This window comes from Lygodium microphyllum, chromosome 12 (assembly GCF_053477565.2).
Source record: "Lygodium microphyllum isolate KBCC chromosome 12, Lygodium_microphyllum_v1.1.10, whole genome shotgun sequence".
NCBI lineage: Eukaryota > Viridiplantae > Streptophyta > Polypodiopsida > Schizaeales > Lygodiaceae > Lygodium > Lygodium microphyllum.
In genome coordinates, this window is record NC_141146.1 from 34,738,147 (window position 1) to 34,882,325 (window position 144,179).

The window sequence follows — 144,179 nt, forward strand, 5'->3', positions numbered from 1 at the left end:
CTTGCCAAAGCTGATTGATTTATTGAATGAGAAAATCAGGATGGGAATCCTTGAGCCTTCATCTGCACCATACTCAAACAGGTGGTTTACAGTTCCAAAGAAGAATGGTACTCTTTGATTTATTCAGGACATGTAGCCAGTGAACAGAGTTACTATCAGGAATGTTGGTATAGGTCCAGTTGTGGATGAGTTTGCAGAGGCATTTGCTGGACGTGGCATCTATTCTTTGGGTGATTTGTATTCAGGATATGATCAGTTTCAATTGGCTTTGGAAAGCAGGGACATAACCACCATGAGAACTCCTATTGGGCTTGTCAGGATGTGTACCTTGCCTCAAGGTGCCACTAATTCTGTTACACATATGATGAATGCCATGCATAAGGTCCTTCGTGATTACATACCTCAGCTTACTATGCCTTTCTTGGATGATGTGCCCATTAAGGGGTGTGCAGAAGAAGAGAAGAATGAGAGTCTAAATGAGCAGGGATCCAGATACTTTGTGGCTGATCATATTTCAGCATGTGAGAAGATTTTGGCCAGGTTAGAAGAAGTGAACTTGACACTTTCAGGGCAAAAATCTGTTTTTGGAGTGAATGAGGTTGTCATTGTTGGGCATATGTGTGGATATTATGGCAGGAAACCCTCACCTGATAAGGTGAATGCTATAGGCAAGATTGTAAAGTATTGTTCTACTACTTCAGAGGTACGGAGATTCATTGGTGCTTGTGTGTTTTATATGATTTGGATACCTCATTTTGCACACATAGCAGATTGTTTGTATCAGCTGCTTCGAAAGGGGCAGAAATTTTATTGGGATGAGAGTCACACTAGAGCCATGCAGAAATTGAAGAAGTTATTGTAGAATGCTCCTACTCTTAGGAAAGCGGTTTATAATTGTGATAGGCCTATTGTATTGACAGTTGACACTAGTCCAATTGGCATAGGTTGGGCTGTGGGTCAAGATGATGCAGATGGAAATAGGTATGCTATTCGGTTTGGGGCGAAAGTCCTAAACGAGAGACAGAGGAGATATCCGCAAATCAAGAGGGAGTTATTGGGGATTGTCACGGCTCTCAAATGTGACAAGGAGTACTTTATTGGAGCTTCAGTTGTGGTAGAGACAGATTGCTTGCCATTGATTGGTATGATCACGAGTTGCTCTACTCCGGATATAGCTATGCTGAGATGGATTGCATACATTAAGTCATTAAATCCGGAATTTAAACACATAGCAGGGAAGGATAATCCAGTGGCAGATATGTTTAGAGCCAGATATGATGATGAGGAGACTCTACTTGCAGAAGAGGATGATGCGGAAATTTCAGCCACTATGGTTGATCATGTTTGTCATGTCTATGATATTGTGGCTTTCACAGAAGAACTCTATGTTGGAGATTGGTTGCAGATTGGCAGGTACCTTAGTACATTAAGCAAAAGAGATGAATGGACAGATGAAGAGTTCAAGAAGATCAGAAGGAAAGCCTATGGTTATTTTCTCAAGGACGGATTTCTTTGGAAGCATCCGAAGAAAAGAGGCGGATTACCTTTGCGGGTTGTCTGCGATAGAGAGACACAGTTACAGGTGATGAGGGAGTTTCATGAGAGTCCTTGGGCTGGTCATAGAGGAGTGTGGGCTACTTATGAGAAAATCAAGGAGAAATATTGGTGGAAAGGCATGTACAGAGATGTTTCTCACTTTGTTGAGACTTGCAGAGACTGCCAGATGTATTCAGTAGTGTGTCATAGAGATGAGCTTCATCCGACCTATCCGCTATGCATTCATTATAAGTGGGTAGTTGATTTGGTTACCATGCCTATGGGTCTATGGCAGATGAGATACATTGTTTTGGCTAGAGAGGATCTTACCAATCATGTTGAGGGCAGATCTTTGAGAACGAAGACCACTAGTGCAGTGTGTAAGTTCTTATTGGAGAAAATTTTCTGCAGGTATGGTTGTGTGGGTAAGATCACTGCGGATCGTGGTGAACTGGATGCAGATGAAGCTAGGGAGTTTTTCTCTCAGCTAGGAATCAAGTTGGCTCTAACCACAGCATACAATCCAGAGGGAAATGGAAAGAGTAAAAGAGGGCATCCACCGATAGTGAAAGCATTAGCCAAAGCATGCACAGGACGGATTGGAGAATGGCCAAGACTTCTACCATTTGCTTTATGGGTTGATCGTACGACTCATAGTGTTACCACAAGATATATGCCTGTAGAGTTGATGTATGGTCAGAAACCTGTTATGCCGATTGAGACTTGTGCTTTGACTTGGTCAGTTTTACCTTGGCAGGAGGATTTGACGAGAGAAGAGCTCTTAGCTCTTCGGATTCGACAGTTGGAGAGGAGACCAGAGGATATTCAGCTAGCTATTGACAGGTTGAAAGTTGCTAGACTAAGGAATAAGGACAGGTTTGACAGCAGACATCGCTTGCGGCCTAGAGCAATAGAAGAGGGAGATTGGGTATTGGTCTTTGATAGCAGCCTTGAAAATCAGCATACTGCACTTCGAAAGATGGTGAAAAGATGGTTTGGGCCGTACATAGTCAGACATGTCTTTGATAATGCAACATATGAGCTGACTGAATTGGATGGGACAGTGCTTAGAGTGCCTATTGCTGGAAAAAGAATCAAGATTTTCAAGAAAAGAGATGATGAGGATTATGCATTGGAAGAAATTTCAAGAGAAGAGCAACGACAAGAAACTCCAATGGAAGAAACAGATGATATGACAGATAATCTTGTTGATCTACCGGAAATGCAAAACGAAGAGATTGATCTGTTTGTGGATCTTGATGATAATGATCATGGGTAGTTGGCCCATCCGGAGGATGCGCCGGATTAGAGGGGGTGGATGTCGTATTGCTGCGCATTCGAGGTGTGAAAACCACCCAAAAGTTGTGTGTGTGATTTGATACTTTGTACATACTTAGTTGTTGTGTTTACATTTATTTTCTGCGTATGAGTATAGTGGAGAGAAGTTTGGAGGCATAGTGATGGGTATGTATGGGAATTTTGGAAATATTATGGATGCGGAGATCATGTTTTGTGAACATGTTGAGCACAATGTTGTATTATGGACTTTATAAAAAAAAAATCTGAGTCTTTATGGCGAGAATGCTACAGTTGAACAAGTTCAGGAACTTTTTGGGATTATAGAAGGTCAGGCTGGTTTAGATATTCAGCTTATCGCATCAAATTCAGAACATATTGATATGATCTTATCATGCTTTGATATTAGAAAGTATTGGCATGTGGGAATGCCTAGATTTTACCCTACTTCAGTTTTTACAGGTGTTGATACCTCCATTTATGGGGACACTGTGAAATATGTCCTTAAGGCCAACATGGATAATATCAAGTTGGATTTCTATGTGAATGGGACTTATAAACATGACAATCACACGTTTACTTTGGATGATTTAATTCAAGACCTTGGACTGCTCTATGACTATGGTAAATTTAGCCTAATGGAAATGGAAAAGCCAGGGATGGTTATTTTTGACACGGCTATTTTTGAAAAGGGGAGCTTTTTGAATCGAAAAGAGGGAGGGAAAAGCAAGGAGGGGAGCCTGAAAAAGGGACGATGACAGAAATAGAGGAAGAAAAAGGGACGATACTCTACGGCAACAGGGGAGAATTAAGGGGATAAGGCGAAATTTTCGGAAAGGAAGAAAAAAAAAAGGAAGTCAATGCCGTCTCCACCCTCGGTTCCTCTTGGAACCTCTTTGAAGACACTCTCCTGCATAAACTCTGTTGAAAAAGAAAGGTTTCAGTGCAGAAGCTGAGGTTCTAATCCAGGCATGGGAATCTTACAATCTACAACAGTCTTTAACTGGAGGATTTCCCGTGAATTTTTCCAAAATCAGTGGTTCAGAAGATAAGCAAACATGGCATTGGAGAATATTTAACAAAGACAGAGAAGACGGCAGATTGCGCTCTGAGGCAGATTGTGCTCTGAGGCAGATTGCGTTCGTTGACACTTCCACGGCGGAATTTTTTCTGAATTGGGGAAAATTTGGGGAAAGGAAGCTTTCTCTGGAAAAAGAGGATTCTGTTTTTCTGTGATCAAACAGGAACTTGAATAGGGACGGATTGCTCCTCTCTTGCGCCTCCTGTGTTTTGAATACTCATGTTAGAAATTTTGGAAGGGTCAACGCTTGTGAACAATTGAGGATGACATTAGGGGCAAACGTATATGGCATATGCAAGCAATTCAGGATAGAGGAAACAGGAGGTGGTAAACATTGGTTTCGACGGGCCAGAGGTTCAGGAAGGCCAAGGTATTCAAATTCGAATTGCTCAATCAGGTGCGATATTTACGTTCTACTCAGAATTGTCCACTGTGAGACACTTTTCAGCTCTTTCCCTATACTCAAAGTTGTGGTGGTAGATGGCGTGAGCTTGTAAGCAGTTACAAATGGTATTTTCAATATTGAAGGAGGACATTGAACCATCCTCTTCAACTGCTTCCTGGGAATCAAAGAGAAGGACCTTAAAACACTTGATCATGTGCAAATGATGGATGGCGCAGCAGTACTAAAAAGTATGAAAGAAGTAGCAGACAAAATGATCAGATTATAGGTGACATGTTATTCTGCGTGTTGCTGATCATCATAAGGCAGCAACTCCCCAATATCATGGAATGAAGGTTGTGTCGGCAATTTCAAAAGGGATTTCAGGATAGGATTAAAGAGAAAATGTATTAATGGAAATTGAACTGCCAACAGGTCACATAATCATTGTGTCCTTATGCCTTTCAGTGCAGGACTGAATGATCTTCTTTCATCTGAGAAATACTTACAGAACCAGAGATATTGAAAGGTTACGAAAACTAATATTAGCCAAGGAGATAGTGTTGCTAAATTGAGAAACATCAAAAAGGGTGCAAACTTGTGGACAACGATGCTTCATGTATTGAATTCTTTACTCTATTACCAGGGAGAAATAGTCATCTTGCCTAATTTGGATTGAAATTTTGTGTGTGCTGTGAATCAACAGCAGCCAATTCGACTGCAAACACATTAGCCAACTATGCTTCCTATTTGACAATCAGATTACATTGTGATAAATACATCTGTGTTGTCCAGCATATTTGACAATTTGAACTGGAGACTTACCAGTCACATATATAGTGTTGATTCAACTCTTGAAAATACCCTGTCATAACTCTACAGCTAATTAACAAGTTGATCCAAAGGTCATGAATCGCATAATGCAGCAATATGCCTGTTTAACAATATGACCAAGACAAGTTATTCAGAAATCAGATTGCAACTGCTAATGGTATGTCTATGAAGATGATGCAATAGTACTTGCTACACATGATTACGGTTGTTGTTCATATGTTGAAATTATTAACAAGAAAGAGAAAAATGTGCTATACATTGCCACAAATCAGTTTGTCGGCTTATGGAGAATGTAAATGAATATATGGTTCTTGATCATTCCATGTCCAACCCTCTTGATCTTGGAAAGGAGCCACCTCTAAAGGGATAATGCTAATACTTCTGTCTGAAGCTGATAACCAGATTTTTATTAAATGTTCCAATATTGAAGGATGAATTCTATGCTCAGCTGAAAACTTGCTTTTGGTCTTATCATTGCTGTAAATACGAGGTCTCGTTGAAAGCTTGGTGGACACAAATCCTTACATCTTGCTTATTCATTTGTTTGATCTTTTATCCTGAAATTTATCAAGGTCTTCTGAAGACGCGACTTTGCTTTCATAAATCCTTTGACAACGTGCTTACACTATTTCTAAACCACATATATGGGATACAAATCTACATTTACTTCAGTTTGCATATAACAATACACCACACACAGCTACAAAGAAAGCACCATTTGAAGTTATTTATGGATATAGATTGTCTACACCTGTTGCATCATTATAAAATAAAATTCAGACTGCTGATGATATTGCTAACATGCACGCTACTATTTTTGATGAAGTTAAAGACATGATTGCCAAAACCCAGCAATCATATACAAAAAAAGCAAATAAGAAAAGACAGGCCATGAATTTTAAAGTTGATGATCATGTTTGGTTATGTATAGAAAAATGTAGATTACAGTGTAGATAAACACCCAGTTGTGAAATTAGCACCTAGATTCTATGGACCATTCAAGATTATACACAAAATCAATGACAATGCATTCAAACTAGAACTACCACAACATTGGAAAATTCACAACACCTTTCATATTAGTTTATTACGACCCTTTAAAGGCCAATTACATGTATACCTTGTCTATGAAAACCCACCTTTGTTAGATGAAGAGACTGAAATCCTTGAGCCTGAAACTATTATAGATACTGACTTTATGACCACTAGAACTGGCCGTAGATATTCTACATATTTGATCAAGTTTAAAAACCATCCCGTTGAAGAGGCCCAATGGATGCATGCTAGAGACTTAAATGCTTTCCCCACTATGTTAGCTCCACATTGAGCTAATAGTAATTGAGGAGAATTGCTATCCCACCCCGGGGGTATGATGCCAGGAGGCATATTCCACGGTGGATTCCGTGAGGTTTTACAGTGGATTCCGTAAGATTTTATTACAGGGGCTCATACACAAAGTGGATTATTTGTGCGAGAAGTCGATGGGGACGCCTATCCTTTTTGGGTGTTTTGTTAATTTAGTGTATACATGGGTGATTCCGTAAAATACATATTTAAATTAATAAACATTTATGATTCTAGAGTGCGCACTCATGATAAATTAAGGTTAGGATTGATTTCTAACCAATTTATTTATGTAGCTGAAGACTGCTAGGTATTCACTTTTGTTGGTTTAATTGTATTATTTTACTAATGATTGGGAATGCTTCAGTTGATGTGTAGAGATAGCAGCGGTGGCAGTGGAAAGCATTGGAGGATAGCGTGTATTCAAGTTATCATCAATATTTTGATGGGCACATACTTTAGGCATGGTGCCTATATTTTTTCGCACTTATTTATCAAGATGCTTGATATTTATTTATTATTTTTATATGTGCATGGGTGCACAATTTAGATATTTGTATTTGGATATTATATTTGGGTAGGCCTGACTTCTTGGGCACCCATTAGCTTTAATTCCCTATTTGGTACAAAAGCAAACTCAAAAGATAAAGCATGGTATTTTGTAATTTGGGCTATTATTTGAGCTTGAAGATGATTAATAGATAAAATACACGCTTTGTGGAGCGCTCACACAAGGCATGGGGGGAGATTGCACCCAATTGGTCTCTTGTTCATGTCGTGCAAGCTTTCTACATTGATTTGTGTGTAAAAAATAGAGTTCTTTTGTTCTTGGGGACCTTCTAACGCTCACTACGCGCGCTTACGACATCCGATCTGTGCACCACGTGAAGGACGCCATCAATTGTGAGAAGGGTTGTTCATATTTGGTCAACATCTTAAGGACCATAATTTTCTAGAGTGATTGTGAGATTTTGGATGAGTGGAGCGGAGATTGATCTTTTATCGAAGAGCGTTGAGAGGTGAGGATAAGGAATTTTTAATTAATTAAGAATTTTTTCTTTGCATTTTGCATGATGCACTAGCACATCTAGATAGGCTAGGCACAATTCTTCCAATGCATCCATATTTTTTGTGTGTAGCATTGATTGATTGGTTGCATATCATGGATCCAACATTGCATATTTTTCCAAATCATGAATGATTGGGCACAGAGTTTTCTTTCATAGCATATTCCTGCTAGGGCACATTGCATAAAAAACAGGTTCATATCCAGAGAATGCTTATTTTGAAGACTCGAGGATCAAAGGAAAAGATCATACGTCTTACATCGTCAACGAGTATTTCTTGAAGGAAAACAGGACATGTGTGGTGAAAGTGTGTGCAATTACAAGAACAATAGGCCAATGAAGGGAATAAGTCGTCCAAGATAAAAGATGGAGAAAAATGATGGGATTTACGAAAATCAATATTTTTGCCCATTTTTTATAGATTTTCATAATTCTGCCTCAATTGGCATGTCAACTAGATGCGTTCCGCTCATTTTGAGTATCCAAACAACTATAATCGGAGTTCAAATGATGAAGTTATGATCTAAACAAGTTGCAAACATGCATAGGGTAGAAAAAACGAAAATAGTGAAAAGCAGTAGAAAAGCAAAAGCCAAAAGTTGAAAGCAAAAAGCCTAATGTGTGTGAGTATGGATAGAAAACTATATAAGGAGATGAGAATGGAGAGTTAAGGGCCTTCCCCCTTGATTACAATTGTATTTTGTGAGAGAGGAAAGAGGAGGATCGCATGCTAGAGTGAGCTCTTGTCTTGCTAATTTGGAAGTTGGAGCTTTTGGATATCAAAGCGCCGAACATAGGCTCAAGGTTGTTAAGGTACAAAAATATATCTCATTTGGTTTGTTTTTGAATTGTTTTTAGTTTCGTTGTGTTGTGGTTGTGTGATGCTCTACCCACATTCGAGTTTTTAGTTGTTTTGAGCTTCAAGAGGCATTGTGTTTTGTCTTGTTTTTATATGTGGCTTGTGGTGTATTATCGAATATTTGAATTTTTAAATTTGTGTTGTGTATTCAACAAAGTCAATTACCCTAGCCGACACTCCTTAACGTCTCGTTATCGAGTTGTGAGTGAGGCTTGCTCTCGATCATTGCTCGCGTAACAACACGTGTGAATAAGCAGCAAGAGGAGAGAGAAGAGAGGAATACTAAAAATCAAAAATTTCATTTCCTTTATGAAAATTAGCATGCTTACACCCAAAATGGAGCGCTTAGAGAGTAGATCAAGAATGTGCACTTTATTCTTCCTCAACCCCACCATCGGAGCAGCACGATTCTAAAAAAAAATGGGGTGCAAAAAATTTTGCACTCCCTCCCTCCTCACGATTGGTATTTTTAGTTTTCTTTCATTAATCAAGGTTAAGGTTTTGATTTTAAAATATTTAGTTCATCTCTTTGTGTTCATAATGTAAACGGAAGTGATTTTTTCACTTTTAGAGGGACAAACGAGCTCGGATTCAAGATCTGTCTAGTCGAGTGGCTTCGTGATATCAAAATCCATAAAGGTGGGACCAGTGATGACAAACTTTTCAGCTCTCGAATCATGTAGCAACTTCATAACGTGAAACCTTTTGGGGATTAAATGGGGGATCAAACAGATTCTGATTGATGAACCGAGACTTGCGTTGGGTTCTTGGCATTGAACTCCATCTAGGAAAACTCCAGTTCATTAATCTACACCATTTTATTTTGCATGAAAATTTGGTCTTTATGGCCTCTCGGACTCTTTTTCGCTTTAAAAAATGTCTTTAAAATCTTCTCTCATTACTTATTACAAGAATGGATCATGATCGATAGTGATGCATTTTATCTTTTGACTTCTAAAACTATTTTAAAGAATAGATTGTTTTAATATACAATTATTCTCTTTTTGGTACAATTATGTCAGACTAGACGAGAAACTTTATTGGTTGCATCTGCTATTGTGGAAGGTGCATGAGTGTTTCTATTGTGATCTATCATGTATATAATTTCTCCAAGTAGCCAAATGTCGAATTTGTTGTTCCCAAGCTTAAGGTTTTAGTCACCAAGTAACTGCTAGGTCTTGGCTAGAGAATCGCTCACTACAAGATATAGGCTCATGTAAATGTGTACAATGCTCGTGTAAATAAATACAAAGTGTACTTTAATCATAATACTGATATATGAAATAAATACATGATTGCATAATGGAAGCGACTGGTACAATCATGGTAAGATATCACTACAACATAGAAAATGTCTACACAGATCACGTGACCAAAAAAGAAGGGTGTGTAAGCTCTAGGGATCCAAGGGTGAGCTATAGATCATCGCCATCTGAAACCTCGTCCCACCGCAAAGGAGCATCAAATGGACTCTGCAAAAAAAACAAACAACTACACATTAGTCAACTATACATTAATGCATTCTAATTAAACATGGTAACTACAGACAAGAAAGATGAGTGACTTATAGGGCCACCATGTCCATACAATCCGTCGATCAATACAGTGAGACCGTGCCTCTCTGCATATCGAGTCTCAAGGCTGGTCAGATTGCGATTTGTAATGGAGTGCTGCGAAGAAAACAAAATATAACTATTAGAAACACGATTGTCAATACAAAGGATATTGCAAAAAAAAAAGCAAGCAAAACAAAAGAAAAACTTACAAAGTCCTCCAGATATGTCTTGTGGCTGCCACTCCCAAGATGATGGACCACTCCGGCCTCTAATTGTGCCCTCGCCACCTCGTGCTACTATATCCAATGTCGTGGAGAATCTATACCCTCCTCCCTGAGTCGGTGCCAGTTGTCCGTGCATCTAGCCACTCGAGCTTTGCAACCCCACTCTTGAGTGCCTTGCGTGTGTCCAATCATCTGTGTGACATATATGCACGCATGCACTCCATCATCCAGCCCGTAGAAAAACTATATGTTGCGGTTGGTACTGTAAACGCCTCATGCAAGGATGGTACTATGTAGTCCTTGCTCCCCTCTAGTATATTTTTCCAATGATCCAAGACGTTGTGCCGAAAAACCTGTTGGTACAACTCTCTCATGCGAGCCATCACCCTCCTCCCCTCATAATTCATAATGCTGGCTCATGACCTATCATCTACAAGGTAGACATACCCCTCTGGGATATACCTAAGATGGGTCCTCTCCCACCTGCGACCACACTCGTGGGCATATCCAAGAGACCCCTATACATCTGGTGTACCGACCCGGTAATATCTATTCGAGTAGCACCCATAGGGGTGCTACTTGCAGATGACTGAGCAAAAGCCAAAGTGACTAGAGTGGACATCCCCATAGATGTGACAAATCCTGGAGGTGACGCAACTCCAGTAGAACGACGAGATAGAGATACCACGTACATGCCTCCACAGCAACCACCTGAGCCATGCTCGCTGGAACCGCCACAAGAGCAAGGAGTAGCACCTGTATCCCAAGCCGACTGCGGGCTCAGTGCATCCGTACCTCTATAGCATCCCCCTAAAACACTCCCTCCGTTTGGCCCAAGTCTGGAGCGTCGACCTCGTTTGCTCGAAATTGAAGCATCAGATCGCGTCGAAGTAGATCCAATAGAGCGGCTTGACAATGTCGGAGACAGCTCCTGGTCCGCCATGTCTCTGAATCTCTCCATTTGATTTAGAGACATGCGTGTGAAGATCTCGTGCAACTCCTCATCGCTCATCCCTCGACTCATCCTGATGATCTAAGTATCCACAAAGGTCACGTGCACAAACAAAAAATGATGTTAGCATAATCAATTTAAATCATACAAAGCACAATAATATAAATCTTAAAAAAATGATCTTACTTAAAATGCATATCTTATATACCCTTATAAGCAATTCATCAATGAATTGAGTAGGTGGATGCTCCAAGTATGAAGTATCCTATGGTCCCATGTCAATATCCTAACACAACTTGGTATACACTGGAAGGTCGATAGACATGTCATCACAAAAGAATGAGCCCACCTTGTTCTCAAAGAATTCTTGGACTCCTGTATTTCCATCATTATAACCCGATGTTGACTCCTCTATATGCTCCAATCTTTCGGTGGCCTCCACCCCTTGCAATATCAACCCCTCTATTTGCATGTTGTTCTCATCTATGCCTTGGAACATCACTTTGATCATATACTCTCGCACTTCGAGGAGCTGAAGGTATAACTTAGCACCATTGAGGTTGTCGAGGGTTTGGATAGAAGATTACATGTTTGCAATCATGTACAAGAGAGATTTAACTATTGTGATATGTACCATGTCGTAATACAATTAAAAAATAAATGAGTTCATGCACCTATTCACAATGGGCCGACAACACAAAGGTGTCACGTAAATTTGTCCATTTTTTTTTCGAAATCTATTTCAAGAAATACAAATGGACCTTGTCGAACTGTTGCTCCAGCTCCTTCAAGTAGCACTTTGAACCACTACACATTGAATAGTATCATGGAGAAGCTACGGTAATCCACCGTAACAATGCTTTGCAAGTTCCCAAAATACTCTATCTCATCTATAACCGTGTTTGGATCCTTTGTTCATCATCGGCTCTCTTGCTCAAACCTTGCCATAATACCACAGTCTGTTGTGGAGCGCATTTTGTCAATACACTCCACGTAGAAATGCCGTCCGCGCGACCATGCTGCATTATATATTTTTTACTGTACATTGACACACTCAATTATTTGTCACATATAAAATATAGATAGGACAAACCTTAAACACGTCATCACCTTTAGACAAAATCCCCTCGAGAATTTCCACTCCTCGGTTGAGATCTCCACCCCTTCGCGAGACGCTACGGTCAAAGCTCCATGCAACCATCTTGTTGACATAAACCGTGGCATCTCCTCCATGCCCTCGAGAGATCAAGTTGGTGGATGGCGTGTACTACATCGAAATTCAGATCGTTCTTCCTCTCGATCTTGCGTAGCTTGCTGGTACCTAGCGAGCCATGTCTACATAGAGGCATGGTGCAACATACACAAGCGATTCACTTTCTTGTCCATTGCAGCATCCATTCTTTTTTCTACCCAATTTCCAACCACCACATCTCCGATCAGTCTATCATCATCCTTTAGCGACCATAGCATATTGTTGTCTCGATCCACCTTTGGTAGCCATTGTGAAATATGCACTAGCACCTCAGACACCAACCAACCTTTAGCCATGCTACCTTCTGGCCAAGCTCATTGTCGCACAAAGCCTTTCAGGGTTTTCATGAAGTGCTCCAAGAAGAACATCCATCGCATATGGATAAGTCTCTAGCAATGTCCACTTCATCTACAAGATGCACAAGAAGGTGGATTTGTATTGTGAGCATGCTGGTAGGTAGGTATTTCTCAAAGAGATGAACCACCGTCTCCACTGCTGCTCGCCTCGCGGATTCAATAGATGATGTCTTAATCTCCTTCTATGAGATCCATTGCACTAAAGTCGACAACCTGTAAATTGTCACACATATTTATGGAGTAAGGCATCCTGCGATCGCTATCGGTAGTACAAATTTCCACAAATGAGAAAGCATTATGAACAATGAATACACTCCTAATAGCAAAATACGCAAGCCACTTACAATCCATTCGTAGTATAAACCTAACATATCTTATGCCAATTATGGGATTTTAGCCCTGATAATTGGTCGTCTTTAGAAAACGTAGACATGAGAGAACGCATGATACCCGTCGGAGTGTGGATAGACTTGACTATTTCCTTCAAAATGAACTCTTCTTTAGTGGACAAAACCCAAGGAGCATGAGGTAGCTGCAAGTGACCATCAGCACTCGACTGCAGCCAAAGCGCCCCCATATTGCCTACCTCCTTAAAATCCATTCATGCCCCTATAGTGTCTCTCTTTCTTGTGATGTGGTCCCATAGTAAGTTGCCCACGTTCTTGAAAATATGCATGGGATCCAACAAGTGGTTGCTCTGTAAGTGGGTTCAATATGGCAACTCGTAGAAAATTGAGAACCATCGCATTCCGTTTGGATGTGACTCTGTGTGGATCATTTTTGGCTCGTACCAGCTTTGGGAATTCATGTGTTGGAGGTCGTCTAAGAAAACCTTCCCTGAGTTCATAACCCTTTGGTAAAAAAGCGGTGTGTCCTTGATATACCATCTTCTTCATGGTTCATGACCTTCGGGAGTCTAACTGTGGCCTACACAATGGACATGCATAATAACGTGAGGTAACCAGACATGTCCCAACACCTCTATCCACAGTGAATACAAACTTGAATGAGCTATGATAGATATTACCAACAAGAACGAAAGCCTACTTACCTGAGCACTCTTCGAATCCCGGAAAGTCATGCATCGTCCACATGAAAATGACTCGAATATTGGAAGACTGTCGACCATTGTGCTTGCTCATATCTTGCACGGTAACCCCCTCCTCCCACAAAATCTTAAGCTCATCGACTAATGGACGAAGATACACGTTCATATTTTTGACTTTGTAGCGGCGGGAATGAGTAAGCTAAGGATGAGATATCCTTTCTTCGTAGAAAGCCATGGAGGGATATTGTACTTGACAAGGACTATAGGCCACACACTGTAAGAAGTTGAGCGAAGACCAAATGGGTTCACGCCATCCATTGCAAGACCGAGCCGAAGATTCCTTGGCTCTTGGGAAATGCCTGTGAAGGTAGAGTCAATGTGGCTCCATGCTGTTGAATTCGTTGATATTCATTGAACTCCATCTGTGGACCTATTCTGCGCATGCCACATTGTCAAGCTCGCCATGTCGGACGTACGAAACATGTGGTTTATGCGGGGGATAAGGGGAAGTATCTAAGAAATTTTTGAGGGATGGTTTGCCCTTGCAAGTCCTATCAATACCTGTGAGAACTACACTTTGGACATGTCTACGTAGTCTCTTCTTCTCCTAGAAACAGTATGCAATCGTTGATACATGCATGGATGCTATTGTAGTCCATGCCAAGCTTTCGCAAAACATATCGTACATCATCATGAGACTCAGGCATTGTATTTGTAAGTGATAATATATGATACTTGAGTAACCTGAAAAAAATTATAAAATACCTTGAAAAAGCACAAATGTTTTTAATGATAGTGCCAATAAGAAATCAATGAAGCGTACGTACAAGGTACCTAATCAACTCGGTCACACTCACATCGCTCCACTCGTATTTTTCTTGCACACTTAGGAGTGCAAGTAGTGTCTTCAGGTGAGATACTTGGCACCCATCATATAATGGTATGGATGCTTCCTCTCTAAGCAAACCAGAAGTCTCGACATCCATGGGAATCAATACATCGATCATTGCCTCCATCTCAGGCTCCAAGATTGTAGGTAAGTCTCGAAGGCTGTCTGTCTCCTCTGGTATTGACATTATAGATTGGGTAGTACCTTCCAAGTGGTGGATTGGCTTAGGCACTCCATCCATCGCATGCCCACGAAATCTTCTAATTGGCCGCAAAGGGTGCACTTCTCCTTGGGACGAGACGTCACCTCCTTGGATTTTGCCAGTCACACCCAATATTTTTGTAAATGGTATTCAATTAGCTTGCGAGTACAATGCATGATTGATATTAACTTTTCTTACCGTTTGCTCAAAATCCAAGATCACCTGATCAATGAACTCACATTATTGAAACTCGCCGAAGCATCGTACATGTTCTATAGACATTCGACGTTTTCATCTAATTGACAGCTTACATTGAGAGCAAGGACATGGGACACACTGATTAAGATATGCCTCACGATCTTGAACATCACGACCTTCATCGTTTTCCATTTTTTCTACGTTACGACAAACAATTTGTTTTTGTTATCATTCTTTTTTTCTTTCTTAAATTGTTTGAGAATGGATTTCTATCTTGTAACTCAGCAAAAATTAACGTATGTAAAGTCTCCACCCACCCACTCAGAAATTAACGTATGTCAGAGTGTTTCCCATCTCGTGATATTGCACCAGACCTCACCGAACCTCGCCACCACTCTCTCTTTTTTTTTTATCATTCATTATCTACTCTCATTCCATCTCTCTCTTTTTTTCTTTCTTTATTATGTTGTATGTTTATTCCCTCTCTCTTGTTCATTCTTCCTTTTTCTCTTCCTCCCCCTCTCTCATTTTCTTTAACAAAACATATATCTCTCTCTACTACAACAACAACAACAACAACAACAACAACAACAACAACTACAACTACAACTACTACTACTACTACTACTACTACTACTACTACTACTACTACTACTACTACTACTACTACTACTACTACTACTACTACTACTACTACTACTACTACTACTACTACTACTACTACTACTACTACTACTACTACTACTACTACTACTACTACTACTACTACTACTACTACTACTACTACTACTACTACTACTACTACTACTACTACTACTACTACTACTACTACTACTACTACTACTACTACTACAACAACAACAACAACAACAACAAACAAGAAAAGAAGAAAAAACTACTACTACTACCACTACTACAACAACAACAACAAATAAGAAAACTAGACAATAATAAATAAGAAAACAAAAAAAACTATTACTATAATAACAACAACAACAAACAAGAAAACCACTACTACTACTACAACCACGACTACCACAACTACAACCAGGACTACCACTACCACTACTACTATAATAAATAAGAAATCAAGAAAAAACAACAACAACAACAATAACAACAAAAACTATTACTACAATAACAATAAACAAGAAAATAAGAAAAAACTATTACTACTACCACTACAAAAACAAGAAAACTAAACAACAATAAACAAGAAAAGAAAAAAACTACTTCTACTACAACAACAACAAACAAGAAAACTACTATTACTACTATTAGTACTAATACTACAATCACGACTATGATGACTATGACCACGACTACAACCACCACAACAACTCTCTCTCTCTCTACTACTACCACTACCACTACCACTACAATAAACAAGAATAGAAGAAAAATCAACAAGAACAACAATTACTACTACTACAACAACAACAACAACAACAACAAACAAAAAAAGAAAAGAAAACTACTACTACCACTACTACAACAACAACAAACAAGAAAACTAAACAACAATAAACAAGAAAAGAAACAAAACTACAACAATAACAACAACAAACAAGAAAACCACCACCACCACCACCACCACCACCACCACCACTACTACTACTACTACTACTACAACCACGACTACGACTACGACTACGACTATGACTACAACAAACCACTACCACTATAATAAATAAGAAAAGAAGAAAAAATAATAACAACAACAACTACTACTACTACAATAACAACAAACAAGAAAAGAAGAAAAAACTACAACGACAACAACAACAATAACAACAAAAAATAAAACTAAATAACAATAAACAAGAAAATGAAAAAATTGCTACTACTACAATAACAACAAACAAGAAAACTACTATTACTACTACTAGTAGTACTACTACAGTCATGACTATGATGACTACGACCACGACTACGACTACCACAACAACAACAAACTAGAAGAGAAGAAATTAAACAACAACTACTACTATCACTACCACTACCACTACCACTACTACTACTACTACTACTACTACCATAATAACAACAAACAAGAAAATAAGAAATTAAACAACAACTACCACTACCGCTATCGCTACCACTACCACTACCACTACCACTACCACTACAACAACCACAAAAATAACAAACAAGAAAATAAAAAATTAATCTCCAACTATCACTACTGCTACCGCTACCGCTACCACTACCACTACCACTACTATGACTACCACAATAACAACAAACAATAAAAAAAGAAAAGAAGAAACAAAACAACAACAACAATAACAACAACCTCTCCCTCCTTCTCTCTCTCCCTCTCCCTCTCCCTCTCCCTCTCCCTCTCCCTTTGTTTCTCTCTTTTCCTATTATGTTTAATGTTTTTCCCTCTCTCTCTCGTTCCTTCTTTCCTTTTCTCTCTTTCTCTTTCTCTTCCTCTCTCATTTCCTCTCCGTCCCTCACCCTTACCCTCTCTTTCTCTCTTTCCCTATTATGTTTAATTTTTTTTCTTCTCTCTCTCGTTCCTTCTTTCCTTTTCTCTCTTCCTCTCCCTTCTTTCCTTTTCTCTCTTCCTCTCCCTATCTCATTTCCTTTCCCTCTCATTTGCTTTTCTCTCTTCCTCTTCCTCCCTCTCCCTCTTCCTTCCTTTCTCTCTTTCCCTATTATGTTTAATGTTTTTTCCCTCTCTCTCTTGTTCCTTCTTTCCTTTTCTCTCTTCCTCTCCCTCTCTCATTTCCTCTCCCTCTCTCAATACATATTAATTTTAATAAAAACAAGTAAAAGAAAAAAAGAAAATAAAAAAACAAAGCAAAAAGGAACAATGCACTAATTGTATGGATTCGACAGCTCCTCTTTGCAACGGCGGCTCCTCTTCACCCTCCGTACACTTCCTCCTCTTCTTCGCAAATGGCGGCGTTGGCTGGTGAGAAGCTTTCCTTGTCCATCTTTCTCTCCCTCTCCCTCTCAAATGCAAGATGGAGTTCACTCTCCCTTTCACTCTCTCTTTCATGTATTGGCGCAAAATAATGCGCTCGGGTTTCGCCCCGTGTTTTTTTCATCTGAGCACCGTTGCTATTAGCGTCGCTATTAGTGACGCAAATAGTGATGCCACTATTTTGTGTCGAAAAGTGTCGTCGCTATACTTCCATATCCTTGTAGTGGCTTCTTGAACTCCAAATGTTTGGTGTAGTCAAAAAGTGGCAGAATCATGCATTTTGAAATTTACATATTATTGATTAGAGTCTAATATTATGTGAAATAGAGGAGATGCTTTTACTTTTTGATATTTTAATTTAAAAAAAGCTTATTGGCAATTTTTAGGTTTCTAGAAATAGAGTTATCATCTTCCAATTTCAGCAATGATATCATTGGATTCTATAAAGTCTCCTATGCTTGCTCATTCCCTCCACATTCACAACATGACCACAATATTCAAGACTTGAAAATAGCAAAATCACATGAACAATGTGTCAAGGCTATTGTGTTTGTGACTATGTTGCTCACACTACTAACAAGGGACAAGCTATGTGTATAAGGCTAGTTGTGAGATCCTTGCCCTCTAGGAAAACTTCTTACTTTTTGAGGATAGAAAAAATATCTAGTAACTTCTACTAAGTATGTATGTATTATCTAAACTAGGATAATATCCTTCATCATGATCTCTAGTTCATCATCCTCATTGGCATAAACTTATGTGTCATTTTCCTCATTATGGGTTCCCCTCCCTATTAGATGACTCGTGCTAAGAAAAGGCAATATGAACATGATGTCATCACAAATCTTGATGCATCTCACAACACACATTAGCAAGAGATGTAGGATGATGGACATAAGGTAGGTGATGCAAAAGATAATAGAAATAGAGGTGTTGTAGAAGTCAACAAGGCCATGCTTTATTTGACTAGCAAGTGGATTATTTTGAGAGTTAGCATGTATACATGAGATGTAGAACTCTCACTTATTTTTCCATAGACATTTGTACATCGTAGAGCAATGATTTGAAGGTCATTCTATAGATTCTACTTGCCTGCTTTTCTTAGAGTTCCAAAGTATTGTCATGTTAATACTCTTGGTATGTGAACCCTGGGTTGAGAAATGGATTTTCTTGGACAAAGTCCATGATCATAAAGCTAGCCTTATATCAAATGTGGAGCATTTCTTTGAGTTTAGTTTGCATGAAGAGAGGGCTTTGGCTAAAGTTTATCCACAAAAGTAAGCTTTCAAGTGAGTTTGCTATGGATACACCCTCATACACCATGTTCTACTGATTGTGGTTATAAGGGCAGTGCTATTGTACACTTTTTTGGGTTATAAGAGTGATTGTATTACATATTGTGGGCTATAAGTGGTAATTCTTTTACATATTTTGGGCTATAGGATATATTTTATTGCTTGGAGAAGAGGCACATGATATAGAAGAAGTATGGTATTTCATAGTCTTCAAAAAGTCAAAGATAGGGCTACCTATGTTTATTTTTATGTTCATTTTACCTTTCTTAGATTCTATATTGTTTCCTACTGCAATAGTTGAGTGGGTGAGGATATATGAGCTATTACATTTCATCAATAGAAAATTTTGCAACTAGACTAAGGATGGTTGGAGTGAATGCTTATGACCTTATTATATTTTTCACAAAACTAGAAAACCCCTAAGTCCAAAAAAGGGTAGTTAGGTTTTGGGACCTTATTTGCATATATAGTTGTTACTTTCATGTTTTGATAATCTAACTCAACCTGGATCTTTAATAGGCTATGATTTTGTAGTTATTTTTTTCTTTGATTTTATTAAAATATATAAATTTTTTGGCACATATTCGAGGTATTATAGGTTGACAATGAATATAAAAGGCTATGCAAAATGGAGAGAGGTAGGTCTTGAGCCCTAGATTTAGTACATCAAAGGAGTAAGAATTAGGGACACATCACGGCACATCATTTTTGTAGGTTGTTCTATACCCCTACCTCTTAACCTCCTTCCATGCTATGGAAAATTAAGCACTTTACACCATCTTTCTACATTGCAAAGGATGAGGCTCACTGTGGCTATGCACCTCAAATGTCATTACATGTACATGAGTTCTTGCATCCCCATTGAGCACACACTTTCTGACACAACACATTGAAAGATCTTCCACCCAATAGAAATCCAAGGGAGAGACTCTAAAGGGTTGGTAGATCCAAGGTCCTTGAAGGTTTCGAAAAGTGGATTGAGTGGATTTTTCATCTCAACATATCTAATGACACTAAAATAAGCTTAACAACAAGGCACAAAAGTATCCATGCATACATCACATATCCATTTTTTGCAAAGAAAATAATAATCACACTATTTCAAAATCACTAAAATATGCCCTTCCACATGAGGAGATCACATCCACATGCATGATTAATAAATGGTATACACAAAACTCTATATGCATGCATTTGCAAAAGGTTAGAAAGAGTTAAAATGTGAATCCTTAAAAATAAAAATGTATTAAAAATTCAAAGAAATAAAAAAAACATGAAGGGTTATGTGTCTTTTGGAGAGAAAGTGGGGTGGAGTGCACAACAGATTATGATCCTCTTTCTCCCCTTTCTTCGAGGAGATACACATTCCTTTTGTATGGTGTTGAAATTCCTCTCTCCTCTATGAATAATTTTTCCTCTCTTTTCTCTTTCTTTTGTGGAATGGAAACTATGGAAGATGATGAAGATAAAGATCTTGTTCATTCATGAGAGAGTTTTTTAAGTTCTTTGTGGTTTTGAGATTAATGGCTTAGCCATGTGCATAGATTTTGCATGCTTCTACCGTGATATTGTGTTTGTTTTTGTTTGAGGGAGAGCTCCTTTCATTTTGGCGCACAACCGAGGAAAACTACCGTCAACAAGCATCAACAGAGGGGCTGAAAATGGAAAAAATGGCACTATTGAAGAGGAAGAAAAGAAATGGAAGATTGTGGAATTCGTGCTGCTATTGAGAAATTGGAGATCTTTATTGCCAAAACCACTTTCTACAAGAAGTGCATCCCTCAATGGTAGAAGCATGCCACTATCTTGATGCAGGCTCTATGTAATTGACTGATCCCATTGTCTTTTGAAGATACAGAAATTTGTATTTGTCCACAAAACTAAAGTGAAAAGGAGAAATAGAGAGAATGACCATCCATGGGAGACTTGGCCTTTATTGATGAATTTTGAGACATCATCAACAAGTGGGAGATTGTGAACAAGCCTTAAGAGTCATGTCAATTGAAGTTCATAAAAATAAGAAGGAAAAGAGTTAGAATTTGTTTGTGGATGCTCAACAATAGGATATGTGGGATACTTGGTGCACTGATAATCTTTTATTTGTCCAATTGGCAATCCATTGGAAGCTAGTAGATAGAGTGTTCTTCATAACTATGCTATTAAAACCATCTGAATTTGGTATTATCAAGAAAATGGCACTATGGCGATCCTCATAAGAATGAATTCTGATACCTTTAGAATTGAATATATTCCCCTCTACAGTGGAATGAATGCAAAATTTAGAGACATTGAAAAGAAGAAAGTAGAAGAAATGTTGGCAAGAGAATCCTCTTCTAGAGATTGAAGCCCTTCTGCTTTTATTCTGTTCAGTACAAATAAACTGAGTGGAGCTAACTCCCTAATGAATGATGCAATCAAGAGGCAAGCAATAGAACAAATCCAGAGATAGATGAGAAGAGAGAAGGAAAAAATCAAATCGGAGAGCAAGCTAGCAGTAGAAGCCTCTTTTGATGCCCTTGCGGCACTCTTTAAAGAACTCCCAATGGTGCAAGGTCCCCTTCTTAGTTAGATCTATCTTGGAAATATGAATAAGGAGAGGCCAACAAATGTGTCCCATTTCCAATATTTAAGAGAGAGTACAATGAAGACCCTAATCTTCATATAGCAGAGTTCATGGAAGCATGTGTAGCCAATAATGCCACAACCCCCAAGCATTGGTTGGCGATATTTCTAAGGAGTTCACTATATGTATATCGTCTATGTCACATGCATTCAAGGCCTATTTATAAGTATTCTTACTTATGAATGCTTTCTTAATAAAAGATAACCCTTTTCTATTCAATCTATAAGTAATCCCTTTATATGTGACCCTTCTCTATGTAAAAAGTGTGCAAAAATGGTATTTTAAAAATCCCTTATATTAAGCCCAAGTGATACATACATATATTCATGACTAATTTCTTTGGGACAATATTTTCCGCCTCTTTCAAAGGTGTGGCGTTTCAGTGATATGAGAGATGAGCAACAAGAACTTTTGGCACATGGGATGACCTGAAGGTGGCATTACTCATCACTAAATTTAGATCTGAAGGTTCTAAAAATTGGATGCAAGAGGAGTTCATGAACATAAGTTAGTCCTCTAATGATAGGGTGGAAGCATATGTCTCTAGAATGGAATCCATAGAGAGAAGAAATGGACCAACCATCACTTAGATGAAAGCATCATAGAAGGGAGTTTTTCTTTGAGACCTACAACCAAAAGTTTGTAAGTTTGTGAGGTTGAGAAGGCAAGTTAACCTCCAAGCTATAGTGGAAGGTGCGAGATTGTATGATGAAGTTGAAACAAGGCTGTGAATGACCTCAAGAAGATATTTCCTACCATCTTTCATGCCAAGAATGGTAGACCCACCAAATGTAGTCCCAAGGGCTTTTTCCTACCCCTACCCTTAGATGCAAACAATGATGTAGAGTACAATGCACCAAATCCACAGTGATTGTAGGCAGCAATACCTCAACAATGGCCTCAAAAAACTCCCCTAATGGAGACTCAACAACAAAAATGGAACACTACCAATAGAAACCAACAACCACCAATCTCAATAGGAGCTCTCAATCAGAATAAAAAAAGAGGACCCTCTAGGTCAACCCAACCAGTCTATGCAGTGATTAGAGAGACTTCACAAAACCTTATTGCGAGTACTCGAGGAGGAGAAAATTTGAAGGACTATTTCTCCAATTCAATGATCACAAGCATCAAGAAAGAGCTTATGGATATGATTACAAAACAAGGGTAGACACTAAATGTGAATACCGTCAACATATCCAATTCTACATGAGGTGGAAGAGATGTGATCCAATCTAATACATGGTGTGGAAAGTGCCATAAAGCGAGACATTTAGCCATTAAATATACCCAAAAACCAACTATCCCTAGATCCTTTTATTCATATTGTTTAATAAAGAATCATATATATGATATTTTCTCTCTGAAAGAGATGCATGAAAGAAGGAAGAAAGACAAAGAAGCAAGATTCAACTTGTTGGAATCCAACATAACTACCTAAGATATTGGACCAAAAATCCTAGAGAGTTCGATCATAATTTTAGTCCAATGAGGTTTTCCTATCAAAGTTATAGAGAACGACAATGTGGTAGTGGCCAAAGATCAGAAGTGGAGTGCTATAGATGCAGAGAAAATAGAGATATCCCACCAAATCGTCTAAATCATCGGAGGTCCATGGATCACAAGCCCTTATGCAATCAATGCAAAGGAGAAGGCCATAGTGCAAAAGACTATCCTAGTCTAGCTCTTGTAAAAGTCAACACCACTAATAATCAACAGTAGACCCAAGAACCTTCCTCCAACTTGGTGGAATTGGAAGTTTCCACAATAGCATGTACTAAGAAGAGAAAATCTATAGTTCCAAAAGAGAATGTTATCTCTACCAAAATTGTGAAGTTCAATCTTCTTTATAGAAAATACCATGGTTAAACCCTCCCTCTTTGTTATGGAGTAGTTAATATTTGTATCTGTCGTGAGTTGTCTACTAGCAAAGCTCACTAGATAATCAAGATTATGTTCACTAGACTAGCAAAAAATTGCTCCGACAGTAAACTTTGATGCATTAATATACACATGGAATGTTATGTTCCAGTCTAGGACTCATAAAATTGGTGCAATAGTGAGAGCCTTTTTCAATTCATCTCATAAGTGCATTAGCACTCCTTGTCCACTCGAATACAATCAGCAACATGTAGAGTGGTCTAGCAATCAATGCATAGTTTAGAACCAAGCACCAATAGTACCATGTGTATCCTAGGAAACACTAAACTCCCTTATAATTGGTTCATGGTGGCAAGTCTACAATAACCATAATCTTAAAGGAGTCAATGGCAATGCCGTTCTTGGACACCATACACGTGCCCTAAGATACATCCATGTTTCACCTAGAATTAGCATTTTAGGGGGTTGAATGAGAGACTATAGAGCCTAGATCATTTAAAGAGTACGCAAAGCTTATCCATGTGTTCTTTCTAGCTAGAGTGTACACATAGATTATTAAGAAATACTTCTAGCACTTGCCTAAGCATGTATTTAAAGATAGTGCATATTAAACACTAAAAGATAGCAGATGCATTCATTAGCGCAAATGGCATGGCTACGTATGCAAACACACCCCACTCCATGGCAAATGTTGTCTTATGCCTATCATCAAGGTGTACTTGAACTTGGTTGTAGCTTGAGAAGCTGTCTAGGAAACTATAGACCTCTTTTTCTTCTACTCTCTCAAGCATGTGCTCCATGTAAGGCAACATATAATTATCTCTCTTAGTCGTAGCATTGACTTTCTTATAGTTCTCACACACTTGGATTTTTCCATTCTTCTTCAAGATGATTACAATGGGTGACACCCAATCCGTGTACTCCATCTCGTAGTAGATGAATCTTGTCTTCAATAGCTTATCAATCTCTTCCTTCATGTCATGAGCATGCTTTGGATTCATCGACTAAGATCAATGTTTTACTATTGTTGCATCAGGAGTCATTGAGATGTTATCTGTTACAACCCTCGAATCAGCTCTTTAGAGTTAGTCTAAGGACCATGTGAACACATCTACATACGTTCACAAGAGATCAATAAGATCAACCTCTTCTTGCTTGGTCAAGTTGTCAGCTATAGACACAGGTCAAGGCCTCTTTCCTTCCATTGCTAAGTTGACTTCCTTGAATTTGCAAAGTTCTTCTATTAGTTCACTTGTCTTTCCTGGTCTCTTTGCATCCAACAAGATCACTACCCTATCCTCTTTCTTGAATTTAGTGAAGTACTGGAGCCCCAAGAAGAACACCAAAAGGAAAAGGGGTTTCTACTGCAAGAAAATCTAACTTGTAACATTAATAACCATCTTTTTCATCTTTTATATAGTCACAACAAAGAAAAAAACACTAGGAACAAGAAATCTTCATGTAACTTCATAAAAACAATTCTCCCACGGCTTGACTTGAACAAGATTTATCATTTTCTTCATATTCTTCATAGAATTCATCAATCAATCAAAGAGGACACAAACGAAACACAACAAATACCACTTTGAATGGAAAAATATCTTACAGTATTCATCTTTATTGTCTTCATAGTTTTCTCTCACAGTCTCTCATAGATAGATCTTAGGGAAGTTACTATATATATATCCTCTACATTGTGTGCATTCAAGGCCTATTTATGAATATCTAAATGTATAAAAATTATATTTCAATTATAATATCTTATTTTAAACCCATGTGATGCAAACATATATTTATGAGTAACTTACCCGAGAGATAGATACATTGTTTTGCTATCTCTAACTCTCTTTTTCTCTCTCAATCAATAGTACATCATATCCTCACTAAAATACTCAATAATAACTCATCATAATTCTTATTTGGTTGTTGATACCCCTTCCAAATGGTGTGTCTAATATGAAAGGTCACCAGAGCCACTATAGAGACTTCTCACAACTCATCACTGTCACTTCACTCCAATCTTCTCTTGAGTCTTCAACAATTGCTTCTTTCACTTCCTTGAGCTCTTTTGAACTTACATTTACCTCTTTCTAAGGCTATAAAGATTTTTCAAAGTCACATATACATTCCACAGAACACTTACAGAAGCATACTGAAGAGAATAGAACAGAACAGAAACAGAGGCTCTATAGAAGCTCAATAGAAGGTTTACAGAAGTTCAATAGGAAGCATCAGAACCATATAACTCATACTAAAACCATTCCAAACTATAAAAAAACATTCAATGATATTTTAAACATTCTAAACTTCCATCAATCATTAATCCATGCTTCATACAGAAGAAAAACAAAACAAAACAAAAGTTAAACACAACCAACCAAAACCTCAACACAACCTATCGGAACATCACAAGGCCTCATATCTCTACTGAAAATCATCATGAGATTACAAAACATAATCAACCTCATCCAAAATACTCTCAAACTCTTCAAAACAATTGTTTATCACTCAAAATCCTTCAAAAGTCAACCATTCAGGCCTAAAAAACAACAAAAATCAGCCAAAAAATCTAGTCAGTTGAGCACTCAACAAGTGCTTTGGTAGGCCTTGGGGTTTCTTTTGTTATTCGACTTCCTATCCTTTTGATTGTCCCCTTTTTTCCTCCTTCAATCATTTGCACCTTAGGTGGACCGATAAGTCCTCTTTAGTGCATCTTGTTTTAGGTGGTCAAGGTATCTCTAGATCACTCTCAAAGCTTACTTTCCATTCTGAGTTGAACTCACAACCCTCGCTATAGGATGGAGTTTCCCTTGCTGGTCACATCTCTAAGGTTGACTCTGTCCTAAAGAGAGACAAAACACTTGGCTAGACTGGCCCTGCTTGCTCATAGTCTATTACAGCTAAGTGATCGAGCCAAGTGCAATCGCATTTAGTTCTAAAGACTTCTCTTTCAATTCTAAATGCATTGGCTCTCTGCAGTTTGGAGTCTACTTTTATTTTTTCAATCACACGGTCATCATAGTGTCATAATCTATCATCTCAACCTCTTCTTCACTACTCTTTCATTGAAGAAATAACAATCCTTGTACTCATTAACCCTGAATTGCTACATACTGACTGCTTTGTCATCATCTGGATCTCTATTCTAAACTCCCTTTTCATCCGTGATCGATTCCCAATTGTACATAATGTTTAAGTCGTGAAATTTAGCCCATCTCCATTTTGGCTCATCCATGAGATCTTGAAATGGCTTAAGATTACCAATTGGGTGACCATCTAGCTCCCTTGTTAAATACTCAATAATCCCTTCGAGCTCAAATCAATTAGATGGAATATAGAAAGGGGTGGATATTTGTTGTCTACTAGGGTTTTCGGCCATCATATAGAGTGGCATTGATAGTAGGGTCTTACCACTTGGAATTTGAGGTGTGGTGGCTTTATGGGACTCACCGATTGTTCTTGCAACCTGCTCATAATATTCTTCCTCATCTAAAAATGTCAATTTGATAGTGGCTAGCATGTGCATCCCATTGCAATCGTCTTTGGGTTAGGGAATGTATTTCCTCAATGGTCCACACAAATTCCTAGCTTGGGTGTCTCCTTTCAAGATAGAAGAGATGGTATCGAATTCGCCTAGTGTGGTCTTCTAGGTATCCATCTCAACCCTTACTGCCTCTAATCACTTACATAGGAATATGAAATTGTTACCACAATCTTTGACTACTCGTGTGTTCCCCATCCATGGTTGGCCTAGCAAGATATCATAGTCTACTTCCTTCATAAGGATGAAGTTCATTGAGAACTAGACATCTACTATCTTCAAGGCCGACTTCTTTAACAATACAAATGGCTAACGTTCATGCCATTAGCTAGTGTGACGTTAAACCTTGCGGTCTCCACTGGTGAGTTACCCAAGCCTATAAAAGTGCATATCTAAGAACATTAACTCCCGCTTCTTTGTCTATAATCCCCTTTCTCATGACATCTCCTAGTATAGCCATTGGTAGGACCACAGCCATCTCTATGCCTTCCCAAAAAGCATTCATATGCAAGACCTTAGGCATTGAGTTGGATGTGAGGCCGGGTATCTGCCTGGAAATGCTATGGTCTTGCAAGTCAGGTACTACTGGCTCATTAGATCCCTCTATCCATTGCTTCAATTCTCACTATAATGAAGGGCTTTGCCTAAGCAAACCCCCCATCAACAACATCATAGGGGCCTATAACAACGTCATAAGAAGGGCTTAAGCCACTTGCCTTTCATCTTGCCCTACACTCTTTTGCCATTGGTCTTGGCGGTAGGTAGCTCCAATGATGTCTAAGCCTTGTCTTTGTAGTTCTACATGAGGTGTAGATGCATCTCTTGAGTTGTGTGCCAATGAGATGGGCATGCTTATAGTGGAGAAATGGTTGATCTCATCTTCTAGGATGGGTTCAACATCCTTTAGATGCTCGTGGGCTTCTCTCACCCACTTCTTAAGCTTGTCAACTATTTCCAATTAGTGCTTTAGATCAAGATATTCCCCAACCTTGGCACTTGCATTCTCCACTATTTTTGGTGCTGAAGTCTTAGCCTCTACATCTGTCACTTGCTCCCCTCTCATTAGTGTGGCCGCACTGTCCGCTTATAGTGTAACTTTGGTGTCAACTCTTGTTTTTTTCCTTTGATAAGTCTTCTTTCCTATTGAGGCTGCATCTAGATTGCTAGGTCTTGGCAACAAAATACCGGCGTGCTTTGTTTGTGCTCTAGTCTCGTGATGTTTAATGAGATGGGAGTGGTCTCACCATCAAGTGTTTTGACTCCAAACAGTCCCAATGGTATAGAAGGTACGATGGCTGAGGTAGTAGATGGTTTTTTGCTTGAGACATTTAACATATACGTGAGTGATTCCACATTCAAGGTATCTCAAGTTGGCCTTTTCTTAGTTATCTTATTCTCATTTGGGGCAATGAGATGAGATATGCCCTGGGTGGTTGCAAGTCCCAGTATGAGATTGGGTCTTGGGTTTGTCCTCCTAGCCTCTACCCCTTCCTCCGTGACCTAATGCCATCACTGGCATTGGTCTAAAGTAAATTAATATGGGATTTCCATCATTGTCGTACGAGATGTAAGGGTTTATGTACATCTCATTCTCATTCACATCCTCTACATAATATATTTGAGTTTCACTCGATGGGTGGGTCACGAAAGGTTCAGGTGGTCTAATATGCCTATGGGGTTGATGTCTATTCTGAGGACAACTAGCTTGGCATCATTAGGCACTCAGAAAGCTAATGGAGCTCCCCTTTCAAATTGCAATAGTCTATTCCCCAAGTAGTATGGTTGGTTTTGTATAGTTGTAGATATGGTAATCCCCTCCAAGCAAGTGTAGATTCTGCTTAGTAAGGCCTTGGTAGAGAAGGCACTAGGATTGAAACCAAAAGTGGAAAAGAGGAAAAAGAGAGATTCTTATGCCATACTGAAGATGAAAAAGGAGAATGCCTTAACAAATAATGGCATAAGCATTCAAGACATCCCTGACTAAGAAGTCAGATTGTAGGGTAAGGTGATCCACTCCCTCTTCTCCAGCCAAAGGTACAACTCACTTGTGTGAATTTCTTACTATTTGTGTTAATCATCCTAGAAATCGGGATACGCTTTGAGAGTCTCCTTTGCCTCCAAATGCAAGGGAATTCAAAGACCTGGATTTTCATTAAGCAATGCTATAATGTGAGGCTATAGTGGTGCTGTTCAAAGGATGTACTCACCTCTTGATGGAATGAAGCACATATTTACTATTGATTATTCTCAATTTATAGCTAACAGTTCATGTTTTTTATAAGCCTATGGAAGCTATGTGCAAGTTTGAATGCATATCTATGAAACGGGCTACTAAGGAACTGAGAGCATTGAGGCTGCTAGCTGAAAATGAAGGCATTTCAAGCATCTTTTATGGGATGAATATTATTGACACTATGACTGAAATTTTAGCAACCATGCATGTAGAAAATAAGATTGGAAATAGAGTGTTGTCAGTATGTTCTTTGGACATGTATGACGTTATAGCATTATTTGATCAGTAGAAAGGATTACAATGGGCCGAAGCACTTGTGGAGACAAATTATAAGATAGTTGACAAAAAGATGAAACTAATGTCTTTTCCACTTTCATGAGAAAGTGAGGGTCTGCATGAAAAAGTGTCGAGGCAGCCAAGCTTCGGGATCCTAAAGATATAGGTCATCAGTTTACATCTGAAACATTACATGAATTGAAAGTTGGTGCATAAGGGTTTCTTTTGCATGCTGGGCTGAAAGAGATTGTTTTATGAAAATGTTGGCTAGGAATGGAAATGCATTTTGTATTTCAGCCAACTGAAGTGGGTTGTGTGGATCCAAATGTTGTTTCTCCTACGTTAATGTTTACTGTGCCACATGTACCATGGAACTTGAGGCCTATTCGAGTGCCTAAAGCTTACTTGCCAAATCTAATGGATTTGCTAAATGAAAAGATTTGCATGAAGATCTTGGAGCTCTCATCAGCCCCGTACTCAAATCGTTGGTTTATTATGCCCAAAAAGAATGGGGCTTTGAGATTTATTCAAGACATGCAACTAGTGAATAAAGTGACCATAAGAAATGTGGGTGCAGGTCTTGTGGTTGATGAATTCGTAGAGGCTTTTGTAGGTAGAGTGATCTATTATATGGGTGATCTTTACTCAAGCTATGATCAGTTTGAGTGTGCAATTGAGAGCAAGGATATCACAACCATGAAGACTCCTTTGAGATTAGTACATATGTATACTCTCCCATGGGATGCAAAAAACTTAGTGGCACACATGGGAAATGCTATGAATAGGGTACTCATGGATTTTATACCACAATCGATAATGCCCTTCTTGGATAATGTTCCAATCAAAGGGTGTGCAACGGATGAAAAGAATGAAGAGATGGATGCTCATGGGTGCAGACAGTTGGTTGTAGACCATATTGTGGATTGTGAGAGAATTTTCACGTGTCTAAAAGAGGTGCATTTAACTCTTTCTGGACAAAAGTTTGTCTTTGGAATTAAAGAGGTTTTGATTGTTGGGCATATGTATGGGCCCTATGGGCAAAGACCATCATCAACAAAAATAGATGGGATTAATAGAATGCAAGATGTATGCACGAATGTATCAAAGGTGCATAGATTCTTGGGTGCATGTGTGTTCTATTTGATATGGATTCCTCACTTTACACACGTGGATGATGCCCTATATCAGCTTCTAAGGAAAGGTCAGTGATTTCATTGGGAAAGAAATTATAAAAAAGCAATGAAGAAATTGAAGCAGCTCTTAAAATCTGCTTCAACATTGAGAGAGGCTAATTATTCATATGGAAAGCCTATCATTATTACTGCCGATACAAGCCCGATCGGGACTGGATGGGCAATTGTACAAGATCATGAGGAAGGGTAAAGATATGCATTTCACTTTGGTGCTAAAGTATTGGCTGAATGACAGAGAAGGTATCCACATGTTAAAAGAGAATTATGGGAAATTGTGACAACACTTAAATGTGATAAGGAGTATTTTATGGGTGCTCGTGTAGTCATTGAGACCGATTGTTTGCCGATATTGGGTATGATTACCAGTTCTGCTACCCCGAAATTGCTATGCTCTGGTGGATTCCATAGATCAAATCTTTGAACCCTGAATTTCAGCATATTGTAGGAAGAGATAACCCAGTGGGGTAGACATGTTATCTCGGGAACACTATGAGAATGAAGCTGGGATGATGGATGAGGAGGAAGGAGACTTCCTTGCGACTAAAAATGATGTTGCAAGAGTGAATTTAGCAATGAAAAGAGTTGCTACATCATTAACAAAAGCTTGGACAACAAAGACAATACACTTTAGATGTTTTGTATCTTGTGTAGAAGTGTTTTTGGAAGACAAATATGCAAGAGAATGGCTGAGAATCAATCAATATCTCAGTACATTAACAGAGAGAGACAAATGGTCAAATGAGGAGTTTAAGAAGATAAAAAGGAAAGCCTATGGGTTTTTCTTAAAAATATGCATACTTACGGAAACATGCTAAAAAGAAACAGGGTATGCCATTGCGAGTTTTGGGTGACAAAGCTTCACAAGTAAATGTTATGCAAGAATTTCATGAAAGCTTGTGGGCTGGCCATATAGGTTTTTGGGGTACTTTTGCAAAGATCAAAGAAAGATATTGGTGGTAGGGTATGTATAAGGATGTTGCTCACTTTGTGGAAACATATACAACATGTTAAATGTATTTATCTATGAGACATTGGGATGGATTGCAGCCCACATATCCATTGTCTCTTCATTTTAAGTGGGTGGTGGATTTATTCATGATGCCTATAGGTCTTTGAAAAAATGAGATATCTTGTACTTGCTCATGAAGACTTGACTAATCAAGTAGAAGGAGAACTCTATGTACTAAGACAACAAATGCAGTGTGTACCTTTCTCTTAGAAGAGATATTTTATCAGTATGGCTCTGTGGGAAAAATTACAGTAGATAGGGGTGAGTTGGATGCAGATGAAGCTCATGATTTCTTTGCATGGTTGGGGATAAAGCTTGCTTTAACTTCAGCCTATAACCCTGAAGGAAATGGAAAAAGTGAAAGAGGTCATCAACCTATTGTGAAGGCATTGGCAAAAGCATGTGAAGAGAAGGTAAAAGAGTGGCCACAATTGCTCCCTTATGCTTTGTGGGCTGACAGAACAACTCATAGTGCTATTAGAGGATATATGCCTGCAGAATTGATGTATGGTCAAAAAGATATCATGCCGATAGAAGAGATGACAATCACATGGAGTGTATTACCTTGGGAGGAGGAGTTGAATCAAGAGGAGTTGTTGGCCTTACACATTAGACAGTTGGAATGAAAGTCAAAGAGACATAGAGATAGCAACTGCAAAGTTAAGGGCAACAAGGATACAAAACAAGAAACGGTTTGAAAAAAGACATAGACTGAGACCAAGAACCATACAAGATGGGGATTGGGTATTGGTTATGATAGTAGTTTAGATAATCAGCATAGTGCCATGCGTAAAGTTTCCAAAAGATGGTTTGGACCCTATGTGGTAAGACATGTGTTTGATAATGCTACTTATGCATCAAATGAGCTAGATGGGACATCCATCAAACTTTCGGTAGCAGGGAAAAGAATCAAATTATTCAAAAGAAGAGAATCTACTACCTATCAGTAGCCAAAATTGGAAGAAAATAGTGGTCTTGATACAGGGGCTAGCCAGGAAGATATGGAACATGAAGAAGTAAAGGATATGGTTGCAAAGGATGAGGAGGACTCAGAATCCGGTGACAATAAGGATTTTGGCACATACTGGAGGATGTGCATGTTCAAAGTGGGTTGATGTCCTGCCACTTCACGAGCAAAATACAATGTGAAAAGCTCTAGAGTACATCATCATCTAAGTTTCTTATTGATGTAGAGAGTTAATCTTATCTGAGTCATTAGTGCTAGTGTCCGTGGAATGGATGGTCTAAAAATACTAGATTTTTGGACAATTTTAGTATATTTTTGATATTATTTATTGTAAAAATCCTAAAAAGTTAGAAAAGCTTCTAGATTAGGATGGCATGCAAAAAGCAAGTTGCTTTTTTAGTCAGTTTTGGGATTTTTCATAATAAAGAAAGATGGGCAAAATCACATACATCGCAATCGTAGTTCACAGTCTGAAAATAACTCTTTGAATTGGAAGGAGAAAAAAGAGTGAAGTGGGAGATTCACGAATAGGAGTTAGTCTTGGGGTTCAACCCCCCTTTCGAAGCCAACGGAGCCATCACATTTGGGTTTCGAGCAGCATAGAGAAAGCTATTGTTTTGATCCACATTTTTTGTTCACGAGGAAGCTCCAGGAGATCTAATACTTGGAGATTGCTTCTGAGTAGTGCCAGACACGAGATTTTAGGTTCTATCAATACATGTTGGTTTGATTCATTGTGCTTTGTCTTTATCGTATTTACCTTTCATGAAAGCTTGTGGACTAACCATATAGGTGTTTGGGGTATTGTTGCAAAGATCAAAGAAAGATATTGGTGGTAGGGTATGCATAAGGATGTTGCTCACTTTGTGGAAACATGTACGACATGTTAAATGTATTCATCTATGAGACATTGGGATGGATTGCAACCCACAAATCCATTGTCTCTTCATTTTAAGTGGGTGGTGGATTTAGTCATGATGCCTATAGGTCTTTGGAAAATGAGATATCTTGTACTTGCTCATGAAGACTTGACTAATAAAGTAGAAGGAGAGCTATATGTACTAAGACAACAAATGCAGTGTGTACCATTCTCTTAGAAGAGATATTTTATCAGTATGATTGTGTGGGAAAAATTACAGCAGATAGGGGTGAGTTGGATGCAGATGAAGCTCATGATTTCTTTGCAGGGTTGGGAATAAATCTTGCTTTAACTTCAGCCTATAACCCCGAAGGAAATGGCAAAAGTCAAAGAGGTCATCAACCTATTGCGAAGGCATTGGAAAAAGAATGTGGAGAGAAGGTGAAAGAGTGGCCATGATTGGTCCCTTATGCTTTGTGGGCTGACAGAACAACTCATAGTGCTATTACAAGATATATGCCTGCAAAATTGATGTATGCTCAAAAACCTATCATGCCGATAGAAGAGATGACAGTCACATGGAGTGTGTTACCTTGGGAGGAGGAGCTGAATCAAGAGGAGTTGTTGGCCTTACCCATTAGACAATTGGAAAGAAAGTCAGAAGACATAGAGGCAACAACTGCAAAGTTAAGAGCAGCAAGGATACAGAACAAGAAACGGTTTGACAAAAGACATAGATTGAGACCAAGAACCATACAAGATGGGGATTGGGTATTGGTTTATGATAGCAGTTTAGATAACCAGCATAGTGCCATGCATAAAGTTTCCAAAAGATGGTTTGGACCCTATGTGGTAAGACAGGTGCTTGATAATGCTATTTATGCATTAAATGAGCTAGATGGGACATGCATAAAACTTTTGGTAGCAGGAAAAATAATCAAATTATTCAAGATGTGGGAATCTACTACCTATGGGTTGCCCGAATTGAAAGAAACTAATGGCCATGATACAGGGGCTAGCCAGGAAGATATGGAAGATGAAGAAGCAAAGGATATGGTTGTAGAGGATGAGGAGGACTGAGAGTCTGGTGACAACTAGTATTTAGGCACAAACTAGAGGATGTGTAAGTTCAAAGTGGGTGGATGTCGTGCCACTACAGGGGCACAATACAATGTGAAAAGCTCTAGAGTACATCATCATGTGACTTTCTTATTGATGTAGAGAGTCAATCTGATCTGAGTCATTAGTGCTAGTGTTCGTGGCATGGATGTTCTAAAAATACTAGATTTTTGGACAATTTTAGTATATTTTTTATATTATTTATTTTAAAAATCCTAAAAAGTTAGAAAAGCTTCTAGATTAGGATGGCATGCAAAAAGCAAGTTACTTTTTCAGCCAATTTTGGGATTTTTCATAATAAAGAAATATGGGAAAAAACGCATGCATCGCAATCCTAGTTCACACTTTGAAAACAACACTTTGAACTGGAAGGAGAATAAAGAGTGAACTGGGAGATTTAAGAATAGGAGTTAGTCTTGGGGTTTAAACCCCCTTTCGAAGCCAACGGAGCCATCACATTTGGGTTCCAAGTAGCATAGAAGAAGCCGTTGTTTTGATCCCTTGACTAAAGAAAATGTCATACTCTAGTCCACCCATCCAAAATCTCACTGTTATGAAGAAAATAATGTTCCTCAAGATAATGACAAAGAAAACAACCCATCTAACAACCACAGGTGTCCTTCATGACCCTCAAACTCACCCAACCACCTTTCCCACCCAGCTAGAGGTTTATAACTCGGTGATAAGTATAGTAACTTTTGTGCATGTAAAAAACAATTTATGCTCAATGAAAAGTGCTCTCTTAAGTGCATCTGCAACTAATTTTTTTTGCATATCGCTAGAAGGGGCCTCATGCAATGCTAATGCTCACAATGATGGTGTAAAATTATGCATAAACTCAACCGATGGCATGGAAGTATTTGATAAGAATAGGAGACGACCCCCAAGTGCAACTTGAAATGCTTGTGAACCCATAATCCATGTGATGTGCAAGAGTCTCGATAAGAAAACATACATGTTCCTTGATGTTTGGCAGCTTCTATGAAACGTTAGCTCTAACTTGTCAAAAAAGTACCAACCTTGACCAAGGCTATCAAGTTTTCACACTAAAAAATTCAAACAAAATGACACAAAAAATCCTGAGCTACACAAACATAGAAAATCTAACTATAGAACAATAAAACAAACTATCACACAAAAAATCTAACTATAAAAAATCCAACCTATCTACATTTTTTCTAGGTGTTTTTAATTTTTAGCAACAAAAATGCTTGACAAATTCAACCCTCCCCCTAGTCTACAAGCATTCATGTGCAATAGTTTCTTTCATAAAATGATGCAACATTTATGAGTCGATTAAAAATTGAATCCAACACTCCATCCTTGAATTTTTCAAACTCAAAACCCAAAAAAATCAATGGCACAAAACTTCAAAGAAACTTCTTAGTGAACTCACAAAAGTTATCCACAAATTTCTATTTAAAATCCAAAAAATAATCCAAAATTCTCAAAGTATCCCACACTGTCAATACAAAACATCTAATCATCCACAACAATCCACATAACCCTCCCATCCTCCCAAAAGGGAAACATGGCAATTCTAGGGTTTTGAAGTAAGGTTATAACCCTTTTTCTATGTTGCCAAATTTATTTCCATCCAGAAAGGCATCAAATATCCTAGAAAAAAGGAGAAAAACATCTTCCAACACCACAAAATATCTAAACACACCTATATTGACATCAAACTGAGACTCATCAAATCAAGAAACCTCTCCAAGACATCAATCCAAACCACTTCTTCAACAAAACAAGACTCCAACTCTTCAACATTACAAATAAAATAATCAACCCTTTTGACAACATTCTCACAAACAAACTCAAGAGACTTTTCACAAATAGAAACCTTAGGAAACACATTAAGGTCATAGTCCATTTCCAAACAAAGTATTGTCCAATCATCTTCAACTTCAACCTCACAATCTCTTTCAAACTCTTTCCCCTTAGTATTAAATCTCTCTTTCCTCAAAAATTCAATCCTTGTTGCCCAAATCAACAACATAATAATCCACACAACTACAAAGAAGCATGAGATCGGGTCTACTCAAAACAACATTAGCAACACCAAAAACAAAACCCTCTTTAGGGCTACTCAAACCATCATCAACCAACTTGCAAGATTCGGTGGAGTCTACAACACCAACACCATCAAAATCACAACATGAGTCAAAATCCATAACCTCAAAACTCTCTTTATCAACAATCTCACTACCAAACTCACTACAAATCTCGACAAACTCATCAAGTAGCAAGTTTGAACCCTCAACTTCAACTTGGAACCTTACAATTTCTAAGCCCTCCCCTTAAGGTCTTCTAAAAGACTCAAAAAATCCTCCTCAATACTCTCATCATGTCTCAAACACTTAGTCTATCTATCATCCAAAAATTCTTGACTTTCTTATCTCTCCCTACCTCTCTCAAGATTAAGTACCTCAATTGCAATAGATGACACCTCCCAATCCAAGTCACTTTCTAAACTCTCATCCTCACTATCATCTTCTGCAAAACTATCACTCTCTTCCACATCTTCTTCTTCACTCTCATCTTCATTCACTAGCTCTTTTCTCGAAGAGACATATGAAACTTCTTTGTTGTTCCCCTTCAATCATAGATTGTTATGATTCATTTTCCCCAGTCTTGTATTGAGTTTTCTTTCCTAATCCAAGGTCTACCCAATATGAGCGGAAAAGCTCCCAACCCTATTGCATAACATGAGAATCAATTTTCATAGACACTCCATAAACCTCCACTACCAAATTCTGAATGATACATAAGCACCTCACTTTAGCAAATTCAGGAAATGAATTGGCCATCAGAAAACAATCTCAAACAATAAATTCATCCATAAATCACAAACGAAGTCAACTTTTTCGACACTCCTTAGTGGGGGACACCCAAAAAGAGTTGTTAAGCGAGCACTGATCAACAACAAGCCTCACTCACTACCCACCAATAATGAGAGGTTAAGGTGTGTTGGATAGGATATTGACTTTGTTATCAAACAATTCAAAACAAAAATTTGGAAAGTTTCACAAACACGACTCGAATAACACACAAACCCAAACAAAACTACTATAGCTCTAAAAATTTTGAAGAGACACACTAGGTAAAGCATACAAAGATATTCAAACATGAAAATCTGAGTCCAAAAACAAATAATCTTCTTCATACCTCTTAAATATTTGATACAAGAAGCGTCATCTCAGTAGTGTCCAAAACTCTTGCAGTGACTCATAAACCTTTCATGAAGAATCATAATTTGTGTATGGGACCCTCCTCTTACAAGTCAACAAATTTCATTCAAAGCATGAAGGCCCCTTGCTCTTCACTTACTCCTCCTTAAGTACATCTCTATGCACACCTTGAGATTTTTGAAAGATTTTGCTTTCTAAAGGTTTCAAAAACTTAAACGTTTAGGAAATATGTTAAGCTTTATATCTTCCTAAATTTTCTTGACTTGTTTGTCATACAGGTACTTGACTTCTTCCCCAAGGTCTTTCTCTCAAAGCTCCTAATCTCATGTTTTGCAATTGACCTGACAATTGACCTTCAACCTCCCATCATGCTAATTGAGTATTTTGTCCTATTAAAATCTAAAAGTCTTGTCCATCCCCTTGCCAATTTTGGTCTTTGTTTTCAATGTTAGGTATTCCAAATGATTCTCTCTTTCTAATTTTCTCAAGTTGTCTCTCTTTTTCAATGGCAATTACTACAACTTCCTCAAAATTACCCAATTCCTTAATTTTTAGTTTTGTTCTCACATTTTCGTACAAAATTTTAAAAAAGTGTTTAATTTTCTACATTTCAAGTGCTCTCTCTCTTGGGCTTATAGATGCATTCCAAATTTTTTAAAAATGTTTCAATTTCCTTAAAAGAGTCAAGAAATATGTGCTTGGTTGCTTCATATTCCATAGGAATAAGAGGATTTCTCATTTTGAGTTTTTTTTCATAATCTTCAAACCAATTACAACGTTCATCCAACTTTGTGATATTCTTGCTTTCTTCAATGCAGTGTGCCCCAACCAAAAGTATGCTTAAAATTGTATGATGTCGTGATGTTATGAGGACACAGTGTGAAAAAGTATGGAATGCATCATCATCCGACTTCTTTTTTGATCTAGAGAGTCAATGTGATCTGAGCCATTAGTACTAGTGTGAGTTGCATGGATTATCCAAAAATACTAGATTTTTGGATAATTTTATCATATATTTGATATTATTTATTTTAAAAAATCTAAAAAAGTTAGAAAAGCTTCTAGATTAGGATGACATGCAAAAAACAAGTTGCTTTTTCAGCTAGTTAGGAGATTTTTCATAAAAAAAGAGATTGACGAAATCGCACGCGTCACGATCGCTGTAAACAGACTGAAAACTGCAGATTGAACTGAAAGAAGAAGGAGTGATCTCGGAGATCTGTAACTAGGTGTCTTGAAGTTTTATCCCCCTTTCGCACACGTCGCGATCGCTGTAAATAGACTGAAAACTGCTGATTGAACTGAAAGAAGAAGGAGTGATCTCAGAGATTTATGACTACGTGTCCTGAAGTTTTATCCCCCTTTCGGAGCCAATGGAGCCATTAGATTTGGGTTTCGGGCAGCAGAGAAAGAGCTGATTTTTTAAATCTACATTTTTGGTCTACGAAGGAGCTCCAAGAGAACTAATATCTAGAGATTGCTTCTGAGTAGTGCGAAGATTCCACGTTCTTTTAATACATATTGATTCAATTCATTGTGATTTGTCTTTGTAGTGTTTACCACTTGGGTATTCTCTATCTTCTCTTCCATCTCCTATCTCTACTTCCTTCTACTTTTCTGATCCCCAGTGGATTCGACCTTTCAACAAAAGCCCTTGCGACACTGGTGAACCCGACGTGAAAGGTTGTCACAGAAGAAGAAAAGACAAGATGGGAGAATCTTCAAATACATTCTTCAGTGATGTTTTGCAATAGTTGGTGCAAAATATGAATATGCTTATGCAGGTACAACAACAACAACAGGTGATGCAACCTTCAGCTCAAACAGAAAGTGTTGTGATGAATGCTTTGCAAGCAGTTGAGTGTGAGGTGAAGTTATTGAATGGCGGGAATGTATCTGCATATGTACATGCCTATGCTCAGAAGATGGAATTCTTTGGAGTGGCTCAATCTGCATGGAGTCGGTATTTTGTACGTGTCATTGTTCATGAACTGAAAGCACGGATTACTGAATTATACTTGCAGGATGCAGACTAGGTAGCCTTCAAGAAGACACTCAGGGAAGAATTTTATATTGAGGACACCAGTTTGATTACGCGCAAGACTTTTCAGGAGTGGGTTATACAACCCAATAAGGGTCTTGTGGCTATAGAATTATTAAGAGAATTTGAAAGTCGATTTGAGCAGTTGGATCTTGCTAAACAACAAGCTCTTGCAAGTCAAAAAATTGAATTGTTTCTACAGGCAGTTGATCTTGAGTTTCAAGAGAAGCTTGATGATTTTCTAGACGATCAGACTACAGAGACAGGTTTGAAAACAGAGTGGAGACATGCCAAGGAAGCTGTTACTGCACTTGTGAAGAAGCATAGAAGAAGAGAAAGATTGCATGTCTCTAGCTTGCCCACTGTTATGGGCAAAATAGTTGAAGTATCCAGTAAGCCATCCGCTTTAGTAGCTAACCCTATGGCAGTACCTGCTATTTTTCCCTTTGTTAGGGAAGATTTCTTGGATGAATTGGTCAAAGGGATGCGGGATCTTCAATTGAAGGTTGCAAAATTGGACGAAAAATGACAAGAGGAAAGGGGACGAGTAGTAGCCCCTAAGCTTGGAAAAAGATGTATATGGCATGAGAGTTTGCAGCATGAGAGAAATGATTGTGTTGCATATCACCAGGAGGCCTTGGCGCGACAGCTTATCTTTTGGAAAGATGGAAAGATCCATGCACAAGAAATGGGATTGCCTCTTGCTTTGAATTTTGGAAAGTGAGGTATGCAGAAGTTGTTGGAAGACTTGGCTATCCGAAATGCTTATGCGGCGGTACATGATTCTACTTTTGATCTAGAATTGGATAGAATGCATGGCCAAGTGATGGTTGGTACAAAGGCTAAAATATGGACACATGCTTTACATGCAACTGAAAAGAGAAAGGTCACTGACAGTGAAATGTCTCATGCAGGGCAAGACATTCGTGGCATAACTGGTTGGGAATCATTGGTAGATGCATATTCAGTGTATGTATATTTAGCAAAGGTACAAAACATGAATGTACTTGTGGAAGAAAAAAAAAGAGAGGAAGATATTGTAGGGACATCTAAAAGAATAACAAGAAGAAGTATGGAGCAGCCTAAAGCTGCAAATCAGCCACCTCCTGAGCATGTTATGGAAGAGGTTAATGAGGAGCAAAAACAGGATAACAAACAAGAGGGCAAAAAGAAGGGCAAGCAGCCAGGATATAAGTTGCAATTTGACATTGAGACAACCACAGATCTTAAGAAGGTTCTTGAAGAACGGATCTTAAATAGTTGGGTGGAATTTACCTTGGGAGAGGTGCTTGGCATTGCCAAGCGAGAATTTCTTGATGAGATCATTGACATAATTAAAAGGAAGCGTCAGTTTCTTGGTGATACCACTAGTGCATTGCTGCAATTTGAAGAGAAAACTAGTTTGTTGGGTATTTGGGCTGAATATGAGCATGAAGTAAGTATTGGATTATCTATGCAGGATGCTACTGATAAGTGGACAGCATGTGGAAAAGAGAAGAAAGTGGCTGAAAATGCATTGTCTTGTAGCAATATGCATGGTGGAGTAAGGCAAATGCAACAATATGGAGAATAGACTCTAGGATTTATTCCTCGAAGTCACTACACAAGAAATCATTGGGCTAGAGCTAACACTAAAATGGTAGTGAAGATAGGCAAACGTGAAACTCCTTGTGTTGCTTTACTTGACCATGGGTCTAAGATAAATGTAATTGAACCAGGATTGTATGAAAATGGTGCATGGCCTGTGGACACTGATCATGGTTGGCATATGAGGGCTGCAAATAATTCTTCAGGGGAGATCTATGCTGCATGTCCTAATGTAAAAGTGACGATTGGTGATGTATAGGAAGAGCAACACTTCTTTGTGCAAGATAATTCCTCATATGCAGTGATTTTGGGACAACCCTATATTACAGGTGTGTGTATGGAAACAAAGGTGCTTAATGATGGTTCTGCTTATACAAGAGTCAGAAGCAAGGATGGGAGAAAAGCAGTCCAATTTCTTACTATTTGTGTTAATCATCCTAGAAATCAGGATATGCTTCGAGAGTCTCCTTTGGTTCCAAATGCAAGGGAATTCAAAGACTTGGATTTTCATGTACTCCACTCTTGATGAAATGAAGCATGTATTTACCATTGGTAATTCTCAATTTACAGCAAATTGTTCATGTTGGTTTAAGTCTATGGAAGCTATGTGTAGGGCTAAACACATATCTATGAAATGGGCTACTAAGAAACTGAGAGTATTGAGGTTGTTAGCTAAAAATGATGGCATTTCAGGCATCTTTTATGGGTTAAATATTAATGACACTATCATTGAAATTTCAGCAACTATACATGCATAAAATGAGGTTGAAAACAAAGTGTTGCTAGTATGTTCTTTGGACATGTATGATATTATAGCATTGTTTGATTAGTAGAAAGGATTACAATGGGCCGAAGCACTTGTGGAGACAAATTATAAGACAGTTGACAAAAAGGTGAAACCAATGTCTTTTCCACTTTCACGAGAAAGTGAGGGTCTGTATGAAAAAGTGTCAAGGCAGCCAAGCTTGGGGATCCTAAAGATATAGGTCATCATCTGAAACATTACAGAAATTGAAAGTTGGTGTAGAAGGGTTTCTTTTGCCTGCTAAAAGAGATTGTTTTATGAAAATGTTGGCTAGGCATGGAAATGCATTTTGCATTTTAGCCAACTGAAGTAGGTTGTGTGGATCCAAATGTTGTCTCTCCTATGGTCATATTTACTGTGCCACATGTACCATGGAACTTGAGGCCTATTCTAGTGCCTAAAGCTTACTTGCCAAAGCTGATGGATTTTCTAAATGAAAAGATTGACATGAAGATCTTGGAGCCTTCTTTAGCCTTGTACTCAAATCGTTGGTTTACTGTGCCAAAAAAGAATGAGGCTTTGAGATTTATTCAAGACATGCAACCAGCCAACAAAGTGACCATAAGAAATGTGGGTGCAGGTCCTATGGTTGATGAATTTGCAGAGGCTTTTGTACGTAGAGAGATCTATTCTTTGGCTGATCTTTACTTGGGTTATGATCAATTTCAGCTTGCAATTGAAAGCACGGATATCACAACCATGAAGACTCCTTTGGGGTTAGTACCGATGCGTACTCTCCCACAGGTGCAACAAACTCAGTGGCACACATGACAAATGTTATGAATAGGGTACTCAGGGATTTTATGCCACAATTGACTATGCCCAAAAAAGTATGTCTTTGAAGTTGAAGAGGTTTTGATTGTTGGGCATATGTGTGGGCCTTATGGGCGAAGGCCATCATTAGCAAAAATAGATGGGATTAATAGAATGCAAGATGTATGCACGAATGTATCAAAGGTGCGTAGATTCTTGGGTGCATGTGTGTTCTACTTGATATGGATTCCTCACTTTGCACATGTACCCGATGCTCTTTATCAGCTTCTAAGGAAAGGTCAGAAATTTCATTGGGAAAGGAAGCATAAGAAAGCAATGAAGAAATTGAAGCAACTCTTAAAATGTGCTCCTACATTGAGAAAGACTGACTATTCACATGGAAAGCCTATCATTATTATTGTAGATACAAGCCCAATTGGGATTGGATGGGCAATTGGGAAAGATGATGAGGAAGGACAAAGATATGCAAATCGCTTTGGTACAAAAGTATTGACTGAACGACAGAGAAGATATCCATAGGTTAAAAGAGAATTATGGGAAATTGTGATAGCCCTTAAATGTGATAAGGAGTATTTTATGGGTGCTCATGTAGTCATTGAGACCGATTGTTTGTCGATATTGGGTATGATTACTAGTTGTGCTACTCCGAACATTGCTATGCTCCGGTGGATTGCATACATCAAATCTTTGAACCCTGAATTTTAGTGTATTGCAGGAAGAGATAACCCAGTGGCAGACATGTTATCTCGAGCACGCTATGAGAATGAAGATGGGATGATGGATGAGAAGGAAGAAGATGACTTTCTTATGGCTGAAAATGATATTGCAAGAGTGAATTTAGCAATGCAAGGTGTTGCTACAACATTAATAAAAGCTTGGACAATAAAGAGAGTGGCTTGTGTAGAAGGTGAATTTTGTATCTTGTGTAGAAGTGTTTCTGGAAGACAAATATGCAGGAGAGTGGCTGAGAATTGGTCAATATCTCAGTACATTAACAAAGAGAGATGAATGGTCAGATGAGGAGTTTAAGAAGATCAAGAGAAAAGCCTATGGATTTTTTTTAAAAGATAGATATTTATGGAAAGATGCTAAAAAGAAACAGGGTATGCAATTGCGAGTTTTGGATGACAGAGCTTCACAAGTAAAAGTAATGCAAGAATTTCACGAAAGCTTGTGGGCTGGTCATGGAGGTGTTTGGGGTACTTTTACAAAGATCAAAGAAAGATATTGGTGGCAGGGTATGTATAAGGATGTTGCTCACTTTGTGGAAACATGTACGACATGTCAAATGTATTCATCTGTGAGACATTGGGATGGATTGCAACCCACATATCCATTCTCTTTTCATTTTAAGTGGGTGGTGGAATTGGTCACAATGCCTACAGATCTTTGGCAAATGAGATATCTTGTGCTTGCTCGTGAAGACTTGACTAATCAAGTGGAAGGGAGAGCTCTACATACTAAGACGACAAATGCTGTATGTACTTTTCTCTTAGAAGAGATCTTTGTCGATATGGTTGTGTGGGAAAAATTACAGCAGATAGGGGTGAGTTGGATGGAGATGAAGCTCATGATTTCTTTACACGGTTGGGGATAAAGCTTGCTTTAACTTCAATCTATAACCCTGAAGGAAATCGCAAAAGTGAAAGAGGTCATCAACCTATTGTGAAGCCATTGGCAAAAGCATGTGGAAAGGAAGGTAAAAGAGTGGCCACGATTGCTCCCTTATGCTTTGTGGGCTGACAGAACAACTCATAGTACTATTATATGATATATGCCTGCATAATTGATATATGGTCAAAAACCTATCATGCCGATAGAAGATATGACAGTCACATGGAGGGTGTTACCTTGGGAGGAGGAGTTGAATCGAGAGGAGTTGTTGGCCTTACTCATTAGACAGTTGGAATGAAAGTTAGAAGACATAGAGGTAGCAATTGCAGAGTTAAGGGTAGCAAGAATACAAAACAAGAAATAATTTGACAAAAGACATAGACTGAGACCAAGAACCATACAAGATGGGGATTGGGTATTGGTTATGATAACAATTTAGATAACCAGCATAGTGCCATGCGTAAAGTTTCCAAAAGATGGTTTAGACCCTATGTGGTAAGACATATGTTTGATAAAGCTACTTCTGCATTAAATGAGCTGGATGGGACAGCCATCAAACTTCCGCTAGCAGGGAAAATAATCAAATTATTCAAAAGGCGAGAATCTACTACTTATAAGTTGCCAGAATTGGAAGAAAATAGTGGTCCTGATACAGGGGCTAGCCAGGAAGATATGGAAGATGAAGAAGTAAAGGATATGGTTGCAAAGGATGATGACTAAGAATCCAGTGACAACTAGGATTTTGGCACAAACCGGAGGATGTGCAGGTTCAGAGGGGGTGGATATTGTGATGTTATGAGGACACAGTGTGAAAAAGTATGGAATGCATCATCATCTGACTTCTTTATTGATCTAGAGAGTCAATGTGATCTGAGCCATTAGTACTAGTGTGAGTTGCATGGATTATCCAAAGATACTAGATTTTTTGATAATTTTAGCCTATATTTGATATTATTTATTGTAAAAATCTAAAAAAGTTAGAAAAGCATCGTGATCACTATAAACAGGCTAAAAACTGCAGATTGAACTAAAAGAAGAAGGAGTGATTCAGGAGATCGTGATCAGGTGTTGTAATGTTCTGATTTTTTTTCCCACGCGTGAACAACTTCTATAAGACATAGGGATAATTTTTTTAATTAAATAAAGGTAAATTTTTTTCCCTCTCCTCCAGTCGACTGTCGAGCTGGAGGAAGAGGGGAATAGAATGTGAAGCAAGCTCCTTGCTGGAGCTTGTTTACACTCTGAGGCATGCGGCTCGACGTGTGGGGGAGGGAGGATCTTATCCCCTCCCCCTATTTGAATTGTAGCCTTGGAAGAGAAGCGGGGGGGAGGCGCTGGCCTTAATGCCATAGGAGGAGGCTCTGTAGCATCGTGAAGGGAGAGAGAGATCGAGGTCGATGACTCACTGCCATTGCCGTGAGTGGAAAGGAAGCGTTGCGGAGGCCGCTGTAGTTCCGTTTGCCACCCAGCAGTCCAATTTCTGTTGCCATCCGTCGACGACCTCCAAAACCCCCCCCCCCCCCACGTGGCCGTCGTGAGGCCTCTGGAAGCCTTGGAAGATTCCAAGGGTGGCCTCTTAAGCCCCCTTCCCGTGGCCTTTGAAAGTACCCCCCTAAAATTCTCCCCTTAGGCTTCATAAGCCCCCCTTTCCCCCCAAAAGAAGTCTGACCTTAAAGGTCTTATTCTCTAACCCCCCCCTCCCCCCCCCCGGTGTCTTAAAAAAACCTTCCTTAGGCCCCTTTCCTGTGGCCTCTTGAAACGCCCCTTTTAAATTCCTCTCTAAGGCTCCCTTAGGGCCTTTTCCCCCCATAGAAGGTTACTCCAAAGGGCCTTTTCTTCCCTCGTATTTTAAATCCCCCTTAGGCCCTTTCCTATAGCCTTAAGACTACCCCCCCTGAATTCCCTCCTAAGACCTCCCTAAGCACTTTTTCTTCCACCCCCTCAAAATCCCTCCCTAAGGGTTGCCTTAGGCCTTTCATGTCTTTTTTTTCTTTTCCCTCCTAGCCATGGTTCGTGAGGGATTGTCAAAACAACCCCTACCCCCCGAATTTCAAAGCCTTCATGTGCCCTTGCATATAACACCCATCCATGAAATTTCCTCCCTAAGAACCCTTATAATCCCTTTTTCTTTACATCTTTTATTCCCCGTTTGTGTGAGTCTATATAAGGCAATTAAGCCTTTCCCATGGCTTTAATGGGTCTTATTCGTGAAAGATTTTGAAACACCCCCTTTCGAAATCCCTACTTCAAGGAGGAAGGCTTCTAAAACTACTTTCGACGGAAGTGCAAGTTATCGCAAAAGGGGGCCACAGTGGAATTTCAAAAAGGAGTTGTAAAGCTGCATCCACGATGGAAAGACTACAATTGCGATGCCTCCTGAGAAAGCCCAAGGTGCAACTGCAGGAGGATTGTCTCCTAGCATCCACGTGGACATCTCACCCCAAGTCTAGGTTTTCATTTCTCATTTTTATTTGGTATTGTTATAACTCAATCGTGCAAAGGATAATTGTTGGAAATAGGATACATTTTTGTCCTAAATGCTCACAACAGAGGAATTTAGTCATTAATATCTTCAATAAAACAAGCAAAATAAAGGGAGGATAAATGCATTTCTAGTAAATAGCTTTATGCAGTGCAATGAATTAAAATTAGATTAATGTCCATTGTTATAGAACAGAATTAAAATAGTATACCTCGTTTAAGCATGGAATTATAAACTGCATATCGCATTATTAACCCATATCCTCTTCTCAATGAATCATCATGGAAAGTGCTAGGAATCCTTAGGAAAGTGCAAGGCATGAAATGATTATTACGATGCATAGCTCTAGGAAATTATCATTTGTCAACTGCATAAATTATCAATTAAAATGTTGCTTGTTTAGCATGAATGTTATTCGCCTGACCTTAATCGATAAGTTAAGGTTGAAAAATCAATTTACGCATAGACAACGAGTCATGTGTTTATGAAATGTTAATGTAACTATCTTCAAGAGTTAAACAAATTGGCACAAACCTAAACACCTAAACCCCAGAGTGCTCGTTTAGAATGAGTTAAATTCCAAGAAATTCACTAGGAATTAATACGTAACCTAATCGTTACGTATTGCTAAAACTGAAACTCCTATACCCTAAATACTTGCCCACATTCACCAAAATGTAGGGATAGTGAAATATATTTGGAAAGTGAACTAGGGTTTGTCGCTAAGAATCTTACAAGATGGAACTTGGAACCCTAGGACTAATGACGTTAGCCTAATGTAATCAGGAACAGATTGTTTCGTGACTCCATTTAATGAGTAGAATAAGTCTCATATGCAACACTTGTGCAACAAGTGCGGAGTCATATGATCTTGTGATTGGATCACAAGGGAATGGCCAATTCTTGCAATGAGGTTGGCAGGTCCTTACGCAAGTTGTCTTGCAAGAGGATGAATAATCATCCTAAAAATAGTATCTTTCTTCAGTAAATAAAAATTGCTTGGAAGCAAAAGACCAGGATAAATTGGAATAATTTATGAACTTAAGGTTTGACCAAGTAGGGTTAATAGGGTACGCCCTAACCCAGGATATAGAGGATCTTGCCAAAGTCGCAAGTCATACCGGATTGAGTGTACTGAACGCATTCAAGAGGAAGGATTCACTCCTTAGCAGTTTGCCAACAAAAACGACCAATGGAAATGTTTGTGCTTGTTAAAGATTTAAGAGCATTGTTTGGCTTTGTATGATCAATGAATTAAAATATAAATGGATATCTAATACTTCAGGTTGAAGGCTTGAAGGGAGAGGCAGCTTCAATTACCCTCGACTACCTGCTTGACCCTAACCAAGGGGGTTGTTAACCGCACTGGGAAAGTGGACCGAACCCGCCACGAGAGGTCTCTCCGTTGAGAGCTACTTGGAGTAGGAGGACGCTTGGGTGCCAGAGGGGGCTCTGGCCGTAAATCCCTCACATTCCGGGCCCTACACAAGAGGCTAACGTGACTGGGGATTGGATCTCGAGGCCCGCATACTAGTCTACGGGTGGAAACTTGGATTGGTAATCCCTGTGGATTGCTGGATAGTCTTCGGGTGGATTGTGGATAAGCCTACGGGCTGGACTTTTTGTATTTCAAAGATAAATATGATAACCTATTAATAAGGAACTTGTTTGACGTTGTTTTCTATGTCAAGTGATATGATTACGTGAAAGAACCAGCCCTAACGGGCTAATTAAAGAAGCTGATTGATACATGTCCAACTAATGTGTTAGGTAATTAAATAACTAAAACAACTCGAGGAAAGTGTGGAGGATGGGCCATAGGTCCGTCCTACGGATGGGTGGTCCCGGTTGGCCGGGAACTTTTCTCAAATCATGATGGACAGCCTGAAGATCGTCAATGAACACAAACAACAAGAGCGTTGACCTAGAATTATGATTTATCTTGATTCATGCTAATTTTAGGGGAATGGAATGGGGCTATGCCTTTTGGCAGAGAGGTTGAGCTTTGCATCCCTCTCATTTCCCATTCTCCTTGAACCAAGTGCAGCGTGAATTCGCTTCGGACTTGGCATTTCTGCGTAAAGTAGTTTGCTTGGGTTCAACACTAGTTGCCATTCGGAAATGACCAATAAGAAAAACCATAATTCAGGTCGATCCTAAGTGGGAACGGCCGGAATGCTTCCATTATGTGGTAGACTCGGAAAGCCCTAGATCGCAAACCCCGTAACATTCTATGGGAGTGCCGAGCGGAGCTTTCTAGACATCCTTTTCGATGGACTACTTAGATGTGTCCTGAAGATAGAAGTGGACACGTTACAATTGGTATCAGAGCCAGCGAAGAACGAAATTGTTTTTATGAAATCTTAATAAGATAAAGTAAAGCAAATGTTGCTGTCCAAACATTTCCTTACTTTTAATGCTGTCTTGCAGAATTACGAAGCATGGAACAAGTTCTTGGTATTCCACGTCATGTTTATGACTGCAATGCATTCTTCGCATTATCGACAAAGGGTTGAGATGATGAACATCCTAGAGCAAATCTATAATCCATCGCCTCTGTACATGGAATGAAGATGGACGGGTGCCTCAGGAATCTACTATATAGCCACCCACCGGTTTGCTTATCTACAAACCAACCTAAAGAGGATCAAGTCGTTGGAAGACCTGAAAGTCGTGAAGCTGTTCATTTTTGTGGAAGCTTACATAAACTCAACTCTACATATTCGAGGTCGAAGGGTTGAGATGAACTCATATGTATATGAGGAAGTAACTCGTGTGATCCCCGCCGACAGGATTAAAGTGTTGGGGCGCCATGAGAAGAATGGGCTCCAAAGGAAAGGATACCCTAAACTTCCAATGACTTACTGATTCCTGAAGATCCATGACCCGAAACCATACTATTATACAATTCCTGTAGATAAATGTAATACAACGTTGTTCTCCCCAAAATAAATGTAATAGTTGGCTTATCATTGCAAGAAATGTTTTATTCTGAAAGGGCTATGCCCATATAAATACAAAAAAGACTTCTTTTTATCAATGTCTGATTGTGCATGAGAATTGATAAAAAGTTAAGTAGTTAGATTGCTTGCTTCATAGCGGAATTGAAGATGTAATATAAATCAATAACGATTATCGTATAATAATGTTAAGAAACCTTTATCCAGGCACAACCCCATGTACAGGTTCCTAGTTCACCTCCTACATCAAGCAACGCTGTAATCGAGGAGAAGAAGTTTCTTCTCAAGCAGATTAAGCTGCCCGAGTTTAACGGGAGAGGCAGGTTCGTCCAAGAAGATGCTGAAATTTGGATTGAATCCATGGAGGATTACTTTGAAGCAGTCGGTACTGCACCCACCAATCAGGCTATGATCGCCAAGCTGAAGCTCACCGGCAAAGCCAGGCTTTGGTGGAAGCAATGGTGGAAGGATCAAGGGATCGCGGAGGGATCCGTTACCTGGGAGAAGCTGAAGAAAGCCGTGTAGGGAAGATACTTACCACCTGCATATTGCACGTAGAAAATGAATGAGTTCTACGAGCTAAACAGCTGAGACTCACTCTTGACGCATACTATTCCAAAAATTTCTCACTTCTTAAGCATGCACCACAGATGGACATGACACAGCAGGTGTCCAAATTTTGTGCTGGTTTAAATCCCCCAATAAATACATGTCTCGAATCTATGTGTCCATTAGATCCTCAAGATGCACTCATTCAAGCTGCACCTATAATTCATGAGGTGCAGTCTAGACCAAGAGGTAACAAAACTTGGTCTTATAATGACTCGAACAGAGGAGCATTCAAACCTCAAATGAAGAGATTTCAAGGTCATAATCAGGGACAAAGAAAGAAAGCAAGGACTAATAACATCAACAACTTTGTTCCTACTCAAAGCAATGGCCGAAACCTCCGTTGTTTCCACTGCAACGAGCCCGGTCACTTCAAGAGGCAATGTCTCAAACTTGGTGGAGGACATCGCCAAGCACCTTTCCAAGGAACGGGCCGTGGTCAAGGAGCCGCTACTCGAGGCAGAGGAAGAACCGACTACGTTGCCAATAGAAAAATGTGCGAAGAAGAAGAAGAAGATCAGACCATGGAGGCAGAATTTGAAAGGGCGACAGTCCATGCCACTCTACACAAGAAAGGCCCGAATCGCTAGTTCTCGGTGATTCAGCGGACTATCAAGGTAAAAGTTCCAAGACCTTGATTGATTGTGGCAGTACACATTCCTTTACCTCACCAACTTGTGCAAAAAGATTAGGAATAGCCACAATAGAAGCACCTACCTTGCTTATGGAATGGGCAAATGGTCGTGAGGTTACTTGTACCAGGAAAACTGCTAAGGTGGAATTCTTTTTGGGAAGAAAGAAGACTTTGGTCAAATTCAGAGTCATGAATTTAGGTATCCATGAGTGTCTACTCAGAATGGATTGGCTTAAGCCTAATGATGCCCACATTCATTGTGGGAGGGGCCAAGTTTCCTTTCCAAACTCTGAAAGGGAATTAGTCACAACTCAAGGTGAGGCTAGAGTGCCAAAAATTCAATTGGCCAAAGCATCTCGGACCATAAAAGGAGTCAGAAAAGGATTACTTGTCTACTTAATTAAGCTGAACAAGTTAGATCAGAAGTAAGAGTCTAGTGAAGGACCTTCTTGGCTAAAGGAATACACGGACGTATTCCCTGAAGAGTTGACAAAACTTCCACCTCAAAGAGAAGTGGATCATGAGATTAAGCTAGTACCAAGAGCTGCGCCAATTGCAAAGAGACCTTATAGAATGTTCATACTAGAAGAAATTGAGCTGAAGGAACAACTCAAGCAACTGCTAGATCAGGGCTACATCTGGCCTAGCAATTTACCATGGGGAGCTCCAGTACTGTTCGAGAAAAAGAAAGATGGAACACTTCGACTATGTATTGATTACAAAGGACCGAATCAATCAATGGTCAAGAACAAGTATCCTATTCCTAGAATAGATGAGCTTCTTGATCGTCTTTAGGGGGCAAAGATCTTCTCCAAGATTGATCTTAGGTCGGGTTACTATCAGATAAGGATCAAGGAAGAAGATATCCCAAAGATGGCTTTCAATACAAGATATGGGCACTTTGAGTTCCTAATTATGTCATTCGGACTTACGAATGCCCCTGCCACCTTCAACAGGTTAATGCAGGATATCTTTAGGCCATATCTTGATGACTTCGTGCTCGTCTTCTTTGATGACACTTTAGTCTATTCTAAATAGGAAGAAGATCATGAACCCCAACTTTGGATTGTCCTTGAAACAATGAGGTCGCATAAGCTGTATGCTAAGATGAAGAAGTGTGCATTCTTCAAGTGTGATTGAATATCTGGGATTCATCGTATTAGTGGAAGGAATCTCAGTAGACCCAGCCAAGGTTAGAGATGTGCTAGAATGGCCAATACCAACATCTGTCAAAGAAATACGCAACTTTCTCGGATTGACAGGATGGTATAGGGTATTCATAAAAAACTATGCTTTGATTGCAGCACCTCTGATGGACTTACTGAAGAAGCAAACAACCATTGCATGGTCAACTCCCGAACAAAAGAGCTTTGACAGATTGAAGCAAAGCTTGGTATCAGCACCTATCCTAAAACTTCCAGACCTCAATAAGGAGTTCGAGGTAGTAACTGATGCTAGCACACTTGCCTTGGGATGTGTGCTTATGTAGGAAGGTCATCCGGTAGCTTACTCTTCAAGGAAACTGAAGAGTCATGAGAATAATTATGCTACCCATGATCTGGAATTGTTAGCTATCATCCATGCTCTAAAGCTTTGGAGACACTACCTATTGGGTAACAAGTTTACCCTAGTGACTGATCATAAGAGTCTCAAATGGATCTTTACCCAGAACGAGCTCAACATGAGGCAACGTCTGTGGATTGAGATGCTGGAAGAGTACGACTTTGAAATCAAGTACCGACCAAGAAAAGAAAATGTAGTTGCCGATGCACTTAGTCGCAAGGCATTCCATAATTCACTAATCTTGCAGAATCCATCAACAGCTAGATCTCTAGCTACAAAATTATCTATGCTAAACAATCCAATACTTGAGTTAGCTAGAGAGAATGTGATGGACCTAAAAACGGGCCGGCACTGGCTCATGCACTAGCCGGGCCTCATCACTACGCACAAAACAACCCCTCGGCCTCGCGGCCAGGAGCGTCTATCAAAATCTCTGCCTTCCTAAACATTGCGTTTGTAATACGTTGTAGTCCAACTGATCCTAACCCAATATTACTCCTCAGAGGGAGTCCCTTCCACATAGCCAAAAGGCTCGAATCACATACACATGGGGTTCCTCCTACGGCTGAATGCCGTCAACCCTCTGCGACTCTCCTACACCTTGGGGATTGGCCCCTCGATGCGTCGCTCAACATTTAGACATTTCGCACAAACGTCGCTCAAGGTACCAAATAAGCGTGTCCAGGAATGTACCATTGTCCTTACTTGATTTCCGCTTTAGGACCCCACGACTAGCCTACAGCATGGGTATCTCACTGCCTCTCAACATAGGTCGTGTTCCAAAACCAATTGCAATGCATGTCCAGGAGCTGATCACCGATACTCTTAAATTCTTTTCATGCTCCATGCATTTGGTGGATGTCTAGTGCTCAAACATTTAGCAAAACAGTATCGTGCACAAGTGCAAATCATTCTTTTAATGGTTTCCAACTACTGTTCGTGCTTCGTGGCATGGGCCTAGCACCGAGGTGATCCTCGTGCTACTAAGCTCTTGATCTTAATTATCATCCGTCCTAAATGCTATGCATAGAAATCAGCAACTTTCCCATCATCTCACACGGCATTTAGACATATTTCAACTTCTCTACCCTTCCCCGTTTACATATTGCATCGTTGGATAGGTTTATAGGGTATTTTGACATCATTTTATGTGAAAAAACTAGAAAAAGACACACTAGAACAAGAAGGCAGGGTTGAACTGAGGCAAATCCTCATGCTTCAGTCCCCACAAACATTGTTCTTATTTATCCTTATTTTTCGGAACCCAAAATGCATTTTTCCTCTATTTTTTAGGGTTTTTCCACCATTTTCTTGTATTTTTCCTTATTTTTATGCATTATTTAATTACTAAAAATTCAAAACAGGTTATGGGCTGTGGCCCTTAGTTCCTTCTTGCATAAAAATGAAAGTTTAGTTGATGTTCCTATTTACTTCCCCGTTTTTATGCCAAAAACCCTCATTTTCCCTTATTTTTCATGTTTTACGTGTTTTAGCATATTATTTTGACCCACAAAATGCATATTTTTCTGATTTTTTGATCATGACCAGCAAGAACTCATAGAAAATAGTATCATGAACAATTATTATCCCACATGAACACCATTTCATCCATCAAAAGCCATAAAAACTCAAATTTCCTTTGAAAATTTTAAATTACCGCTTATTTGCGTGTTTCGGGTTTTGTGTCCATGGCTGCAAATTTGAAAACCAGCAGCACTTCATGTCCAGCACAATCACCAATCACCATTTCCAGCCCGTGGAGCAATCCGATCCATGCCGGACAAGCCTCCACCATTCTTTCTTCTTCCTTCTTCTCCCCACATGAACTTGCCTTTAGAAGAGAGAGAGGGAGGAGAGAGAAAGACTGAAATCAGAATTCTTCATAGAGACCACCATTTCTCGGGCGAGAGGCGGCGATAGAGTCCACAGACAAAGAGGAATGAAGCCCCATAATCCATTGGGGGGGTTGTTTGCAGCAGCCATGATGCCCTCTCTCCATCCATGGCGAAAAAAATGGCGCCCTCTGTTGATCACGTTTTTTCATGCCTCTTCATTCTCTCTCCACGTTTTTTGCTTCATAAGGTGCATAAAATTTTTGGGGGTGTCCAAACTCAAAAGGCATGCTCAAATTTGGCCTCCCAAGTGTCCACCTTTTCATATCTTGACCGTTTCCTTGGCCATTTCCCCGTCCGGACTCCGAATTGAGCTCTGAAAAATCCTGGGCGTCCGGCTTAGCATCCCGCATTAGCCAGTAGCTCGTGTCAACCCGCACGACCGTCTGAAAAATTATGAAAAATCAACAAGTGTCGCTCGGGCGCCTTTAAAGCACTTTGACGCTTAAAATCGTCCTAGATCGAGCCGCCACCTTTGACAGTGAATATTTTTCCCTCGATATTCATAATTTTTAGCTATTTTTAAGCACTTCCCGTCACCTAAATTCCGCTCTCAGGATGCATGCCATGATCCGGCCTACTAACAAGACTGTGTATACCAACAAGCCAGTCAGTTAAGCAGAAGATTTTGTGGGAAGCTCATCATTCCCCTTTTGCAGGACATCCTGGCTATGCCAAGACTCTCAATGTAGTTAGGAAGAGCTACCATTGGGAGAAGCTCAAAGGTGACATTCTCAAGTATGTCACCGAGTGTTTGTCTTGTCAATGTATCAAAGCCGAACATGTCAAGATGCCAGGGAAGTTACAACCGCTTGACATTCCCCAAATGAAATGGGAATTCATCAGTATGGACTTTGTTGTTGGCCTACCCCAAGTTCAGGGAGGATACAACTCCATCATGGTTGTGGTTGACATGCTAACTAAGGTTACACACCTTATTCCAGTAAAGACAAACTATAAAGCCTCAGACATTGTAAGATTTTTTATCAAGGAAATATTCAAGCTACATGGGCTACCAATAAGAATCATTAGTGATTGTGATTCTCTTTTCATATCACACTTCTGGAGAGCCATCTTTGAAGCCGTTGGAACTCAACTCTGCTTTAGCATAGCTTACCATCCCCAAACGGATGGCCAAATAAAGCAAGTCAATCAAGTCATCGAGGATATGCTTAGGGCATACTGCTATCGTGAGCCAAAAAGGTGGATTCAATACTTGACTTTGGTTGAATTCACCTACAATGCTTCTTACAAACAAAGCATTCAGATGACCCCTTTCCAAGCATTGTATGGTCATGACTATCGAAGTCCCCTAAACTTCTCAGATCCAACCTTAAGGGTTGAAGCTTCAAGGCAGATGTTGGAAGAGATGGATGACCAAATAAAGTCAATAAGAGAGGACATCCAAGCTACCAAGGATAGACAAAAGGCCTACGCGGATTTGAAGCGTCAAGATAGAATCTTCGAAGAAGGAGACATGGTCTTCATTCACGTACGCCCAAAGAAGAGTTCCCTATCCTTAGGAAATTACAAGAAGCTAAGTCCAAGGTATTGTGGACCATAAAAGATCCTCAAGTGCCTAGGACCTAATGCTTATAAACTGCGACTCCCTGAGAACCTAAAGGTTCATAATGTATTCCATATCAGCCTATTGAAGAAGTATGTACCTAATCTTAACCATGTACTTGATGACAAACAAGTTGTAATGCCTAGTCAAGGAGTCCTTGAAGTAAGGCCTGACAAGATCTTAGATGTTAGGGAGAGACAACTGAGATCCAGAAACTTGAGAGAATGCCTCGTCCAACGGAAAGATTATCCCGAACAGGATGCCACTTGGATAGATGAAAGCACTCTCAACCATCAATATCCCAAGTTTATCTCGAGATGAGGACATCTCGATTCCTCCAAGGGGGAGAGAATGTAATGTTCTGATTTTTTTCCCCACGCGTGAACTACTTCTATAAGACATAGGGATAATTTTCTTTATTAAATAAAGGCAAATTTTTTTCCCTCTCCTCCAGCCGACTGTGGAGCTGGAGGAAGAGGGAAATAGAATGTGAAGCAAGATCCTTGCTGGAGCTTGCTTACACTCTGAGGCATGCGGCTCGACGCATGGGGGAGGGAGGATCTTATCCCCTCCCCCTTTTTAAATCGTAGCCTTGGAAGAGAAGCGGGGGGAGGCAATGGCCTTAATGCCATAGGAGAAGGCTCTCTAGCATCATGAAGGGAGAGAGAGATCAAGGTCGGTGACTCGCTACCGCTGCCGTGAGTGAAAAGGAAGCGTTGTAGAGGCCGCTGTAGTTCCGTCAGCTGCCCAGCAGTTTGATTTCCGCGCCGCCATCCGTCAACGGCCTCCAAACACCCCCCACGTGGAGATCTGAACCTTCCCCCCCCCCCCCCCCTCCCCACGTGGCCGTCATGAGGCCTCTGGAAGCCTTGGAAGATTCCAAGGGTAGCCTCTTAAGTCCCCCTTCTTGTGGTCTTTGAAAGTATCCCCCTAAAATTCCCCCCTTAGGCTTCATAAGCCCCCCTTTTCCCCCCAAAAGAAGTCTGACCTTAAAGGTCTTATTCTCCCCCCCCTGCCCTGTGTCTTAAAAAAACCTTCCTTAGGCCCCCTTCCTGTGGCCTCTTGAAACCCCCCTTTTAAATTCCTCTCTAAGGCTCCCTTAGGGCCTTTCCCCCCCATAGAAGGTTACCCCAAAGGGCCTTTTCCTCTCTTCTATTTTAAGTCCCCCTTAGGCCCTTTCCTATAGCCTTAAGACTACCCCCCCTGAATTTCCTCCTAAGACCTCCTTAAGCCCTTTTTCTTCCACCCCCTCAAAATCCCTCCTTAAGGGTTCCCTTATGCCTTTCATGTCCTTTTTTTCTTTTCCCTCCTAGCCGTGGTTCGTGAGCGATTGTCAAAACAACCCCTACCCCCGGAATTTCAACGCCTTCATGTTCCCTTGCATATAACACCCATCCATGAAATTTCCTCCCTAAGGACCCTTATACTTCCTTTTTCTTTACACCTTTTATTCCCCGTTCATGTGAGTCTTTACAAGGCCATTAAGCCTTTCCCATGGCTTTAATGGGTCTTATTCGCGAAAGATTTTGAAACACTCCCTTTCGAAATCCCTACTTCAAGGAGGAAGACTGCTAAAACTACTTTCGACGGATGTGCAAGTTATCGCAAAAGGGAGCCACGGTGGAATTTCAAAAAGGAGTTGTAAAGCTGCATCCACGACGGAAAGACTACAATTGCGATGCCTCGTGAGAAAGCCAAAGGCACAACCGCAGGAGGATCGTCTCCTAGCATCCACGTGGACATCTCACCCCAAGTCCAGGTTTTCATTCCTCATTTTTATTTGGTATTCTTATAACTCAATCGTGCAAAGGATAATTGTTGGAAATAGGATACATTTTTGTCATAAATGCTCACGACGGAGGAATTTAGTCATTAATATATTCAATAAAACAAGCAAAATAAAGGGAGCATAAATGCATTTCTAGTAAATAGCTTTATGCAGTGCAATGAATTAAAATTAGATTAATGTCCATTGTTATAGAACCGAATTAAAATAGTATACCTCGTTTAAGCATGGAAGTATAAACTGCATATCGCATTATTAACCCATATCCTCTTCGTAATGTCCATTGTTATAGAACGGAATTAAAATAGTATACCTCGTTTAAGCATGGAAGTATAAACTGCATATCGCATTATTAACCCATATCCTCTTCGCAATGTCCATTGTTATAGAACGGAATTAAAATAGTATACCTCGTTTAAGCATGGAAGTATAAACTGCATATCGCATTATCAACCCATATCCTCTTCGCAATGAATCATAATGGAAAGTGCGAGGAATCCTTAGGAAAGTGCAAGGCATGAAATGATTCTTACGATGCATAACTCTAGGAAATTATCGTTTGTCAATTGCATAAATTATCAAGTAAAAGGTTGCTTGTTTAGCATGAATTTCATTCGCAAGTTATAGGAAGATTAGTTGGAATTAAACTAACTTATGCCTCACCTTAATCGATAAGTTAAGGTTGAAAAATCAATTTACACGTAGACAACGAGTCATGTGTTTATGAAATGTTAACGTAACTATCTTCAAGAGTTAAACAAATTGGCACAAACCTAAACACCTAAACCCCAGAGTGCTCGTTTAGAATGAGTTAAATTCCAAGAAATTCACTAGGAATTAATACGTAACCTAATCGTTACGTATTGCTAAAGCTAAAACTCCTATACCCTAAATACTTGCCCACATTCACCAAAATGTAGGGATAGTGAAACATATTTGGAAAGTGAACTAGGGTTTGTCCCTAAGAATCTTACAAGATGGAACTTGGAACCCTAGGACTAACGACGTCAGCCTAATGTAATCAGGAACAGATTGTTTCGTGACTCCATTCAATGAGTAGAATAAGTCTCATACTTCAATGCGACACTTGTGCAACAAGTGCGGAGTCATATGATCTTGTGATTGGATCATAAGGGAATGGCCAATTCTCGCAATGAGGTTGGTAGGTCCTTACACAAGTTATCTTGCAAGAGGATGAATAATCATCCTAAAAATAATATCTTTCTTGAGTAAAGAAAAATTGATTGGAAGCAAAAGACCAGCCGATAAATTGGAATAATTTATGAACTTAAGGTTTGACCAAGTAGGGTTAATAGGGTACACCCTGACCCAGGATATAGAGGATCTTGCCAAAGTCGCAATTCATACCTGATTGAGTGCTGAACGCATTCAAGAGGAAGGTATCATTCCTTAGCAGTTTGTCAACAAAAACGACCAATGAAAATGTTTGTGCTTGTTACAGATTTAAGAGCATTGTTTGGCTTTGTATGATCAATGAATTAAAATATAAATGGGTATCTAATACTTCATGTTGAAGGCCTGAAGGGAGAGGCAGTTTCAGTTACCCCCGCTTGCCTGCCTGACCCTAACCAAGGGGGTTGTTAACCGCACCGGGAAAGTGGACTGAACCCGCCGCGAGAGGTCTCTCCGTTGAGCGCTACTTGGAGTAGGAGGAGGCTTGGGTGCCAGAGCGGGTTCTGGCCGTAAATCCCTCGCCTTCCGGGCCTTGCACAAGAGGCTAACGTGACTGGGGATTGGATCTCAAGGCCCGCATACTAGTCTATGGGCAAAAACTTGGATTGATAATCCTTGTGGATTGCTGGATAGCCTTCAGGCAGATTGTGGATAAGCCTACGGGCTGGACTTTTTGTATTTCAAAGATAAATATGATAACCTGTTAATAAGAAACTTGTTTGACGTTGTTTTCTATGTCAAGTGATATGATTACGTGAAAGAACCAGCCTGAACGGGCTAATTAAAGAAGCTGATTTTGATACATGTCCAACTAATATGTTAGGTAATTAAATAACTAAAACAACTCAAGGAAAGTGCGGAGGATGGGCTATAGGTCCGTCCTATGGATGGGTGGTTTTGGTTGGACGGGAATTTTTCTCAAATCACGATGGATAGCCAGAAGATCGTCAACAAACACAAACAATAAGAGCGTTGACCTAGAAATATGATTTATCCCAATTCAAATTGTTTTAGGGGAACAGAATGGGACTATGCCTTATGGCAGAGAGGTTGAGCTTTGCATCCCTCTCGTTTTCCATTCTCCTTGAACCAAGTGCAGCATGAATCCGCTTCAGACCTGGTATTTCTGCGTAAAGTAGTTCGCTTGGGTCTGACCCTAGTTGCCGTTAGGAAATGACGAATAAGGAAAACCCTAATTTAGGTTGATCCTAAGTGGGAACGACCGGAATACTTCTGCTATGTGGCAGACGCGAAAAGCCCTAGATCGCAAACCCCATAACATTCCATGGGAGTGGCGGGCGGAGCTTTCTAGACATTCTTTCCGATGGATTGCTAAGATGTGTCCTGAAGATATAAGTGGACATGTTACAGGTGTCCTGTGTTTTACTCTCCTTTTGGAGCCAACGGAGCCATCACATTTGGGTTCGGGGCAGCAGAGAAAGAGCTGGTTTTTCTTATCTAAGTTTTTGATATACGAATGAGCTCTAGAAGAACTAATGCCTGGAGATTGCTTCTAAGTAGTGCAAAGATTCCAGGTTCTTTTAATACATATTGATTCAATTCATTGTGATTTATATTTGTAGTGTTTACCACTTGGGTATTCTCTATCTTCTCTTCCATCTTCTATCTCTACTTCCTTCTACTTTTGATCCCCGGTTGATGGGACCTAAAACGGGCCGGCATTGGCTTGTGCACTAGCGGGACCTCTATCTCATGCGCTCAACAACCCCACAGCCTCGCGGCCAGGAGCGTTGATGACACATACATTACCTTCCTAAATATCTTGCGTTTGTATTACGTCGTTTGTAGTCCACTTTTCTCTCACCCACTACTCCTCAGAGGGAGTCCCTTACACATTGCCTAATGGCACGAAGCACAGACATAGGGGGTCCTCCAACGGCTGAGTGCCGGCACCCCTCTGCGACTCTCCTACACCTTGGGGATTGGCCCCTCGGTGCGTCGCTCAACATATAAACGTTTCGCAAAAAATCCACTCAAGGTACCGATTGATTGTATACAGGAATGTACAATTGTCATTACTTCTCTTTCCCCTAGACCCCATGACTAGCCTATGGCTTAGGGTGTCCTGTCTCTCACTCAACGTGGGTCAAGGTCCTAATGAAAGCAATTGTTGTGCATCCAGGATTTCTGATACCTTTAAATATTTCCATGATTTATGCATATTGTGGATGCTAAGTGCTCAAACAATTATAAAATCAGTATTGTGCACATGTGAAAAACATCATTTTAATGGTTTTCAGCTATCGTTCTTATGCAGCGTTGCATGAACCTAGCACCGAGGAAACCCTCGTGCTACTAGGCCCTTATTTTATAATTATTTACTGACCTATATGGTATGAAAAAAAAAACAACAAGCTTTTCATCATTTCACTTAGCATTTAGACATATTTTAACCACTCTACCCTCCCATCGATCAAATGTTGTATTGTTGCATAGATTTTTAGGGCATTTTGCCATCATTTTATGTGTAAAAAGCGAAAAAAGACACAAGAATAAGAAGGTGGGGCTAAACTGAGGCAAATCCTCATGCTTCAGTTTCCACAAATATTCACGAACATTGTTCTTATTTTTTCATTAATTTTCGGTACCCAAAATGCATTTTTACCCTATTTTTAGTGGTTTTTCTCTATTTTTCTTATTTGTTTGCATTATTTAATTACTAAAAATTCAAAATAGGTTATGGGCTGTGGCCCTTAGTTTCTTTTTGCAACAAAAATGAAAATTTAGTTGGTGTCCCTATTTATTTCTCCATTTTTATGCTCAAAAACATCATTTTTCCTTGGTTTTCCATATTTTACGTGTTTTAGTTTATTATTTTGGGCCACAAGATGCGTGTTTTTCTGATTTTCTGATTATGATCAACAAATACTCATGGAAAACAACAATATAAACAATTTTTAGCCCACATGAACAACATTTTATTAATCAAAAGCCATGAAATCTCAAATTTTCTTTGAAAAAAATTGAATTACCGCTTATTTGCGTGTTTCGGGTTTCATGTCCATGGCTCCAAATCTGAAAATAAACAGCACTTCATGCTCATGGCGATCACATGTCACCATTTCCAGCCCGTGGAGCGATCTGATCGATACTAGACAAGCCTCCACCATTCTTTCTTCTTCCTTTCTCTTCCCGCATGAATCCCCCCTTAGAGGAGAGAGAAAGACTGATTTTCTCTCTCTCTCTACAGGCTGCCATTGCCTGCGCGAAGAAGAGCGATCTGAAGCGAAGAATCAATGTAGTTGCTTGCTATCATTGGATATATGGCTTACTTGACAGCCATATCTCGCATTTGTGGGGGGGGGCACCATTTTTCCACGCGACGCTGCTGCATGCCGCCCTCCTCTTCTTCGTTTGATTTTTTGGGGGTGCCCCCTTTGAAGGGCACCCCTTCATACCTCAAGTGGCCACCCTTTCAAGTTTTGACCGGCCTTTTGGCCCTTTTCCCGACCTTTCTTGCATACGGTGTCCGAATCCAGTTCTGAAAATTTCTATGAGCTCGTCTCGGCATCCTGGATTGGTCGGCAGCTTCCCTGACTCGCACAAGCACATGGAAAAATTACTAAAAATCTGCAAGTGTTGCACGGGTGTCCTTAAAGCACCTTGACGCTTAAAATCATCCTAGATCGAGCCGCCGCCTTTGATGTTGAATATTTTTCCCTTAATATTCATAATTTTTAGCTATTTTTAAGCACTTATCGACATCAAAATTCCACTCTCATCGGTGACCACGGGATAGGGCGACTCAGCCCGTCGAATCCCACAATAGATCTGCAGAAAACAACCAAAGAAAGCATCAAGCTGATACAAAGTAGATATATACTAAACACAACACAATGCTCTCCCTACCCCCTGACAAAACCAAGGCATGACATCCACAAGGAGTAGGCCTAGCATCATCTAATAGAAGATCCGAAGCGAGTGACTAACCAACTGCTCCAACATAGCCAAACTAAAAAAACCTATCAAAGAGGTCGCCCTAAGTGGTGGTCTGAACTACCTACCAACTAAAGACAACACAACTAGGAGCTCCTACGAGGCGAGGACTCCTATAGCCTGATCAAGAAGTATTTTTTTTCAGTACATTTCTTCTTTTAGGGTTTTTATTTTATTAACATACTTGGGCATGTAAAAAGGAGGGAGCTGAGCGTAGTGACCCAAGGAGAATAGGGCATCGGCCTCAGGACCTTTCTCGCCAAATTCCACGAACCACGAAACCTGTCCAGCACAACACTTAAAACAAAAACTCGATTAAACGCACCCGCACTAGACAGGGAAATGGTCCTCTTGGCCTAATGAAATCAAACATGACTTTGCCAATAGATTGGCCCTCTTGGCCTAATGAGATCAAACAATACTATACATAACATCCTCCTGGAAACAACTATGATAGACATCAAAGCATAACATTCCCAGGGGAACAGGGCCTCATAGCCCTAAACTAGGTGCATTAAATTATGACCCATCCCTCCTGCGTATATCGCAAGAGGTGTTCGCATCACATGTTGTCTAATTAGTCTGTGGGTCCAAGATAATAAAGGCAGATGAGTCTCGCCTATCCTCTACATCACCCAGATCAACCATCGTCTGCCAAAGAGGGCATGTTCAGAAAGCATACCCCACAAATGACCAGGTCCTGTCTCTATTGAGATATCGAGCTCCACTCATGATACGCCAGGGTGACCGTTGTGTATTTATGTCATCGACTTGTCAGTTGCCGACGCGGTTGGTACACCGCCCATGAACAATAGCTACATGATAGCTATCCTTATCTACTCTAGTTCGTGGCTCAGTTAGTATGCCACCTTAGTTAGTTGAGTTTGGTTTGAGACCCATATATAGGGTTCTTCTATTTCTTTGTACTAGAGTTCTTTTGGCTTACACAACTAAGAAGAGGAAAACTGTTTTCAGCCTCCACCCTTGTGTGTATTCCCCCATTGTGCAAGCAAGAAAGCTTCAAGTGAGACTCCTTCCTTCCCTCCCACAATCTTGACATGGTATCAGAGCCTTGTTCGTGGTAAGGAGCCCAAGAAAGCAAGCCAAGCTCACGGTGTTCTGGTAAGAGGAGCAGTGTTGCTTTCATTTTCTGTTTTGGGAGCAGATCTCTACAAGTAGCATAGCCGAAAAGTGCAGGAGTGCATTGTCTCAGGTTGAGACGCCCTTTGCGGTGAAGCAAGAGGGCAGTATATGCTGCGGGAAAGGGCTTTGGCCCTTGGCGACCTTGTTTTTTTGATTTGAGGCCATTTTGGGGCTTGTTTTGGAGGCGGAAGTTTTCTGCACGCACTCAGGAAAAGGCCTGTTTTATGCTGTGCGACCACTGTTCTACAGGTCGGTGAAAAGTTACCACAGAAATTGCATCGTATGCTTGTATGCAGAGACATTGGGAGTTACAGAATCATCCTTGGTTCCTGTTTATGCAAAATCGTCACTAAGAAGTGACTGTGCGGTCAAATACCACTTTCGCCAGTTTTGCAGATTTGCCCTTGTGAGGGTGAAGTTGTGTTTTTGCAGTGACAGAATTTCTTGCAGTATTCTGTAATGGCGTCTGATTCTCTTTCACAGATTGTCACTGAAAAGCTTGACAAGAACAACTTCCAAGCATGGAATTTTAGAATGACGAATTTCCTTATGGGAAAAGGATATTGGGAATTTGTTGCAGAAAATGAAGAAGAACCAGTTCTTCCTGACATTCCCAATCAACAGCAAATGCAGGCATTTAAAGCATGGCATGAGAGAGCTAGGAAAGTTATGTACTGGCTGTCTATCAACATTTCACACTCTATGATTGTGCATATTCAAGATGCAAGTACGCCAAAGGAGGCATGGGATACTTTGTCAAAAATGTATAGCACAAATACGCAAGCCAAGAAAATGCAGCTCAAGCAAGAGTTGCACAATGTGCAAAGAGAAAATATGAGCATCAACGACTACCACATGAAGGTGAAGAAGATTGCAGATGCACTTGCTTCCATTGGGTCGCCAGTGGAAGATGACGATTTAGTTTCTGTGACCTTGAATGGTCTAGGAAAGGATTATGCACAGTTTCGGACATCCATTTCAGTTCGTGAAAGATTTCTTGACTTTGAGGAGTTGATTGCTCTTCTAATTTCTGAGGAGCAGAGAAATGGTGGTGCATCTTCTTCAGGAGGAACTTCAAAAGAAGCTGTCTTCTACTCAAATGCTAGAAGAGGTAGAGGCAGAGGTAGAGGAGGCCGATTTGGAGGCCGTGGCAGAAATCAAAATATGCAGCAAACTCAAGAAAACCAGTCCTATGGAGGAGGACGTGGTAACTCTAGAGGCAGGGGGAGCCAAAGAGGTCGTGGTGGATGGCAAAGGGGCCAAAATGCAAACAGTAATGTTGAATGCTACTACTGTGGTAAAATGGATCATATGGCTAAAGACTGCTATAAAAAGCAGAATGACATCATGAATGGAAAACTGCAACAAGGGAACTATACATCTTCTAGTAGATAGGGTGATGACAGAAATGAGCACTTGTTTATGGTGCAGCATATGAATAATTCTGTGACAAGTGCAGAAGAAAGCAATGATGTATGGTATGTTGACTCAGGTGCATCAAACCACATGACAGGTCATGCAGAATGGATGGAGGATGCAAGAAAAATGGAAAAACCAGGATTTGTGGAGACTGGTGATGATACTCCACATCCTATATGTGCAGATTGGAAAAATTCCTTTGTCTATGCAGGATGGGAAAAAGAAATACCTGTCCAATGTATTTCATGTCCCGAATATCACCAAGAATCTGGTTTCTGTTGGTCAAATGGTTGAGCAGGGCTTGCAGGTCAGATTTAATCCTCATGGATGCTTTGTTGAGGATATGAAAAATAAAGGTCGCTTGATAGCAAAAGGAAAGAAGAATGGCAGAATGTTTACATTGGATGCAGAGATGTCTGAATTGAGTGCAGCAATGTTTGCACATGGGACCGGTGTAGTTGCAGATATTGATATCTGGCATAAACGCATTGGTCATGTTAATCTACAGTGACTTAGATCAATGCAGGCCCAAAATATTGTTGCAGGATTGCCCAAATTCAAGGTTGCAGAAATGCATAAGGTATGTGAAGCCTGTCAGTTTGGAAAACAGGCAAGGAAACCATTTCCTAGACATGTTCAAGAGAGTGAGAAGCCATTGGAATTAATCCACTCCGATGTGTGGACTACTAAAGCTGCATCTCTTGGAGGCTGTCATTATTTTGTCACTTTTATTGATGACTATAGCATAAAAGTTTGGGTGTATTTTATGAAAAAGAAAAGTGAAGTTTTTGGGCATTTCAAAACTCTTAAAGCTATGGTTGAAAAAGAAACAGGCCTGCAGATAAAATGCCTAAGGTCAGATGGAGGGGGAGAGTACCTCTCAAATGAGTTTGCAAAGTTCTTGCAGGAGCATGGCATAAAGCAGCAATATTCATGCAGTCATACCCCACAACAAAATGGAATTGCAGAAAGGAAAAACAGGCATATTGGAGAGGTATCTCGTGCCATGCTCAATGAAAAAGACTTGCCAGATTTTTATTGGGCTGAAGCAGTTGCTACAACAGTCTACATAATGAACATGACGCCCACTGTAGCAATACATGGAATGACTCCAGAGGAGAGGTATACTGGTAGGAAACCAGATATTTCTCATTTGAAAATTTTTTGTTGCATTGCCTATGTACATGTGCCAGATGAGTTGAGATCCAAGTTGGATCCAAAAGCTGAGAAGTGCATCTTTATTGGTTACTCTCTGCAGCAAAAAGGGTATAGATGCTATAACCCTTCTACTCGTAAGTTTACAGTGAGCAGAGATGTTGTTTTTGATGAGATGAGTAGCTGGTATAAACCAGTAAATGTGATTGATGATGTAGATGCACAAAATGGTAATGCTGCACAGAATTCACAGCAGCAGTCACAAAAAATTAGTGGACTTGGAGCGTCCTCTAGTAGTGGTTCACATTCTTCGCCATGGACATGCAGATTGAGATCAGGAGAATCTTCTCAAAGTAATGCAGATAGTGGTATGCAGGTATCATGAAAAGGAAAAGAGAAGGTTGATCAGCCCATGTTTGATGTGAATGCAGGTCACTCTTATGTGGATGGTGAATCCAGTGGCTCAGAACAGAGCATTGATGATGAGTTGGGTATTCCTTCTATTGTTACACCTGGAGTAAGGAAGACTAGGGATGATTTGAGAGCACTTGGGAGTGAACCTACTTTGTGCACGTCTACGAGAGGTGTGTGTCCTGTGGATAGGCTGAAATATGATGGATTTACAGCCATTCACTATGCATATATGGTTAAAGTGATACACGAACCAGAACCCACTTCTTTTGAGGAAGCCATGGGAAAAGAAAAATGGGAGAAAGCCATGGATGAAGAAATGGATGCCTTAGAAGCAAATGCTACATGGGAATTGGTACCTTTGCCTAAAGGTAAAAATGCAATTGGTTGTAAGTGGGTTTATAAGGTGAAGCACAATGCAGATGGTTCTGTGAACAGATACAAGGCAAGATTAGTAGTCAAGGGGTATGCACAAACATATGGCATTGACTATGAAGAAACATTCAGTCCGATTGCAAGGATGGCAACCGTAAGAGCAGTCATTGCTATGGCTGCATCAAAGGGATGGTCTTTACATTAGATGGATGTAAAGAATGCCTTCTTGCATGGTGATTTGCAAGAAGAGGTCTATATGGAGCAGCCACCAGGTTATGTGCATGCTATTCATCTTGAGTTTGTTTGCAGGTTGAAGAAAGCCTTGTATGGCTTGAAGCAAGCACCTAGAGCATGGTTTGACAAGATAGGACAGTATCTTGTCACTATTGGCTTTCAGATTTCCAAGGCAGATTTCTCACTTTATGTGAGAAAAATAGAGAAAGGTATTATGCTACTTGTCATTTATGTTGATGATTTGATTATGACAGGTGACAGTGATGAAGATATACTTCATGTGAAAATGCTATTGAAGCAGAAGTTTGAGATGAAGGATTTGGGAGAGCTGCGTTATTTCTTGGGCATTGAGGTGATTAGATCACCAAGTGGGATACAGCTCTTGCAGAGGCAGTATGGATTGGACATGATGTTCAAATATGGGATGACAGGCTGTAAGCCTATTTCAGTTCCTTTGGAGCAGAATGTGAAGCTGAGCATAAATGCAGGTGGGCTTCTAGAAGACCCTACTATGTACAGACGCATAGTAGGAAGTTTGATTTATATGACTATTACCAGGCCAGATTTGAGCTATGCTATTGGATTGGTAAGTCAGTTTATGCAGGCTCCAAGGAAACCACATTTGGATGCGGCTAGACGCATACTTAGGTATGTGAAGTCCACATTGCAGTATGGACTATTTTATGAGACTAGGGTTCAGATACAGTTGCATGGATACACTGATGCTGATTGGGCTGGTAGTATTTCTGATAGACGATCTACCAGTGGATATGTGTTCTCTTTTGGGAGTGTTGCAGTCACTTGAAACAGCAAGAAACAGCCTACAGTTGCCTTGTCGAGCACAGAGGCTGAGTACAGGGGTGCAGCAATGGCTGCATGTAAGGTAGCTTGGTTGCATAAGCTACTTTATGATATGCATCAGTCTACAGATGGGCCAGTTGTCATTTATTATGATAACATGAGTAGTATACACTTGGCAAATAACCCAGTCTATCAAGCTAGAACAAAGCACATTGAGGTGCATTATCACTATGTGCGAGAGAGGGTTTTACTAGGTCTTATTGATCTAGTTTATGTCAGCACATAGGATCAGGTAGCTGACATATTCACGAAGGCATTGGGCACAGAGAAGCTGCACAAGTTCAGAGACCTGCTTGGTATGCAAGAATTGGGATTAAGCTCAAGGGGGAGTGTTGAGATATCAAGCTCCACTCGTGATACGCCAGGGTGACCGTTGTGTATTTATGTCACCGACTTGTCAGTTGCAGACGCGGTTGGTACACCGCCCATGAATAATAGCTACATGATAGCTATCCTTATCTACTCTAGTTCGTGGCTCAGTTAGTATGCCACCTTAGTTAGTTGAGTTTGGTTTGAGACCCATATATATGGTTCTTCTATTTCTTTGTACTAGAGTTCTTTTGGCTTACACAACTAAGAAGAGGAAAACTGTTTTCAGCCTCCACCCTTGTGTGTATTCCCCCATTGTGCAAGCAAGAAAGCTTCAAGTGAGACTCCTTCCTTCTCTCCCACAATCTTGACAGTCTCATCGTCAATAGATATATCGGGACAAGGACCACAATTAAAGAAGAGGTCTTCTTCATACGCAAAATTAGCCAATGAATCGGCAAACTGATTCCAATTTCGTGGAATCAGCTGAAAAGACACTCTATCAAATTCGTCTAGCAGGGCTATGGCAGTATGATGGTACATGCAAAGGATGGGGTTTCGTACCGTGTACGTCCCATTGAGTTGATTTAAAACCAACTGAGAGTCCCCTTTCACCAAAAACTGGCGGATACCACCCTTCTTTGCAATATTCAAACCCATAATTAGGGCTTTGTATTCTGCCATATTATTGGTAAAATTCACCCCGAGATAAGCAGCTAACTTCATGACAATGCGTTGTCGGGGGTCTTGGATGACAACTCCTACACTTCCTTTTTTGCATGGACCCCTGGACGCCCCATCAAAGTACAAGGTGTATGCCCATAAAGGGTTTACATATCCCGCTATCCTGAACTCTACTCGTAATTATGGTAATCAAAATTCAGCATATTCAACAGGTGGACTGTAGGCTCCATCCCTCCATCATCATTGAATTCAACAGGGATGCTCGTCAAAATTTGTAGGCAATGATGGCAGAAGACCTTGATCTCCCAAATAAATGTCCCGCCTTCTTGCTTAGTCACCTTGTATCCTTTGCTCCACCAAATGAGCTTTCCCTGATGATACCTCTGTTCTAAATATGGGTGTTCTAAATAAGGGATCAGACGACCCATCAACCTCTATCACGATTTCCTTGCAGATGTTTGATCGATCTCGCCTAGACCTGCAAGGCAGTCATAGTATTAGTGCAATAAAAAATAATAAGGTTTAATCTTATTAAGATTAACCTTATTTTTAAATTCTATCCCCTCAAGGTCAGCTAACAAGACTGTGGATTTATTCTTTCCTATTCTAACGATCTTATAAGGCCCGTCCAATTTGGGCTCTAGCTTGCCTGGAAATAATTCACATCGTGCGTCATAATACAGAACAAGCTGTCCTTTCTTGAAGGTGTATTTCTTGGCTTTGAGATCGTGTAGCTGTTTCATTCGGTGCTTCACCACTTCTTGGTGCAATAAGCTCTGCAGCTTAAGCTCATCTAAATGTGCCAGTGTCGTCAAGCGCTCAAAAAGTGTGTCTTCATCACTCAAAGAATGATTGATGGCAAACCGAATAGTCAGCAGCTTAATCTCTAAAGGCAAGACATCCCCATATACTAACTTGAACGGGGTATGGCCAGTGGCTCGTTTCAAGGTCGTATTGTAGGCCCACACTGCCACGTATAACTTTTTATCCCAATCCCGTTTCTTTTTCGACACAATTTTGGACAGGATAATGCCCACAAGCTGCTTGTTGGTGCTTTCAACTTGCCCATTGGCTTGGGGGTTATATGGGGTTGTCTTGTTATGCTTAATTTCCCAAGTCTCTGTCAAGCTTTTGATCACCTTATTCAGGAAATGGGTTCCGCGGTCCGACACTAATTCTTTCAGCGGACCAAAATGGCATATTATCTGCTCTAAAAGAAAACTAGCAGTTTCTTTAGCATCATCTTTCCTTGTTGCACGTGCTTCTGACCACTTTGTGAAGTAGTCAGTTGCTACAATGATATACCTCTTTTGCGCAGTCGACGATAGAGTAATAGGACCCACAAAGTCTATTCCCCACTTCTCAAATGGAAGTATCACCATAATAGGGGTAAGTGGTCTTTTCTTATTCTCTCGACTATCATGTCGTTGAAAAATATCGCATCTCTTAACATACGCAAACGCATCCTGGAAGATGGCAGGCCACCAATAACCTACTCTTAAAGCCTTTTGTGCTGTAAGTCGTCCAGCAAAATGGCCTCCGCAATCAGAATCATGGCACTCTTCCAAAATGAATGGCACCTCGTCAGGCATCACACATCGGTGATAGATGTCATCAACCCCTTGCCGATATAATGTACCTGCGATCAAGGCAAAGTTTAACGCTTGCTGCTTAATTTTCCTTCTCTCAGCTTTAGATAATTCGGATCCTGCCTCTCCCGTCGATAAATAATGCATTATTGCAGCGTACTAGGAGGGAATAGATGCCGTATCTATTTTAAATAACAACTCCATGTCACTACCTTCAGCCACAGATTCTTTCGGCTCCCCAAAGTCCAGAAGACATTCCACGATGCCTTGCAACCTTGGTGGCTTACTCCTGATTTCATAATCAAACTCCTGCAAAGTGATTAGTCACTTTGCTAGACGATCAGGCGGCTGTAGCTTATTCATCAATAGTCGAAGCCCCTCTGCCTTTGTATAAAACACGACTTTCTCATAGAGAATATAATGCCTGAATTCCTTGGTCCCAAAGACCATCGCCAGACAAAACTTCTCCCTGTAGGTATAATTGATCTCTCAAATGCCCAATTTCCGACTAGCAAAGGCTATCGGATGATACCACTTCTCTTCCCAAATTTGGGCTAAACAGCAGAGTTGATACTATACATGGTGGCTGCTGAGAATATATATAAGACCTCACCTCTTTTAGGTGCTTTTAAAACGGGAGCTCTTGCTAGCTCCTTTTCACATCCTCGAATGCTATCTTACAAACCCCATACAAATAAACAGCTAAAGGACAATAAATTTGTAAGCGGTAACGTTCTTTCTGCCAAGGTGTTTATGAATCTACGGTAATAACCAACCGAAGACAGAAAGCTATGAACTTCTTTCGGAGTGCGTGGTGGACCCATGGCAACTATAACTTTGACCTTCTCAGGACCTGTCGCAATTCCTACCGAACTGACCACATGACGCAGCAATAGCCCATAAGGTACTCCAAAAACACACTTTCGTGGGTTTAGGGCGATGCAAAATTGTCTACAGTGCTAAAAGCATTTTCTTAAAATGATCAACTGCCTTCCTCTCATGGTGGCGGCCCCTAAGTCATCAATAAACACCTTCAACTCTTCAGGGGATATGTCACCGAATGTCTTATCTGCTGTTCGTTGCCACGAACCAGGGCCATTGCATAAACCAAAGGCCATCACATGGTACGCAAAAGTACCAAATACAGTAATAAAAGTTATTTTCAACTTGTCCTCTTCTGCAATTGCCATCTGGTTATATCCTGCAAAGCAATCCATAAACGAATATATCTCCCTACTCGCTAATTGATCCAAAATCTGGTCAATAAATGGCAACGGGTAGTAGTCCTTAAGTGTCTGCTTATTCAGCTGCCTAAAGTCTACACATAATCGAATTTGATTATTTTTCTTCTTTTTGATCACAACTGGCGAACACCATTCCGTGTGTTGCATAGGAAAAATCAAACCCACTTTTTGAAGCTTCTATAACTCTTCAAACAGACCGTCCCTCAGTTCGAAAGGCATACGCCTTACTTTCTGTCGTACAGGACGACTGCCCTCTTTCAACGGAATTGTATGAACAGCAAGACTAGGAGGAATGCCTCTCAGCTCATCATAACTCCAGGCAAAGATATCATGGAATTCCTGAATCAAGGCCACATAGTCCTCCCTTTCTAATGTGCTGAGCATAGAACCTAATTTGATTGGCCGCGAATCATCAGGCGTACCAAGGTCTAGCTCGATAACATCTACATCTCTTATATGATCTTAGGCCTCTATCGGCTCGTTCAAAGTGATCTGATAGATGTCTTCCGTGGTGGATCCCTCTTTGGACTCATCACTCGATGATATCTCACTAGCAGATAAATCTTCTAATGTCTCCAATTCTGTAGAGGATAGAGGAGCTCTCTCACTCTACGGGGACTCAGGATAAGCATCAACCACCACACACTGGGCACCTCTGCCGAATATTAGTCGACTAGCAGGTATATCTACTTGGCAGTCCGCTTGCAAGATCCAAGGTCGTCCGAGTAATACTTGGTAACTTGGACGCCCTGCAAAACGAATCACCCTAAAGTCCAACAGGCATTCTACATTTGCAACAGTGACATGGACCTTAGTAATGTAGCCTTCCGGCTGCCTCAAACTATCATCTGCCATTCTGAGAATTGTGGAGGTATCTTTCTAGATCGCAAGACCCAACCTTTCCATCAGTTCAGAACTTATAATGTTAACAGATGATCCTGTGTCGACAATGGCATAAGCTACTAATATCCCATCGACATAGGCTGCAACCCTTGGGCAATGCTTCTCAGCATGCTCGAACCAATCATCACCAACTCGCACAATACCCAAAGGTTCTACGATATACCCGGTACAGAGGATCTTTCTAAATTCCTTGCGTACTCCTAGAGAAAGCTTAATAAGCTGCAAAAGATTCACATCCGGCTTGACTTCACAAAGAGAGCTCGCCAAATCGAATTCATGATAGTTCGATAGAGCTCACTTTTCATGCCAAATCATCCTCTCTTTAGGTCGCTGAACCAGCTTTATTGCCTTTTTTTAAACTTTCACCTTCTTCTTTGGTGATTCGTTATCCGCTTTACTTTCCACGGGCTTCAAAGGTCCCCCTTCCATGGCAGGATCCAAAACTTGCATTCTTTGTCGCCTTGTTTAGGGTTTCTGTCGACAGGCTTATCCTTGGCGGCCTCTCTACCCTTTTGATCTCTTGTAAGAATAGCTCACAGATTAGAGGTTCCAGCATCATTAACGCGTATAGCCTCAATCAAACTAACCCCACTACCACTAGGTAGCTCCTCCACTGTAGTCTTTGGTCGTTGAAGTATTTGTTTAGGCCCGTCTTCTCGTTGGGAATCATTTCCTTGCACACGATGATTAACAGGCCCTGGTTGCCGACTACCTCGCTGGAGGAAACTGATCTTAATCCAGCAAGTAGCTGCTAAATGGCCGGATTTTTCACAGATGTCGCACTTAACATTTGGGGAATTTCTTGGATAGTGTTGCCCACCACACCATTTGCAGCTAAACCTTGAAGGTGCACCCTCATCTGGGCATCTACTTCCTATCAAATTTTGTTGTTTTTTAAGGAAGTTGACATCAACGGCTATTTGTTGATACTACTCCGTAATCATGTCGGTATAATGCTTCATCATGTCCTTAACCTCGCCAAGAACATTGGAAGCGCTCGACTCATAGCCTTGGTCATTACCATGTCATTCCATCAGTCTAACAATTCGATTAGGCACTGGTTGTTGAGCCACATGCATGGTATTAGAATTGACTACCTGGCCTCCACCATTTGGAGCCATTTGACTGCCCGTAGGCATCGACATGCTAGGGGGAGCTGGTAATAAAGGCACATTCTGCATCATGTTCCCTCTCCCATTAGGATTAGCCATCGCTATCCCTTGGCCACTACTGCCATTGGCCATCGCCATATTGTTTCCCAATGCTAGACCCATATTTGAATTGCCTCGAGAAGCATAGGCTGCTTGTAGTCGGGATTCCACCTCTTGTGCTCGTGTAATGGCAGTATCTATATCCCCCAAGGGGAGACTACTCAACTACAATTGGATGTTAAAGTCCAAACCATGTAGGAAATATTGCAATTGGGCAGCTGCGGGGATAGGAATAGAGGTGTCCAACTTACGGAAAACCTCTTTTATTTTCTTCGCATAAGCACGAATATCCTCGTGTGGTTCTTGGCAGGTCACATTGAGTACACGCAACCAATATTGCCCACCCCTTTCAGGGGCAAACTCCCTTCGAAAAGCTCCATAAAATGCATCAATATTCAATATGGTTTCGGCTTCTAAACCATGATACCATATGGCAGCTCTTCCTTTGAGAGTCATGTTGAAGAACATCACTAAATGTCCTTCTTCTTGGATGCGACAGTTAAACATCATGTAATATTCCCACCCGTGAATATTGACTTCCCGCACACTGCGTAAACCTCGTGCAAAGGTTATCTTTCATATTGGACTTGCCGGCAGTGTAATCTGTGACTTGCACGCGAGAAATCGGGACCTCCGCATTGGCAAGGCAAACCCGAGAGTTCAAACCCGCAAATCACACGTAAACACCCTCTTGGGAGGGGCAAATTGAATATTATGAAGGCAAATTTTTTTATTTTTATCCCTTTTCCCTAGCCGATGCACGGCTGGAGGAGAGGGAGTGTGGGGGGATGGGACTTGATGGAGTCGTAGGCTGCATGGGGAGGGGGGGAACCCATGCAGGGGGGCCACGTGGTGGAGCTCTTCTCTCCCCCCCCATGCTTATATATACACCCTCTAAGGTGTTGAAGTATTGGAAAGGAGAGGGAGACGAATGCTGCCGCCATCGCCGTGTCGGAGGCCAGAGGCTGCGTGGAGAGAGGAGGGGGAGTTGCTGTCGACGCTGGGAGAGAAGAAGGACGCCACCGCCTTGCTGGAGACCACCAGGCCACCGCCCATCCTCGCCATCACCATCAAGTCCTTTCCCTTGTCCTCGACGCCTTTTCCTTCGCAATCATTGGGCCTCCCACGACGTCGTTGCTGATCTCCAGAAGCTTCTTAGAAGCTTCTTTAAGAAGCTTCTAAGGATAAGCCCATAAGCCGTGGTCCTACGCGGCCTTTTTGGTTTTAAAACCAGGCCTTCCATAAGCCCAAAACCTGCAAGCCCGGTACTCTCAAGGATCCGCACTTTGGAAGGGATCTCCGGCGTACGAGGGAAAAGGGGAAAGATCTTGAAGCTACTCGCAACGGTTGGAGAAGACTCACCGATTGCGTAAGGGTAAAGGCAAACCGGAAGTCCGTAAGCACGCTAATGATGGCTCCCAAGAAGTCACAAGGCGCACCTGCGGGAGGTTCTTCTCCTAGCATTCACGTGGACATCTCCCCGAGCCCACAGACCCAGGTTTTTTTTCTATTGTGATTTCATACTAAAGTAATGCATTAAGCATGACAACTCCACGGATTAGGAAGCACCCGTGCATGTTCAAATTCACCTAGCTTAGTTAAATGCAATTGGGAAAAATTGGTATTTTCAATATAAACGCTATTTGTCCATCCATCTTACGACCTTAATAGTAAATTGTCTTGTCGTGCACTTTCAAAGGAAAGCCACATATTGCCTAGGGTTAAAGAGGAAATTGTTAAGTGCATTGGTCATGAAGGAAAGGAGTATTTTTGCAATAACTCCCTTCGTTAGGATTCGCATGAGGAAATTGTTAATTTCTGTTGCACGGCATGAAAAAGAACCCCGATCTTATATAAGTTGCATGGGAAAAGATGCTTGCAAATAGATTAAATCGACACTTGCCTTAGTATTGCATGAACTTCATTCACAATGTTATTGTATTTAAGGTCGCACTTATACTTTCGCAAATTTCATTTCATCAAGTTGCATTTAGGAATGATTGCATGGCTTATAAAAGCATGAAATGCAAATACTTAGACAAAAGGTTGTAGGTGTTATTCCTTGATGTAAATCCTAGTAGGCCCTATGTAAGTTATTCTTCAAATTATCATGCCCTTTTGACTTTAGCAAAAAGGGATAGGGCTATTGCGGATCTTATGGTGCGTAGAAGTAATAAATTACATGTTTACATGTATTGTAACATTTTTCAACTATTTTTCTACTTTAGATCAAGTTTATCATCTCTAGGAAAGAATTGTCCTTGTCATAAGACAAGTAGGTCAATTTACCCAAGTCATTTGTGGTATCATGACTGTTAGGGTTTCGTATAGGCATAATTAGCCGGTTCAATAAAAACCTCAAGTACTAGCTAGGGCTTGGCACGTTAGAAATGCAGCCAAGTATCATACTTGGCCGCCAAGTCGAAGTCCTCAAACCCAAAGGTCCTACCCACCTTCCCGGAATGTTGAGTCAATGGGACGCGCACGCAAATAATGATCTAGGGTTTCTACCCTAAGGATCATTCGACCTAATGCTAGAACTGGATTGAGTTGGAATCCCTAGGACCGAACGTTGTCGGTCTAGTGCAATTAGGATTGGGTTGAGTAAGAAGACACCCTAAACCCTACTTTGAGTCTAATCATAATTCTTTGACCAGAAAACACCGTTCAATGGGTGAAATGATCCCTTGGTATGGAGGCGACACTTGTGCAACAAGTTGCAACATCGCATAGCCTTGTGGTTTGAGCACAAGAAAGTTTTGCCATTCCTTGGAATGAGGTTGGCAGGGTCTTGCACAAGTTTAACTTGCAAGGGGATGAGTAGTCATCCTGTTACATCACCCTCATTGGGATAATTTGCCAAGTTAAGGGAAGTTAGGTATTTGCTTGGATGCAAATGATCAATCAATAAATTAAAGCGACATGGCCGCCAGGATTTACTAGTAACAAAACCTAAGGTATTGGTTAAGTTGGGTTAACAGGGTATGGCCCTAACTCAAGGACAAAAAGGGTGAACGAACAAACCCTTGAGGTTCTTGCCAAGTCGAAATTGATCCCAGATCGAATGCTGGATGCATTCGGAGAGAAGGATTCACTCCTTAACAGTTGGCCAAATAAACGACCATTGGAAATTGATTGTGCTTGTAATAGTTTAGAAAGCACTGTTTGCATTGTTTGCTCAAGGAACTAAAGGATGAAAAGATATCTAAATGCTTCACGTTGAAGGCCTGAAGGGAGAGGCAGCTTCAGTTACCCTCGACTGCATGCCTGACCCTAACCAAGGGGGTTGTTGACCGCGCCGGGAAAGTGGACCGAACCTGCCGCGAGAGGTCTTTCCGTTGAGCTCTACTTGGAGCAGGAGGACGCTTGGGTGCCAGGGGGGGCTCTGACCGTAAATCCCTCGCCTTCCGGGTCCTGCACAAGAGGCTAACGTGACTCGGGATTGGATCTCGAGGCCCGCATACTAGTCTACGGGCAGAAGCTTGGAATAGTGATCCCTAGTGGATTACTGGATAAGCCTTCGGGCGGATTATGGACAAGCCTAGGGGCGGAACTCCTAGTATTTCAAAGATAAATGATGAAATGATAATAAAGAAGTTGTTTGATATTGTTTTTCTATGTCACGTGATAAGATTACGTGAAGGAACCAGTGCTTAACAGGGTTAATTAAAGAAGCTGTTTGTTATATGTCAAATTAATGTGTTAGATAATTACATAACTAAAACAAACCGAGGAAAGTGCGGAGGATGGACCATGGGTCCGTCCTACGGATGGGTGGTCCCGGTTAGCCGGGAACTTTTCTAAAAAATCTCGAAGAACAGCGGGATGATCATCATCATCAAAACGAATAACGAGAACGATGACCTAGAGTTACATCTTACCCAATTTACGTTGTTTTAGGGGAACGGAATGGGACTATGCCTTATGGCTGAGAGGTTGAGTTTTGCATCCCTCTCGTTTCCCATTCTCCTTGAACCAAGTGCAGGGTGAATCCGCTTCGGACCTGGCGTTTCTGCGTAAAGTAGTTCGCTTGGGTCTGACGCTAGTTACTGTTAGCTAATGACCAAACAGGAAAACCCAAATTCCGGTCGATCCTAAGTGGGAACGGCCAGGATACTTCGGCTACGTGGCAGACACGGGAAGACCTAGATTGCAAAACCCGTAACATTCCATGGGAGTGCCGGGCGGAGTTTTCTAGACATCCTTTCCGATGGACTGCTAAGACGTGTCCTGGATGATTCTAGTGGACACGTTACAGTTGGTATCAGAGCCGACCAACAACGGAATTGTTTTCGTGAGATCTCAATAAAATGAAGTAAAGAAATTGTTGCTGTCCAACCATTTCCTCATCTTCAATACTGTCTTGCAGAACTATGAAGCGTGGAACAAGTTTTTGGTGTTCCGGATCATGTTTATGACTGCAATGCATTCTCCGCATTATAGGCAGAGAGTTGAAATGATGAACATCCTGGAGCAGATTTATAATCCATCACCTTTATATATAGAACGAAGATGGACTGGGTCTTCAGGAATCTACTACATAGCTGCCCACCGGTTCGCTTATCTACAAACCAACCTAAAGAGGATCAAGTGGTTGGAAGACTTGAAAGTCGTGAAGCTGTTCATTTTTGTGGAAGCTCACGTAAATTCGACTTTGCATATTCAAGGTCGGAGGGTTGAATTGAACTCATATGTATATGAGGAAGTAACCCGTGTAATCCCAGCCGACAGGATTAAGGTGTTGGGCCGCCATGAGAAGTATGGATTCCAGCGGAAAGGATATCCTGAACTTCCAATGAATTATCGATTCCTAAAGATCCATGACCCAAAACCCTACTATTACACAGTTCCTGTAGACAAATGCAATACAATGTTGTTCTCCCCAAACTAAATGTAATGATTGGATTATCATCACACGAGATGTTGTATAAGGCTACGCCCATGTAAATATAAATAAGGACTTCTTTTATCAATATCCGACTGTGCATTAGGGTTGTTACAAAAAGTTAAGTAGCTTCATGATTTACGAGATAACTGAACTAAAGATAAGCTAATGTCAATTATCATACAATAACGTTAAGAAAACTTTTACCCAGGCACAACCCCAGGTACAGGTTCCAAATTCGCCCCCTACATCAAGTACTGCTGTGATCCAAGAGAAGAAGTTCCTCCTCAAACAGATAAAGCCACCCGAGTTTGACGGGAGAGGCAGATTCGTCCAGTCTGATGCTGAAATTTGGATTGAATCTATGGAGGATTACTTCGAAGAAGCTGGTACTGCACCTACCAATCAGGCCATGCTCGCCAAATTAAAACTCACCGGTGAAGCTAGACTATGGTGGAAACAATGGTGCAGGGATCAAGGGACTTCAGAGGGGTCCGTTACCTGGGAGAAGTTGAAGCAAGCCGTGCAGGGGAGATATTTGCCACCTGCATATCGTACACAGAAAATGAATGAGTTCTATGAGCTAAAACAGTTAGGACTCACCCTTGACGCATACTACTCTAAATTTGTCTCACTCTTAAAGTATGCGCCACAAATGGACACGACGCAGCAGGTGTCCAAATTTTGCGCGGGCTTAAATCCACCTGTAAATACTCGTCTCGAATCTATGCGACCATCAGATCTTCAGGATGCACTCATTCGAGCGGCACCTATAATTCAGGAAGTGCAAGCTAGACCAAGGGGTATTAAGAATTGGTCTTATAGCGACCCGAACAGAGGAGCATTCAGACCCCAAGTGAAGAGAGTTCAAGGTCTCAATCAGGGACAAAGGAAGAAAGCAAGGACAAATAACGTCAACAACTTTGTTCCTACTCACAGTAATGGCCGAAACCTCCGATGTTTCCACTACAACGAACTCGGTCACTTCAAAAGGCAATGTCCCAAGCTCAGCGAGGGACATCGTCAAGGTGCAGGCCGCGGTCAAGGAGCTGCCACCCGTGGAAGAGGAAGAACTGCCTGCATTACCAATAGGCAAAGATGTGAAGTAGAAGAAGAGAAAGATCCGACTATGGAAGCGGAATTCGAAAGAGCGACAATCCATGCCGCTTTACACAAGAAGGGGCCGAATCGCCAGTTCTCGGTGATTCAAACACCGTCGGACTATCAAGGTAAAGGCTTCAAAACCTTGATTGATTGTGGCAGTACACATTCCTTTATCTCACCAGCGTGTGCTAAAAGATTAGGAATAGCCACAGTAGAAGCAGCTACCCTACTTGTGGAATTGGCAAACGGTCGTGAGGTAACTTGTATCAGGCAAACTGCTAAGGAAGAGTTCTTTCTGGGAGGAAAGAAAACCTCAGTCAAATTCAGAGTCATGAATTTAGGTATCCATGAGTGTCTACTCGGGATGGATTGGCTTAAGCCTAATGACGCCCACATCCACTGTGGAAAGGGTCAAGTTTCCTTTCGAAACTCTGAAAGAAAGTTTGTTACAACTCAAGGTGAGGCAGGAGTGCCAGGAATCCAGTTAGCCAAAGTATCGCTGATTATAAAAGGGGTTAGAAAAGGATTACCTGTTTACCTGATCAAACTCAACAAATTAGATCAAAGGCAAGAGTCTCATGAGGGACCCTCTTGGCTAAAGGAATACGCTGACGTATTCCCTGAGGAATTAACTGAACTTCCACCTCCAAGAGAAGTTGATCATGAAATAAGGCTAATGCCTGGAGCTGCGCCAATTGCAAAGAGACCTTATAGAATGTCCATACGAGAAGCTATTGAGTTGAAGGAACAACTCAAGCAACTGTTAGATCAGGGTTACATCCGGCCTAGCAACTCACCATGGGGAGCTCCAGTACTATTCCAGAAAAAGAAAGATGGGACACTTCGACTATGTATTGATTACCGTGGGTTGAATCAATCAACAGTCAAGAACAAGTATCCTATTCCTAGAATAGATGAGCTTCTTGATCGCCTTCAAGGTGCAAATATCTTCTCCAAAATTGATCTCAGGTCAGGTTACTATCAAATAAGGATCAAGGATGAAGATATTCCAAAAACGGCCTTCAATACAAGATATGGGCACTTTGAGTTCTTGGTTATGTCATTCGGGCTTACAAATGCACCTGCCACCTTCAATAGATTAATGCAGGATATTTTTAGACCATATCTTGATGATTTCGTGCTTGTCTTCTTCGATGACACTTTAGTTTATTCTAAACAGGAAGAAGATCATAAACCTCAACTTCGGATTGTCCTTGAGACAATGAGGTCTCATAAGCTGTATGCAAAAATGAAGAAGTGTGCATTCTTCAAACGTCAGATTGAATATCTAGGATTCATAGTATCATCAGAAGGAATATCAGTAGACCCAGCCAAAGTCAGAGATGCGCTTGAATGGCCAATACCAGTATCCGTCAAAGAAATACGTAGTTTTCTTGGCTTGACAGGATGGTATAGGGTCTTTATCAAAAACTATGCTTTGATTGCAGCACCTCTTACCGACTTACTAAAGAAGCAGACTTCTATTACATGGTCAACTCCCGAACAAAATAGCTTCGACCAATTGAAGCAATGTTTGGTATCAGCACCTATTCTAAAACTTCCTGACCTCAATAAGGAGTTCGAGGTAGTAACTGATGCCAGCATTCTTGCCTTGGGGTGTGTACTTATGCAGGAAGGTCATCCAGTAGCATATTCTTCAAGGAAATTGAAGAGTCATGAAAAGAATTATGCCACGCATGATCTGGAGTTATTAGCTGCCATCCATGCTCTAAAGCTTTGGAGACACTACCTGTTGGGTAACAAGTTTACTCTAGTAACCGATCATAAGAGTCTCAAATGGATTTTTACCCAGAACGAGCTCAACATGAGGCAACGTCGATGGATTGAAGTATTGGAGGAGTATGATTTTGAAATCAAGTATCGACCAGGGAAAGAGAATGTAGTTGCCGATGCACTCAGTCGCAAGGCATTCCTAAATTCCCTAATCTTGCAGAATCCATCAACGGCCAGATCTCTGGCTACAAAGGTATCTATGCCAAGCAACCCTATACTCGAACTAGCTAGAGAGGAAGCATGCCATGATTTGGCCTACCAAACCATGATAAAAGAAATATCTACCAAGGAGCAGAATCTGAAGTCACAAGCTAAGTATCAGGAATTTTCCATTGATAATGGACTTGTCTACTACAGAACAAGGCTGTGTATACCAACAAGCCAGTCACTTAAGCAGAAGATATTATGGGAAGCTCATGTTTCCCCTTTCGCGGGACATCCTGGCTATGCAAAAACTCTTAATGCAGTTAGGAAGAGCTACCATTGGGAGAGGCTCAAAGGTGACCTTCTCAAATATGTCACTGAATGTTTGTCTTGCAAACGTATCAAGGCTGAACATGTCATGATGCCAGGAAAATTGCAACCACTTGACATTACCCAAATGAAATGGGAATTCATCAGTATGGATTTTGTGGTGGGCTTACCCCAAGTCCAAGGAGGATACAACTCCATTATGGTTGTAGTTGACATGCTTACTAAGGTTGCACACCTGATTCCAGTAAAGACAAACTATAAAGCCTCCGACATTGCAAGAGTGTTTATCAAGGAGATATTCAAGCTACATGGGTTACCTAGAAGGATCATTAGCGATCGAGATTCTCTCTTCACTTCACACTTCTGGAGAGCTATCTTTGAAGCTATTGGAACTCAACTCTGTTTTAGCACTGCCTACCATCCCCAAACGGATGGACAAACAGAGCGAGTAAATCAAATCATTGAGGATATGCTTAGGGCATACTGCGGTCAAGAGCCGAAGAGGTGGATTCAGTACTTGCCGTTAGTAGAATTTGCCTACAATGCTTCTTACCAGCAGAGCATTCAAATGACCCCTTTCCAGGTATTGTACGGTCATGATTGTCGAAGTCCCCTAAACTTTTCTGATCCAACCCTAAGAGTTGAAGCTTCAAGACAAATGTTGGAAGACATGGATGACCAAATAAGGTCAATAAGAAAAGACATACAAGCAGCCAAAGATAGACAAAAGGCATATGCGGATTTGAAACGCCAAGAGAGGGTCTTCGGAGAAGGAGACATGGTCTTCATTCGTGTAAGCCCTAAAAGGAGTTCTCTATCTCTAGGAGAATGCAAGAAGCTAAGTCCAAGGTATTGTGGGCCGTATAAAATCCTCAAATGCCTGGGACCCAATGCTTATAAATTGCAACTTCCGGATAACCTAAAAGTTCACAATGTATTCCATATTAGTCTCTTAAAAAAATATGTACCCAACCCTAATCATGTACTTGATGACCAACAAATTGTAATGCCTAGCCAAGGAGTCCTTGAACTAAGACCGGATAAGATTTTAGATGTTAGGGAGAGACAGTTAAGATCTAGAACCTTGAAAGAATGTCTCGTCCAGTGGAAAGATTATCCCAAAGAGGATGCTACCTGGATGGATGAAAGCTCTCTCAACCTTGAATATCCCCAGTTTATCTCGAGATGAGGACATCTCGATTCTTCTAAGGGGGAGAGAATGTAATATTCCCACCCCTGAATATTGACTTCCCGCACACTGCGTAAACCTCGTGCAAAGGTTATCTTTCATATTGGAATTGCCGACAGTGTAATCTGTGACCTGCACGCGAGAAATCGGGACCTCCGCATTGGCAAGGCAAACCCGAGAGTTCAAACCCGCAAATCACACGTAAACACCCTCTTGGGAGGGGCAAATTGAATATTATCAAGGTAAATTTTTTTATTTTTATCCCTTTTCCCCAGCCGATGCACGGCTGGAGGAGAGGGAGTGTGGGGGGATGGGACTTGATGGAGTCATGGGCTGCATGGGGAGGGGGGGAACCCATGCAGGGGGCCACATGGTGGAGCTCTTCTCTCCCCCCCCATGCCTATATATACACCCTCTAAGGTGTTGAAGTATTGGAAAGGAGAGGGAGACGAATGCTGCCGCCATCGCCGTGTCGGAGGCCAGAGGCTGCGTGGAGAGAGGAGGGGGAGTTGCTGTCGACGCTGGGCGAGAAGAAGGATGCCGCCGCCTTGCTGGAGACCACTAGGCCACCGGCCATCCTCGCCATCGCCATCAAGTCCTTTCCCTTGTCCTCGACGCCTTTTCCTTCCCAATCATTGGGCCTCCCACGACGTCGTTGCTGATCTCCAGAAGCTTCTTTAAGAAGCTTCTAAGGATAATCCCATAAGCCTTGGTCCTACGCGGCCTTTTTGGTTTTAAAACCGGGCCTTCCATAAGCCCAAAACCCGCAAGCCTGGTACTCTCAAGGATCCGCACTTTGGAAGGGATCTCCGGCGTACGAGGGAAAAGGGGAAAGATCTTGAAGCTGCTCGCAACGGTTGGAGAAGACTCACCGATCGCGTAAGGGTAAAGGCAAACCGGAAGTCCGTAAGCACGCTAACGATGGCTCCCAAGAAGTCACAAGGCGCGCCTGCGGGAGGTTCTTCTCCTAGCATTCACGTGGACATCTCCCCGAGCCCACAGACCCAGGTTTTTTTTCTATTGTGATTTCATACTAAAGTAATGCATTAAGCATGACAACTCCACGGATTAGGAAGCACCCGTGCATGTTCAAATTCACCTAGCTTAGTTAAATGCAATTGGGAAAAATTGGTATTTTCAATATAAACGCTATTTGTCCATCCATCTTACGACCTTAATAGTAGATTGTCTTGTCGTGCATTTTCAAAGGAAAGCCACATATTGCCTAGGGTTAAAGAGGAAATTGTTAAGTGCATTGGTCATGAAGGAAAGGAGTATTTTTGCAATAACTCCCTTCGTTAGGATTCGCATGAGGAAATTGTTAATTTCTGTTGCACGGCATGAAAAAGAACCCCGATCTTATATAAGTTGCATGGGAAAAGATGCTTGCAAATAGATTAAATCGACACTTGCCTTAGTATTGCATGAACTTCATTCACAATGTTATTGTATTTAAGGTCGCACTTATACTTTCGCAAATTTCATTTCATCAAGTTGCATTTAGGAATGATTGCATGGCTTATAAAAGCATGAAATGCAAATACTTAGACAAAAGGTTGTAGGTGTTATTCCTTGATGTAAATCCTAGTAGGCCCTATGTAAGTTATTCTTCAAATTATCATGCCCTTTTGACTTTAGCAAAAAGGGATAGGGCTATTGCGGATCTTATGGTGCGTAGAAGTAATAAATTACATGTTTACATGTATTGTAACATTTTTCAACTATTTTTCTACTTTAGATCAAGTTTATCATCTCTAGGAAAGAATTGTCCTTGTCATAAGACAAGTAGGTCAATTTACCCAAGTCATTTGTGGTATCATGACTGTTAGGGTTTCGTATAGGCATAATTAGCCGGTTCAATAAAAACCTCAAGTACTAGCTAGGGCTTGGCACGTTAGAAATGCAGCCAAGTATCATACTTGGCCGCCAAGTCGAAGTCCTCAAACCCAAAGGTCCTACCCACCTTCCCGGAATGTTGAGTCAATGGGACGCGCACGCAAATAATGATCTAGGGTTTCTACCCTAAGGATCATTCGACCTAATGCTAGAACTGGATTGAGTTGGAATCCCTAGGACCGAACGTTGTCGGTCTAGTGCAATTAGGATTGGGTTGAGTAAGAAGACACCCTAAACCCTACTTCGAGTCTAATCATAATTCTTTGACCAGAAAACACCGTTCAATGAGTGAATGATCACTTGGAATGGAGGCGACACTTGTGCAACAAGTTGCAACGTCGCATAGCCTTGTGGTTTGATCACAAGAAAGTTTTGCCATTCCTTGGAATGAGGTTGGCAGGGTCTTGCGCAAGTTTAACTTGCAAGGGGATGAGTAGTCATCCTGTTACATCACCCTCATTGGGATAATTTGCCAAGTTAAGGGAAGTTAGGTATTTGCTTGGACGCAAATGATCAATCAATAAATTAAAGCGACATGGCCGCCAGGATTTACTAGTAACAAAACCTAAGGTATTGGTTAAGTTGGGTTAACAGGGTATGGCCCTAACTCAAGGACAAAAAGGGTGAACGAACAAACCCTTGAGGTTCTTGCCAAGTCGAAATTGATCCCAGATTGAATGCTGGATGCATTCGGAGAGAAGGATTCACTCCTTAACAGTTGGCCAAATAAACGACCATTGGAAATTGATTGTGCTTGTAATAGTTTAGAAAGCACTGTTTGCATTGTTTGCTCAAGGAACTAAAGGATGAAAAGATATCTAAATGCTTCAGGTTGAAGGCCTGAAGGGAGAGGCAGCTTCAGTTACCCTCGACTGCCTGCCTGACCCTAACCAAGGGGGTTGTTGACCGCGCCGGGAAAGTGGACCGAACCCGCCGCGAGAGGTCTTTCCGTTGAGCTCTACTTGGAGCAGGAGGACGCTTGGGTGCCAGGGGGGGCTCTGATCGTAAATCCCTCGCCTTCCGGGTCCTGCACAAGAGGCTAACGTGACTCGGGATTGGATCTCGAGGCCCGCATACTAGTCTACGGGCAGAAGCTTGGAATAGTGATCCCTAGTGGATTACTGGATAAGCCTTCGGGTGGATTATGGACAAGCTTACGGGCGAAACTCCTAGTATTTCAAAGATAAATGATGAAATGATAATAAAGAAGTTGTTTGATATTGTTTTTCTATGTCACGTGATAAGATTACGTGAAGGAACCAGTGCTTAACAGGGTTAATTAAAGAAGCTGTTTGTTATATGTCAAATTAATGTGTTAGATAATTACATAACTAAAACAAACCGAGGAAAGTGCGGAGGATGGACCATGGGTCCGTCCTACGGATGGGTGGTCCCGGTTTGCCGGGAACTTTTCTCAAAAATCTCGAAGAACAGCGGGATGATCATCATCATCAAAACGAATAACTAGAACAATGACCTAGAGTTACATCTTACCCAATTTACGTTGTTTTAGGGGAACGGAATGGGACTATGCCTTATGGCTGAGAGGTTGAGTTTTGCATCCCTCTCGTTTCCCATTCTCCTTGAACCAAGTGCAGCGTGAATCCGCTTCGGACCTGGCGTTTCTGCGTAAAGTAGTTCGCTTGGGTCTGACGCTAGTTATTGTTAGCTAATAACGAAACAGGAAAACCCAAATTCCGGTCGATCCTAAGTGGGAACGGCCAGGATACTTCCGCTACGTGGCAGACACGGGAAGACCTAGATTGCAAAACCCGTAACATTCCATGGGAGTGCCGGGCGGAGTTTTCTAGACATCCTTTCCGATGGACTGCTAAGACGTGTCCTGGATGATTCTAGTGGACACGTTACACATCAGCTTTTGAAACTCCCTAATGTGGAGTTCCGCATCTTCCTCAACTAGCCCATTAAAAATGGGTAGCGGGTAACCTAGAGCCGGAAAATCCATCGTTCCTGCTGGAATTGCAATTGGTTGCGCCATGACGGAAATTGGATTTGCACTAGGAATAGGGGACGGTGGGGTTGCACCTCCCGCACTTTATGTACACTGGCTTATGTAAGGAAGGGGAGCACTAGAGCTTCCACCTTCTCCTAACTTACTACTTGTGGCACCAATACTACTAGATCCCTTACTCGCTCGTAAGGGTTCAGCACTGCTACGCTTAGGGGAATATCTCCTAAAAATTTCAGCACGTCGCCTAGCTCTTTCGTCTCTCTCTTGCTTTTGGATTTCTGCTAGACCATGCTTATCGATAAATAACGGATCAATCTCAGTATCCTTTGGCATAAACTACTAACTGGTCCCTAGATAACCAGGATTCGAGGGCCGCCACTTCCAAGCGTTTCCCGGAAGACGCACCACTGATGGGACCTAAAATGGGCCGGCACTGGCTTGTGCACTAGCTAGACATCTATCTCATGCGGTCAACAACCCCACGGCCTTGCGGCCAGGAGCGTTGATGACACATACATTGCCTTCCTAAACATCTTGTGTTTGTATTACGTCGTTTGTAGTCCACTTTTCTCTCACCCACTACTCCTTAGAGGGAGTCCCTTACACATTGCCTAATGGCACGAAGCACAGACATAAGGGGTCCTCCAACGGCTGAGTGCCGCCACCCCTCTGCGACTCTCCTACACCTTGGGGATTGGCCCCTCGATGCGTCGCTCAACATATAAACATTTCACACAAAATCCACTCAAGGTACCGATTGATCGTATACATGAATGTACCATTGTCCTTACTTCTCTTTCCCCTAGACCCCATGACTAGCCTATGGCTTAGGGTGTCCTGTCTCTCACTCAACGTGGGTCAAGTTCCTAATGAAAGCAATTGTTGTGCATCCAGGATTTCTGATACCTTTAAATATTTCCATGATTTATGCATATTGTGGATGCTAAGTGCTCAAATAATTATAAAATCAGTATTGTGCACATGTGGAAAACATCCTTTTAATGGTTTTCAGCTACCGTTCTTATACGGCGTTGCATGAATCTAGCACCGAGGAAACCCTCGTGCTACTAGGCCCTTATTTTATAATTATTTACTGACCTATATGGTATGTAAAAAAAAACCAGCAAGTTTTTCATCATTTCACTCAGCATTTAGACACATTTTAACCACTGTACCCTCCCATCGATCAAATGTTGTATTGTTGCATAGATTTATAAGGCATTTTTGCCATCATTTTATGTGTAAAAAGCGGAAAAAGACACACTAGAACAAGAAGGTGGGGATGAACTGAGGCAAATCCTCATGCTTTAGTGCCCACAAACATTCGCGAACATTGTTCTTATTCTTTCATTAATTTTTGGCACTCAAAATGCATTTTTACCCTATTTTTAGTGGTTTTTCTCTATTTTCCTTATTTTTTTGCATTATTTAATCACTAAAAACTCAAAATAGGTTATGGGATATGGCCCTTAGTTCCTTCTTGCAACAAAAATGAAAATTTAGTTGGTGTCCCTATTTATTTCTCAATTTTTATGCTAAAAAACATCATTTTCCCTTGGTTTTTCATATTTTACATGTTTTAGTTTATTATTTTGGGCCACAAGATGCGTGTTTTTCTATTTTTCTGATTTTGATCAACAAATACTCATGGAAAACAGCAACATAAACAATTTTTAGCCCACATGAACAACATTTTATCAATCAAAAGCCATGAAATCTCAAATTTCCTTTGAAAAAAATTGAATTACCGCTTATTTGCGTGTTTCGGGTTTCATGTCCATGGCTGCAAATCTGAAAATCAATAGCACTTCATGCTCATAGTGATCACACGTTACCATTTCCAGCCCGTGGAGCGATCCGATCGATGCCAGACAAGCCTCCACCATTCTTTCTTATTCCTTTCTCTTCCCGCATGAATCCCCCCTTAGAGGAGAGAGAGGGAGGAGAGAGAAAGACTGATTTTCTCTCTCTCTCTACAGGCTGCCATTGCCTGCGCGAAGGAGAGCAATCTGAAGTGAAGAATCAATGTAGTTGCCTGTTATCATTGGATATATGGCTTACTTGATAGCCATATCTCGCATTTGTGGGGGGGGGGGGGGGGGGGGCGCCATTTTTCCATGCGGCAGTTGTTGCACGCCGCCCTCCTCTTCTTCGTTTGATTTTTTGGGGGTGCCCCCTTTGAAGGGCACCCCTTCATACCTCAAGTGGCCAACCTTTCAAGTTTTGACTGGCCTTTTGGCCCTTTTCCCGGCCTTTCTTGCATACGGTGTCTGAATCCAGTTCTGAAAATTTCTGTGAGCTCGTCTCAGCATCTGGACTGGTCGGCAGCTTCCTGACTCGCACAAGCACATGGAAAAATTACTAAAAATCTGCAAGTGTTGCACGAGTGTCCTTAGAGCACTTTGACGCTTAAAATCGTCCTAGATCGAGCCGCCGCCTTTGACGTTGAATATTTTTCCCTTGATATTCATAATTTTTAGCTATTTTTAAGCACTTATCGGCATCAAAATTCGGCTCTCGCCGGTGGATTCGACCTTTCGACAAAAACCCCTCCAACAACGCAAGGCTTAGTCACATATGTGTTGAGAAAGATACAAAATCAAATCCATGCAATGCAATCAAACAAGCAACTCCAATAAAAAATATCCATAGATTGGAGAATAGTACCCAACCTATCTACATGTGCCCATGCATCCTGCAACATACAAACACAATTCCTTGTTTAAATTAAATCCTTAACCTCCTTTCAACACTCACCAAAGAAAATGTCAGACTCTGCTCCACCCACCCAAAATCTCTCTCTCTTGGGCCTATAGATGCATTCTAATTTTTTAAAAAATATTTCAATTTCCTTAAAAGGGTCAAAAAATACTTGCTTGGTTGCTTCATATTCCATAGGAACAAGAGGATTTCTCATTTTGAGGTTTTTTTCATAATCTTCAAACCAATTACAACGTTCATCCAACTTTGTGATATTCTTGCTTTCTTCAATGCAGTGTGTCGTAACCAAAATTATGCTTAAAATTGTATGCACGGCTTACTCACATATGTGTTGAGAAAGATGCAAAATTGGATCCATGCAATGCAATCAAACAAGCAACTCCAATAAAAAAATATCTATAGATTGGAGAATAGTACCCTATCTACATGTGCCCATGCGTCCTGCAACATACAAACACAATTCCATGTTTAAATTAAATCCTTAACCTCCTCTCAACACTCACCAAAGAAAATGGCATACTCTGCTCCACCCACCCAAAATCTCACTATTACTGAATGAAATAATGGTCCTTAAGATAATGACCAAGAAAAGAACCCATCTCACAACTAGCGATGTCCTTCACAACCCTCAAACTCAAAACCAACCACCTTTATACTAAAACAAAGGTTCTTATGTGGATGATAAATATCCCAACTTTTGTGCGTATAAGAAATAGTGCATGCTCAATAAAAGGTGCTCTCTCAAGTGCATGTGCAACTAAAATTTATTGCATTTAGTTGCAGTAGGCCTCATTCCATGGTAATGCTCAATGACTGGGTGCAAAATTGTGCATCAACCTAATCTATGGCGTGGTAGTATTTGATAAGGACAAGAGACGACTCCCAAGTGCAATGTATCCAACAAGTGCAACATGAAGTGCTCCGGAATCCATAATCCCTATGATGTGCAAGAGTCTTGACAAGAGAAAACATACCTATTCCACAATGTCTAAAAACTTTCTATCAAACGTTAGCTCTAACTTATCCAAAAAACACACCAATCTCGACCAAGACTATCAAGTTTCCACACTAAAAAATTCTAACAAAATGACAAAATAACATCTTAGCTAGACAAACATGGAAAATTCTACATAACAATAAAACAAACTATCACAAAAACAATCTAACTATAAAAAATCCAACCTATCTATAATATTTTTAAGGTTTTTCAAATTGTGCAAAAATGCTTGATGATGCATTGTGTCCTACTAATAATATACTATTGAAAATAAACTCTCTACTCAAAAATACATGATATCGAGAAGAAACAAAAAATTGAGTCCATGCTATGCAATCATGGAAGCAACGCTACACTCAAAAAGATGTGTGCACTTGAAAGCATAGTACCTAGCCTATCTACATGTACCTCTGCACCATGCAAGATGCAAACACAATCCTTTGATTACTTTAAATCTTAAACCTCACCGCTCATCATTTAGCAAATAAAAATGTTGTAGTCTACTCTACTCTCCCAAAATATCACATTCTCTCAAGAGAATATGGTTCTCATGATATTTACCAAGAAAACAACCCTCACAACTAAAGGCATCCTACATGACCCTCAAAACAAGTGCAATGTTGGAGTGCTCATGAATACATAATCTACATGATGTGCAAGAGTTTTGGCATTAAAATACATTAGTTTTAAGATGTTTAGTAGCTATCAACAAATTCTAGCTCCAACCTATCCAAGAAAACACCAATCTTGACCAAGGCTATCAAGTTTTCACACTCAAAAGATCTAAATAAAATGACAAAAACCATTCCTGATCTAAACAAACACAAAAAATCTAGCTATAAAACAACAAAAAAACGACGACATAACAATTAAGCTACAAAAACCCTACCTATCTAAACTTTTTCTAGGGGATATTGAGTTTATACGAAAGTGTTTGACATTGTCCTATAGTGGTATTATGGAAGCATTCTCTTTTAACTTGGGTGAGAGGACTCAACATCCATAGGTGGTAATGCCTCAATCATCACTTCCCTCTCAGGTTCCAAAATCTAAGGGAGGTTTAGTTGGTCCTCAATTTTTTCTCTAGTGAAGGGTTCGTAAGAGGAAGCGCCTTCTAGAGGATGAATTTACTTGAATCCTCCTTGCATGGCATGCCCACAAAACAGAGGGCTTACCTCAAGGCTCAAAAAAGCATGGGTTCTCCTTTGAAGCTCTCCTTCATGTTGGTCTTCTTCTCCTTCATAGTTGTCTTGTTCTCCTTTTAAGTTTTCCTCTTTCTTTTCTTCGTCATGCTCTCTCTCTCTCTCTCTCTCCGTCCTTTTGTCTCACTCTCACAACCTCTCTTTCTCTCAAGTCTAAATATTGTGTGGCAAAAATAGAGTGGACTATATTTGTGTTTTCCTTTTGCAATAATACATCACTATTAGTATCACTAATTACATTTCCATTAGCATCACTCTCTAGAACCACCAAGTAATAATGCTAATAGCAACTTATATAGTGACATTTTAAATGCTACTACTTTCCATCACTATACTATGAATCCCTTGTGGTGAATGTATTTCGAAAGCCCATATGCAAGTGGTCATTATGTGGATTATAGTGAAAGTTATTGATGATGTTAAAAACCCATGAGAAAATTTGTTGTTTTATCTTGGGTTGTGTATCCTTAGGATACTAATGGAACTATATCTCAATTAGAAAGTAGATATTTTTCCATTGTGGATGTGTAGAAGAACTATCATGATACCAACAAAGTCATACAAACTAGGTAACTTAAATAATGCAATCCAAGTTCCATGGGAGGGTTATATACTTGGTGATGAAGCTAGATAGCCCATATTGCATAGAAATACATGTGACTTCTTTGTTAGTAGGAAGGGTCTTTAGGAATGATCAATGAAAAGTCTCCCCTTTTACAATGTTGAAGTCAATGATGATGATGCATTCTTGAGATATTTCAACTCCAAGTAGATTCTCCATGATGAAGGAAAAATGTGAACTAAAAACTTCCACAATTGGAATTTGAGGGAATCACTTGATGTAGGGGTGACAAAAGACAAGCTCCAGGTGTAGGGTTGAACTTATGAGACCTTGAGAAGAGATCTCGGGGAAGTTACTATATGTATATCCTCTACATCACGTGCATTCAAGGTTGATTTATAAATATTCTTATCTATGAATTTTTCTAGAATAAAACATAACCCTTTTATATTCAATCTATAAATAACCCCTTTATATATATACACCCTTGTGTATGCAAAAAATGTAGAAAAATGGTATTTAAAAAATGCCTTATTTTGAACCTACATGATGCACACATATATTCATGAGTAACGTACATGAGGAAGAGATACAAAGTATTAGAAACCCTTTGAAGATACATCCATAATAAGAGATACATATGTGGCTTGAATGTCATGAGCTTAGGGATGATGGATAAGAAGGAACCCAAAGGAAAACTAGGTTGGCGAACAATCAAGTGCTCATTGAAGTGATTGGTGGAAAGAAATAAAGTAAGCATTGGAAAATATTGATGGGTAATCAAAAATTATATATGCAATAGAAATATTAGAGGATCAATTACAATACAAGAGACTAGGGAACTTCGCAATGGGGAGACTAAAACAACTCATAAGCAGTCCCATATATGTAACTAATATCCCTAGTATTGCATATGTAATACATTTTGACATTTCATAACCAATGCACATATGACTTGAAAGCATCACTTATCAAATTCTCAATGTCTAAAAACTTGAAAGCATCGCTTATCAAATTCTCAATGTCAAATATCATCACAAAAGCAGTAGACTAAGTTTAAAAATTGCCAATGATCGCTTTCTCTCAACTGATTCCTAATCTTCATCTAGCTCTTTATTGACTCACATTGCATGTATCCAGGAGGAGCTCAAAGCAAAAGTAAATTGAAGACTAAAGGAAGATTGAGAAATGACTCTTCCAATGACTATAACAATAGTTGGAGGACACTTTTCAAGGAGCATCTAACCTAATTTTTGAGACCCTTAGGAAGAGATATCATTAGATAAAATAATTAGTTAGGATGGTAAGAACATTCGCCAAATGCCCTCAGGTTTTATGCTATGGCTATTCTTGTCTTCGTCACTAGTAAGGTGCCAAAGGTGATGGATGTTGCCACTTAGTTCCATGCTATTTTCCTTTAAGTAAATGGATTAATGGAGTGGATTTATTATGATGGGTGATGTTTCTTTAAAATAGCATTCTAGAAGTGGATAGTCATATATGCAATGTACTGTAGGTTTTCTGGGAAGATATGGGAGGAAAAAGCTTAGAGAAAGAGATAAAAAGTGAGGTGCTTTATATTATTAGTCACATAATTTTACAATGTACCCTTTCTAAATCTAGAAAACTAAAACTAAAAACAAATGTGTACTTAAAAAGCAAGTCTTTCATGTGGATTTTTAAGGCTAACTTTGGTGTTTCTATGAGAAATAAGTTCAAATCTTTTGAAAATTTTGAGATGGAAATGTCACACAAACAATATCAATATTCATAGCTATAAATCTTGCCAGCACTAATTGTCATATTAAGTTGTGATGATCAACATTCAAATGATAAACAAGTCTTCCTTGTTTTTAATAACAAGCCATGTGAATATTTCCTATCATATAAAACTTTCATGAACTATTGTGAGCATTTTAAGTGCAAAATATCTCATTATTGTAATAATAAACAACTCAAACAAGAGGTTATTGTTATATACTACTCTTGATCTCATTAGCACCTAGAATAGCTAGTGCTAATACTTGAAGTTTTAGCATGAATGGCCTATCATGTACTCTATTACCTATTTACCATGGCCATGTTACATGTGGTTATCACATTAAATGTATACATCTACCCAATGGCATGTGGATTGTCATCTTGAACATATCTTGTTCAACAAACCATCGATGCATTGAAATATTTTACTACTAACAAGTCCACCTATCTAACTCTTTTTGATGCTTGACATAAACAATTTTGATCCTCATGATCAACCTTGTGCGCCAAAACAAAAGGTGCCACATTCACCATTTTCAATGTCTTTTGCACTGAGAGCTCGTCAAGGTTGGAGGCACCATCGTGTCCAAGTTGATTCAATTGTAGCAATGGTTAGTATCTCATTGTTGCACCCTACAGACATGGTATTCTATATTGTGGAAAAAGGAGGAATTGAAAAGATTATATGCAAGGGTGACAACATCAATACATGTATATGTTCTTTAGGGACGATGATTTCTTGATCTCCACATGAGTCTAAGTACTACATTTGCAGAGATAATTGTGTAGATTGAATATTCACATTTAAACCACCTATTGAGTATTTAGATAGCTTAAGCATCTTAACACACTTGTCTCTCTCGTTGTGTGTATCCAACAAATTCGACATTTAGCTGCTTGGAGAAATTATAGCTATGATAGATCGCAATAGAAGCACTCATGCACCCTTCCACAGTAGCGGATGCAACCAATAAAGTTCATTGTCTAGTCAAGATGCTTTTAAGATTAAAAGCTTTGATCTTCAGGATTACGCCAGCGTTCAGTCAATTAGTCGGCATCCAAAATTCTAGGCGGACTAGCTGTGTGGCCTTGTCTATATAGCTGCATGTGTTCCATAATTCCGTAGATACAGCAGTTCCGTGACTAGCAAGCGACAAAACTTGCTCCTGCTACCAAATTAAGCTTTAAAACACAGAAGAATATCAAAGACAGGCCAGAAGCTAGTATAAGGAGTCAGGATAATGACAAAGATACTCAACATGCAAGGGGTCCGCAAGCGAAGCAGTTGAGAATGAATATAATCAGTGCAGCATGAATAAGGTCAGACTTACTGCAGATCACAGGACTGCACCAATGGACGTCAGGAAGAGCCAAGGCAGTTACAGAACATCGACTACTTCCTCATTTGGATCAACGATTACTCCCTGTACTGACGCCAAATCTACGGCTGATTAGACTCGGCGCACCGGAGTATCGCTACTGAGGTTGAGCCTCGGAGTAGCAGGAGTTGTTGAAGTTGTACATAAATTGCCTGGATGAAATGGGCTTGGCCTATCGAATAGTCACTGAGCTGCTGGAGCTAGGCCTTGGCATGGTGCGAGCTGACTGCTCGGTGGATGGTAGATGGTGCCTTATGCTCTTCTGGGTGGAGCTGCCAACATCCCTATTGCAAAATTACGAGTCAGATTTCGTCAAGAAACAGCTGCAGCAGCGCCTTGCTTCTCTCTGTCCTTCCACGCGAGCCTCCATAATTAGGTCTATTTTCAGTTTGTCCCGCTCCAGCTCTAGTGCGTCTCTAATCACTGACAAGCGATCAGCTTATAACCTACGCCACGTCCGTTCCAGCTCCACCGGTAGTTCATCTACTGTCAGTACTGAGAAGCTATCCCTATCTAACTATGATCACAGTTCTGAAGCTTCTATCAGTTCCTATACGTCTACAGCAAGTAGTGACAAACTATGGAACTATAACAGATCTGCTGCAGCTTCAGTGGAAACGAATGTACCTGATTCAGCTCTTCCTAATGAGTTTTGTCTTATGCCAGCAGCCGCCGTTCACGTTCCAAATGGCTCCGATCACTCGTACTCTGGTATAATAGCGTCGCCTGTGTCAAATCATCATCTCAGACTGAACATGAGCTCTCCTGCAGCTGCAGCTTCAGATCACCATTATTACAACAATCCATGCACCTTCAATGTCGACAACAGACTAAGTCCAAGGATGAGCCGAGTCCACATACAGTTCCATCTGCGGAATAGGAATGGCCTCGTCACTGATTGCCTCAGGGTCGTCACCGACTTGCACATGCGGCTCTATTTCCTGGGTGCCGACTATGACGTTGACTCGGTCCATCCGTCGGCAAACATTGAGCTCTTCTTGACACAAGAAAATGGTAGCAAGATTTCGGACCCGCTCAAGCAAGAACTTCTGATGTCTCGCCTTCGACAAGAAATGCAATGAAGATCATGAGGCGACCGACATAATTAAGGCAACGACACAGATCAGTACTTCTTCATGACGCATGTAAAAGCAACTTCTCTGTAACTGCATATTAAATCTCTTTACCGCAGTAAGATTAGCGCTTTTGTTTTCTTCCGCTGACTTAAGATGGATCGAATGTTGACAAGTAGGTATATATATGGGAGTGATCACTGGTCACCCACATTATTGGAGTTTGCATTCGTCGTGTTGCTAGAGATCGTCAATCCTCTCGTGCCAATATTAGTTTGCAAAAGTGCATTACTGCCATCCCGAGCTGTTATAAAAGAGCACATCTTTGCCGAATCTCCACATGAATTGCCTCATGTTCTTTGCCGTTTATTATGTATTCTGGTGAGTCAAAACACATAATGTGACCACTAATCTTTCTTCCCCACGATGACCGATTTTTGCTCTTCACATCTTGTTCCACGCGAGAATGGACATAAGTACTTAATCATGCGTGTGCAAAAGACAAAATTTATCGAGGTGGCGTCTTAACGGATCGTTACTTCACTCATGTACATGCGCAATCAGTCTCCCAACTTCAGAGGTTAGAGGGGTTGAATTAGATGATTAAAAGATATTCTATGTGCACATCAACAATATCATGCTAGCGTTTAACGCGAAAATAAACTAAGGATGGTTCATTATAAGAAAGTAAAGGCACCTTTAGTTAAATACCTGGATCACATATGGCTTGGATCATTAGAAGTAAGCTCATTAGCTAAAAACTCAAACATTCCTATTCTACTCATTCGATCATATTCATCTTTGATTAATACACTAGATTTTTACAAAACGTGAAATCACAAAGTTCATAGTAGTGCATAGACTACCCTACTATAAATTGTAGCTTGAGCTAACATCTTGAAGTTCTACAGTGGATAACTTGACCATATTTCAAAAAATTAATCATGGGGTACATGCGAGTGGTAGTTGTGCATCATCAATACAACCACAATTCTAGTATTGTTTGTTGGAGCTATACATAGCTCACCCTATCTAGACTAGGTCTCACCTATATATATGTAGATTATTGTGATCAATATGACATAGTCTTTAGGAGTATATATGGTATGTCTCTTCTCTCTCTACATCTCAGCATGGTATCAGAGCTATCATAATCGATTACAACCAATTCCATAAAAAAGACAATCAGGAAGTATACCTATGTAGTATCTCTTCTATTATTGAATCATATTCTTTTCATGCTTAAATTTGATGTATTGTGTATATTATAAGCATCTTATGTTTTGAATTTTAAGCATTGAAGAAGTTCACTCGAGCATCCTCGATCATTATTTAGATTGCAGATATGCTTTTCTTGGACACCCTAAAAGTTTCTATTTGGAAAACTCTTAAGGAAATGCCTTTCTCGAGAAAACCAATTTTTGTGATGTGCTACCCAAGCTTTCTTTCTATCAAATCTATGCTCAATTTAGAGTTTGTGTCAAAACTTATGTCACTTAAGGTAAACTGGACTTAAAACACAAAAACAAACATGACAATAGCTTTTCGTGTAGACTTCTATGACACAAGTTTCATTATGATTACTCACTCTTGCATTTTTGTATTTCTAATAAAGTTACCTGGATCATCATCTATTCTTGGCCAAAAAGTAAAGCGATAATGTTTTCAGTGTTGTTTATATTTCTCTTCTATGTTGAACCAATTTCTTCTCTTACATGTTTTGTCTATCTTGGGTATTTTTCTTTTGGAATATGCTTTTTGAACTAAACATATTTTCTTACAACATAGCCTCTGTGTATGATTTGTTGTGCTGTACTTTTATCTTGTTATTTTGTATATGGTGTGCAGATTCTGTGATATCATATTGTACATATTCTCTCAGCCAGCTATATCGAATTTTGTAATCCTCAACTAATTTCATTTTGGACAACATTCCATTCCTCACTTTCAAGGGCAAGGATTCCTTGGGTGGAAAGTAAAGATGTTGCTAATTCTTGAAGGCGATGACTTGCATGATATTGTTCTTGGTAATTATGAATGTCTGCCTCAAGCAATTGATCGGACTCATGATAAGACCCTTGTAACTAAAGGACCTATCTTTGAAGAATAGCAAACCATTTATAATGAGTGGGTTGTCAGATGTGACAAAGCAACTGATTAGTATATTCTTTTTGCTCTTCAAGAATTGATGTATGTAATCTTTCAACCTCAAAAGCTATATGGAAGTATTTGATAGTAAATTTTAAGAAGAAATCTATTACAAAAATACTTTATCTTCATAGTCAACTCACTGAATCACAATACAACATCGAAATTTTGATGACAACACATATTGAATCATTCAATAACATTATGAATCACTTTGTTGGTCTACTGGTGATGCTATTCTACGAAAGCAATTGGTAACACAACTTCTTGATATTGTAAAGGATCTTGCTTATGATAATATTGTTACCATATTACCTAACAAAGATGGGATCAATTTTGATCAAGCTTGTATATATTTGATTGAATATTTACAATGACATGAATGATGACATACAAATCAAGATACTCTTATAATATCACAAGAGGACACATACTCAAAAATAAAGAATCGACCAAGCTTTACTTACTTGAAGAAGGCGTCCCTTTCCATGCTGTATAGGTAGGAGTCATTATGGTGATAACTTCTCTCATCTCAAGTTTCCTAACAAACATTGTTCTTATTGTAGTAGAAATGGTCACACTATAGATGATTGTTGGGCAAAACAATATGATGAAGAACATGGTATTATAAATAAACAACCATGTTTATCTAAAGATTATTATCCTTGTGACTACTGCAAAAAGGATGATCATCCAGCCCATCTATGTTTCAAGGGGCATTTTGATTCAGATTGTAATAAAGCATATGCTACTACACATGACAACACTATTGAAGAAGCAAATTGTGTGAGTTATTATATCTATCTAGAAAGGATACTTCATGTTTGCGATGAAATTCTTTTTATAATTGATTCTGGTGCTATGGAAAACATTACAAATCAATCCCAATGGTTACATAATTATCATTCTATTCTTGTCAAGAAATTAGTTTATCTTAATGTGACACAACGTATCAAGTCAAAGGTATAGGTGATCTATATCTTAGTACTCTTTCTTCAAGAAGAATTTTGCATGGAGTTTTATATGTCCTAGATCTACAAAGGAATATTCTTTCAGTTGTAAGACTTGTGGATCTTAGTCTCTTCATTGATTTTGACGATACCAAGTGTCATATTGAGAAAGATGGCCAAACCATAGCTGTTGCCTCTCAAAATGGTAATCTTTTTGAGTTATCTTCAAAGGAAGATATTGCCAATGTTTCGGCAACTCCTCATGATCTTAACAACAAAATATGGCATCATTGAAAGGTGAGAAGGATCGAAGCTTGCACGCGAGCTATGGCGGGAGAGTAAGAGCAAGAAAGAGAGAGACAAGAAATGGGAACTCCAACGATCACAATGTGTGACCGGGCCTTCCTTTATTCAAACTGTCACTAAAAGAATAAAGAATAAAGTGACGTGGCGGGCGCCCGCCACCTGCAGTGTGCAGTGGCGGGTACTGTCAGTGTAGTAATACACGGGGCGGCACGGCGGAGGCGCCTTTACCCCCAACAACCTCCCACTTAAAGGCGAATCTGCCCTAGTGAGAGAGAAAAGAAAAAGAAAAGACAGTACAAATGTACATAGGTACAAGGGATGAGGAAATGCAACATCTCATCCAATGCCCATCAATCTCCTGAGGAAGGCAAAGCGCTCAGTAGTGAGGCTTTTCGTGAGCAGATCTGCACGATTCTCGTCACTGGAGATCTTGACAAGGTCAACAGACTTGTCCTCCACAACACCACGTATGAAGTGATATCTCACCTCAATGTGTTTTGTCTTCGCATGGAAGACCGAATTCTTAGCCAACTGAATGGCACTCATAGAATCCGAATGCAATGTAGGTATAGCATCAATCCCAAGGTCAACAACTAGACGGCCTAGCCATATGGCCTCCTTGCAAGCCTCAGTGGCTGCAACATACTTGGCCTCAGTGGTAGACAAAGCCGTACACTTCTGAACCCTGGACATCCAAGAGACAGCCCCTCTAGCATAGGTGAATACATAGCCAGAAGTGGACTTCCTACTATCTGCATGTCCTGCATAATCGGAGTCAGTGTACCCCACGAACCCTATATCCTGGCTGCCATAGCAAATACACATATCTACTGTGCCCTTCAGGTACCTCATGATACCCTTTACGGCATCCCAATGTCTCCTGCCAGGTGTAGCCATATAGCGTGCCACAACACCAACTGCATGCACAATATCTGGACGAGTGGCTATCATGGAATACATCAAACTGCCCACGGCTGAAGCATAAGGGATCTTGGCCATCTCGGCCCTCTGCTCATCTGTATGCGGACAATAGGCCTATGATACCTTCACATAAGAAGGTAATGGACATCCAATAGGCTTTACGTCCTGCATGCGGAAGCGCTCAAGGACTTTATGAATAAACTCCTGTTGTGAGAGATACAAAAGCCCCTGATGCCTATCGCGCTTAATGCGCATCCCAAGTATATGTGAGGCTTGTCCCAAATCCTTCATCTCAAAGCTCTTCTTCAGCTGAGATTTAAGAGCATCTAGCTCATCATGAGCTTTCCCTGCTATCAGCATATCATCAACATAGAGTACCAAGATAAGCAAACTGCCATCAGGGGTTTCTTCGTGTAAAGACACGGATCCATAGCACTCCTGCTATAGCCCTGTGACTGCATAAAGGCATCAAACTTATGATACCATTCCCTAGGTGCCTGCTTCAAGCCATACAAGCTCTTCTTCAACTTGCACACTAGGTGCTCCCTGCCAGGTTCTGCAAGGCCCTCAGGCTGATCCATATAGATCTCATCATGCAAGTCCCCATGTAGAAAAGCCGTCTTGACATCCATCTGATATAGATCTAAGTCAAGCTGTGCAACCAAAGCCAAGACTAAGCACAGGGTGGTCATCTTAACCACAGGAGAGAAGACCTCATCAAAGTCCACACCATGTTCTTGCTTAAAACCCTTTGCTACCAATCTAGCCTTGTATGCCGACTTGGGGTGTCCAGGGGTACTTTTCAGCTTCTACACCCACTTGCATGGCAAAGCCTTCTTGCCCTTAGGCAAGGCAACCAAATCCCAAGTCTCATTCTTATGCAGAGAGTCTATCTCAGACTGCATAGCCCTCTCCCAGGAGTGACTGTCACCCCTGCGCATAGCCTCATCATAAGTGAAAGGCTCTCCGGTATCTGTAACCAAAACATAATGCATAGAGGGCTGAAATCTGTCAGGTGGAAGTCTGTCTCTAGCAGACCGTCTCACCGCAGGCTCTGCTGCCTGTCTAACTGCCTGTCCAACACCCTGGCCCTATGGAGGAACTGCTGCAGGCTGTACTACTGGCTGTGCTCGAGCTCTAGGCTCCTCCTGAAAGATCACTCTACGGATCTCAACCACCTTCTCAGGCTGCCTGTGCATCTTGTCTTCATGGAAGACGACATCATGGCTGCGTACTATTTTCCGTGCCTTCGGATCCCATAGGCGATAGCCCATCTCTCCTGACTCACCATAGCCAAGGAATATGCATTTAATGCTCTTTGGATCCAATTTACTCCTCTTGTCCTTGGGCACATGGCAGAATGCCTCACATCCAAAGACACGGAGATGCGCATAAGAGGGTGGCTTACCAGCCCAAACTTCCTCTGCAACCTGGAAATCCAATCCACTGGAAGGCAATCGGTTTATGACATGCACTGCCGTACTAACTGCCTCAGCCCAAAAACTCTGGGGTAGGCCTGCATGGCTAAGCATAGAGCGCACACGCTCCTCAATAGTCCTGTTCATGCGCTCAGCCAAACCATTCTGGGGTGGGGTGTAAGGGGTGGTCAACTGATGCTTAATACCCCTGTCATCACAAAACTGCTCAAAAGCATGCGAGACATATTTTCCCCCATTGTCAGTCCTAAGGCATTTCAGCCTATACCCAGTCTGGTTCTCAACAAGAGCAAGCCAACGCTGAAAGACTGCCAAGACACCGGACTTTTGCTTTATGGGATAAGCCCACACTTTCCTAGAAAAATCATCAATGAAGGTAACAAAGTACTTCGCGCCACCCATAGACATGCAAGGCATAGGCCCACAAACATCGGAATGCACCAATGCCAAGGGCTCACTTATGCGTGGCCTACCCGATTTCTTATGCGTAGACCTATTCTGCTTACCATAAAGACAATGATCACACGAGTCAAAACATGCATAATCCAAAGGCGGAAGATACTGCAAACCAGATAACATTTTCATTCCCTTCAAAGACATGTGCCCTAAACGAGCATGCCAAAGTGATACATGTGGGATAGAACCCACTGCCAAAACATGGTCAACTAAGGACCCAGATACAACAAGAGGATAGAGGCTGCCAGCCTTAGCGCCTCTAGCAAGCACAAGTCTGCCACGAGTAATCTTCCAGGCAGAATCCCCAAAACATACATGAAATCCTGCATCATCCGACTGTCCTGTAGACATAAGACTGCGCGTAAGCGCACGTACATGACGTACATCCCTGAGCAAAACGGAACTGCCAGTGGAAAACTACAACTGAATATCTCCACAGCCCACAATATCAAGAGACCTGTCATCTCCAAGTCTGACTGATCCAGATACAGTACGGTAAGAGTGAAACCACTCACGGTAAGGCGTCACATGGAAGGACGCACCTGAATCCAATAACCAGCACTGTTCATACATACTAGATGTCTTAGTCAAGTGTGAAGCATCAAAAGAACTAGCTGCAAGTATAAACGCATCACCACCATTGGACTCCTCAGTCTGCGTGACATTAATTTCCTCAATCTTGACGCTGGACTTCGTAGGTACTATGCTGCGATCAGAGGACTTCTCTTGCACTTTATCTTTCCTCTTATCCTTGCGCTTCTCATTGTGCAACTCATGACACTGTGGTCTAATATGGCCCTTTTTTCCACAATGATGACAAGTGACATTTGCATTGCGCCCACGTGACTTACTACGCAACTTGCCACGAGATTTAGACCGACCCTTCTGCGAGTTACGGCCTCGGCCATTACCATGGTCATACCTGTCATTCCTGCCTCTAACTGTCAAAGCATGACTACCACGAGAGGCATCCAAGTTTTTGCGATTCACCTCTTCCTAAAGAAGAGCACTCTCAACATCTGCCAATTTTAGAGTAGCACTAGAGGCACAAAGAGCAGTGCGGAATACATCCCATGACTCATTCCGAGTCCCAAGCAAGAAAAGAGGAGTTACTTCCTCTCTAAAGGTGATATCCTGCGAAGTCAGGCTCTTCAATATAGCATGGAACTGGCTCAAGTGAGCAGACATAGTCGCATTATCCTTCATGCGCACATCCATAAGCAGCTTCAACCAGTACATTTGACTCGTCGGACTTTTCTTATCATAAAGATTCTTGATCTTATTCCATAGATCCCATGCACCCTGTGCTTCCTCAAATACATTATAATGTACCTGTTCAGTGAGAGACAATACAATCATGGACTTGCATAGCTCATCAAGTTCAAGCCAGTCGTCATTGTCCATAGTTTCAGGCTGCTCCCCACTCAACCGAAGTGGCTTAATCTGAGATTTCTGCACCAAAACCTGCCATATTTGACTCTTCCAGTAAGAGTAGTTGGTACCATCCAACTTTGTAATGTTAAAGATGGCACTATCATGCGAAGATGACGCCATTATGCAGGCTGAAAATGCCCAAATAGTCCAAAACTGCTTGCTGTTTTACTGCAGAAACTGCCCAAAAATGACCAAAACGGGGTCCAAAGGGCGAGCAAAGTGTGCCAAAAGTTGCTGCCCACTTAGTACTAGGTGCGGTACACCAAATCAGAAAATTTCAGCATGAAAAGTACACCTCAGTCCACCAATAATTGCTTGCTGTAATAAATTGCATGTATGCAGTCTAGAGAGCAAACTGTCCCGAAATAGGATCCAATATCAAGCAAACAATGCTAGGTCCAAAGCCGGCATGAAACGGACATAAGCAAGGCCAATGACAGTGAAAAGAACATGAGCTCAACACCGAAGCATGTCAAAATAGCATCTACCAGTGAAAGGCACACCCCTAGACACTCTAGGCAAAGTGTTCTTGTAACTTCCAAAACCTGACACAAATGGGTGTCTGCTCAAAGAGAAAGATCCAAATATGAGACTCAGCTCATAAGCATCCTGTGAACCAAGATTACATCAATGCATATCCATAAAGATCGGAGTATGATCCCAAAGTCTCAATGCGTATGTAGCTGCTCAAGACATAAACTGCTCCAAATACATATAAGTGCTCCAATAGCATGCAACTGTCAAAGGTCAAGCAAGCATGTAAAATGCTCCCACTGGCACAAAAGGCGTACAAAGCGAGCTCAGAAGCTCAAACAACCCAAGAGAAAGCACGAGTGATAAGTGACCCTGTCAATGCATCAAGCGCATCCAGGAGAGCATGACATACATGAAGCACCGGTCGTATTAACCATGAAGCAATACATAAGCCCAAATAAGCTCTCGGTCAACTCAATGACATCCAAATAGCAACCAAGATCAGTGATCAAGTAAGCCAGGAATGCTCAAATACATCCAAATCCAAGCTCCAAATGTCGGTATGGCATACATGAACCAAATAGCATATGTCACGAACCAAAGCATGTAATGCAAAAGCCTAACTGTCAAGCAGAGACATGAGGCATAGGCGGTCCACGAGCATGCCAAATCGGTCCAAATGCCAGTGAAGACGGAGCTAATGCGAAGCTCAAAAGCATCCCATAATCTCATACATATGCTCCAAGTCGTCCCCAAATGTCAGAGACATCATGCCAAAGCTCAAAGCATACATCCAGTATCGGTAGGTAAGTGCCAAAGCATGTAAAGTACCTTCAGCCCACTGTTATTCCAGCATGTATTTACTATTCTAAACAGTAGATTTCAGCCCCGAATTCAAGCCAAAATCATGGTCAAACCAAATGCATACATCCCCAATACATCCGGGTAGAAAGTAGACCGCATACAGGCATCAAATAGCTCCAATGGAATGAGGCATAAGCAACAAATGTCAGTGTCAGGGGTGCTGCCCTATTTCCAGCACTGTTATGCAGTGAATGACAGTTTCAAAATTGAGAATGATCAGCTCCCAACCTCAATGTCAAGCCAAAGCATCAAAATGACATCAAAAAATGGTCAAATGCCCTCCAAATAGGCCAATGATGAGTGCTCCATGAGCAACAAAGCATTCAGCTGTAAAACGTGGAGGTCAAAGTTTGAAAATGGGCACCATATTCAGCGTGTTGAGGCCTGGAGTGCTGCTTTAATCACGTGGCTGAATGTTGAGTAGGCTCAATGATGGCCCAAGGTAGGCACATACCAAGCCATGAAGGCCCAATGCAAAGGGGAGGGAAGATATGGGCTATGGAGCTCAAGAAGAGTGGCTGCCCTTTGTTCGTGCCCTATTTCAAACTAAGAATACACTCAAATGCTTGCAAATGCTGAAGCAATACCTCAAGGGCAAGGCCCTGATGAAGCTCAAGAAGGCCGGGATGGAGCTCGGGAAGCCGGGGAGAGTTGAGAGCTCAAGAGGTCGGTTATGGCTGCCGAGATGGAGACCCAATGCATGAAGCGAGTCGATGCGAAGGTCGGGAAGCACCGAGTCGAGCTCAAGCAAGAGAATGCCAAGCTCTGATACCAGTTGAAAGGTGAGAAGGATCGAAGCTTGCACGTGAGCTATGGCGGGAGAGCAAGAGCAAGAAAGAGAGAGACAAGAAATGGGAACTCCAATGATCACAATGTGTGACCGGGCCTTCCTTTATTCAAACTGTCACTAAAAGAATAAATAATAAAGTGACATGACGGGCGCCCGCCACCTGCAGTGTGCAGTGGCGGGTACTGTCAGTGTAGTAATACACGGGGCGGCACGGCGGAGGCGCCTTTACCCCCAACAATCATCTTTGTTCACTCTAATTTTTCTAAGCTTTTTGATCTTTATTGGCATGACCTTGTTCAATGTATGGAATTCAAAGCTCATCCTCATATGGGTATTAGTGAATATTATGAACTTTGGAAAGCATTTTTCGCAAACCCTTTTCCATTTCTACAACAACTCATTCTAGAGATTTTCTTAATCTTATTCACATTGATATTTGTGGACCTTTTCCTCCATCAAAATCTCAATATTTGTATTTTATGACTTTTATTGATGACTTCTCAAGATATACAATTGTTTTTCTCTTGATACACAAATTAGAAGCTTTATTATCTTTTAAGAAATATAAAAAGCTACAAAACTTCATATTGGTCGTCGCATCAAGAAACTTTGTAGTGATAATGGTGGAGAATACATTTCAAATTATTTTTATGATTATTATACTCATCAAGGTATTCATCATGAATATACAGTTTCCTACTCTCTTCAATAGAATGATATCGTTGAATGTAAAAACAAGACTATTCTCAAAGTCATGCAATGTATGCTCATTCATTATGACTTATCTCGATGCTTCTAGGTTGAAGTAGTCTGAACAACAATTCTTGTGCAAAATCATCGTCCAACTTCAACTACTCCTTGTTTTGATAAAGTATATATTACTATTTGGACAGGTGAGCCTCCTTGTGTTTCATATTTTTAGACTTTTGGATGTATTGCTTATATTCACGTACCAAGAGAGAGACTCGTAGAAAACTTGATCCTCTAGGTTTGAAAGTTATTTTCATTGGATATTTAACTTTTTCTAAGGGATACAAGTTTTATGATCCATCTTCCAAGAGGGTAATCATAAGTCATGATACTATTTTCAATAAGTAACTTATGGGTAGCATATGGTCTTAGGAGGATGCTACGTGAACATGGTCACTAGGAAACGTTGATGATACAAGGTCATTACTCACTTCTTTTCCCTTTCTATATGATGATCAGCCTCCTTCATGAGATAATATTGACTCTTCAAATCAGAATTCACAACATGCACCTATTATTGCTATGATGACCTTGGAGTTGATCTTTATGTTGATCTTCCAATTAATAATGAGCATGGTACTTGTCATGTTTATGATGTTGATATTCTTGAGAATGCTCTCAATATTTTTGAAGACCTTGTCTCTTATAGTGATGCCATGTCATCCCCACAAAAGAAACAATGGCAGGGGGCCATGGGAGCTGAGTATGAATCTATTCTCTCTAAAGGTACTTGGGTTCTAACTGAGTTACCACCTCGACATACTTCTATTAAATGGAAGTGGGTTTATAGGACTAAAACAAGAACAAATGGAACATTTGACAAATTCAAAGCAAGGCTAGTTGCCAAAGGTTTCTCACAATTGTAGGAGTTGATTATCAAGAAACTTTCTCTCTTGTTGTTCATATTACAAGTATTTGAGTCTTGTTAGTTTTTGCTGTTGAGTTTGACTTGGAGGTTCACCAAATGGATATGAGTACTTTTCTTAATGGTGATTGAAAGGAAGAGATACACATGGAGCAATCATAGGAATTTGTAGTTAAACATAATAAAATCTTGCTTGTAGAGTTCATCGGGCACTCTATGGTATCAAGCAATATTCATGAGCTTGGTATCAAGAAATATTCATGAGCTTGGTATCAAAATATTGATCTTTTACTTATAAAACAAGGTTTTATCTCTTGTTCTTCATTTGCTAACTTATACGTCAAGCTTTGCAATGATAGTTTTGTTATTCTTACTCTATATGTGGATGATACCATACTTGTTTCTAACAATCTCAACTTCCTTCAATAAGTAAAAAATGTTTTATCTTTTGCATTTGACATGGTCAATCTTGGAGACATACACTCATCTCTTCGTATTCAGATTCAATGCAATCGAGAAAAGGGTGTTTTATAATAGTGTCAAACAAAGCTCATTGAATATATTACTCAGAAGTTTGGTTTGGGTTCTACACATCTTGCTAGTACTCCTTGTCTTGTGAGCTCTACCAAAAGCTCTCACTTTCTATAGAATGATGTACAATTAACATTACATCAACCTTATGCTAATCTTGATATATTTGCATATGCACATATAACTCAAACCTCTTGGTCATCTTTGTACATACATATTCAATTTCACTTCATATGTACCAATTCACCTTACATGCACACAATAATCCTTCTTGATCATGTTTGTACATTTTTATATAGGAGCTTGATTTTTTCCCTTATGCTCCCTAAGGGTTTTTCATCTACAGCTTTAGACCTTTGCTTGAGTAGGGGTGTCTGAGCTATATATAGCTCGCCCTATCTAGACTAGGTCTCACCTATATATATGTAGATTGTGATCAATATGACATAGTATTTGGGAGTGTATATGGTGTGTCCTGACAAAGGAAATTCCGTATGGTAGCCTCTATACGATGCCAAACTCCCCTTCTGCCACAAAGTGAATGAGGTAAGGGCACCACCTAGTCATGGAAGAGCGGACTAGGACGCTATGCATGAGGGAGAGGAGCTTGTGAGGGAGAAGAGAGGAAAACTAAAAGAGAGAGAGAGAGAGAGAGAGAGAGAGAACTACAAAAAATAGATGAAACAATCAAACTTAAGTGGGCACAAGAGATAGAGAACCCTCAAGACATAACCAATATACACAATATGGACACCAATAGCATGGTCTTATTACACTATAGAGCATGCATAAGCTATAGTAATGGAATAAACTACATAAGCTCATGAGAGAGAATTGGAAAGGCTCAATAGGGCTGAAGAAGGCCTCTTGGCTCTCTCTTGCAAATTACAAAGGAGAATGCCTCTTTATATAGGGCTTGAGGGTGTTTAGGGAGGAGGTTAAGATAGAATAGGAATTAACACCACCAAAGTTGCATTAAGGCGGTTCCACCAATGTGAAAGCTCCATCATATCTAGCAATAATGGAGAGAGAGTAGTGAGAATTTATACATTACTATTACAATTAAGGATGATTTGAGGGTGATTTAGGAGGGGAATTCTAATGGTTTATTAGGTTGAGAGAGAGGAGAAGAGAGGAAAAAGGTTTGGGAGTCTAATGAATGATGTTTTATGAAAGTGTTAAGTGTGGGGAAGAAAGTGTGGGTGTGTATAAAATTGGAAGGTGGTCTCCGTCGCAGTTGGAAAAAGTTGGCATCCACCATTTTGGCCATATATCCAAACTTGTAGCTACAAAAAATTATGAAAATATACCAGCAAAAACTTTAGCTCACGCGCTACAACTCTAATGTTGAAAAGTCTTTTTGGATCAGAGTGGAATTATTTTTAAAAAATCTTACAAAATCATGTGCCTGATTTTTCTTCCACTAATGCTTCCAAGAAGGGTCCCATTTGTTTGAATTATTATAAGGCTCAAAAGCCATGACATTATGAGCCTCACATGCCTTTTGGATGGCTCCAAATCCATTTTTTGTCTTTTCTTTTCAAATTACACATTTTCCCTTCACCTTCCTCCATTGATCTTTACTGTTCACCCCCCCTTGGTAAACCGGCCCATGAAATATTTCCATCCAGTGATTTCTTGGATTTCCCAAGAGGTTATTCCCACCCTCTTCTTTATTCCAAACCTCCAAATGTACAAAAAATAAACAGTGTTAAACAAATATTTTTTTGTGATTTTCTCGAATCATATAGCCCCCCCCAACCTGGCTAGAGGTATTTATACCTCTAGACACTCTTTGGTATCTTGAGCTGACCCCACCCTGATATGATAGGGTTTTAAATGCCATCCATTTACCATGATGTTGTGCACTTTTCCCTCAATGTCTTGAAGTTTGTAGGAGCCATTGTTGAATTTTTTTGTGACCCAAAACGGTCCCTTCCACTGGTAGAGAAACTTGCTATCCTTTCTTTTATCAAAGCGGTTGCCATATCGAAGCACTAAAGATCCCTCCTTGATGTTTTTATATGTTAGCTTCTTGTTGAACTTTTCTCTATGCTTCTCAGCTTCCTGGGAGTAGTGGTTGATGGCTTCTTCATGATCCAATTGTAGCCTCTCTAGGTCCAGTAATCTTTGATGTAACTTCTCCTTTTGAGAGCCTATTATGCCACCTAATACCGAAGGCTAGCTAATTTCACCTCAATAGGCAAAAGAGTCTCTTGTCCATAAACTAAATGAAAGGGTGTAAACCCTAACATGGTTTTGAAGGAGGTTCTGTAAGCTCATAGAGCTCCACGAAGGTGCTTGTCCCAATCCTGGGGCCTTGAATATACCTATTTGCTGATGATTTTAAAAATCATTCCATTTACCTTTTCCACCAATCCATTGCATTGAGGGTAGTAAGGGGTAGAGTGTCGTTCTTGAATATTTAGCTTTTGCATGACTTCACCCACCACATTAGCTCTAAACCTTGGTCCTCTATCTAATAGTATTTCAAGAGGGGTACCAAACCTACAACAAATGTGGTCAAAGATGAATTTACTCACTTCCTTAGCAGTGATTCTTCTAGTTGGCATAGCCTTGCCCATCTAGTCATGTAATCTACTCCCATGATAATATACTCTTTTCCTGATGGAGTGCATGGTAGAGGCCCTATGGCATCAATTCCCCACTTCTCAAAGGGTCCATAGACCTTGATTGGGGTTTGGGGTTCTGCTATGAGCCGTCGTGGCCATGATTTCTGACATTCTTCACATGTTTGACACCAATATCTTTCTCCCTTAGTTAGGTGTTTGGGAGCTTCTCCTTGCTCTAAGAGGTGTATAATATCTTCTAAGTCTTCCTTGCCTTGCTGAAGTGGGGGTTTGATAGCTATTGCTCCCACCACTGACTGATTCAGCTTTGATGATGTTAGATGGTTGGCATCCTTGTTTTGGTCTCTTGGCACATGATATACTTGTGCCTCCCTAAATCTTCTCATAAGAGATTTGGCCTCTCTCATTTTACTAGAGAGGTTTGTATTTTTACATGCCCATGCACCTTGCATCTACCTTCTCAATAGCATGGAGTCTCCAAAAGCATTCAGCCTCTCGATTAAATTACTAAGACACCAACAAAGACCATGACTTAAAGCTTGATATTTTGCCTCATTGTTAGAGTGGACACCAGATATTCTGCCTCATTGTTAGAGTGGACACCTTCCAAGATGATTCCTTCACCATAGATTTTCTCTCTTGAAGGAGAGAAAACAACAATGCCTGTCGCTGCCTTATCCTTAGTTCTCTTGTATGCACCATCAAAGTAGAGGCTATAAGCATCTACAAGAGTCTTTATGGATGGGGTTAGTGGAAGGCCCTTTCTTTTCACCTTGAGATTTTTGTCATAGCATCTGTTTGTCAAAATATCAGCCATGCATGCTCGAGTTGTTTTTTCAACTTGCACTATATAATCAAACTCTTGAAGTCGGACCACCCCGGATGTTACTGGGGTTGAATCTAATGACTTTGATGATGAAGAATTAGAAGAAGAAGATTGTGTGATGAGGAAGAAAACCCAAGCTAAAGGCTTCCAAGCAAGAGGCCAAGCTAATACTAGCTACAAAGACTCCTGCAACAAAGGATGAGAAAGCATTAAAAGACAAAAGTACTCAGTATAAAAATGAGGAAGTGAAGCCACACGAAAAAACAATGAGAAGGCAAGAAGCAAACTACAATACATGAAGTTGCAAAGAAAGATGAAGTGATGAAGAGGAAGAAGATGAGGAGTATTCGGAGAAAGTATTTTAAGGAAGAAGAAACTATAAGAACATGCGGATATAGCGGAGCCACTTTCTCTAACAAGCTTAGAAAGGAAGGATGATAATTTGTAGACAAAGAATAAAAGTGAGAAAGATTGTTAAAAAAGTTTAAAATTAGCATTGTTTAACAAAAAACCTCTTAGGCTTTTTCAAAGCCTACAATGACACATTTTTGGCCCTTAGAAAAGAAAAACATAATGAAAACAAAATAAGCTTTGTGTTAGAAAAAACCTATATATAAGAGAGAGGACAATGAATCAAGAGCCCTTCTTCAAGTAACTTTTCACACTTCTTATGTGAGAAGAGAGGAGGGACGTTTATAAGCTTTCAAGGGTTTGTTTTGTCAATTTTTTGCATGCCTAAGGCTGGAGACTGAATGTATAACCACTACCCAAAAGAGGTATGAAGAATACACACAATTGTGTCTTAGAAGTTCTACTTTGTGCATGTTTTTTGTTGTAAAGCCAATGAGATAAGTAAGACTCCGTGTCATTTTTGGGTTGTGTGAGAGAATTATCTTTGATTATAACTTGTGAAACATCTTTTTTGGTCCCCCTATTGAGGAGTGAAAAAAAATTTGAGATTTGTTGAGTTGTTTTCAATGGCCAGTTCTTTTCCATGATTTCATGATAAAACAGGAGAGGATTCTCAACGATTCCTCAAAAATTTAGAGCTTGGATGTATCATACAGTGAATAACAGATTCGACCTTAAAACTCCAAATGTTAAAATTTTAATTGTTTGATGAAGGAAGAAATTGGTTTGAGGATTATGAAAAAACTCTTGGATTGCACAATCCTCTTATTCCTATAGAATATGAAGCTACCAAACATGCATTTCTTGACAGATTTAAGAAAAACTAAAACTTTGTGAAGACCCTTGGTAAAAAATAGAAACTTGTCATAAAAAAGAAGATCGAACCATATAATTTTTTACTCTAGAACACACTCAACTTGGGATCGTTGGAACACATGCATAGGCCCAAGAGAGAGAGCACATGAAATGCTAAAAATGAAACATTCACTACAAGAATATGGAGATATAGCGATGGCACTTTCTGATGCAAAATAGCAGCATCGCTATTTGCGTCGCAAATAGCGACGGTGCTTAGACGAAAAAAACGTAGGCTGAAACTCGAGCACGTTATTTTGCGCGCATAGACAAAAGAGAGAGCAAGCTTCATCTTGCTTTTGATAGGGAGAGGGAGAGAAAGAGAGAAAGAGGGAGAAGGAAAGCTTCTCACCCGTGTCGTCGCCGTTCGCGAAGAAGATGAGGAAGTGTACGGAGGGCAAATATGAGCCATCAAATCCATCCTCGAGCCTTTACGATGAGGGCATTGTTCCTTCTTGCTTTGTATTTTTGTTTTCTCTTTCTCTTTTACTTGTTTTTGTTAAAATTCATATGTATTGAGAGAGGGAGAGGAAATGAGAGAGAAAGAGAGAAAGAGAGGGACAGGGAGAGGGAGGGAGAGGAAATGAGAGAGGGAGAGGAAAGAGAGGGAAACATTAAACATAAGAGGGAAAGAGAGAAAGAGAGGGAGAGGGAGAGGGAGGGAGAGGAAATGAGAGAGGGAGAGGAAGAGAGAAAAGGAAAGAAGGAACGAGAGAGAGAAGGAAAAAACATTAAACATAATAGGGAAAGGGAGAAATTGAGGAAGAGGAAATGAGAGAGGGAGAGGAAGAGAGAAAAGGAAAGAAGGAACAAGAGGGAGAGGGAGAAAAAATTAAACATAATAGGGAAAGAGAGAAAGAGAGGGAGAGAGAGAGGGAGGGAGAGAGAGAAGGAGGGAGAGGTTGTTGTTATTGTTGTTGTTGTTTTGTTTCTTCTTTTCTTTTTTGATTGTTTGTTGTTATTGTGGTAGTCGTAGTAGTGGTAGTGGTAGCAGTAGTTGGAGATTAATTTTTTATTTTTTTGTTTGTTGTTTTTGTGGTAGTGGTAGTGGTAGTGATTGTTTAATCTCTTATTTTCTTGTTTTTTGTTGTTGTGGTAGTCCTAGTAGTAGTAGTGGTAGTGGTAGTGATAGTAGTAGTTGTTGTTTAACTTCTTTTCTTCTAGTTTGTTGTTGTTGTGGTAGTCGTAGTCGTCGTAGTCATGATTGTAGTAGTAGTACTAGTAGTAGTAATAGTAGTTTTCTTGTTTGTTATTATCTTAGTAGTAGTAGTTTTTTTTCTTTCCTTGTTTATTGTTGTTTAGTTTTCTTGTTTGTTGTTGTTGTTGTTGTTGTAGTTTTATCTTCTTTTCTTATTTGTTGTTATTGTAGTAGTAGTAGTTGTTGTTATTGTTATTATTTTTTCTTCTTTTCTTGTTTATTGTAGTGGTAGTGGTTTGTTGTTGTGGTAGTCATAGTCGTAGTTATAGTCGTGGTTGTAGTAGTAGTGGTTTTTTTGTTTGTTGTTGTTGTTGTAGTAGTTTTGTTTATTTTATTGTTTATTGTTGTTTAGTTTTCTTGTTTGTTATTGTTGTAGTAGTGGTAGTAGTTTTTTTTCACAAATAAGTCCTAGAAGAACGAATTCTAGGAAGCACAATTGAATTCACCTTAGGAGAAATTCTTGGAATTGCTAAACGTGAATTCCATGATGTAATTATTAATGTAATCAAAAGAAAAATATAATATGTTAGTGATGAAGCTGAAGAAATAGTGCATGCTTTTTTGCAAGTTCTTCGAGTTTTTGTGCAGGATGAAGAGAAGTTGACTTCACAAGGAATTCAACTTGAAGCAATTAAAGAATTAATTGTAGCAATTGAGGCTGAAGATAAAGAAAACATGAATGTAGAAATTAAAGAAGTGAAAGCTGAAAATTTAATGGTCGACTAGTCCAAACAAGTTGGGCACCACACCTCTCAAAACGAAGGCCATTTACAGTACATGCATGATGAAGAAGAGGCTCGGTTCATTCCAAGTAGTCATTACTCCTGTACGCATTGGGCAAGAGTGATGCCAGGAGGCATATTCCACGGTGGATTCCGTGAGGTTTTACGGTGGATTCCGTAAACGGCATATTCCACGGTGGATTCCGTAAACGGCATATTCCACGGTGGATTCCTGAGGTTTTACGGTGGATTCCGTAAACTTAGATGACCGGGGCTCATACGCAAAGAGGATTCTTTGTGCGAGAAGTTGATGGGGACGCCTGTCCTTTTCGGGCGTTTCATTAATTTAGTGTGTACATGGGTGATTCCATAGCGGGTGATTCCGCAAAATGCATATTAAATTAATGAAACGCCCGAAAAGGACAGGCGTCCCCATCAACTTCTCGCACAAAGAATCCTCTTTGCGTATGAGCCCCGGTCATCTAAGTTTACGGAATCCACCGTAAAACCTCAGGAATCCACCGTGGAATATGTGATGCCAGGAGGCATATTCCACGGTGGATTCCGTGAGGTTTTACGGTGGATTCCGTAAACGGCATATTCCACGGTGGATTCCGTAAACGGCATATTCCACGGTGGATTCCTGAGGTTTTACGGTGGATTCCGTAAACTTAGATGACCGGGGCTCATACGCAAAGAGGATTCTTTGTGCGAGAAGTTGATGGGGACGCCTGTCCTTTTCGGGCGTTTCATTAATTTAGTGTGTACATGGGTGATTCCATAGCGGGTGATTCCGCAAAATGCATATTAAATTAATAAACGTTTATGAGTTTAGAGTGCGCACTCGTAATAAATTAAGGTTAGGATTTATTTCTAACCAGTTGATTTATTTATGTAGCTGAAGACTGCTAGGTATTCACTTTTGTCGGTTTAATTGTGTTATTTTACTAACGATTGTGAATGCTTCAGTTGATGTGTAGAGATAGCAGGAGTGGCGGAGAAAAGCATTGGAGTCTAGCGGGTTTCCGACCTTTGGATATATTTTGATAGGCGCCACGCCTATATTTTGATTATGTCTATAGAGACATCGACTATTTATTATTATTTTGTATGCGCTTATGCGCCTGGATATGTTATTTTTATTTGGACATTGAGATTGGGCGTGCCAGACTCTTTGGGCACCGTCCATTAGCTTTATTTTCCTATTTTTGGTAGAAAGCAAACTCAAAAGCTAAAAGCTTGTATATTTTTGTAATTGGGCTATTTTTGAGCAAAAAGATTGAAAATATATATTAAATACATGCTTTGTGAAGCGCTCACACAAGGCATGGGGGAGATTCAACCCAATTTGTCTCTTGTCTCATGTCGTGCTTGTTTTTACATTGGTCTTTGTGCTAAAAAGTAGAGTGCTTTGTTCTTGGGGACCTTTGGGAATTCACTACGTGAGCTACCTGCGTCCGATCTGCGCACCAAAGAGTGACAATAGAGACAGTCATCAAAATTAGAGAAATAGAAACATCATGTATTGCACTCTTAGACCATGGCTCGAAGATAAACGTCATGGCAAGGAGTCTCTATGAAAGTGGCGAATGGCCCATAGATGTTGATCCAGGTTGGAAAATGAGAGCTGCAAACAACTCTTCTGGAGAGTTATATGCTACATATCCTAATGTGTAGGTAACAATTGGAGACATAAAAGACAAATTTCACTTTTTTGTTCAAGACTCTTGTAGCTACCCTATGATTCTCGAGCAACCTTACATTTCTAAAGCCCGCTTGGAAACAAAATCTCTCGATGATGGTTCTTCCTATGCTCGAATCCGAAGCAAGGATAATGAAGGAGCTGTCCAATTTATTACTGTGTGTGTTAACCATCATCAAAACAGAGATCGACTGCGTGATTATCTTGTGCCTCCTAATGCCCGAGAATTCAAGGGTTTTCGTGCTGCACTACTATAAAGAGAGGCTATGGTAGTACGTCATGTAAAAATATTGAACCTCCTTATGCTACAAAAACTATGTCTCTAGCAAATTTGTATGTATGTACAGCCAATAGTATGGGTTGTTATAAGCCTCTTCCGGCCATGACTAAGGCTGAATTTATGTCATGTAAAAAGTGACCTGAAAACTTATGACATGATGGCTGAAAATGAAGATACTTCGGGCATTTTTTTTGGACTAATTACTACTGACACATTTGTTAAAATATATCAGCTGCTCATGTAGAAAATCGGGCTGAAAATCAGTCCATAGAAGTATGTATATTGGATTTTTATCAAACAATTCAAGAATTTGTTGAACAGGAAGACAATGGCTTACTCAACAAGGCTGAAGCACAAGTGGAGACAAAATACAAGATAGTGGATAAGAAAGTCAAACATGTGTCCCACTACCTCCTGCAAATCATCCAAGTCTTCATGATCCTTTCAACATTGGTCACAAGTTCACATCTGAAAGTATTAAAGAGCTCAAAATAGGTGAAAATTATTTCCTTTCGTCAGCTGAAAAGCACTTCTTTTATGCAAATGCTAATGAAACATGGAAAAGCTTTTGCATTTCAACCAAGTGAAATAGGTTGTGTGGATCCAAATATTGTGGCTCCTATGGTCATTTTTACGGTCCCACATGTGTCTTGGAACCTCAATCCCATTCCCATTCCAAGGGCGCATCTGCCCAAACTATTGGAACTTCTAAATGGGAAGATCAAAATGAAGATTTTAGAACCTTCTTCAACACCTTACTCAAACCGATGGTTTATTGTGTCTAAGAAAAATTGATCTTTATGATTCATTCAAGATCTACAACCTCTCAATTGTGTCACAATCTGAAATGTTGGTTCGCGTCCAATTGTTGATGAGTTTGCTGAAGCTTTTGTAGGTAGAGCTATTTATTCTATGGGTGACCTCTATTCTGGATATTACTAATTTCAGCTTTCATTAGAAAGTTGAGACATTATCACAATGAAGACACCTCTTGGATTGGTCCGCATGTGCCTTCTACCACAAGGTGCAACAAACTTTGTAGACCATATTATGAATGCCATGCACAATGTCTTAAGGGACTTTATTCCACAACTTACTCTTCCATTTCTTCATGATGTACCTATCAAGGGATGTGAAGTCAATGAAAAGAATGAGGAGCTTGATGAAGATGGTTGCAGGACATTTGTAGTTAACCATATTCATGATTGTGATTGGATTTTGACAAGGCTAGAAGAGGTACATCTTACCCTTTATGGAGCTAAGTGGATTTTTGGAGTAGAAGAAGTCCTAGTGGTTGGTCATCTATGTGGCCCCTATGGACGCAAACCATCTCCAATCAAGATAGATGCCATCAGCAAAATGCAAGAAAAATGCACAAATTTTTTAGAGGTGAGAAGAATTATTGGTACATGTGTATTCTATCTCATATGGAAACCACATTTTTCTCATGTAGCCGAAAATCTATATCAATTATTAAGAAAAGGCCAAAGATTCTCTTGGAATAAAGAGCATACTCTCACTATGCGTAAATTAAAGAAGCTATTAATTTCAGCCCACACTCTCGAAAGGGCTAACTATTCAAATGGTCAACCCATCATCCTTACTGTGGATACAAGTATTATTGGGATAGGATGGGCTGTTCGCCAAGAGGATCTTGAAGGTAACAGGTATGCAATTCGTTTTGGAGCAAAAGTTCTCAACAAACGTCAAAAAAGATATGCACAAGTAAAAAGGGAATTGTGGGGAGTTGTAACAGCATTAAAGTGTGATCGTGAATACTTTATAGGTGCTTTTGTAGTGGTAGAAATTGATTGTCTTCCACTCTTGGATATGATTGCCAACTGCTCTACACTTGACATTGCTATGCTAAGATGGATTGCATATATTAAGTCTCTCAACCCCGAATTAAAGCATATTGTAGGAAAGGCGAATCCAGTTGCTGACATGCTATCATGTGCAAGATATGGCAATGAAGAAGAGCTAATGGAAGAGTTTGTGGCACATCTTCTATCTCTTGATCTGGAGTTATATTTTCAGCAAGCTTTGGTTGTTCAGGACTTCTTCTAGTTACCCGTTTTGGAGGGCCAGAAGAGGAAGGCCCTGGTTCATCTTCTCTTCTTCTCTTTTCTTCAATCAAGACTTCTTTATTATTGATGTCAACCAAATATGCAAAGGCAGAAAAAGAATCTATCGGTTCTTTCCAACCAGTTATTCCTCGAATATACTGACTGGCGTTAGGCCAAATCTTCTTTGGCTGCTTTACCACATTCCATTTGATCTAGTGCATGCATCCATACTTTAGATTGCACATTAGCTTTACATGCTTTCAAAATTGATTTAATTGGCTCAATTTTCAGCCCATAGATAGCTACATCAATTGCTGCATATGCATTTTTTACAGCTAAATCTTCTAATCTTTTCTTCATTCCACCACTGCCAAATTTTGGTTCCAGTGGAAGACCAGTTTCAGTCGTATGAATTTTTCATCTTTCCAAAAGACGATCTTCTGTGCTTCAGCCTCACAGAAGGCAAAACACTCTCTCTTGTCATGTTGTTGAGATTGTCACACCAAATACAATGCCTCTTAAAGCCTTCTCTAATGGGTCTTTGAGTTGATGCTCGTCCTCACTCTTCAACTTTGACATCCAGCTTCTCTACTTTGGAACTAATTTATGTAAGATGCAGATGAAGGTCATGCATGCTTTTAATGAGTTCATCCATTACATCATTTTTAGAAGGAACAGAAGAAGAAAGATTTGGTTGATTAGTCAAAGGAATAGGGGATTTTGAAGGTGGAACAAGCTCCATCAATGGAGTTATTGAAGTTTAAGTAGAGCCCAATCTTAATCGCATCCGCTCTCTTCGGGCAATCATGTTAACTGCATCAGTAACATTTATCCATGCAGTCTTGACTCTTGATTCAGAGATAACATCTTCTAGGCGATCAACAAGCTTCCCTTGCAGAATGGGATCTGCAACCTTAAGGAATATTTCATTCTTTTGACCTTCCATACTTTGTTGGTCTTTAGCATCAAGTTGTCCAAATTTACTTTCAAACTCATCGTATAGAGCAGTTGCAACTAAACCTTTGTTGGGTTTTTCAACCCATTCAATGAAACTTTTCTTCGTCATTAGACCAAAGTCTTCTAAGACGAATTCTTCGCGTAGGGCTTTTTTGAATGCAGCCCAATCCGCATCTTGTTCAAAAAGACCATGAATTCTTTCTTGAAGACCATGCTTGACTAGTCTGGCAAAATAACGGCTCCATGCATGTTGTGGTACACCAAAGAAGAGCATTTTTTCAACATATAAGCAAATAAAAATAGGGACATTTTGACCATAAAATTGTTTTAATTCATGCCCAACTTCCTCTAGGGCCTTGATAGCTATGGAATCAATCTTCTCTTGTCTTGCCTTTGTTATTGTTGTTGTAACATTTGGATTTGTTGTTGCTGAGTTTGCTGCAGTATGCACACCAATTGTTATAGAGTATCTCTTGAAGAATCGCCCATCTTGGAGTTCTCTTACACCCACCTTCACGTCGAGTTCACCAATGTCTCTACACGTAGGGTTGAAGGTCACCATAGGGGTTTGGCAAGAGAATAATGTATGGGGGTTCAAGAGCTGAGACTTGGGAGATAGTAGAGATAAGAGAAGGGTTGAAGGTTTCAAGCCAAGTTCTTGAAGATAAGAGACAACAGCAGGGTGTAGGTAGATTCAAGGAGAGGAGTAGACAGAAGAGAAGGGGTTCAAAGAGATTGAAGATGTAGAAGAATACTCCCAAAAAGAATTAGAAAATATAGAAGAATACTAACAGAGATGAAGCCTGTCAGTTGCTTTCAGCATTATGAGAAAATATAACTCTAATAGACAAAAACGTGTACAAAATAATACCTTCCTCTATGCTGCTTGGATCGCCAATTTGATGCCTCCAATGGATCCAAAAGAGGGGGGTTAAATACCAGGACACTTGGCCAGAATCCTGCCAGATCACTCCTTCTTCATCTCCCACTTTCGGAGTGCTATTCACTGCTTGAAAACAGTGATCGGGCGTCACGTGATTTCTCTAATCTCTTTTTTTACATAAAATCCTCTCAAATTGGTTGAAAGCTATATGCTTTCTTTTACATGTCCTCCTAATCTAGATGTTACCTATAGTTTTATGGATTTTTACAAGAGATAATATGTAGAATATCAAAAATTGACTAAAAACTTGTTCAAAAAAATCTAATATTTTGAACCATGGACACTAATACTAATGCCTAAAGTGGGATTGCTTCTCTAAATCTAAAAGAAAGCCACATTCTAGATTTTTTTACACGATGTGCGCGTAGCAGCATGACAACGGTCTTTGGGTTGTTGTCCGAGCTTTCTCTTCTACCTTAACATCAAGATTTTTGACCTTTGCATAGATCTCTGTCAAATTCAGCCTCAAATCACGTATGCCTTTGACTAATTCATCCACATCATCACCTTTATAATAGCTAGACCAACAGGTATAGCCAGTTGTCTCGCCATAGCTACAGGTGCCTTGGTTGTAATTTCAGCCCCCTTCTGAGCACTAGCAGTTGTGGTGCTTATACCCTATCTTAATTTCATTCGCTCTCACTTTACCAACATATGCATTGCTTTAGTTACATTTGCCCAATCTGATTTTAGCCCTGTTTCAGAAGAGGCATCTTCTAATCGATCAGTCAGCTTCTCGTACAAGACAGGATCTATAGCCTTCAGAAACAAATCAATTTTTTGACTCTCCAATTATTGTTGCTTATCGGCATCCAATTGTGCATACTGATTTTCAAATTCATGGAGCAAAGCTATAGAAGCCAACCCTTTATTGGGCTTTTCAATCCAATCTATAAATGTCTTTTTAGTTACCAATCCTGCATCTTCCAAGAAAAACTCTTTTCTCAAAGCTTTCTTAAAATCTACCCAATCAACATCTCTTCTACGTAACTCATCAATTCGATCATGCAAAGCATGCATGGCCAAACGAGAGAAATACTGACTCCATGCATACTGTGGTACCCCACAAAACAACATCTTTTTTTCATACAGCCGGATGAAGGCCAAAACATTTTGACCTTTAAACTGCTTTAATTCTTGTCCCACTCCCTGAAATGCATTCACAGCTAAGAAATCAATTCTTTCTTCTTCTTGCCGAGTTACTACTGCTATTGTTGTTGCTGCAACAAAGTAATCATTTGTTGTAAAGTATCACCACCACTTGAAGCTGTAGAATCTCCCATCTTTACACACCTTTGCTGTCGACTTTCACGTCGGGTTCACCACCATCAGAGCGTTTGCAGTCAAAATTCAACCGCGGGGGTAAGAGACAACAAGGTGAAGGGAGATTCAAGGAGTGGAGTAGATGGAAGAGAAGGGGTTGAAAGAAAGAGAACACATGAAAGAATACTCACAAAAAAAAATAGAAGGCATATAATAATACTCATAGAATTGAAGCCAGTCAGTTTATTTCTCCATTATGAGAAGACAAATCTCTTGTACACAAAAACGTACACAAAATCATACCTTTCTCTATGCTGCTCAACAAACTGCCAAGCTGATGCCTCCATTGGCTTCGAAAGGGGGGTAAAATGCCAACACACGTGGCCATAATTTTGCCAGATCACTCCTTTTTCTCCCACTTCAGAGTGTTATTCACTGCTTGAAAATAGCAATCGCAATGCGTGCAATTTTCATCCATCTCTCTTTTTACATAAAATCCTCACAGATGGCTGAAGCTACATGCTTTCTTTTGCATGTCATCCTAATCTAGAAGTTGTGTATAGTTTTTGGATTTTTACACGTATCTATATCATAAATTGGCTACACTTTTCCAAAAAACTAATATGTTTGAACTATGGACACTAACACTAATGTCTAAAATGACGTTGGCTCTCTAGATCAATAAGAAAGCTGCACTTTAGAGTTTTTCACAGAGTGTGTGCATAGTGGCACGACAGCGTGTGTACATGTCAGACAGATGATCCGACACATGCAAGGAACTTAAGAATGGGGCCTCAAAGCCCAAGTGACTAGATGTAGATGACTTGCGCCAACCCAAGGAGGAGGCTATAGACTCTCCAAGATGTTGGAGATAGTAGCGCGAGGTAGCGAGGGCATGGCTGAAGGCAGGAGTGGTTCATCATCTTGGGAGTGGCGGCCACATGACTTATCTGGAGGACTTTGTAAGTTTTTATTTTGTTCTTCTCGCTTATTTTTTTGCAATATCCCTTGTACTGACAATCATGTTTTTAATAGTTGTATTTTGTTTTCTTTGTAGCACTCCATTACAAACCATGATCCCACTGACCCACAGACTCGATATGCAAAGAGACATAGTCTCACTGCATTGATCAATCGATTGTATATATGCAGTGGCCCAATAAGTCACTCATATTTCTTGTTCATAGTTACTAATTTTAATTAATATGCATTATTGTATGGTAGAGTGATGTGCATTTGTTGCTTTTTTTGCAGTCTGTTCGATGCTCCTTTGCGGCAGGATAAGCTTTCGGATGGCGATTGTGTGGTGAACTAATGTGTAGTTGTTTCTTTTTTTGAAAAGTCTATTCGATGCTCCTTTGCGGCAGGAAAAGATTTCAGATGGTGAGGATCTATAGCTCGCCCTTGGATCCGTGCAACACACATTCTCTTCTTTTTTGGTCATGTGATTTATGTAGGCATTTTCTATGCACTATGTTATTATCATAGTTTATATTTTGCCATGATTCTACCATCTCTTTCATTACGTGATCTTATATTTATTTTATGTATCAGTCTTATGGATTCAAGTGCACTTTGCATTCATTTTGACGAACATTGTACGCTTTACTATAACTCTTTTGTATGGCCCAAATAAAGTACATAGTGCTATTTGTGGCACGACAGCTTGTTGTCCTGCCACAAATTTATTTTTCTTTGTAACCGTCACTATTAGCATTACAAATTTATTACACGCATCGCTATTAGCATTGCACTTTTTGCATTGCAAATCGTTACTATTTGCATCATTATCAGTGTTGCAAATAGCAACCCATATAGTGACGGTTCTATGATGTCACTAATACCGATGTTTTTAGCGACGATAGGGGAAAAAATTTTTATGAACATTTTCATCACTTTGAACGTCGGTATGAGGCCTATATCTTGTAGTGATATTTGAGAGTGGGACTTGGGGGGATTGCTTACAGGGTATCTAGGAAAAAATTCACATTCAAATAAGGAGATAAGATTTGACCATGTGTCGAAATGTTAATCACATTACAAATTCTCAAACTTTATGAAAAGTTTCAAAATCCTAAATATGTGGTTAATATTTGTTATGTGGGGCTGATGCTTGATATAAAAATCAAAATCGTCATAGCACCAAAGAAAATTGGTAGTTGGATAATTTATGTAAACTATAAACGTCCAAATATAGTCACAAAGAGAGACCATTATCCACTTCCTTTCATTGATGAAATTTTGTATTCAATTGCAATATATGAAACTATAGTGTTTATGATGGCTATTCAGGGTACTTTCAATTACCCGTTGCTCCTAAAGACTAGAGGAAAATAACTTTTATAGCACTTTGGGGATGCTTTTGTCATAGAGTTTTATCTTTTGGACTTACTAATGCTTTTTTTATAGAGTTTTATTTCATTGATGATGTCTCTATACATAGTACAAGACTTTAACACAGTGAAAAATTAGACAAAGTGTTTGAAAGAATGGATAGTTATGGTTGTCAATTATATCCAAAAGAATTGAAGATAGCTAAACCAAAAGTGAAATTTCCTCGTCATGTAGTTTTGAAAAATGGAATTGAGCCTAATCCCGAAAAGGTAAAAGTTCTTATTACTTTAGTATCACCTACAAATACAAAAGAGCTTATGACTTTCATTGATAAGGGAAGATATCAATCAAGATTTATACCTTTGGCATCTCATTGCTTTATCCATTGTAGATGGTAGCAATAGAAAGATCCCTTAGAGTGGTTAGTAGAAGCTAAGAAAGTATTTCAACAAGTTAAGGAAATTATATGCCATGCATTATCAGTACCCCCAAGCACCTAATTTGGAGAGGGCATTTTTTGTGAGTCCATTTGTAGGAGAAGGTGCGATTGGAGCAATCCTTATGCAACAAGGAAAGAAATTTTTATACATGAGATCTATCTATTTTCCAAGTCGACTGAAGTTGCAAGTAGAAAGAATATATAGTGAAATTGAACTAGTAATGATTAGTGTAATATTTTCTTGTAGAATTTAGGAGGTATTTAGTACCAAAACCCTTTACAATTTTGACATGTTATACACTATTACCACTTGAGCTACACTATGTTATACCCTTTAGAATTTTGATAGGAGAGTTAAAAATTGGAATGTTGAGCTTGAGGAATTTCAGTATAAATTTCAAGTTAAGGATTCCACTTGAGCTAACGTAGAGGATCTTTTGACTTATAAGAAAAGTTTATTTTCACTCAAAGGAAATTTTTGAGATAAAGGAAAAGTGAAACGAGAAATCGAAAACTCATTTTTGATATACTTCAATGGATCATATGGAAAAGCACATCAAGCATCATCAAGAGGGATTGTAGTTTATGATCCACATGGAAAGCTAATAAGAAAAGAAACTACTAAACCTGAGGCACCCAATAACAATGAAGGTGAATATGCAACCTTGCAAGTATCTATCTTACTTTGTCGAGGGATAAGAATTGGAAGATTGAGAATTAGAGACCATTCTCTACTATTAGTAAAGAAAATCCTCAGAGTCTCAAAAATCAAGAATCCCAAACTTAAGAGAATGTATAATAGAATTAGAAGAGATTTAAATCAGTTTGAGACTTGGAGTTTGAAACATATATCCAAGGAAGAGAATCAGGAAGCTCATGATGCAACCCAAGAAACAAATTGTCAAGTCTTTTTTATGAAATTAGAATTTTCTTCATATACAGAGGAAGAGATACCCTTGAATTGGAAGAAGAATTTATCTTAGGTGGGAAAGTACCAGATTCTAGAGTTCCTAAAGACAAGAAATAGAGATGTTGAGAAGAGTTCAAAGGTACAAGTTAGTGAATGATATTCTTTATGTAAAGAGAGTGGATTTAATCTTGAGGAAAGTATATTAGAAGAAGGAAATATATCATATTCTCAAAACAAATCATAAGGGAGCATGTGAAGGACATTATTCCTACAAAATAACTCTTCAAAAAAATTTAAGTGAAGGATGCTACCAAGTTTTCATAAAGATGCAACTCATTGGTATGAATCATGACATGAATTTTTAAGAATGAATAAGAAAATATTAAGACCAAAAACAAGCTAAACTATTCTTGCTTATGATATTTTTGAAAAATGGAGAGTAGATACAATTGGTCCATTGCCACATACATATTCAAGAGGAAAGATATACATTTTGACCACCATTCATTATCTTTCTCACTGTGGGCGGAAGCTAAATCTCTCAAAATAACCATAGCTATATATCTAGGTAAATTCATATATGAGGACATATGCTGTAAGTTTCAAATACCTTCAATGATTCTATCTGATAAGGGACTAAGTTTGAAAGGAGAGCTAATTGATTAACTTTGTGAGAAAATCAAGATAATAAAGAGGTTTTGTTCATCGTACTATCCACAGTGTAATGGTCTAAATGAGTGATTCAATGGTGAGTTAATAAGAATCTTGAAAAAAATGACTAACAATCATTCTCAAAGATGGGGCATTGAGTTGCCAAGTGCTTTGTGGGCTTACCCTTTAGACAAGAAAGAGAGTACATGTTTTTCTCCATTTAAATTTGTTTATGGAAGAGAAGCCTTGTTACCTATAGAAGTGGAAACTTGCAAAAATTAGTATATATTTATCCTCTACATCGCATGCATTCAAGGTCTATTTATAAATATCCTTATCTTTGATTTTTTCTTGAATAAAACATAAACCTTTTTTATTCAATCTATGAATAACCCCTTTATATTACACCCTTCTACATGTACAAAATGTATAAACATGGTAATTTAAAAATATCTTAATTTAAACCCATGTGATGCACACATATATTGATGAATAATGTACTCGAGAGTGGAAATACTAACTTCAAGGACGTTTGCAAATTGGAGTGAAAGTGAGGACAAAAATTATCTCATAGAGAGATTGCTGCAATTACAAGAAGAAATTTTGAATAAACAACAGGTGTGTGATCATTATAAAAGAAGCCAAGAAAGAAATCTTCAACAAAGTAATCAAAAAATCAGAAATAAAAATGTGAGAAAAGGGGATTTGGTTTTGAGATATAATAATAAGTTGGATCGTATTTTTCAAGAGAAATTCCAAATGAAATGGGAAGGACCATTTAGGATCATAGTAACTTATAAAAATGGGACTTATGCATTAAAAGATTTAGATAGAAAGACACATAAACAAAGAATCAATGGATACATATTAAAGAAGTATGTGTCAAGGTTGATGACAATTCAACTAGAGGAGTGGTCAGAATAGAAACACATACAATAAGAGAATGAGGAAATTGAATGGATGATAGATGTAGCATCTTTGTATGAAAGCAACATCTATACATGAAGGCTTACAAACTAGGGGGAGGGCTAAGTATGTCTAGCGCTTTTGCATAAAACAAAAACCCCCTAGAAAACTTCTAGATAGGTAAGATTTTTGTAGCTTAGTTATTGTGTGATTGTTTGTTTTGTTGTTTTGTAACTCTATTTTTTTGTTTGTTTAGATCACGATTGATTTTTGTCATTTCATTTGGATTTTTCGAGTGTGAAAACATGATAGCCTTGGTCAAGATTGGTGTTTCCTTGGACAAATTGGAGCTAGAGTTTGTTGATAGCTACGAAACATCTTAGAATATATGTATTTTCTTAGTGATACTATTGCACATCATAAGAGGATTATGGATTCACGAGCACTTCACATTGTACTTGTTTAGATACACTACACCCAGGGGTTATGTCTAGATTTTATCAATTACTTCCATGCCATGGGTTGGGTTGATACATGTTTTGATCTTGGTAATCCAAGAATGTAACTTTGAAATAAAGTATTGTAAATGAACTAAAAATAATATAGCTGTTGATGCCCTTTTCGGAATAACACACACTTAGAACACCACCATAAATCAAATATCTATAGATTTAAAAAGTAATAGCAAGACTTCAATAACAAGATCTTCACACACAAAGAATCATAAATGAAATTTGAAATAATAATCCTAGTATCCAAAAAAATAGTTAATTCAAAGTAATGTGTTATATTATGTAAATTAATATTAGAAAGTTAAGCTAGTAATTCCTAAGTCATTGTTGCAAAACAACTATATAGAACATTTTCATACTCATCAATTGTCTGGAAGCATAGGGTTCCACAAACGTCTCGAATTTATAAGGAAAAATAAAATTTGGCCAAAATGTCATCATTCTAAAGTACACTTTGTAACGTGTCCACTAGTATCATCCAGGACACGTCTTAGCAGTCCCATCGGAAAGGATGTCTAGAAAGCTCCGCTCGGCACTCCTATGGAATGTTACGGGGTTTGCGATCTAGGGTTTTTCGCATTTGCCACGTAGCGGAAGTATTCTGGCCATTCCCACTTAGGATCGACCGGAATTTGGGTTTTCCTGATTGGTCATTTCCTAACAGCAACTAGCGTCAGATCCAAGCAAACTACTTTACGCAGAAGTGCCAGGTTCAAAGCAGATTCATGATGCACTTGGTTCAAAGAGAATGGGAAACGAGAGGGATGCAAATCTCAACCTCTCTGCCATAAGGCATAGTCCCATTTCGTTCTCCTAAAACAGCGTAAATCGGTTAAGACATAACTCTAGGTCAATGCTTTCGTTGTTCGTGTCCTTTGACAATCATCCCGCTGTTCTTCGAGATTTGTGAAAAGTTCCTGGCCAATCGGGACCACCCAACTGTAGGACAGACCCATGGCCCATCCTCCGCACTTCCTCCATTTGTTTTAGTTAGGTAATTATCTAACACATTAATTGGACATGTAACAATCAGCTTCTTTAATTAAACCGTTAAGCACTGGTTCCTTCACGTAATCTTATCACGTGACATAGAAAAACAATATCAAACAAGTTCTTTATTAACATATCATTGTATTTATCTTTGAAATACAAGGAGTTCCGCCCGTAGGCTTGTCCATAATCCGCCCGAAGGCTATCCAGTAATCCACAGGGATCACTATACCAAGCTTCCACCCATAGACTAGTATTGGGGACTCGAGATCCAATCCCAAGTTACGTTAGCCTCTTGTGCAGGAACCAGAAGGCGAGGGATTTACGGCCAGAGCCCCCCCTGGCACCCAAGCGTCCTCCTGCTCCAAGTAGAGCTCAACGGAGAGACCTCTCGCAGCATGTTTGGTCCACGTTCCCGGCGCGGTCAACAACCCCCTTGGTTAGGGTCAGGCAGGCAGTCGAGGGTAACTGAAACTGCCTCTCCCTTCAGGCCTTCAACCTGAAGTATATATATTCATTTAATTTGTAATTCATAAATCAAACAATGCTCTAAAATCTCTAGCAAGCACAAACATCTCCATTAACCGATGTTGTTGTTGGCAAACTACTAAGGAATGATTCTTTCCTTTCGAATGCATCAGCACTCATTCCAAGGTGTCTTGCAACTTGGCAAGATCCCTTATATTCTGGGTTAGGGCGTACCCTATTAACCCAACTTGGTCAACCCTAAAGTTCATTGGATACTTTAGTTTTCGATTTTTTAACCTTCCTTACTTAGAAGGATATCAAAGAATACATCCTTTTTGCAAGATAACTTGCATAAGGATCTGCCATCCTTGTTGAGGGTATTTAACCTTTCTTCTTGTGAATCAATCACAAGACCATGTGACTTTGTACTTGTTGTGCAAGTCCTGCATCGTAATATGGGATGAAACAATCCGTTTTAGTTTCGTAAGCTGACGTTTGTCAGTCCGAGGGTCTCTTTTTAAGAACCTCAGGGACAAACCCTAGTTCTTTTATATTTATGATCTATTGACCCTACAATCAGGGAAGGTAGGCAAGTATTTAAGTTATAAACGTTTCTTGGATTTTTAAATCATTCCCAATGCATATTTCGCAGCATAGGTATTTCTAAGTTTATATTAATTCGGTTAACTTTTAGAAGGTAATATCGAGATCACTTCGGCATGATTTGTTATCTATGTGACAATTGATTTTTCAGTCCTAAACTTTATTGCTTTGAGGTTAGGTAAATTCAATTAAACTTCCTTTTTCCTTGCGAACAAAACTCATGCCAAATAAACAATCTTTTCCTTGCTAAGTTATGCAGTTAGCAATGATAACTTCCTAGAGTTTAAGCAACGTCAGAAACCTTTCATGAATTTCATCTTCTATGATGATTCGTTAAAAAATTAGGGGGTCAATGGTGCAAGATGTAGTTTTTATTCCTTCAAGATTTAACTAGAATATACTACTATGGTGAGTAGATAATCTTGCTCGTAATTCACTTTAATGCATAATGCTATTTGAAGGAAAACTATGTTTTATACTTTATCCATTATGCAAGTTCAATTAAACTAAATTCCTTCATCGTAAATAACTAGGACAAAATATGTCTTGTCCCTAACAATTCATCTTGCATGATTTGAATTAAAACCGATAAAAAACCAAGAAGGAAAAACCTGGTTTTGGGGTGAGATATCCACATGGAGACTGGGAGATGACCCTCCCGCAACTATTCCTTGGACTTTCTTAGGCGACATCGCAGTTGTAATCCTTTGAACGTAAAGGCAGCTTTACACTCCTTTTCGAAATTCCACCGCTGCTTCAATACTCTTCTTCTTTCTTTCGAAGCAAGGAGTCGTTATGGGATTAACCACGAGGACCAGTTAACAAGACCTTTAAGGTCTTGTCTTCTTCGGAGAGGGAAAGGTTTATAAAGCCTAAAAGAAAAGGCTGTGGAATTTGCGAGGGAATGGGTGCTTAAACCTTGGGTGGGGGTATAAACCCACTTGGAGAAGGCTTGTGGAAGCCCACAAGGAAGGATTAAGAAGCTTGCAATATGACAGGGCTTATAGGACCCTAAGGCATTTCATGGGAAAATACCAAGGGGAGGATTTTTAAATCCCGGGGAGGGTGGAAAAATAGGTTATAAAACCCTTCAAGAGGAAGGCTTATTAAAACCATTGAGGGGCTTAATGGTTTTTGAGGCCAAGGGGAGAGGGGGCTATGGTGGTTTAAACACGGGTTGGGGTTTAGTGGCTCTAGGGGAAGGGGTTAAGGGTTAAAAAGAACTCGGGGGAGAATGTGGTTCCAAGGGAAAGGGGGCTTAGGGCCTCTTAGAAGCTTTTAGAGCTTCAAAACTGGGGGGGTGAGGGGGGGGGGGGGGAAAGAAAGAAATAATGGGGACACAGGGGAAATAAAAAGGGGCTTAGAGGGGTGTGTTAAAAAGGAGTATGAGGGGGGGTGAAAGGGTAAAAGGGATATGAAGGGGGGGTGAAAGGATTTATGAAAGTATAGGAAGGGGGGCTTAAGGAGCCCCCCCTTAGAAGCTTCAAGAAGCTTCTATAGCCACGTGGGGGGAAGGGGGTGAAAGGTCTACAGGCGGCTGATGATGGCGTACATGGGGAGAGAGGATAGAGGCGGCAGGCGGCAGCTCGGCAGCATTAGGTGATCATTCTCCCTTCTCTCACGGCACTCGATTAAGCAGCATACGTCTTCTGTCCTTCCTCCTCCCTCTCCGTTAGCCTACGGCCCTCCCTCATTTTTATAGGGGAGGGGAGCGAATCCTCCCTCCCATGTCACTATGCATGTTTGTGGAGCTGAGCAAGCTCCAGCGAGGGAGGAGCTTGCTGGCTCCTCTATCCCCTTCCACCCTTCTAGCATGACGGGCCGCCATGCGAGAGGAGAAAAAATCAAAATAAAAATTTGATATATATTTGATATATTACACACTTTTTCACGAATTATAAAAAATGACAAACATTCAAACCAACCCAAGAATCCAAGGAGAAGATGTGTGGGGTGCTAGCCTAGAGAAGATGATATCCAAGGATATAAAGGATGAAGAAAGGGAGGGTTATGTGAATGTTCTCAAGAAGCATGCATCATTGTTTATTTCTAATTATACTCACATTACAGGTGTCACTACAGTGAAGCATCACATCCAAGTCAAAGAAGAAAGCAAACATGTACTACAAAGATTGAGAAGACTAGGAGTTGTGCAACAGGATGCACTATTGATGGAGGTGAAGAGACTCTTGAATGCAGGATTCATATACCCAGTGGAAGATTCAGAATGGGTCTCCCTAGTAGTAGTGAGGCCAAAGAAAAATGGTAAGTGGCGAGTATGCATAGATTACAAGCCACTAAATGTTGCAACAAAGAGGGACATTTTCCCTCTCCCATTTCAGGATGAAATCTTGAATGAAGTAGCGGGATATGAGTGGTATATAGTGTGTGATGGCTACTTTGGCTACTTCCAGATTCGCATTGCAGAGGAGGATCAAAAGAAGGCCACTTTCATCACACCATGGGGCTATTTTTCCTTTCAGGTCATGTCCTTTGGTCTCACAAATGCCCAAGCAACCTTTCATTAACGATTCATGAATATGGTCTTCCAACCTTACTTTCGTAAGTCCATAAGGGTTTTCATAGATGACTTTTGTATTTATAGCTCAAGGAACATACATCTACGCAAGGTTAATGAAGGATTTACTCGCTTAGCTAGGTTGGGTAGACAACTAAATAAGGATAAATGTCACATTGGGGAAAGCAAGGTTGCACTACTAGGGCATGTAGTGTCAATTGAAGAAATTGAGGTAGATCCAAAAAAAGTAGAAACATTGCTAGCTCTATCTTCCCCAACCTCCATCAAACAATTAGTCTCCTTCTTACAAAAGCTAAGATATTTGGGTAGATTTATACACTTACTCTCTCAGGCCATATATCCCCTGCAGCAACACTGACATGCCAAGAAACACTTGTATGGAGTGAACAAAGTGAAGGACATTTTAAGGAGATAAAGAAAATGTTGGGGTCACTTCCTATAATCCTCCAGCCTTGTTGGGAAGAAACATTCTTTGTAAACCCTAGCGTGGAAGAAGGGGAGATAGGTCACATAAGCACAAATTGTCCATATCCACCAAGAGAAGGAGGGGAGATGGATTGTTTGCCTCAAAATCTTCACAATCGATAAAATGATTATGGTATAGAAATAAAAGCCCATACTTCTTAAATACCAAAGTGTATGGAAGAAGAGAAAGCAAAGACCACCATATATTATATCCTTGTTAAAAAAAGGGCGAAGAAAATAAAACTATAGATATGATACCAACAATGAAAAGGAGGAGAAATGTAGGGAGAGGTGAATTTGAGACTAGTAAAGTTGGAAAGAAAATAGGGAGAAAGATAAAAAAGAAGAAAAGGAAGAAGGAGAGAGAAAAAGAAAACCTAGAAAACTTTATCATGCTTATGATATTCCTTTAAGGGAAGGGAAAAGTGATTATTATTTGAGAAAGGATTTGACAAGTAGAAAAGCAGATATAACATTTGCTCAGCTAATGGAGTTGTGTCCTAGGATGAGAGGATAGTAGAAGAAATTTATAAATCCAAAAGAGAGAGAAATAAAAAAAGCAACAGTAAGAGTCTTGAGTGTAGAGGAGTTACCTAATAAATACCATACTAGAGAATCTAGGAATCTCACAAGTTTCGCTTTCGAATATATATATATAGTTAAGGATGTACCTTAGGTGTGTTCGATGCTTCAAGAAGGCACAGAAATCCTATGTCTCCAGTCCAAGTAAAGCAAAAGAGAGATTGGACTTAGAGGTGAATGGATGGTTCTATTTACATACTTTGTGCTAACTCCTCCTATGCTCTGTATATTGAATTGTACACAAAGGAAAAAAGGTAGTGAGGTTCACTCGGTACAATACCAGGGGATGGGGAACACTCCGACATAGGGTAGCTAGTCCCTCGCCCCCATGCATAGCATATTAGACTTTACATATTGTAGGCCCGTGTCCGTAGGTGGGTGGAGACTTTGCATACATTAATTTTGTTGAGTTACAAGAGAAGAAATCCCTTCTCAAACAATTTAAGAAAGAAAAAACAAATGATAACAAAAACAAATTATTTATCGTAACATAGACCAAATGGAAAACGATGAAGGCCGTGATGTTCAAGATCGCGAGGCGTATCTTAATCAGTAGATCCCATGTGCTTGCTCTCAATGTAAGCTAGAAATTAGACGAAAACGTTGATTATCTATAGAACATGTATGACGCTTTGATGAGTCCAATCAGAGATTATTGATCAAGGAATCTCAAATTTTGAGCAAACGTTAAGAAAAGTGTATATCAATCATGCATTGTATTCCCAAACTAATTGAATATCATATACAAAAACATTAGATGTGGCCGTAAAATTTGTTACAAGGAGGTGACGTCTCATCCCAAGGAGGAGTGCACATTTTGCAGCTAGTTAGAAGAGTTTGTGGGCATGCAATGGATGGAGTGCCTGAGCCAATCCACCACTTGGAAGGCACATCCCAATCTATACTGTCAATACCAGAGGAGGCAGGTAGCCTCTTATACTTTCTTACAATCTTAGAGCTTGAGATGGAGGCAATGATCAATGCATTGATGCCCATGGATGTCAAGACATCTAATCCGCTTAGAGAGAAAGCATCCATACCGTTATATGATGGGTGCCAAGTGTCTCGCCTGAAGACACTACTTGCACTCCTAAGTGTGCAAGCAAGATATGGGTGGAGCGATGCGAGTGTGACGGAGTTGTTCATGTACCTTTTACATACACTTCGTTGATACGAAACATTGGAGACATCTCCAAAGTGTGGTGCTCATAGGTATTGACAGGACTTGCAAGGGCAAACCATCCCTAAAAAATTTCTTAGACACTTTTTTCTTATCCTCCATATACATCACATGTTTCCTACCTCTGACATGGCGAGCTTGATAACATGGCATGCATAGAATAGATCCACAGATGGAGTCCAACAAATATGAGTGGATTCATGTGCATGGAGCTGCATTGACTCTACCTTTTCAAGATTTGCCCAAGAGCCAAGGAATCTTCGGCCTGGTCTTGCTATGGATGGCGTGAACCCATTTGGTCTGCACTCAACTTCTTACAATGTGTGGGTGCAACGGTTCTCAGTTTTCTACAAGTTGGTGTATTGGACCCACTTACAGATCATCCACTTGTAGGATCCCATGCATATTTTCAAGAATGTGGGTAGCTTACTATGGGACCACATCATAGGAAAGAGAGAAACTGCAAGGGCATGAATGGATTTGAAGGATGTAGGCAAGATGGAGGCGCTTTGGCCATAGTCGAGTGCTGATGGTCATTTGCAACTATCTCGTGCTGCTTAGGTTTTATCCACTAAAGAAGAGTGCCTTCTGAAGAAAATTATAAAGTCTATCCGCACTCCAATGGGTATAATACATTCTCTCAGGTCTACCTTTTCTAAAGACAACCAATTGTTAGGGCTAAAATCCCATGATTGGCATTGCATATTTTGCTATTTGAAGTCTAGTCATTGTTTGTAATGTTTTTTCATTTGGGGTAGTTTGTACTACTGATCACGATTGTAGGATGTCTTACTGTAAAAATACGCGGGGCGATTTATAGGTTGTCAAATTTAGTGCAATGGATCTCACAAAAGGAGAGCAAGGCATCCTCTATTGAATCCACAAGTCAGTGAGCAGTGGAGTTTGTCTCTCTCTTTGAGAAGTACCTACCCAATAGCATGCTCACAATACAAATCCACCTCTTAGTACATCTTGTAAAGAAAGTGGAAATTGCAGAATCCATATGCTATGGATGTTCTTCTTGGAGTGCTTCATGAAAACCCCAAAAGGCTTTGTGCAACAACGAGCTCGGTCAGAAGGTAGCATGGTTGAAGGTTGGTTGGTGTCTAAGAGGTATAAGTGCATATTTCATAATGGCTACCAACAATGGATTCAAATAATAGTATGCTATGGTCGCTAAAGGACAATAGTATGCTATGGTCGCTAAAGGACAATGATAGATTGATGGAAGATGTCGTGGTTGGAAATGGGGTAGAAAAAAGGATTGATGTTGCAATGGAGGAGAAAGTGAATTTTTTTTGTATGTTGCACTATTTCTACATGGAGATGTGGCTTGGTAGGTATGAGTAAGCCAAGAAATATTAGAAAGAAATGTGATTTGAATTTTGATATAGTACATGCCATTGACTGATTCAATATCCCGAGGGCATGGAGGAGATGCCATGGTTTATGTCAATGTGATAGTTGCATGGAGCTTTGACCGCAGCATCTTGTGAAGGGGCGGAGGAGTAAAAATTCTTGAGGGGATGTAGTCCAAAGGTAACAATGTGTTTAGGGTTTGTTGTATCTAGATTTTATATGTAACAACTAATTAAGTGTTTCAATGTACAGTACAAAATATACAGTGCAGTGTGCTCACATGGATGGCATTTTTGCGTGAAGCGTATTGACAAAATACACTCCACAACGGATTATGATTTCATAGCAAAGTTTGAGCAAGAGAGCCGATGACGAGAAATGGATCCAAATACCATTATAGATGAGATGGAGTATTTTGGAAACTTGCAAAGTATTATAATGGTGGATTATCGTAGCTTCTCCATGATCCTATTCGATGTGCAGTGTTTCAAAGTGGTACTTAAAGGAGTTGGGAAACACCTCACCAAGGTCCATCTTGATTTCTCGAAATAGATTCTCAAAAAAGATGGATGGATTTACATGACATATTTTTATTGCCGGCCCATTGTGAACATGTACATATACTCATATTTTTAATAATTTTATTACAAAATGGTACATGTCACAAAAGTTAAATATCTATTGTACGTGATTTTGAACACGTAATTTTCTATCCAAACCCCCAATAACCTCAATGCTGATATGTTGTACCTTTAGCTCCTCAAAGTGCGAGAGTATACGATGAAAGCAATGTTTCCGACGTAGATGAGAATAGTATGCAAATAGAGGGGTTGATATTGCAAGGGGTGGAGGCTACCGAAAGCTTGGAGCATATAGAGAAGCTAGAATTAGATAACAATGATGGAAAGATAGGAGACCAAGAATTCTTTGAGAATGAGGTGGACTCATCATTTTGTAGTGACCTTTCTATCGATCTTCCAGTGTATGCAGAATTGTGTTAGGAGATTGACATGGGACCATAGGGTTCGTCATACTTGGACCATCCACCTACTTGATTCATTAATGAATCACTTATAAGGGTACATAAGATTTGCATTTTAAGTAAGATCATTTTTTAAAGATTTATATTACCGTGCTTTGCTTGATTTATATTAATTATGCTAACATCAATTTTTGTTTGGCACGTGACCTTTGTGGATATTTGGATTTGCACGATGAGTTGAGGGATGAGCAATGAGGAGCTACGAGATATCTTCACACTTATGTCTCAAGATCAGATGGCTTGATTCAGAGATATGGCAGACTAGGAGCTGTCTCGGACACCATCAAGCCATTCTACTAGATCTACTTCAGCTCCCTTTGATGCTTTGGTTTCTAGTAGACAAGGTGGACACTCTAGACTTGGGCCAGCGGACAAAATGAGTGGTTCTAGGGGATGCTGTGGAGACGTGGATATAGTGAGAGCCTACGGTCGGCTCAAGATATAGGTGCTGCTCCTCACTCTCATGCAGGTTTAAGAGAGCGTGGCTCAAGTGGTTGTTGTGGAGATATCGACGTAGTGTCGCCGTCTCATCATTCTACCAGAGTTGCATCATCTATGGGATTTGCCACACCTGTGGGGATGTCTACTCCAGTCACTCCAACTTTTGCTCAGTCGTGCGTAGGTGGCACCCCTATGGGTGCTACTCCGAGAGATACCACCCTCATAGGTACACCAAATGTACAAGGGTCTATTGGATATGCCCAGGAGTGTGGTCACAATTGGGAGAGGACACATCTTAGACATACCTTAGAGGGGTATGGATACCTTCTTTTAGATAATAGGACAGGAGCCATCATCATGAATGATGAGGGGAGGAGGGTGATGGCTTGTATGAGAGAGTTCTGCCAACAAATTTTTTGGCACGTCTTAGATCATTAGAAGAACATATTGGAGGGGAGGAGCAAGGACTACATGGTAGCATCCTTGCATGACATGTTTTTGGTAATCACTACAGCAGATAGGTTTTCGAGAGGCTGGATGATGGAGTACATGCCTTGTCAAAGCGTTTGCAGTCGAAAGTCTACTATGGGGATAAGAGACAGCAAGGTGAAGGAGATTCAAGGAGTGGAGTAGACAGAAGAGAAGGGGTTGAAAGAAAGAGAAGATATGAAAGAATACTCGTAGAAAGAAATAGAAGATGTAGAATAATACTCACAGAATTGAAGCTTGTCAATTTATTTCTCCATTATGAGAAGACAAATCTCTTATACACAAAAACATAAAAAAAATAATACCTTCCTCTATGATGCTTAGACCGCCAATCTGATGCCTCCATTGGCTGTGAAAGGGGGGTAAAATACCAACACACCTGGCCAGAATTCTACCAGATCACTCCTTTTTTATCTCCCACTTTGAAGTGTTGTTCACTTCCTGAAAACAACGATCACAATGCACGTGATTTCATCCATCTCTCTTTTTACATAGAATCCTCATATATGGCTAAAAGCTACATGCTTTCTTTTGCATGCCATCCTAATCTAGAAGTTGTTTAGAAATTTTGGATTTTTACAAGAGATAATATCTAAAATATCATAAATTGGCTACACTTATCCAAAAAACTAATTTGTTTGAACCATGGACACTAACACTAATTTCTAAAATGGCATTGGCTCTCTAGATCAATAAGAAAGCCACACTTTAGAGTTTTTCACATGGTGTGTGTGTAGCGGCACAACATGCACCCCCTCCTAACTTACATATTCTCAGGCATGTGCTAAAGTCTTATGGATCCGCAGTCAGGAAGTATCCTCTACCATGTCAATGTCTTCATCTTCTACCTCTTCTTCTTCCATATTCTCATGTTCATGTTGAGTATCTAGCTCCTTCAACTCATATGCCGAAGACTCCCTACGTTTAAAGAGTTTGATACATTTTTCAACCACTGAAATCCTTAGAGTTGTCCCATCCATCTCATTTAATGCATAGGTAGCATTGTCAAAAACAAACCTTATCACATATGGACCAAACCACCACTTTGTCATCTTCTGACTGGCACTATGCTAATTTTCTAAGCTACTGTCATAAACTAGCACCTAGTCTCCTTCTTGTATAGCTCGTGGTCGAAGTCTATGTTGCTTTTCAAACCTCTTCTTCTTCTTGATCCTTGCAATCTTCAGCTTTTTCATGGCTGTCTCAATGTCTTCAGGTCTTCTTTCTAACTTTCTAATGTGTAGGACCAGCAACTCTTCTCTACTCAAACCCTCTTCCCATGGTAGAATACTACAAGTGGCAATAGTCTCCTAAATAGGCATGATTGGCTATTGTCCATACATTAATTCAGTAGGCATATACCCTGTAACTGCACTATGAGTGGTCCTATCAGCCCACAAAGCAAAGGGTAACATTCTTGGCCATTCTTTCATCCTGCCCTTGCATGACTTTGCTAATGCCTTAATAATAGGCTGATGACCTCTTTCACTTTTGCCATTTGCTTCAGGATTGTAGGCTGAAGTTAAAGCCAACTTGATACCCAATCGTGAAAAGAAGTCATGAGACTCATCCACATCCAATTCTCCTCGATCAGCAACCACTTTACCAACACAACCATACATGCAAAAGAATTCTTCTAATAAGAACTTGCAAACTGCTTGAGTAGTCTTTGTACTAAGAGCTTGACCTTCCACTTGATTTGTCAAGTCTTCTCTTGTAAGCACAAGATATCTCATATTCCATAAACCTGTAGGCATGGTAACCAAATCAACTACCCATTTGTAATGCATAGACAATCGATAGGTCGGTTGCAACCCATCTCTATGCTTTAACATGGAATACATCTAACAAACATTGCATGATTCCACATAAAGTTCCCTGTGGGGCATTGCTAAATAGCGACGTAAATAGAGACGCCGTTACCTGCATCGCTACCGGCCGTCGCTATAGGTTTAAATCCTTGTAGTGATGGCTAAACCCTCCCTCTTTGTTATGGAGTAGTTAATCTTTGTATCCATCGTGAGTTGTCTACTAGCAAAGCTCACTAGATAATCAAGGTTATGTTGGCTAGACTAGCACAAAACAACTCCAATAGTAAACTTTGATGCATTAATATACACATGGAATGTTATGTTCGAGTTTGGGGCTTGTAAAATTGTTGCAGTAGTAAGAGTCTTTTTCAATTCATCTCATAAGTGCATTGGCACTCCTTGGTCCACCCGTATACAATCAGCAACATGTAGAGTGGTCTAGCAATTAATGCATAGTTTAGAACCAACAAGCACCAATAGTACCATGTGTATCCTAGGAAGCACTAAACTCCCTTATAGTTGGTTGGTGGTGGCAAGTCTACAATAACCCTAATCTTAAACGATTCAATGGAAATGTCATTCTTGGACACCATACACGTGCCCTAAGATACATCCATGCTTCACCTAGAGTTAGCACTTTGTGAAATACTCGGGATCTAGAGCATGGTAGATGCGGAAGCTATGGAGGTTGAAAGAGGAAAAATAAACTCATGAAGACATTGACCCTGACTAGGACAAATTATTACACAAGTGAATTAGGTTCCAAGATTGAGACTTGGACTCATAAACACAATCTTGTGTATTGACAGTGACATGACACTTTACTGGAAAGAAAAGAGTACTATCATTGCATTAGAAAAAGAGTGCAAGTACAATGCTTTATAGGAATTGAGTGGTAGTACTTTCTCCTACTGTGCATATGGGATTCTGGTCCTGAGCCCTCATTGCTTCTCACGAAGGGACTAAAGTAGGTGCGATTGCAAATATCTCAACACCCTTCCTCAATCACAATCAAAAGTACAAAGTGTGTAGAATCTTTAGTGAAAGCAACACCTGCAAAGTGTGGGCACACCATAAACATGGCAAAAACACCAGAGGCTTCGCAGAAAAGGCTAAGTGTGGGTACCGCAAACATGATGGACATCCAGAGGTTATAGCAGGGACCTCACAAAGTGTAGAGAGGCTGTAGTACAAGGATAACTGAGGAGTTTACAAGTTTATGTTTGAGGCATTAGGGCTAGGAAATACAAAACTAAAAAATTCTATCTGAATAGAAGGACTAATGAGTTTTGTTCTTCTCCTGGTGATCTTCTTCTTCTTCTTCTTCCTTTGCTCCATTTTCTTCTTCTTCTTTGACTACAACTAGATAGGCCTTTTGGGACCTCTTTCTGGCATCGCAGAACTTCTCACTCTGCCCAGTCCCTTTGCAGAAGTCACATAAGAGCTGATCCTTCTTGCCTTTGTACATGTTGCCAACATATATTGCATGCTCATCTCTAGAGGTACTTGGTTCGTCCTTAGTTTTTAGCTTCTTTTCCTCCTCTAACAGTGATGCCTGGATATTAACAAGTTCAGGATTTGGCATGTTGATTAAAGTTGTTGATACAGTATTATATTCAGGAGGCAAACTCTTAAGTAGAACATGATACAAACATCTTCTTCCATTTTAATGTTGATTCCTGCAAGTTGGGTTAGAAGTCCTTCCATGTAGTTTAGATGTGTGGCAAGTGATGTGCTGGACTTCATTTCAAGCCTGAAAAACTCAATTAGGAGACCATACTTTGATGATTTAGACTGTGCACCGAACAAAACACCATATTGAGAAATATGGGAATTTTCCATAAGTTTGGGACATGTGGTCAAATCTTTGGATTTTTTATAACTTGAATACTATAACTCCAAATTAAGCTCGCTATAGCCCAATAGGTTCCATTTTCCAAGCGCTTTCCAATGATAGGTCACATCATATGGTTTTGAGAAACTTATGGGCATGTTATCTAGGTGCCACCTTTTTAGTATTAAAAAAATGGGAATTGGGAGATTCCCAAACTCACTAATATTGTGTTACAAGGTGTCAAGTCTCTTCCATGTATCTTGTGAGGTCTCACAGTTATCCACATGGTGGATATAGCTATTGTCTAGCTCCAGTTTGATAATGGCCTGAGCCTTATCATCGTTCTTTTGCCAAGTGACAACAAGATCCGCATCACAAGGCTTCTTTTGCTTTTCCAGTGGTAATGGCCCATAGGCCCTTCTTCATTAAGATCAATTTGATGCGGGTCTACCAGGTATGAAACCCGACTCCTTTGAAACGCGCAGTTGGAGAATCTTTGCCCATGTTCAACTTGAGAGACCAGCAACAAATTAGCTTCAAATGACTGAGAATAACCAGGAATGAGTTGATCTTTGTATGTGTCAAAAGACGCAAGCAATGGCAGTGAAGTATCAAAAGATACTAGTTTGAAATTTGATGTTTGTTGCTTGAGTTTGACTTGATGATCTTCAAAAA

General features: G+C 40.1%; 1 protein-coding gene across 1 annotated transcript; it reads left to right on the forward strand.

The window, feature by feature from the left end:
• Window positions 1-97,298: 97,298 nt before the first annotated feature.
• Window positions 97,299-98,219, forward strand: LOC148027630 (ACT domain-containing protein ACR10-like). Its single transcript, XM_087689859.1, has one exon. It carries the CDS (start codon window positions 97,299-97,301, stop codon window positions 98,217-98,219), a length of 921 nt encoding a protein of 306 aa, XP_087545985.1.
• Window positions 98,220-144,179: the final 45,960 nt, after the last annotated feature.

Excerpts from the sequence above, each read along its gene's own strand:
- LOC148027630 (XM_087689859.1), top strand. The coding sequence starts at position 97,299 with ATGGGCTTGGCCTATCGAATAGTCACTGAGCTGCTGGAGCTAGGCCTT.